This window comes from Peromyscus leucopus, chromosome X, assembly GCF_004664715.2.
Source record: "Peromyscus leucopus breed LL Stock chromosome X, UCI_PerLeu_2.1, whole genome shotgun sequence".
Lineage (NCBI taxonomy): Eukaryota > Metazoa > Chordata > Mammalia > Rodentia > Cricetidae > Peromyscus > Peromyscus leucopus.
The window spans coordinates 136302718-136446896 of NC_051083.1; the positions used below are offsets into that span (position 1 = coordinate 136302718).

The 144179-nt window shown below is 42.8% G+C and overlaps 2 protein-coding genes across 7 annotated transcripts; both read right to left on the minus strand.

Annotated features, from left to right (window-relative positions):
* Positions 1-26065: 26065 nt before the first annotated feature.
* Positions 26066-36009, minus strand: Irak1 (interleukin 1 receptor associated kinase 1). Of its 6 annotated transcripts, none has more exons than XM_037199346.1 (15): positions 35687-35876; positions 35442-35609; positions 34990-35121; positions 34773-34876; positions 34397-34585; positions 34084-34256; positions 33594-33708; positions 32685-32803; positions 32057-32264; positions 31602-31667; positions 29990-30226; positions 29182-29563; positions 28580-28729; positions 28203-28286; positions 26066-27502 (listed from the first exon to the last, which is right to left on the minus strand). In XM_037199346.1, exons 1-15 carry the CDS (start codon positions 35820-35822, stop codon positions 27441-27443), a joined length of 2325 nt encoding a protein of 774 aa, XP_037055241.1. In that variant the 5' UTR covers positions 35823-35876; the 3' UTR covers positions 26066-27440. The 6 variants fall into 6 exon arrangements, with proteins under 6 accessions (XP_037055241.1, XP_028744368.1, XP_028744369.1 ...); XM_028888535.2 differs by having other exon boundaries at positions 34084-34148; positions 35687-35875; XM_028888536.2 differs by lacking the exon at positions 28203-28286 and having other exon boundaries at positions 34084-34148; positions 35687-36009.
* Positions 36010-38680: 2671 nt separating this feature from the next.
* On the minus strand, positions 38681-119782 carry Mecp2 (methyl-CpG binding protein 2). Its single transcript, XM_028888582.2, has 3 exons — positions 114508-119782; positions 49699-50049; positions 38681-48700 (listed from the first exon to the last, which is right to left on the minus strand). The coding sequence occupies exons 1-3, from the start codon at positions 114531-114533 to the stop codon at positions 47608-47610; spliced, it is 1470 nt and encodes a 489-aa protein (XP_028744415.1). The 5' UTR covers positions 114534-119782; the 3' UTR covers positions 38681-47607.
* Between the last annotated feature and the right edge of the window lie 24397 nt (positions 119783-144179).

The following is a 144179-nucleotide window of genomic DNA, read 5'->3' on the forward strand; positions in this document are numbered from 1 at the left end:
AATGGAAGATTCCAGCAACTTGTTTTCTAAACAGTATGTGGGGAGCTGTTGGTGTGGATACTGGGGATTGAAGTCAACACCATGTGTGTGCTAGACAAACACTCTATCACTGAGCTACATTCTTGGCCTAAAACATGGTATTTTTTTTAAAAAAAGATTTATTTATTTATTATATATACAGTATTCTGTTTGCATGTGGATACATCCAGAAGAGGGAGCCAGATCTCATTACAGATGGTTGTGAGTCACCATGTGGTTGCTGGGAATTGAACTCAGGAAGAACAGCCAGTGTTCTTAACCTCTGAGCCATCTCTCCAGCCCCTTGGTATTTTTTTTTTTAAGAATTGGCTTTTAGGGGCTGGAGAGATGGCTCAGAGGTTAAGAACACTGGCTGTTCTTCCAGAGGTCCTGAGTTCAATTCCCAGCACCCATATGGTGGTTCACAACCATCTGTGATGAGATCTGGCTCCCTCTTCTGGCCTGCAGGGATACATGCAAACAGAACACTGTATACATAATAAATAAATAAAAAAAAAAAAAGAATTGGCTTTTAGATTTATTTTATATACACAAATGTTTTGCTTGCATCTATGTACATGCACCATGGCTGTGCTTGATGCCCATGGAGGTCGGAAAAGAGTATCAGATACCCTGGAACTGGAGTTAAAGGTGGTTATGAGTCACCATATGGGTTCTGGGAATGGAACCTAGGTCCTTGACAAGTAGAGCAAGTGCTCTTAACTACTGAGCCATCTTCCCAGCCCAACATGGCAATTTACTTCAGAATATGAGCTACTGTACTTAGAGAAAAGCTGACTTTTCCTATTTGATTCTCTGCATGAACATGACTACTGTTCCAGGAAATTCTTGTCTAGGAAGAGGAAGCTGTAAATAACTTCCTGAAAATACATTCATTCATCCAAACATCATTCATCTCGTCTTTATCTGGGTAACAACATCCTGCTCAGAAGAGACTGTTCTTTGTAGCTTTTTAAGGTGATCTTCAAAGTGGTCACCTTGCTGTATCTCATATCTCCTAACTAAAAGACCTATCCTAAACTGCATCTGAAAACCCTATTAAAAATAGTCATACTGGGAAAAGATATATACACACACATATACATATATAATTTTTAAATTTGGGGCTGCAGAGATGGCTCAGCAGTTATGAACACTTGCTGCTCTTGCTGAGGACCTGGGTTCTATTCCCAAAACCCACATGGCAGCTCACAATTAGTTCCAGTAACTCTGATTCCAGGGGATTTGATGCCCTCTTTTGACCTTTTTGGGCTCTATATACACGACACGTGGTACACATACATACATGCAAACAAAACCACTCATAAGTAATTTTAAAAATTAAAATACCATCTTTTTTTAGTTGGAGTCTTTAGCTCACCCCTGCATGGTCCAGGAAGCCCCATTCCTCTCTCTCCAAACCTCTTCTGCTCAGAGAGTCTCTGAACAAAGGAAAGGCACCAAAAGCCAAGTTCCACATTTTTGGTGGTTACTGCAGCTTCCTCCCCTGAAGCCACCAGTCACCCAAGTCCCCACCCAAGCACTCAGCTTTTGACCATACTTGAGCACAAACCCAGCTTGTGGCGGACACATCATCACTCCTCACCTACAATCTATAAAACTCCCCTGCCTTAGCTCAGGTATGTGACTTCTTTGGCCCTGATCTCTGAGACCAGTGAACCCACTCAGTAGTTGCTTTGCCCTCAATAAACCTGTTGTTATACTTTTTCAGTTTGGCTTGATCTACCTTACTGTGGTCAGCAGAGACACTTATTATGGGATGGAGGGCAGAAAACCTATTACTTTTACAATGTAAAAAGAGGGCTAGGGATGTAGGTTAGAGGTAGAGTACTTTTCCTAGCATGCTTGAGGTCCTCAGTTCAAACCTCAGTATTAAAAAAGAAAATAAAAGTACAAACCCCTGACCAGCCAGACTTAGCTTCACTCTTCCTATAAACTCCTTAGGGTCTTGGCAAAGTACTATTACATGTAGCAATAACCTTGGCTTTCCTTGACTAATAGGTAACCTTGGTGGCTTTATCAGGAAGTGGGAGTAAAAGGTGGCCTATTGTTCTCATCTGGAGATCTTAGTGTTTTGTTTTTTGAATTTTTAATTACATTTTTATTCATTTGTGTGTGCATGTGTGGGTATACACAGTCAGAGGACAACTTGTGAGAGTTGGTTATATACTTTCTACCATGTAGGTCCAGGGGACCAAACTCAGGTCATCAAACTTGGAGGCAAGGACCTTTACCTAGTGAGACATCTTCCCTGGCTTGTTTTTGTTTTTTGTTTTTTCCCCCCTTTTTTGAGACAGGGTTATATAGCCCAGGTTGACCTTGAACTCAATATTTATCTGAAGATGACCTTGAACTTCTTTCCCTACCGTCTCTATCTCTCCAGTGCTAAGATTTCAAGTGTCCCCAGCATACCTGAATTTAGGTTTTGTTGTTTTTTATTTGTTTGATTTTGTTTCATTGTTGTTGTTTTTGTTTGTTTGTTTTTCAGAGATAGGGTCTCACTATATAGCTGTGGCTGTCCTGGAACTCATTCTGTAGCCCAGGCTGGCCTCGAACTCAGAGATCCACCTGTCTCTGCCTCCCGAGTGCTGGGATTAAAGGGTGAGACACCATGCCCAGCCAAGGTACTTAGTTTTATAATCTGAAACCAACATCATTTCCTAGCCCTGTGTTTAACAATACTGGGATCAAACATGTCTTTCTCTTCCCACAATCTACAATTCCGGGAACTGGTAAACTTTCCCTTTTCTGATGGACCAGCCTGACTCCATTTTAAGATTAGAAGCCATCTTATTACAAGGTCAAAATAAGTTCATTCCTGTTTTCTGTAAAACTTAAATTTGATCAGGTCTTGATCAATTTTCTGAAATTTCATGTTCCACACCCTATACCCTAACCTCCACCCTGATAAGATGTTCTCCCAAATGATTTTGAAATGTTCTGCCAAGTTTCTGTAACCAAAAAAAAACCCTTGAAAACCCCTACCCTTGCAGTTTTGGGGTTAATATAAACCCCACTTTCTCCTGTGTTTAATGCTATTTTCTCAGACCCCACTTTAGGGAGATAGCTCTGTCTGACAAAAATAAAGCTTGCATAATTTGATCAAAGAATTTGGGTAATGGTCTTTACTCTTGTTTGGTGTTCTATACTCTGAGAACTAGCAAATTAGCTCTGGGGACAGGGAATTCTTTCCTGGAAAGATAAGGCTTAGATGGACCAATCCAAAGCAGTCCTATTAGAAGTTTTACCTCCCTTAGGTCTCACTAACCTCAAAATCCCACCTACTTCTCAAAGGCTCCTGGGTAGTTCCTAGCATGATTTCTTCAGTTTTATTTTTTTTAATTTTTTTTTTTTTTTTTTTTTTTTTTTTGGTTTTTCGAGACAGGGTTTCTCTGTGTAGCTTTGCGCCTTTCCTGGAACTCACTTGGTAGCCCAGGCTGGCCTCGAACTCACAGAGATCCGCCTGCCTCTGCCTCCCGAGTGCTGGGATTAAAGGCGTGCGCCACCACCGCCCGGCGATTTCTTCAGTTTTAAACACTGTTTTTCCCTGTGGATGTGAGTCCAATAAACTGACTACTTGGCTTCATTTGTAAATATTTCTGATGGTCATTTTGGAGAGTCTATACTCAAGATCTCAGTTGGGAGAAGGGGATTGGGTGGATCCTCCTCAGCACCTCTTAGTGGCTTTGCTGGCTGCTGATAGATTCACAGAATAGGGTCCAAAGCTATGTGGACATGAAGCAGGGGTAGATGCAGCACATGGCCTCTCAGGAATAGGGGAGATCCATCTCTTCTCACAGAGCTTGCTTAAGTGAAAGCTGTCATTATCTCATGTAAGGAGAGAACAATCTGTTCTTCAAGCTCATGCCTGTAACCCCAGCACCTAAAGAGGTTTAGGCATGGTTGTCCAAGACTTTGAGACCAGTTTTCATGGGATGCATAATGAGACCCTGTCTCAAAAAAAAAAAAAAAAAAAGCAAGCAAGCAAACAAAAAAGGTGCCTGTTAATTTCCTTCTTAACCCAAGAATCTTTTATAAGGAGAATTTTTGTTTTGTTTTGTTTTGTTTTGTTTTCAGTAGGTTTTCCGGGGAGAGGCTATTTATTACCTTCTCTTGGTTAATCTGTTTTCCTTAAATTGTGGTCAGGAATATTATCTAGTTTCTACTTTTTAAAAATTCATTGGCCTTTTCTTTGTGGTCTACTACATGGCTGTTTCCTGTTTCATGTATGTTTGAAAAGATTGTGTATCCTGTTAAGATATTAGACATAGTTCTTTATGTGTATCTGACAGCTTGATGCTGTTCTTCAGCAGTTAAAAAACACTTACTGCTCTTGCAGAAGACCCAGATTCAGTTCCCAGCACCTACATGGTGGTCCACAACTGTCTATAACTCCACTTCTAGGTGATCTGACACTCTCTTCTGGCCTCTCCAGGCACTAGGCATAAATGTGGCACACATACATACACATAAAATAAAAATAAATTAATTGAAAAGAAAGAGATAAAATAATCATGATGTATATAAAAGCTTTTTAAGCTTGATGTGCAGGTCAGAGCTGTTAAAAATTAGTCAGTTTCTCTGTAGAAAGTATCAAACCAAAATAATGTTACCAGCCAGAAGAGAATATTTCAACATAAATGCATAGACCAGGATTATAGACATGAAAATGTGCAAAGAACTGGTTCCACTATTAAGAAGAAAGTGCACACTAAGGAAAATCAGACTAAGGGTTAAGTATGTGAAATAAAAGGTCAGTGAAGACAATGAAGGGGACATGGAAAGGTAGCTCTATTCAGAAAGTGCTTACCTAGTATCTTCACAAGGCCCTGGGTTCAATCCCCAGCACCACACAAACCAGGTGTGGCAACACATAGCACTCCTGAAGAGGCATCAGAACTTCAAGGTCACCCTCAACTCCATAGGGAGCTGGAGACCAGCCTGGGCTACAAGGGAACCTTGCCCCAAAACAGCAACTAAATAGGCAAGGATATATGAGAATGCCACAAGGAAACATGATTTTTTTGTGTGTTGTTTTGTTTGGTTTTCTGAGATAGGGTTTCTCTGTGTAGCCTTGGCTGTCCTGGAACTCACTCTGTAGACCAGGCTGGCCTGCAACTCACAGATCCACCTGACTGCCTCTGCCTCCCAAGTACATGGATCATTATGCCCACTGAAACTTACTATTTTGTAAACTGATTAAAAGAGAAGAGGTGGGAGACGGGGTGAGGGAAGGAGGAAGAGAGAGATGCCCAAACCTCTGACAACATGCAAATAAAGAACAAGAATGTGCTTTTTAACTTTCTAGATTTGCAAAGGTGATCCTTTTGCTACTGCCTAATGTTTTGGAGGTCACTATGACTACATCTACTAAGAGCCAACATTCTCTTTCCTAGCAGTTTAGGTAAGGCTGGACAGTAAAAAGAAAGCAGGCAACATGGTGGCAGCCTGGGAGCGGCTTCTGACCCGAAGCTGGCTTCACTGCTGGCTTGCTCAATGGTTGCCTTAGAAACAAGCTGGAGAAAGGAGGAGTCGGTTATCTCCTGTGGCCATTAAGACAGTGACTCAGCAGAAAACCCAACCCAAGAGGGAGGCCTCAACTCACTGCTTTTGCCTGAATTTAATTCTCTCTGAGACAAACAACAGTGAGGGCATATTTCCAGTGTGACATCTGCTGTCTTGTCGAGATGACTTTTTAAAATGAATAAAGGAAAGATTCCAGCCTTTCCTTGTAGTCTCTAAATGAACTGAATCACTTCCCTCTTTTGTCCCCTAGTTTACAGCACCTTCCAGGGCCAGGATGTCCTTATCTCTACTTAATATGCAGCCTCTGACTGCAGCTTCATTGGAGGCCCTCCTGCTGACAGTGCGAAACCAGCTTCCTTTTACAAGGGCTTGTTCAAGACTGCTCCAGCAACTGGTGTCCTATAGATCACAGTATGGCTCTAACAGATTTTTAGGAGAAAAAAGAGGAGGAGGAGGAAGATTAGAAGAAAGAAATGAAACCAAAAATTACTATCCCTGTTGCTGAGTCTCAGTCATATTTAAACTGAGAAAGCCAGGCAGGTGATGCCTGCCAATAATCCTAGCATTTAGGAAGTGGAGGCAGGAGGATCAGGAGTTTGAGGCCAGCTCTGGCCAACCCTGTCTCAAACAAAAACAACTAAACCCTAGGAATAAACAATTCAACTGAGAGAAACTAAGGGACACAGATTTGATTCCATGTCCTTCTGGTTTGACTGGGGCCAGATCTGTCAGTTGAATTGTTTATTCCTAGGGTTTCAAAGAGAAAGTTTAACATCTGAGATTGAAAGGACAAAGACTAGTTTTGGGAAGTGACCCTTGTTTCATATTCATATTCAAGTGTGACATGAGCCACTGCCACCTCCCATCAGAGAGACCGTGTGGCCCAGAGGTGCAGGCCTCAGAGATTTGAGAATTTTTTTTTTTTTCTTCCGAGACAGGGTTTCTCTTGTGTTGCTTTGTGCCTTTCCTGGATCTAACTCTGTAGACCAGGCTGGCCTCAAACTCACAGAGATCCGCCTGCCTCTGCCTCCCGAGTGCTGGGATTAAAGGCGTGCGCCACCACTGCCTGGCGAGATTTGAGAATTTAATGGGAGAAATAAAGCATTTGGAAGAAAATAAAATGTGAATGTGTTACTTCTGTTGTTATCACAAAACACCTGACAAAAATCAATGTAAGGAGGCAGGGTTTTCTTTGGCTCATGGTTTAAGGATGCAATCTGTCATAGAAGAGAAGATATGTTGGCACAAGCATGAAGCAGCTGGTCACATTGAGTCCCAAATCGGAAAGCACAAAGAGGTGAATTCTGTTGCTCAGCTAGTGCTGGCTGCTCTGTTTCTCTCCCTCCCTCCCTCCCTCCCTCCCTCCCTCCCTCTCTCCCTCTTTCTCTCCCTCCCTCCCTCCCTCCCTCTCTCCCTCTTCTCTCTTCCCTTTTCACTCAGTCTAGGACCTCAGTTCTTCTCTCCTTAATTAAACTTCTGTGGCAATGCCATTATAGATACTTCCAGAAGTGTAATTCTTACATGATTTTAAACCCTGTCAAGCTGACAATCAGGATTAATCATCACAAGAAATGTACTGGTTATTTGGTGTTGGAATTTCAGTAACTTCTAGAGACTTTTTTTTTTTCTTTTTGTTTTAGGAGTTCAAACCCAGGGCCTTATACAAGCTTTACCATTGTGTTGCACTCCCAAACTGGAACTTCGGATTCTGGACATGCTATAGTACTTTACACCAGTCTGACACTGAAAAAGTTATAGGTGTTGTTTTATAAATGATAAGCAGCGCCGGTTACCGTTCAGAAAGGTCATGAGTCAAGAGCCATGACAAAACCCAGTATCAGAGGTTTATTAGGAGGAGCGGGACAAAAGAACCAGGACTGGGGAAGAAGCACATGCAGAGAATAGAGAGAGAGGGGAAGGGAGGGGAAGGGAGGGGAGGGGAGGGGAGAGGAGGGGAGCAGAGGGAAGGGGGGAGGGGAGGGGGGAGGAGGAGTCTGTGCCTGGCTTTTTAAGGATTCCTGTGAACATGTGCAAGTGGGCTTACAAAGCTACCCCTCACACGTGCAGATTGCATGACCATGCCACGTGCAAGTAATCACCAGTGCTCACTGATGGCGTAAGACGCAGCCCCCTTGCTTAGCTCCTGAACTTCATATATGTGGTCATGCACCTGGAGTGGGGGCAGAATCCTAACATTTCAGACTTTTTGCTTATTATGAAAAAGCAGGTGAACAGGAATAGGGGCGTTGTTTCTCCCAGAAAAACTACTTCCAGCTGACTTGGTGGGTGTCAGTTGACTCTTGGCGGGGGTAGGGAAGGGGGCTTCTGAGGTAGCAAGCTGTCCTGGGGTCGTCTGCTGCTTTTGGGTGCTGTCCAGGTGGATCCAAGCTGGTTCTGGAGCTTGCTGACCTGTCCAGGTGGATTTTCTAGAGCTCGGAAAAATTTTGAACATATTAAGAAGCTGGTGACCGGTGGTGTTTAGTACTCTGCTTATATTGGTTAGTGTTAATGAGAAAGAGAGATTGAAACATGTTCTTAATTTTTATCTGAGATAAGCTTTATCAGACACAGGTTATTTTAAGGCACCTGTCTCCCTTACTAGGTTTAGCATCCAGGAGACACAGGTGATCAACTGCTGCGAGCATTTAACAGTAATAGATTGTTATATTAAAGTCTGTTTTTGCAGAGCCCAGACATTTTTCGGTCTAGGGGTGTAAATACCTTTTAATTGTTACTGTTCCTTTACCACCTGGGTATATATTTGATGGTCCTTGGATTCCGGAGCTATGGTAATCCTGTAACAATTAGCTGAGTAGTTAATTAGAAGAGGGAAACAGGAAGAAAAAAGCTTGTGGGGTGAGACCTCATTCTTCTAGAATTGGTGACAAGGCAGTGGATCCTGATGTCCTCTGGAACTTGAGAGAGAGCAGGGCCCTGTCTGTGTCACTGTGCATGAGAAGGAGAAGCATTTCTGACTGGTCTGGAGTGGGGCACATAGAGGGAGCAATGAAACGAAAGCTCCTACCTTAGCTGGAAAATTCTTCCCATTAAGTACCCCTGAAAGTACAATTAAATCTGGTGAGGTGAATAAACTGTCCCTCTACCCCAACAATAGGGAAATGTGAAGGAGAGGTGGGACCCCAAATCTCCCTCAGGACTGAGTAAGTGGCTCTGGTGTCCAGAGGAAGATGTGTGTGGTATTGTGTTCCCCAAAATATTTTCACTCTAATAAACTTATCTGGGGTCAGAGACAGAACAGCCACAATATTAAACATAGAGGATAGGCAGTGGTAGCACACGCCTTTAATCCTAGCATTCCAGAGGCGGAAATCCATCTGTTCAAGGATACAGCCAAGCATGGTGACTCACGCCTTTAATCCCAGAAAGCGAGCCTTTAATCCCAGGGAGTCGTGGTAGAAAGCAGAAAGGTATATAAGGCACGAGGACCAGAAACTAGAAGCATTTGGCTGGTTAAGCATGTGGCTGGTTAAGCTTCAGGCTTTTGAGCAGCAGTTCAGCTGAGAGCCATTGGGATGAGGACACAGAAGCTTCCAGTCTGAGGAAGCAAGACCAGCTGAGAAGTTGGCCAGGTGAGGTTAGCTGTGGCTTGTTCTGTCTCTCTGATCTACCAGTGTTCACCCCAATAACTGGCCTTGGGTTTGATTTTATTAATAAGACCATCTAAGATTCCTGCTACAGAGATGGGTTTCCCAGATATTATTATTACTACCCTGGGTTCCCTGTATGAGATGGGAGAGGCTAGGCTGGACTGGGAACCAGCCAGCTTCAGTCGTCACTGAAGGCCAAGCCTAGGAAGTCAGCTGGAGGGTGGTCCTGATCTGCCATTCCCATGCTGCTAGGTGCACTGGGGCAGTCGCTGACCAGTGGCCCTTCCAGCAGCAGTTTGGGCAAGGCCCTATTGGTGCCCCCCCCCCCACCGTGGGGCAGTGGTGCAAGCCTGAGCCCCATGGCCTTCTTTCCCACACTTAAAACGGGGACCCAGTGGCTTTTGGAGAGCCGGTTGGATAGCCTGTGTCAGCATTTGGCAGTTTCTTTTTTGGGCTTTTTCATCTCTCCCATGCTACACTTTAAATACCACCATTAACAGTCCTGCCTGTGGGGTCAGGAGCCTTGCTCTCCAGATGGTCAGATGGTTAAGTTTTAGCCCTCATGTCAAGGAGCTCTGGGAGACAAGAGATGGATTTTATTCCATGTCTTGAATTTTTTTTTTTTTATGTTTGCTGGCTTGAGGACAGCTTTAGGAAGACCCACCAGGAGGCAGGCTGTAAACTGATCTCTGGCTAGAGAGCCGTCCAGATTATTGTGATCCCCATGTGGGTCCTGATTGTAAACTTATCTGCATGCATCCTAGCCTGCTTCCAGACCTGTCCATGCTTAGCAACCCGCCTGGTACTGGAGAACAGAGTGAAGAACAGAAAAGATAAGGTTCTTTGAAGTCAGAGATTCCTTAGGTTCAGGAATGCACATAGGCAGGAGTGAGAGAATCAGAAAAGGAGGGTTTAGAGCTTAGGTAAAAGCATGAGGATAAGGTAACTCTTTTCATTTGTCCCTTTACTGGCAGAAGTTAGATAATTCCTGTGAAATATCAGGGTCCAAGCAGCTGTTATGTGGCCAAACTTACTGGTATCTCTCTGGGGATATTTAAGGCATTTTTAAGAGGAGTGGAACCACGAGGAGGAAGCCTCCATGTCCCATGACTGCAGCCGAGAGAAAAAAAATAAAAAAATTAAAATAACAAACAGGATCCCAGGCTTCTATCTCAAGCATCCTTGAGGATATGTAGTCTGTGGACCAGCACTAACAGCACAAGTTACCTGAACCATCATGGAAGGGGCAAGGGCTGGGGGGCATGTGTACTGGAGGACTCCCTGGGAGTCCAGGCAGCATTCAATACTTCTTCAAGAGAGAATGTGTCATGGTATGCAGCCGAGGACCCCCTGGGGGTCTGGTGAGAGGAATATATCTCAGGCTACAGTCACAGGAAATGTCAAGGGATTGGAAAGGGGAAACTCACCAATCTGGTTAGCGGGTGTGTTGTGCAGAGCGCTCGGGCAGCTGAGCAAATGACAAAAGCGGAGCGGGCAGTCGCAGGTCCAATAAACCTCAGTACAGGACCCCAGACACAGAGCCCCAGACGCAGGCACTGGAAGAGCCTGTCTCATCACAGCATCAATGTTGTTTTTTAAAAATGTTAAGCGGCACTGTTTACCGTGTGGGAAGGTCATGAGGCATGAGCCATGACAAAACCCAGTATCAGAGGTTTATTAGGAGTGGGGACAAAAGAACCAGGCCTGTGGAAGAAGCATGTGGAGGTGGAGAGAGAGACAGAGACAGAGAAGAGATAGTGGGGAGAGGAGAGAACAGAGAAGAGAGAGGAGTCTGTGTCCAGCTTTTTAAAGGATTCCTATGAACATGTGCAGGTGGGCTTCTAGAGCTACGCCACACATGAGCAGATTGTGTCACCATGCCGCACACATGGAATCACCTGTGCACACTGATGATGTAAGATGTAAGACCCCTTGCTTAGCTCCTGAACTGTGCATGTGCGGTCATGTAGCTGGAGTGGGGGCAGAATCCTAACAATAGGATTGTTTCTCTTTCCTTTGGGGGTGTGAGGGGGTGCTGACATAGGATTTTGTTGTATAATGGGCTGATCTTGAACTCCAGCAATTCTTCTGCCTCAACCTCCAAGGCATGAGCTACTTGTCTGGCAGGGCACTGGAGTTTTTGTTGCTGTTTTGTTTCAAAACAAGGTCTCATGAAGTTTAGGGTGCCCTCAAACTGGTTTTGTAGCCAAGGATGACCTTGAGCTCCTTCCAGAACCTCCACCTCCCAAGAGTTAGGATTTCAAGTGTGTGTCACCTCACCAAGCCTGGCCAGGATATTATCTTTTGAACTGAGGGCACTAGATAACAATATGAACAGGATTTAAAGTGCGTATTCCCCCAAAGGCAGAAGGAAAAGACAGAAACAGTATTTGTAGAGATACTGGTTGAGAATTTCCTCAAACCCATTAAAAACTTATCAAAATACAGATTATAACTACTAAGTAAAATAAATATGAGAACCACACTTAGTAACATCATGGTTTACTGAAAATCAAAGACAAGAAACTATTTAAAGTAGCAAGAAGGAAAGAATCTAACTTTTCAAGAGAAATAATGGAAGGTAATATAAGTCTTTAAACATCGTGAAAAACTGCCAAAAGACTCAGTAAAATACCCTTTAAAAATGAAGGCAAGCAGAAACCCCATGCAAGGACTGAGGAATCTGGATGCAGACATCCACGGCTAGGCCCCGGGTGGAGCGCTGGGAGTCTAATTAGCGAGAAAGAGAAGGGTTTACATGAGCGAGAATTGTTGAAACCAAGGTTGGATAAAGCACAGGGACAAATAACCAAATGAATGGAAACACATGAACTATGAACCAAAGGCTGAGGGGTCCCCAACTGGATCAGGCCCTCTGAATAGGTGAGACAGTCGATTGGCTTGATCTGTTTGGGAGGCATCTAGACAGTGGTACCAGGTCCTGGGCTCGTTGCATGAGTTAGCTGTTTGAAACCTGGGACTTATGCAGGGACGCTTGGCTCAATCTGGGAGGAGGGGACTGGACCTGCCTGGACTGAGTCTATCAGGTCGATCCCAGTCCTGGGGGGGACCTTGATCTGGAGGAGGTGGGAATGGGGGGTGGGCTGGGGAGAAGGGGAGAGGGGCAGGAAGGGAGAGAACAAGGGAATCTGTATATCCTGTAAGTACTAAGATAGGTATGCACCAGTTTATGTGGTGCTGAGGAATGAACTCAAAGTCCTGAACACTAGGTAAGCACTCTACCAATGGAGCTACATCCCTAGCCTTCATACTTGAGTAAATCTACATTGACAGAAAGATTAGTGACGACTCTGGTTGGAAGGGAAAACAGGGTACCTGGGTGTTCAAACTAGGTCTGGTGTTGTAGGACTGTAACCCCAGCTATTAGATCTACCACTGTAGGGCAATTAGCCACCACCTTCTGCAGTTTCTCTCTCATCTTGGGCCCAAGCCAATCAGAGCTACAGTTTTATATTCTATCTAGTGCCTTCTCTAACTGCTAGATTCCTAGCACTTAACAGCCCCAGGGTAGGACAAGGCAATAGGATCAGCTTCCTGCTGCCCAGGTCCAAGGCAACCTGAGTCAAAGTCTTACAGCCTATTTAGGGCCTTCTCCAAACTGCTAATGTCAGAAAACCTCTCCTTTAAAAGTCTACAAAAGGACCAGGCATGGTGGGAAAGGACTTTTATCCTAGTACTGGGGAGGCAGAGGCAGAAGCAGGAGGATCTCTGTGAGTTCGAGCCCAGCTTGGCCTAGATAGCATGTTCCAGGCCAGCTTTTTATTAAACTAATTCGAGTGACAAATCTTCACAGTGTGTATGCAAGGATTATTCCACAGCAGACAGGCTTGGTGACAAGTGCCTTTAAAGATTCAGGGTACTGTTTGCAGTGTCCTTAAAATTGCTGAGAATGGGTGTCATTCTCATGAGGTGGTTATTATAAAGTGGCTTCAATATTTCTAATGTGATCATCTGGTTATTTTCTTAACTTTATTTTCTGCCAGGAAATAAAGTAATTTGAGACTGTGAAAGACAAGGAGAAGGAGGAGAAGGAGAGGCAGGTCTTAGATGAAAGGATAGGTGTGCAAGGAGTCATGGATGTCAGGTTTCAAACCTGGGCCAAAGACTGAGGTGCCTATTTAATGCATCAAAGCTGATGTTGGCTGCCAGGTTCTCCCTGCATCCCTCAGACCCTACCAGTTACAGGAGCCTCCTGGCTGGCATACCCTGCTCCCTACCCTGAATTCTCCAGTCCAGGAGCTGTACTGGGCTGCCCTTCTCCTAGCTGCCCTTCCCTATATAATCCAGACATTTTGGTTACCTGGTCCTTCTTTCTTGTCTAGTAATTTTTTGGGTCTCCTGGCTGTTGTACCTGGTTCCCCTCCTTCCTCTTCTCACATGGCCCAGCTCAGTCTGGCCATGGCCACTCAGGACTCTTCCAGATGTCCCTACCTCTGGTTATGCTTTCCCACAAATTTATAATAAGCTTTCTTTTCTTTTTTTTCATTCAATGGAAAGTCCTAGAAAGAGTATATATGAGGGGAAATGTAAGTTAAAGCAGACTTCAAAATACAACTATCTTTGGGATTTAAAATAAATTTGAGGGCTGAAGAGATGGCTCAGAGGTTAAGAGCAGTGATTTCTTCCAGAGGTCCTGAGTTCAATTCCCAGCAACCACATGGTGGCTCACAACCATCTGTAATGAGATCTGGTGCCCTCTTCTGGCACGCAAGCAGAACACTGTATACCTAATAAATAAATAAATCTTAAAAAAATAAAATAAAATAAAATAAATTTGAGTACCAGAGTGTGTTTTTGTGGAAGGTTCTCGCTATTCAGACACTTAAAGAACTCAGGGTATAATAAACCAGGTTTCTCAGCTAGCTTCAGCTATGAGTTTGACACGAATTATCTGAGGAGTTTCAATTGGGGTATTGCCTTGATTGGATTAGCCTGTGGGGGCATTTTCTTGATTGTTGATTGATTCCACCACTAGGCTGGTAGTCTTGAGTTGTATAAGCAAGCAAGCTGAAGCCCAGCAATGGTGGTGTATACCTTTAGTTCCATCACTCAGAAGGCAGAGGCAGGTAGATCTCTGAGTCTGAGGCCAGCCTGGTCTACAGAGTAGGTGCCAGGACAGCCAGGACTACACAGAGAAATCCTGTCTCCAAAAAAAAGAAGAAGAAGGAGGAGGAGGAGGAGGAGGAGGAGGAGGAGGAGGAGGAAGAGGAGAAGGAGAAGGAGAAGGAGAAGGAGAAGGAGAAGGAGAAGGAGAAGGAGAAGGAGAAGGAGAAGGAGAAGGAGAAGGAGAAGGAGAAGGAGAAGGAGAAGGAGAAGGAGAAGGAGAAGGAGAAGGAGAAGGAGAAGGAGAAGGAGAAGGAGAAGGAGAAGAAGAAGAAGAAGAAGAAGAAGAAGAAGAAGAAGAAGAAGAAGAAGAAGAAGAAGAAGAAGAAGAAGAAGAAGAAGAAGAAGAAGTAGTAGTAGTTAAACAGGGTCATAGTTAATATGGTTGGGCCTGTTAGTGCAGGTCTACAATCCCAGCACTCAGGTGGGGAGGCCAACCTGAGCTATATGTGAGACCCTTTCTGAATCTCATGGGCAGTGGGCAAGTGTTCCATCAGTGAGCTAACTCTTAGCCCATGAATGATCTTCATTCCCTCCCTTTTAAACATATATATGTATCTATGAATTTTTAAAATTATGTTTATTTGGTGTGTGTGTGTGTATGAGCTTGTATATTAGTGTTCCACAGCATGCTTGTGAAGGTCAGAGGACAAGTTGTAGGTTTTGCTTTTTTCCTTTACCATATGCATCCCAGGGATCAAACTTAGGTTGGTAGCCTTGGTGGCAAGGAGCTTACCTGCTGAGCCATCTCAATAACCCTGTTTTTTTGTCTTTTTTGTTATTACTTTATTTCATTGTTCTTGGTTGTCCTGGAACTCCAACTCAAAGAGATCCTCCTGCCACTGTCTACTAAGTGCAGGGATTAAAGGAATGCACCACCATGCCTGGCTATTATGTTTTTTTGAGTCAAGGGTTATCTGTGCAGTTTAGGCTGACCTTGAACTCCTGATATGTCCGAACACAGTCCAAGGATGGACTGTGAGTAGAATTCTGAGTGCTTGTGACAATACTCCAAGAAAACAAGAGTCTTGTGACCTCAGTTTCTTCAAAACATGGAACTGTTCTTGGAATGTGGTTTCATGCTCCTCCCAGGTGTAGCAAACAGGAATGAGTTTACTTCAGATTACTCATTCTTTTTGGGGGTATTTTTTGAGACAGGGTTTCTCTGTGTGGCTTTGGAGCCCGTAGCTAGAGTTTTCTCCAGTCCTGCCAGGGCAATCAGGTACATTTTGGACTTACCAAAATAGGATAGATAATGGAATATTTTCTCTGAGTTTGTCAAATGCAAATGGACTAGACATTGTTGAGGTATTTATTGCTTGTATATATTGTATATAGTTATTGTATTTATTGCATATAGCTTTTCTTATATTAGTTATAACTTTTTTCTTTTTATTAGAATAAAAAGGAGAAATGTGGTGATATTTTATTTGTGCTGAAATGTGTTATTTTATTTGTATGTTAATAAATAAAGTTTGCCTGGAGATCAGAGGCTATAGCGAGCCATAAACAGAAGTCAGGTGGTGGTAGCACATGCCCTTAATATGATCACATGGTAGGCAGAGTCTCTGTGTGTTCAAGGACACAGCCAAGTGTGGTGACACATGCCTTTAATCCCAGTACCAACCATAGAGACCTGGAGGTCTGTATAGACAGGCAGTGATGAGGAAGTCATGTGGCTGGGCTTAGAGCCAATGAAAAGGCAGAACAGGAAGGCAATAAAAACACAGGTCAGACACAAAGAAATTCTTTGTGGAAGCTACTGCTGGTGGTAAGCTAAGGCTAGTCGTGGCTATTCACTCTGATCTCTTTGGCTATTACCTCTGTATTTGGCCTGTGTTTCTTATTTAATAAGACTGTTTAGAAATTCATCTATAGGAGCCTTTCCTGGAACTCACTCTGTAGCCCAGGCTGGCCTTGAACTCACAGAGATCTGCCTGCTTCTGCCTCCTGAGTGCTGGGATTAAAGGCATGCGCCACCACTGCCCAGCGCAGATTACTCATTATTGCTTGCTGATGTCATTCAATTAAATGTTTAAACTATCCTTTACATGCCTCTATGGAGAAACATATTTTGTCATGTGTGCTTGTGACTGTATACAATTTGAACTGTTAAGAACTTTACTCCAAGTGACCTTTCTTAATTCTGAGTATAAATTGTCAGAGGCTCTGAATAAAGTTGGCTATTGCATAAGACTTTAGTCTACCTCATTTATCTGTTTATCTGCTCCATTCTCCCAATCCCCCTGCATCTAACTCTAATGCTTGGCTTAAAATTTTTTTAATTTGATTTTATGTGTATGGGTGTTTTGCCTACGTGTACCCTCATGCAGGCCTGGTGCCTTCAGAGGCCAGAAGAAGGCATTTGATCCCCTGGGACTGGAGTTAAAGATGATTTTGATCCCTCAGAATTGAACCCTTATTCTCTGGAAGAATAATCACTGAGCCATCTCTCTGGCTCTGGTTTTTTGTTTGTTTGTTTGTTTTTTTTTAGAAACAAGTCTCACACTGTAGCCTAGCCTCACCTTGAACTGATGCCAATCATTCTTCCTTAACCTCTCAAGTGTTGAGATTACAGGTGTGAGCCACCATGCTTGGCCATAAATGGTTTTAAATATAAGACAAAAATACATTAAAATATGGAAAAAGTTATACCATGAAAGAAACCCCTATGTCTAAGAAAGCTAGAGTGGCTATATTCATGCCAGATAAAGCCAACTTCTGAAGGGACATTACTAGTGACAGAAGGGTACTTCATAAGAATAAAAAGGTAAATTAAGAATAAATGTATTCAATGACAGCTACAAAATACCTACAACAAAATCTGACAGAGCTGAAGAAAGAAACATGAATCCATAATTACAGTTGAACATTGCAATAACTTTCTCAGTTTGCAAGACAAGAATGGGGAGATGGGAAATCATTGAGGGTATTGAGACTTGTATTGCACTAACAAGTACTTTGACCTACTTGACACAGAACTCTGTACTCAACTACAGAATATGGAATACACAGGGCACATTGCAAAGCTAACCATATGCTAGGCCTTAAGACAAGTCTCAATAAATTCAGAAGAAATTAATAAACTGTCACTACAATGGAATCATATGAAAAAGCAATAGCAAAAAGATAATCTGTAAAATGTTATAGTTGGCTTTCTATATTTATACTTCCATATCTATGGATCCAATCAACCAACCAATATTTCTTTTGAAGCTTGAGGATAATTTTATAATATAATTGTATTAGAGTTTAAAAAAATCCAGGACAGGCAAGCAATAAATCTTAGCAGCTGCACAGAGGAGAAGAGAGAAGGAAAATTAGCTATTTCATTTGAGTTAAGCTGACATGGAAGTCAACCATATGGTGGACAGATAGCCACTCGGCCAGAATGGGAGCCTTCGAGAAAAACTATGGGAGCACAAAGTACCAGAAAAAAGTTTATGTAGGCTCTGGCCAGCATTCAAAAGAAAGAGACAGAAAAAGAGAACTTATGGCTTGGACTCAGAAAGGTGGGCAAGCCCAACAGAGTTGCAGCCTGTAGGGTCTGTGCTTAGAAAATATTTTTCTGGGGCTGGAGAGATGGTTCAATGGTTAAGAGCACTGACTGCTCTTCCAGAGGACCGGGGTTCAATTCCCAGCACTCACATGGCAGCACATGACTGTCTGTAACTCCAGTTCCAGGGACCTGACACCCTCACACAATGCACATGAAATAAATTTAAATAAATTATTAAAAAATATTTGTCTAATTCCATATATACTAGATACAAATTTCCCTCCTTGCTATTATTCTCTAAACAACACAATGTAAATAGTATTTTATAGCATTTACATTGTACTAGTAACATGAGCAATTTAAAGATGGTTTCAGTTGTGAAGGAGCATTGCTAAGTTACCCATGGAACAGAAAATAACTTTCACCAGTGCTCATGCAGGCAATCCTCAGTAAGCCCAATGGGGCATAAAAAGCCAACAAAACAAAACAAAAAGCAAGACAAGAAAGTAGCATGCTGGGGATGCTATGAATGTGTTGCTCTGATTAATTGATAAGTAAAGTGCTGATTGGCCAGTAGCCAGGCAGGAAGTATAGGTGGGACAAGCAGAAAAGAGAATTCTGGGAACAGGAAGGCTGAGTCAGGAGTCACCAGCCAGAGACAGAGGAAAGCAAGACATAAAAGTACTGGTAAGCCACAAGCCACGTGGCAATTTATAGATTAATAGAAATGGGTTAATTTAAGATGTAAGAGCTAGTCAATAGTTAGTCTGAGCTAATGGCCAAGCAATTTTAATTAATATGAGCTTCTGAGTGATTATTTTATAAGTGGGCTGCAGAACTGGGCGGGGGCATTGGGACTGGAGAAAATTCCAGCTACAGTAGCAGGGTAGGATTCTACTCTGGGTCCCCTCCCCTGTCAAGACTACTTTCACTTTGGCTTGGCAAACCTTTCCTGCCTTTTTTAAAAGAAGGAAGTCACAGAGGAACTTCATGGGAAGAAGGAGTTCAGCAGCAGTGGGAGGTAGAAGAGAGGGAAATGTGGGTGAAATGACAAAATTACATTATAAACATGTATGAAACTGCCAAGGAATAAAACAACAAAAAGAAAAATGCAGATTAATTAAGATAATAAAGTCAGTCAGGAAGTGGTGGCACATGCCTTTAATCGTACTACTTGGGATGCAGAGGCAGGCAGATTTGAGTTTGAGGCCAGCCTGGTCTACAGAAAGTTTCAGGACAGCCAGGGCTACACAAAGAAACCTTGTCTTGAAAAACCAACCAACCAACCAACCAACCAAACAAACAAACAAAATAATAATGAAGTCTGTGGAATAATTCTTTTGTACACTGTGAATATGTATTGATCTCATTGGTTTAATACTAACTGTCCAATGGCTAGGCAGGAAGAGGTTAGGGGGAGAGCCAAACTGGGAGAATGTTGGAAGAAAGGCGGGGTCACCAGCTAGATGCAGAGGAAGCAGATGAACATGCTGTACTAAAAAAGGTACTGCCATGTGATAGAGTAACCCATAAGAAATATGGGTTAATTTAAGTTGAAATAACTAGTTAGTAACAAGCCTAAGCTATTGACCAAATAATTAATAAGTCTCTGTGTGGTTATTTGGGGAGGCGGCTGGTAGGACAGAGCTGACTGGCAGGTCAGAAAAGTCTGCCTATAAAAGTCAACTCCTCATGGTAAAAAATATTGTAAAGGATGATGTGCATACATTATATGCCGATTTGTGCCATTTTATACATGGGCATTTTTTTTTTTGAGACAGGGTATCATGTATTCCAGATTGGCTTCAAATTCAACTACATAGCTGAGGATAACCTTAAATTTCTGATCTTCCTGCTTCCATGCTTCAAGTACTGGGATTACAGGTGTATACCACCAGGCCCCATTTATGCAATGCTGGGGATGGGACCCAGGACTTTGTGAATGCTGGGAAAACACTCTACCAACTAAACTCTATCTTTGTATAAGGGACTTCAGCATCCATGATTTTTCTATCCATAGAGGGTCCTGGAACCAATTTCCTTTGGATAACAAACAAGGACTGTACTTGTGAATTAAACAAAATGCTTCTAAGTAAGTTATTGGTTAAAGGAGAAATTAGAAAATATTTCAGCTGGGCGGTGGTGGCGCATGCCTTTAATCCCAGCACTTGGGAGGCAGAGGCAGGTGGATCTCTGTGAGTTCGAGGCCAGCCTGGACTACCAAGTGAGTTCCAGGAAAGGCAACAAAACTACACGGAGAAACCTTGTCTGGAAATACCAAAAAAAAAAAAAAAAAAAAAAAAAAAAAAGAAGAAGAAGAAGAAGAAAGAAAGAAAAGAAAAGAAAAAGAAAATATTTCAAAGTGAAAAACAAAAACAGAACATATTTAAATGTGTAGAAGATAGCTGAAGCTATGCTGAAAGTAAAAGGTCTAGCTTTAAATGCTTACATGAGAAAAGAAGCTGCTGTGGGAGTACACAGATACAGACTCACCTAATTGGGAGACTGAGATGGCACGGTTGTTTGAGTTTGAGATCAGCTTAGGCAATATAACAAGATTTTGTCTCAAAAACAAAACAAAAAAAAACAAAATAGTTTTAAGGCCGGGTATGGTGGTCTATGCCTTTAATCTTAGCACTCTGGAGGTAGAGGCAAGTAGATCTGTTTGAGGTCAGCTTGGTCTACATAGCAAGTTCCAGGCCAGCCAGGACTACATAGAGAGATGCTGTTTCAAACAAACAAACAAACAAACAAACAAACGAGTTTTAAGGGGCTGGTAAGATGGCCTAGAGCAGCAGCAGTTCTCAACTGGTGGGTTGCAACCCTTTTGGAGGATTAACAATCCCTTCACAGGGGTCAAATATCAGATATTTATATTATGATTCATAACAGTAGCAAAATTACAATTCTGAAATAGCAATGAAAACAATTTTTGGCTGGGGTCATCACAACATGAAGAACTGTATTAAAGGGTCACAGCTGCTGTGGGATGGTCTGTATGTCAAATTACTCTGATTGGTCAATAAATAAAACACTGATTGGCCAGTGGCCAGGCAGGAAGTAGGTGGGACTAACAGAGAGGAGAAAAGAAAGAACAGGAAGACAGAAGGAGTCACTGCCAGCCGCCGCCATGACCAGCAGCATGTGAAGACACCGATAAGCCACCAGCCATGTGGCAAGGTATAGATTTGTGGAAATGGATTAATTTAAGATATAAGAACAGTTAGCAAGAAGCCTGCCACGGCCATACAGTTTGTAAGCAATATAAGTCTCTGTGTTTACTTGGTTGGGTCTGAGTGGCTGTGGGACTGGTGGGTGGCAAAGATTTGTCCTGACTGTGGGCAAGGCCGGAAAACTCTAGCTACACGCAGCATTAGGAAGGTTGAGAACCACTGGCCTAGAGGGTAAAGATGCTTGGCACCAAAGCCTGATGACCCAAGTTTAATCCTCAGAACTGACATTAAGGAAGGAGAGAACTGACTCCCACAAGCAGTCCTCTGATTTCAGCACATGTGCTGTGACACATACAGAAACACACACCACCACCACCACCAACAACACAACCAAACAACCCAAGCAGTGGGCTGAAGAGAAGGCTCAGTGGTTAAGAGTGCATACTACTTTTGTAGAAGAGCTGAGTTTAGTTCCTAGCACCCATTTCAGGTGGCTCAGAACTGCCTCTAACTCCAGGAGGATCCAATGCCTCTGGCCTCCGAGGGCACCTGCATTTACATGCACATACTAACATATAGACACTCACAAGTATGCATAATTAAAAATATAAAAATAGGGCTGGAGAGATGGCTTTGCACTTAAGAGTACTTGTTTCAAGTTTTTCCGATTGGATCCCAGAATCTACATGATGGCTTACTCTGTAACTCCAGTTCTAGGGGTTCCAATGCCACATTTTGGTCTCTGCCAGCCCTAGGCAAAAACATGGTGCACATACATGCATTCAGGCACTCATATACATAAAATAAGGATAATTTATGAAAAATAATAGTAAAAATAAAATCTCAAAACCATAGCATTTTAAAATAATTTATTTTTATTTTATGTGCATTGGTGTTTTGTCTGCATGCATGTCTGTATGAGGATGTCAGATCGTGGGGTTATAGACAGTTGTTAGCAGCCATGTGGGTGCTGGGAATTGAACCTGGGTCCTTTGGAAGAGCAGTCAGTGCTCTTAACTGCTGAGCCATCTCTCCAGCCCCCAACCATAAGTATTTTTAAAATTAGTGAGGCTATACCCAAGTTAACTGGAAAAAGATGACCAAATTATAGTACAAAAATAAACAAAAGAAAGGAAATCATTAGGAATGGAAATGGACAAAATAGAAAATGGACAAAATAATTCAGAAAAATTAATGAAATCCCCAAAATTAGTTATTTAAAAATTATCATTAAAATTGATAAGCCTTTATCCTAAGATGACCAAGAAAATAAGGAAGATAGGGAGAGATTGGGTTAAGAGGACTGCTTGTGCCCAGAAAAAGAAAAAGGAAAAGAAACATTACCAGTACTTGGAATAATAGCTATCACAACAGAGCCTATAGATGTTAAAAGTATGAGTTGGTATGATTTTCATTAAATAAAGGGGTATGTTAACTTAAATGAGATGGACAAATCCCTAAAAGAGGTTAAGTACACATATGATCAACATTGTCTCAAACAACAACAACAAAAATTCTAAATAGACAAATATCTAATTTAAAGACATTGAATTTTTTTATTGTTTTATTGTTTTTAGACAGGGTCTCCCTATGTAGCCCTGGCTGTCCTGGATCAGAGATCCCACTGCCTCTGCCACCAGGCTGGCCTCATGAATGCTAGGATTAAAGGTGTGAGAAACACCACTCCAGGCTGACACTGAATTTTCAATTAAAGCTTTTTGAGACAGGTGTTAAGAGCTTCCTGGTAGAGTCCATGAAGTCCTGGGCTCAATACCCAGCACAGTAAAAATCCAAAATCAGACCACCAAAATAAACAAAATGATCAAACCAATCAACCAACCAACCAATCAACCAACCAACCAACCAACCAACCAACCAACCAACAAAACAAACCAACTAAACAACAACAAGAAATGTATTCTAGCTAGGTGTGGTGGTGAACACCTTTAATCACAGCCCTCAGGAGGCAGAGGTAGGCAGATCTCTGAGTTTGTGGCCAGCCTGGTCTACAAAGTGAGTTCCAGGACAGCCAGGGCTATTATGCAGAGAAACCCTGTGTCAAAAACAAAGCAAAACAAAACAAAAGAACACCCAGACTGAATCAAAATTAAAGAACATTCCAGGTTCAAATGGCTTCCCTAGTTAACCTATGAAATACATAAAACAATATCAAGTATGCTCACTCTTTAACAGAAAGAGGACAGAATATTTTCCAATTTATTTTTTGATGTTCAATGACCAAAATCAGAAAAAAATATTATCAGAAAACTGCAGTACAATTATCTGTCATGAATATAGGTACAAAAATTGAACATACAGGTTGGTGAGATGGTTGAAAGTTGTACACACACATACACACACTGAGAGACAGAGAGAGAGAGAGAGAGAGAGAGAGAGAGAGAGAGAGAGAGAGAGAGAGAAGAGGGGGAGAGAGAGGGAGAGACAGAGAGACAGAGACAGAGACAGAGAGAGACATGCCTTTAATCCCAGCACTCAGGAGGCAGGGGCAGGTAGATAGATCTTGGTGAGTTTGAGGCCAGCCTGGTCCACAGGTCAGGGAAGGCTACATATTGAGGCTCTGCCTCAAAAAAAAAAAAAAAAAGACAAACAAATAAACAAAAAACAAAAACCTTGAAGATGTTAGTAAATGGGATTTAGCAAAACAAAAGGAAGGACATCCTGTAACCAAGCAAGGATGTGAATAAATCAGTGTGATCACTGCATGAACAGAATGGACGGAAATTCCATGTTTATCTCAATAGACTCAAAAGTATCATTTGAAACATTCTGTAACTCCTCTTACAATTTAGCCTTTAGAAGAAAAATTCTGATAGCTAGGATAAGCTTAAAAAATACATTTATGACAATCTTCACAGCTAATGTCACATTTAATGGTAATGAGGTGGTATTGTGTTCCCCGAAATATTGTGCATCCTAATAAACTTATCTGGGGTCAGAGACAGAACAGCCACAATATTAAACATAGAGGATAGCCAGTGGTAGCACAAGGCCTTTAATCCCAGCACTTGGGAGGCAGAGCTAGGCAGAAATCCATGTGTTCAAGGATATAGCCAAGCATGGTGACTCACGCCTTTAATCCCCCCCCCCCAAAAAAAAAACGAGCCTTTAATCCCAGGGAGTGATGGTAGAAAGCAGAAAGATATATAAGGCATGAGAACCAGGAACTAGAAGCATTTGGCCTGATTAAGCATTTGGCTGGGTAAGCTTTTAGGTTTTAAGCAGCACAGTTTAACTGAGAGCCATTGGGATGAGGACACAGAAGCTTCCAGTCTGAGGAAACAAGACCAGCTGAGAAGTTAGCCAGGTGAAGTTGTGGCTTGTTCTGCTTCTCTGATCTTCCAGCATTCACCCCAATACCTGGCCCAGGTTTGATTTTATTAATAAGAACTTTTAAGAATCATGCTACATGGTAAGACATTAAATTCTATCTACGATGGAGAACAAGGATATCTAATTTCACCTCTTTCTCTCTTTTTAAATAGAGCAAACATAGATATGTTAAAGAAAAGTGAGAAAGAACTCCTAAGATGCCGGGTGGTGGTAGCACACACCTTTAATCCCAGTACTCAGAAGGCAGAGGTAGGCAAGTTTCAAGGCCAGCCTGGTCTACAGAGCTATCCCAGAACAGCCATGTCTACACAAAGAAACGCTGTCTTAAAAAACAAACAAAAAAGAACTCCTAAGAGTGGGAGGGGTTCCCCACTTGTATTCAAAATTTATAGGCCCAAGCCAGTGCAATAAGTGAAGAAAAGAAATAAAAAGGCAGTTGGGCATGGTGGTGCATGCCTTGGCAGAGGTAGATAGATCTCTATTGGGTACTATGGGGGTCCAGCCCCTCGATAGTCCCCTACCAGGGTCCAGGAATAATCTACAATCAGCTGATAATTTAATCTTTGATGATATGAAATGAATCTACTTATATGAAACCCCTTAGTCCATACACTTTATTATTCTGAGTCAGTTCTCTCTCTACAAGCTTCTGTTCTGCTCTTGTGCCTACGTTCTTTCTTGCCTGATTTCTCTCTACCTGTATCTGCTGTCCTCTCTAAGTTCTATCTTAATTCTCTCATATTAGTTCTGCCTCATCCAGGTTCTCATCTATCTAGTTCCTTCCTATCTTAGCTCTTCTCTCATCTACTTCTCTCTCATCTTGTTCTTCCCCATCTGGCTCTTCCTCATCTTCCATCTTGTTCCTCTAGTACTCTCTTTTAGCCCTTTAATCTAGTTCTCCCCATATAGTTTGTTCCTCTCCAGCTCTTACCCATCTAGTTCCTCCATTCTCTTTTCTCTTCTCTGTCTCGTCCTCAAGTTCTATATCTAATAATCCTCTTATATACCCCTCAGTTCTCCTTAAGTCTCTAGGGTATTCAGTTTTAAACCCAAGCAATAGCAATCCTCCCCCTCCAGCCAGGTCACCAGGCTTGAATTCCTACAGGATCATAAAGGCAGGTAAGAATTTTCCTCAGGCAGTGACATGTCAGGCTTTCTTTTACAACCCCCCAAAAAGGGAATGGTTAAAGGAGGAGGTCAACTGAGAGCTAATGATTGGTTAGTATATCAAGAAGGGGATCTGTGTGCTCAGTCTACATTCCTAGAAGTGGTTAGGTAAGAAGTTAGGAGTCTATAGTGTTAGTAATAGGAAAGGAGGGTCTCAGCACAAGAAATAAAGCTATTCATCTGACATAGGGAGCAGGCGTCATTTCCACCTTAGTTCAGGAGATTGTTTGGCCTTGGATGCTTTATAGGTATTTTAGATAAATACACTGTTAGGAGTTCTTGGAATCACTCATATAGCATTACAAGAAAATCACTGTAGGAACCAGCTAATATATATAATATATATAAAAGCTAAAATATCACCAAGACTTCTTAAGGCATGGCTTGACCTTTGGACAAGTCCTTGACTTTTCCAAGTAGTAGCTTTTGTGATAGTAGCTGAATTCCATTACATTTTCCTGTGGCTTGCAGCAGATCACCTGAGTTTGAGGCCAGCCTGGTCCACATATCGAAATCCAGGACAGTCAGGACTACATAGTGAGATCTTGTCTACAAAGAAAAGAAAACTAAAAATCATATAGATTGGCAAAGAAGAAGTAAAATTGTCTTTATTTTTAGATGGGAAGATTGTATACACTCGATCCCAGAATAGTCATTCCCAAACAAGTGGAACTAGTAAGTGCATTTAAGTATGGTCACAGAATAAAGATCAGAGGCAAAACTTAATTATATTTCTATATATAATTGATGAATAATTAGGACATGAAAGTTTCATTTCTAATAGCATTAATACCATTTCTAATAGCATTAATATCTATGAGAAAAAACTTAATGGCACATGAAAGCAAGGGTAGCAGCACTGGGGATCTATCCTTAGTCTGGATGTGGCAAGAGAATGGAAAAGCTGCTGGGGGCCTGAGTTTTGGCTGGATACCCAAGAACCAAAGAATTAGAAAAGCACAAAGCTTTTAGTGCAACAAACTACAAGTTTAACCAGACAGTGAAATGCACACTTTTATTATTCAAGGACAAACTGGATGTTACCAGTGCTTCACAGGGGCATGTAGTGTGACTTGTGACTCGAACATAGAATCACTGTAAGCCTGGGCTATAACCCTGGGTTACTTCTGAAGACACTTGGTGACACAAAAACTTGCTTCTCAAAATGGAGCCTTCCTCCCTCTTCAAATAATTTCTGCTTTGCTCTCAGTTTCTGATTTTTGGGCTTCTCACTGTCTGGGTACCACAAAGCTTGGCTTTGCTAGACCTTTCTGCCACAATCAGTACCTTGGTCTACAGCTCAATCTTGGGGCATCCACAGCTCATCTGCAGGGTCTTGGGATAGTCTGCCTAGTAGGCAATCACATGAAACCAGCTCACAGGTATGTGGTAAGGCCTGCACATACCCACCCAAGATTGGGAGCAGGTTCTACTGGACTCTTGGGAGAACCTCAGAGTGCTCACTTCCAGCTAGTGGACTGAACTGTAAGACACTCATTTTTGCAATTTACAAGCACAATAGCTACTTTCTCTTCGGGCTCTAGGGAAGTTCAGAGGGATGGACTAACAGTTATTGCAGGCCTAGGCTGCAGATACCTTGTCTAGCTCTCAAGGGAGCCAGCTCCCACCATACAAATAGCCCCACTTGCCTCCATGGGGCCTGTGTAACTAGTAGTCTTCTGTCATGTACTACTCCACCCTTTAGGTGTTCTGCTTGCCTTGCTCCCAAATGCTGGCCTGAGATGGCCTGCCCTATCAGCGTCTAGCAGACTCTTCAGTTGGCCCTGCATGTGCTCACACCCTGAGAACAGCAGGTCCACCACTCTTTCTCCTTCGCCAGGGTAGGCCCCACACCTGATGCCTTTGGGCTACTGAGGAGGTTGCACATCATGAGAACTTCCAACCATGAGAACTTTGACATCTGAGTCTGAGGGATTTGCCTGGGTGAATAAATCAGCTCTGAAATTCGTCACTTTCTTCAGGCCCCTGTCTGTTTTTAGGTTCTAAATCCAAGCCTATGGAAGAGAAAATACCTCTTAGCAAGTTGGGGACAATTTGTCTTTCAAACGCCCTGGCTTTGAAGGCTAAACCATGACTACAGAACTTACAGGGCACTCTTTTTTTTTTCTGTTTGTTTTTGTCTGAGACAGGGTTTCTCTGTGTAGCCCTGGCTGTCCTGGAACTCACTGTGTAGACCAGGCTGGCCTCAAATTCACAGAGATCCACCTGCACCTACCAAGTGCTAGGATTAAAGGTGTGAGTCACTACTGCCCAGCTCAGGGTACTCTTTGGAACCAAGTTGTTTTTTTTTGTTTTGTTTTGTTTTGTTTTGTTAGTTCGCTTTTTGAAAATAAGATATTTATTTCTATATGTGTGTATGTGTTTGTGTGTCTGAGTGAATTTTATGTGTACCATATGTACACAGGTGTCTGTGGAGGCCAGAAGAGGGACTGAGATACCCTGGGACTGGAGTTATAAGTGGTTGCGAACTACCTAATGTGAATTCTGGAGACTGAAGCCAGGTCATCTGTAAAAGTGGTACATGTCCTTAACCCACTGAAGAATCTCTCCAGCCTGCTAGTTTGTTTTATTGAGACAAGGTCTCGTATATCCTGGCCTGGCCTCAAACTTTCTATGTAGCCAAGGATGACCTTTACAGGCACACTATCATGCCCAGGTAAGGCTTTTTCTAAATAGCAGCTTTTCATATAGTACCTGGAGTGGAAAATTCCTGCTGGGACTTCACATTTTCTGGGAGCATGAGGGAGGAGACTGGTACTCTCAGATGGAAGGAATGTGCTGTTGGTGTGGAGTAAGGAATGGAGTCAGGTATCTCTCGACAGATGTTGAGTGCAAGCTGGTTGCCAACCACCATTAGAGGGAATGGCCTGCCTTTCCTACATTCTTGGAGAGTGGGGACCTTAATTGTGCTGCCAGAACAAATGTTCTGCTGTTTAGGGTTGGCACAAGGAAGTATGCCTGTGTGTCCTGGAGCTGTAGTGTATGAGCTTATGTACATGTATGTATGACAGAGGTGGGAGGCTCTTCTGGGGGCCCACTCTAGGAATCAGAGCTGGGGTTTCACCAGGTACCTGGGAAAGAGCCTGATGACAGCAGCTGCAGGCTATCCAAGACTCCTTCCTCATACAGGGCCAGCTTCTGTACCATCTTCTGTCGGGCTGGGTTGATGATGATCTGTGGTGGCTCTGATGACAGTGAGGAGGAGCTGCTCATGGATGTGCCTGGGCAGAGACAGAAACCTCTTAGTTGTCCCTGACAACCCTAAGTGATGCTCTAGCCTCCAGAGTCTTCCTAGGCCCCACTGCCAGTGATGTTGGCTGCAGGGCAGAATTCCACAGAGGCGCAGGCTGGGAGGGGGAATCACACTACAGATGAGGCTCCCATGCTGCCTGGGCAGAGCCTTTTTTACTTCAGGCATGGGGTGGGGAGAAGGGCTAAGAAGGGAGTTCCTAGTTCTTTTCACCCATGTGGGGAGGATGGCCCAGGGAGGGGAAAAAAGATAGTACCAAGCCACTTTCTGTGGCCCTTTCCATGACCTTGAGCTTGCTAAGGACACAGTGGGTCAAACATTTGGCCCTAGATCCCTCTGCCCAGAAGACATGGGTGGGGAATAAATAGGTTATTATCAAAGGAGATCCTTGTCCCACCTCTGAATACCCATCCCCAGAGTTACCTTCCATGGTTGTGGGCCAGAAGCCTGGGCCACTCCTCAAACTTGATTCTCTAGTGGTGCTCCCCTGGGTACAGCCAGCCTCCCCGAAGGATGATGGGCTTGGGTGGCAATCTGGAGTCAAGTGCCAAGAGTGCAGGGCAGCAGAGAGGCCGGGAACACTATCATCACTCTCCACTGGCTGGTTGGGGCTTTTCTGGAGTTGCTGGGCAGTTTGGTCTGGGGCTCTTGTGGGCACGACCAGAGGCTGCCATGGTTCACCCCCACTCTGGACACAGCCAGTGGTGGACATGTAGGAGTTCTCCTGTGGGGAAGGGGGGCCATGGCCAGCAACCTCTAGCTCCCAAGGAGGCCCTGCCTGTAGCCCCTCTAGCCTCTTGTACACCTGTGTGGAGAGAGAGGCTCTCAGAATGGGCAGAGCTGGGGCTCCTAGTTGGGCAGGGCAGCCCAGATGTGACACCCTGTGGTCAAACTACAGAGCTGCTTCAGGTTGTCTTAGACTTGCCTGTGTTCAGAATAAGACGTACAAAGTAAGAGAAAAAGACAAAGGTAGTGGCACAGCACCCCCATGAGGCAAGAGCCCTTTCCTTCTACCTGTGACTGGGATCTGAGCCCCATCCAGCAAAGCAGCAGCCCTTCACCACTTAGTTCTGCAGAGTAAAACAGAGCCAGAGGGCAAGCAAGGAATGTTGGGAGTTTTGCCTCTGGAAAGAGATCAGGCAGTGTAGCTTGTGCTATCAAGCAGCATAAGAATCTGAGGTTTCTTTCTGGCCACTATGTCTCCATTGATAGCTGGCTTCACCAGGGCTACCTGGGTCATGGGGGGCCTCTTCTTGGCCCGACGGTGCATGCAGCAACAAGCTAGTTGAGCCAGGGCCAGGCCCAATTGTGGTGGGCAGGGTCCAGGTCTGGAGTCCAGGTGCTTCTTGTAGATCTGGGCAGCGATTGGAGCAGCCCAAGCATCTGTGGCCACACCCACCTGTAGAGTGGGGTGGGTGCTTTTCAGGGCCACTCCAACCTCTTCAGCCTCATCTTCAATCAGGTCTTTCTGTAGGACAAATACTGTGAGCATGGCTTTGCCAAATCTTCCAGACCACTGCCATTCATTCCTATGGTCTTTTTTCACTGGGTTCATTAAACACCCACTGTGTGTCCAATGCTGTCTGGGGATTTACTGAAAACAGCAGCAAACCAAACACTCTGGGCCTTGTTTTACAGACCTGACATTCCATTGCAGTGGGGGAAACAGATGCCAACAAACTTATTAGTCTGTTAGCTAGGCCCATAGGGCCTGAGAAATGGCATTTGAGCTAGGGTGTGTTAATGGATGCAGAAGATTAAAGGAAGGAGGTATGGGTACAGTCTGGTTCATAGTTTGTTGGTTGGGTTAAATCCTCTGCTGAGCCCAACAGTGGACAAAAATAGACCCATCTAAGAGAAGCAATGGGAGATGTACAACTTTGTAAAAGGTGAAGACCCAGCATTAGCCAAGCATGTTCTGGGTCCACAGTGTTTATGTGTTAGTGTCTGTTTTCTATATGGGAACCTGAGGCTCAATGAAAAGCAGACTTTGATCCATGGCCACTATCAAGATGTGACTAAAACCCAGGTTTCTTGTCTCTTCTTTGTATGTTTGTTTATCTGAGACAGGGTCCCATGTAGCTCAGACTAGTCTTGAACTTACTATATAACTGAGGATAACTTTGAATTCCTGATCCTCTTGCTTCTGCCTCGCAAGTACTAGGATTATAGGCATGTGCCACCATAATCAACTAATTGTGTTGTTTTTGATAGAGGGTCTTGCTATATAGCTCCAGCTCCCAGAAATCCTCCTGCCTCAGACTCTTGAATGTTGGGACTAAAAGCATGTGCTCATATGCTAGGCTTTAAGTCTCTTATTTCTTAGCCTCATCACAGTGCACAGCAAGGCAGACAGGAATGTAGGAGTATGGGTCAGGATAGCTTGGAGCTATGTGTACAAAAGCCTGACTAACTCTTTCCCATTGCCTTTCCTAGGCCCTGCCTTTTCTGAGTTCCACTGCAGCTTTGGTCCTAGGGTATCAGGAATGTCCCTTTCTTTGTCCCCAGCCCAGGGCAGAGGGGGAACCTGTTAAGGTTCCCCCCCCTGCCTTTGATGGGGATGGAACCCAGGGCCTTGCAATAAGGTAATCACTCTACCTCTGAGGTTATATCCCTAACCCCAAGGCCCATGTACAGAAGAAAGACAGGTTTTTCCAAGCAAGGTAAAAGAAACTGCTTGGAGACTCACCCACTTCCAAAGATGAGCCAGCAATGGCAGGCTACTGTGGGGCACTGCAAAGGATGTGTAGCATTCCACCCTCTGGGGCTGTACCCACTGGTTGCTGCTGTCCCTCTCTCCCTCCCTCCATCTCTCCCTCCATGCACCACCTCAGGAGTCTCACCAGATACTTGGTCCTGGTACCTTGTGTCCTCACAGCCCTCTGGCCAGCAAGGGTCTCCAGTATTACCTAGAGAGGGTGGGATGGAGAGCATCACCCTAGGTCTTAGCAGGGAGGTATTATGTGCAGAAAAGAGGACTGTAGAGTGGGGAATGGATTAGGACTGATAGGAGAGCAGCCCTGGGACAGGCAGGTAAAGACTACCTCCTAGCAAGAACAGAGTTATGTTATAGGACCAATGCTTAAGCAATTAAGAGTGGCTATATGAAGCAAAAGGATGCAAAATTACAAACACAATTTAGTGCAAGGGAGGAGGGAGCTGTATGAGGCAGGGTAGGCCCTGGGGCCAAAGTTATGCTAGCTTCTCACTGACCTAAGCCTAGAATTCTCTAGGCTTTTCTGCCTTTACTTACTGGTGATTTTCCCTCCCCAAGCCAACAGAAGGGCTGGTGGCTCACCACCCCAAAGCTGAAGGTATCTGTGTCCACAGCCAGCCGGCCTGTCTTGATGTACTCCTCAGGCAGGTAGGCGAGGGTACCCCGTACTGTGCAAGTCCGGGCTACAGTACTGCTCTGGCTTGGCTTGGCCCCTGCAAAGCGGCTGAAACGAGCCAGGCCAAAGTCTCCCAGCTTGGGCATCAGTCTTTCATCCAGAAGCACATTAGAACTTGGAGAGAGAAGAATGGCACCAATTTAGGATGGTCCTAGCCTTCTCTGTCCCCATACCTGAGTGGCCTTGATAAACTAAACTAAAGGCTACCAGCCTGGCATACTGAATATGGAAAGTGGCTGACACTGCATCCCAGCTGTCTGAGGGCTAGCTGTCCCAGGGTCCCAGCACATAGTTTGGCTTCTGCTCACAACTGAGGCCTATTACTGGCTTCATTTCCATACCTGCACCATGCAGGGGTGCTCAGAGCCCTAAGTACTCTCAGCTCTGAGGTCTCAGGCAGCGTTTGTCCCCATATCCACAGGACTGGGCAGGAGGACTCTCAAATCTCAGAGAGCACTCAGAATAGGACTGCTCATTGAGCAGGGGTCACTGTTCTCCTAGCTATACCTACAGTTCTTCTGAGCCCCTCCTCACCTCTTGATGTCTCCATGGATGAGGCTGGGGCTGTCCTGATGTAAAAACTGAATAGCCCGGGCTGTGCCCAGAAGAATGTCCAGTCGTTGAGGCCAGGAGAGCGGGGAGCAGGCCTGGGTCTGGAGTGACAAAGATGGAGGCACAGGGGCAGCTGGGGGCATCTGTTCTTTGATTCCCAACCTTCCCCTCACCTGTTGCTCTGTGGCTTGGAGCAAGCTATCCACTTTATTCTCTGAGCCTCAGTTTTCCTTTCTGGAGAATGAGGAACAAGACTGTCCATGACCTAATTCATGAGCAAGTGGTAACCAAAACTATTCCCAAGGCTTTGGCAAGCATTCTACAGCTGGAATAATAGCTAGGGAATATTTCTCAGCACTCAGGGCAGAATCCAAAGGGTTTGGGTTTACCTGAGTGCACAGAAAGTACTGATGCCCTTCTCCCTACCCTTCCCTAACACAGCTTAACTGAGAAGTAAGGAAGCTCTTGCCCTGTATGTACGGTGGCTTGTGAGTATGACACTCAGGCATGGCTCAACCTAGGGTTCAGTTAGACAGTTTGTCTCTACTAATCCCCATTCCTCAAAAGCTATGTGGACTAAATCCTATATCTATTCTGCTTACAAAGCCAATAAACCCGTCTTTAGAGGAGCAGCTGGGAAGAGGCCAGAGGGAAGAGTTGTATGGAAAATCCAGGGCCAAGATGGGTATAATGGTACATGCCCATAATTCTAGCACAGAGATGGTTGAGGCAGGAGAATTGCCAGTTTGAGGCCAGCCTGGGCTGGGTAGTGAGGCATTGTTTCAAACAAACAAACAAACAAACAAACAAACAGGAAGAAAGAAACCTTCAATTTGAGGGGGAGCCAGAAACCCAGGTCCTGTCTGACATAGACAAACCAGCTGGGACTACCTGAAGGTGGAGTTGATCCTCCAAGGAGCCATTGGGCAGGAAGCCATAAACAAGGCAGTAGAAGCCACTTTCTGCACAGTAGCCAGCAAAGTCTACGATATTTGGGTGACGAAACCTGTTACAAGGAGTGGAGTCTGAGTTCTCTTCTGTTGTTGTTTTTCCAAGACAGGATTTGTCTGTGTAGCCTTGGTTGTCCTGGATCTCACTCTGTAGCCCAGGCTGGCCTTGAACTCACAGAGATCCACCTGACTGCCTCCCGAGTGCTGGGATTAAAGGCGTGCGCCACCACCACCACCACCACTGGGCAGAGTCTGAGTTCTTTACTTCTCTTTTCATTAGGCCAGGCTGGGTGGGCAGCCTTTGATGTTCCCTCACCTGGGCCTGGCAAGGCCTTGAGGGCCCAAGGGAGCCAGGTGTTGTGCTGTGCAGTCCTAGAGACTGATAAGGCCTCTCCTTTTGCCCCCAGACAGGAGGGACCCCCAAGGCTCACCTTGACAGCTGCTCCACCTCTGTTAGGAAGCTCTGTTTCACCACAGTCCACTCTAGGTCAGCCTCCTGCAGCCCCAGACACGATGGGGTAAGAGGCAGGGAAAGTAGGCAGCATGAGCCAAGCTTGCCAGCTGTTTCCAGGCCCATAACAATGGAAGGCTTGGAGTCCTTGAACTGGAATCAGAGGACTGAAGGAATTGCTTGGGGAGGCTGGAGGCAAGGGACTGCAGAAGTGAGGGTGGATGGAGGGAGAAACTGGGCAAACAAGGATTAATGGATTGTTTTCAAGGTGGCTACCCCACTGTTACACTTACCTCCTTCAGTCTCTTCACAGCATATGTGGTATTTCTCATTACTGCCCGGTACACGCACCCAAAACCACCCTCTCCAATCCTGAGCTCTTCAGAGAAGTTGCAGGTGCCTTGAGAAATCTCACAGAAGGGCCAGCAAAATGGGGAGGGATGTGTCCTTTGGAGGCCAGACACTGGGCTCTCTGAGCTTGGCTGTTGGAAGAGACCATGGATCAGGTGAGGACCCTGTCTATTCCCTTTGGTCCAGGCTGCAAGCTCCCCTCAACCCTGGTTGTCTCTCAGATGACCTGGCTGTGCTGTTGTGGGTTCTGTGGTACACCAAAGGCTGAGTTTCTTCCTCCTTGTCTGGAATTTTCCCTGGGGGTTAAAGGACACCTACCTTGGTAGAGGAAGGGGCTGAAGATGGCAGTGGTGGCTTGAAGGAAGCAGGGACTGGAACCGGGAGGAACTCTAGCTCAGAATAGGTCTGGGAGCCTGGAAAAGCTTCAGAAAGATGCCAGTGAGAGGCAGAGGCCAGTAGCAGTCTACAGCCATGTTAACAGTCATGGTGGCCTTTTCATCAGGCCTATCAAGCCCAACACCCAGGTTCTTTTTACCTGGGGAGAGGAAAGTGGAGGAAGAGGACTGCAGTTTCTGGAGGCCCCAGTCCTCAGCCTCGGAGCCTGCAGAGATGCTGCTGGGCCTTGGAGCAGCGGTGCTTGGGGGTAGAACAGGGGCAGGAGGGTGCCCTGGAATAACAAGGAAGGAAAGGAGGACTGTGACTCAGGTCTGTCTCTGTCTGTCTGTCTGTCTGTCTCTGTCTGTCTCTCTGTCTGTCTCTGTTTCTCTGTCTGTCTGTCTCTCTCTCTCTCTGTCTCTCTCTCTCTGTCTCTGTCTCTGTCTCTCTCTCTCTCTCTCTCTCTGTCTCTCTCTCTCTCTCTCTCTCTGTCTCTCTCTCTCTGTGTCTGTAGGGAGGGGTTCCCATATGATTTCTTGTCTCGGGAGGCTCTGTACCCGTCACCTCCCGTGGGTTCCCATCCCTAATGTCCCTGGGGCCACGCTCGCTCACAGGCTGTGATGATGTCCCGCGCACGCAGCAGCTGCAGGTGCGTGAGGATGTGAACGAGGTCAGCCACGCGCGCGTTGCGGTTGATCCAGGGCCACAGGACGCTAGCTGTACGCTGCTCGGCGCGCTCGCACAGCCGCAGCTCTGTCTGGTCGCGCACAATCAAGGCCGCTGCGGGGCGGGGGAACGTCAGGCTTTAGCGCCAGAAGCCCGGATCCCCTGCCCCACGCCGGCCTGCCGTCACCCACCGAACTGGCACCAGTCGGCGGGCTCCAGGGCGTCCATCACTTTGTAGAAGCGGCACATAACCCAGGGTGGCACCTCGTACAAGAAGTGCTGGGCGCCGGGAACCACAGGCTCCCCGGGGCCCGGCCCCCCGGCCATGGCTGCCGCCGCCGCCGCCGGGCCGGGGCCTCTTGGGGCCTCGGCGGGCGCGGGCCTAAGCCGGCCGGGTCCGCGGACACTGACTCACTTCCCCTTCAAGCCGGCCTCGTGCGACGCCCAGCAGGGCGGAAGAGGCGGCGCTCGGGACCGCCGCCATCTTGCCCTCAGCGGCCTTCGGCCACACGGGGGCGTCCCGCGCCGCCCTCGACCCGGGAAAGGATCTATGCTAGGCAGGAGGGCGTTCCCCGCGAAAGAACCGAGGACTGTGGTCCTACACAAGGGTGGGCTTCCAGCAGTGGGAACCATCTGAATAGGGCTGAGCAGGATGAAGAACGACTTCCAGTTGTGGAGACAAAGGGCATAGGAAACATATGATGTTCTACAAAGGCAATTTATATCAAGCCTGGTGAAAGTCACGGAGAGGCTCCTTTTGGCTTTATTTGGGGGTGGGCAGTGGAGAGTCAGCTTAAATGTTGGTGGGACACGGTCAAATGTGGGTCACAAAACGGCCCTCTGGCTGACTCTAGTCATCTGGTCAGAGAATGGTCTGAAGATCGCACACCACGTCACCACCTGTTTGCTAGATCCCACCCTTCCACCCCCATCCCCGCCTCCAGGAACGTGCCTGCAGCTGGGCAAGTGTTAGATCTTCCCAGTATCTGCTTGTGCAGGCTCCTCACTAGCTCGCCAGCCAACACATTTATGTCTCTTAACAGGGCCTTGCTCTGTCACCATGTGCATGATGTCCAGCTCTTGCCATCTCTTTCCTTTTTCTGTCACACTTTTGGCTTAGTTTGCACTTCTCCTCATGAGGACACTAGAGTCTAGCAGCTTCCCCTACTCTTTTCTAGAGCAATTGACCACCTGTTGTGACCGTTTTGCCACAGGAGTGTCTCTTGCCCACTCCTCTAATGTTCTCCATTCAGGGATTTCTTTGGCTTTTTTAGTCACTCTATGGCCTACACCTCAGTGCACACTACTTTCCCATGGTCTCACTCTATTCTCTGAAGTCCTCTTCCCATGAGTCCACTACTCTTAGCATTAGCCAATACCACTTACCTGCATGAACTTTGTGGCTCTGATAGGGCTCACTGCTCATGTGGTCTTTCTTGGGCACAAATCACCAAATCACTTTCTTATAGAAGACCTTCCCAAAGTTCCATAGCCCTCCTATAGAGTCCCAGCTCTTTATGGCTGTTTGGAAGATGGCATAGCCAGCCTCTGCCCACCCACCTGAACTTACATACAACAGCCTTAAGCCATTAAGAACTCCTTGATGTTGGGCTTGGTGGTACACGCCTTTAATCCCAGCACTTGGAAACAATGGCAGGTGGATCTCTGTGAATTTGAGGCTTGGTCTAAATAGTGAGTTCCAGGTCAGCCAGGGATACAAGACCATGACCAACCCCCTCCCCCCCCAAAAAAAACCCCTCTTTAGTTAGATTTTCTAAAAAGCACTTATTCTGTCTCTGAAGTTGAGTTTGCATATACCCCTGCTATAGCCCTTCTTGACAAGATTGAGCATAAAAAGCTGTGGGGAAAGCTTCCTAAACCCCACCTAACTCTTCTCTTGGGCACATCTTGAGCTTGCTGGAGTTCTATACCTCTGAACTTTTCCATAGGCAGCAACTTGGCCTTCCTTGTTTCTCCAGCTGAAAGCATGTTTGTAAAGCAACAGCTTTCTTCTGACCAGTTTCTCTAACAGACTCTCTTGTCATATCAATCCTAACTGGTAAGAGTTCCCTCTCAGTAGCCTGTCCTCTTAGAAACTTAGAGTATGTTTCCAGAAAGGTCTACCCAAGGCCCATGGCTGGCTCCCACTCTGGCCTCTTCTCTGAAACCACAGCCATTTTGGCCACTCTCAAGATGAGGTCAAACTAGGTGTTGTGGTGCATTCCTGTAATTCAAGGCCAGCTTGGTTCCAGGCCAGCCAGAGCCACACAGTGAGACCCTCTCATAAATAAAACAAAGCTGGGCATGGTGCCTCACACCTGTAATTCCAACATTTGGGAGGCTGGGGCAGATCACCCATCACACTCGATCCAGGTCAGCCTAGACTACAAGTTGGACCCTGCCAAACAAACAAACAACTCAAGAGGTCAACCATATGCTGAGCCTCCAGTGGTTTCTCATGGGTCAGTCATTATCGAGATGCACCAAATTCAGTACTCAAAATTATTGCGTGCATATGTTAAGCTCTAGGGGCAGGGATTTGGTCCTTTTTATGTACTGGGGACTATCAGTGTCTGGTATAGGCCTGGCACACAGTAGCTGTTCCATATCTACATGTTGAATCTTCAACCCTTTCATTTAACATTCAAGGCCAGGACTTCATGGTAGCTTTTAGTAGGTGTGCCCACAATTGCATGTGACAAACCATTATCCTCTCCTCAAGCCCAGATCAGCCTAAGGGGACAGATATAATGAGTGGGCAACTGCAGAAGGTTCATATTCTTATAGGAAGCCAGTGACACAAGGGATCCCTTAGGGCAGTTCCTCAGCATGCCCTAGCCTGGTCAGGAAGGCAAGTTAGCCACTCACAGAAGTCATCAGAAGGTCTTAGCTGCTATTGGCCACAGGAGTTAGAGTTGAGGAGAAAGGTGTTAAAAAAAAAAAAAACCACTGTGGTACACCAGGACCTGGTAGCTGCCACTGCCACAACTGGTCGGAAGTTGTGCTCTGGTGCAGTGTGCCTGGAAAGCACTGACAGCAAACTGAGGAGGATGCCAGGGAGGCTTCCCTTCCCCCACACTCCAATCCTGAGAGAGGCTATTGGGGTTCAGGGACAGCTGGATCAAACACACCATCAGGTGAGCTGGAAGGGACTGCTGACTTATAATGAAAGCCCAGACCTTGAGTCACTTTCACAGAGAGATTTATCGAGAATGCTAACAGCACAGGATACAGTACTTCCCAACAAAAGGTGCAAACGCATCACTTAGAAAGGCATGCTGAGTATTCTTTGCTTTCACATGTATTAAAAAACTTACAAAAATAAAATAAAACCACGTGCTGCCCATCTTTTCAAATAGTAAAAGAACCTTATGAAAAACCACTTGATTTTACAACAAAAGACACAAACGGACATTTTTATGTAAATTTATAAGGCAAACTCTTTATATAATAAATAGGTTACAGGGGTTCAGTGGGGGGTGTTTTTGAAACGTATACAGGTACATTCAGACAGGTTTACTGAAATGGTACAAATTTCCTTAATAAATTGCCTTTTGTTTTTAAATATATCAGTGCTTTCAGTCATTTGGCTATACACAAAGAACCTTTTTTTTGAACACTACAAAAAAGCAATCAATATTTTGTTTTTAAAACGACCTACTTATTTTCTAAAGTAATTGTCCCAAAACACAAAAACTGAAGGTGAATGCGACAGAGGGCTTTTCAAGACTGACCCCTCCAGCTATGTCTGTCCTGGATCTATCTGTGCCCTGTGTGCCTGCTCCCAACCTCAGATAGGCTTTTGGAGCTGATGCCAACATCTTCCAATACAGGGTGGCCTGTCATTGGCTGCACTGTCCTACAGATCTTGCCCTTCAGGCTGGCAGAGGGGAGCGTAGCATGGATTTAGGGGGGGCATGTACCTTGTTGGTTCTTCCAGCTACCAAATGCCATGGCCAACTGGTCACTACAGGTAGCACTATCTTCATAAGAGTCTCTAAAGGAACACAGGTCTGTTCCTCTTCTATGAGCCTGGGACAATCTGTAACGAGGATAACGGCTTTACTGAAGATGTTTGTCATGGAAAGAGAAGGTGGTATCTTACACCCAGATTTTGTTGGGAATCAGATGACACTGAAAGAGAGAACCCTCTACCATTATTTTATTCCCCAGGTATGGTGGGGAGCCAAGATATCAGATTAACACTATGCACTAGGGGACAGCATGGGGTGTGACAGAAGTGTCCTGACTAGTCATGTCCCCCTGAAACATGCTTTGGAGACAATAATGCCCACTGTCTCGGCTTATCCAGGAACAGCTATTTCAGACAGAGAGTGGATAAACCATTTTTTTGTCTCCTCCCTAACCTGTTTCTTCAGTGGGGCATCCTCCTGCCCAGCCTTTCCCTACTCAGTGAACTCAGCTCTGCTCTTACATCCCCTCCCCTCCTGGCACTCCTGGAAGGAACTGACCTTGTCTTTTTTTTTAAATTAACAATAGTAGTAATAATCTGGGAAGGGGAAGCAAAAAATCAACCAAGTGGAACAAAATCTGGCTTTGTTCTGACTTTGAAAATGGCAACACATTAACTTCAGTCGCTTGACTTGGAATGGGAATCCAGTGCTTAACTTCTTGGTGGCTTCTGGCTGATCTGGGCAGGGGTCATCTCTTCAGATTGCCCCTCTTGTCTTAGTCACCAATTCCCTCCCTTCAAATGCTTTGTTACGAAAAGGTGTCTAGAAGCATTTGTCTCTGGAACAATTACTTTAAACATAGTTACAATACAGACTTCAGTTCAAACACAGAAGAGATTTACTTAGCAAAGTTCCTTTCACCCACCAAAAATTACACAAACAGAAGCCTCAACACCACAGTTAAAGAGGACCATTAGAGAGAACCTTATGTTTGGAACACAAAAGGAAGAATAAAACCAAACCAAACCCAAACAGAAAACCCCCAGAAAGACAAGAAAAGGGCAAGGAAGAGGAAGGAGAGCAAACACAGCACACGTTACAGTGTCCAGGTACACAGGGAGCCCAGCACAAAGAAAGGGCTCGGCACACATTGAGTAACAGTCCTGGTGATATTTGGTCATATATTCATCAACTACTGACTCTGGAGCGGCTGTTATTGATTGAAGCAGTAAAAAATCAAATGGAAAAGGAGGTCATGGTAGCAAGGTAAGGAGCAGGCTTCAAGTTCTGCAAGCCTTTTGCACTCCAATGTCCAAGCTGCCCAGAAACATTGAACCGGATGGCCTGCTCTATCCAGGCAGGGCTAGAGGTCACCAGGTGAAGCTAACTTGGGTGCTGATCTCACATCAGCCATAAAGCACTCATATGGACACACATGGTCACCCACCTGTCAGTGGCCAAGTATCAGTGGTAACAACCCTCTGGCCCCTTCTGCCTCCATCCCATGCTGACTGGGGAATAATGTTGTGATGCTCTCCTAATACTGATTGCTCATTAAAGCAAGGCCCTAGGATAGGGTCTCAGAGGTTTCTCCAGTCCATCTTCCAAGCGGCACAAGGGCAGCCCAGCCACCCAAAGGGCCTACAAACATCTCTGCTATGTTTTGGCTTCAGAAGAAGCAATGATGAGGGGGTGAGGTGGAGGTGGAGGACAGATTTTGGCCTTGGTGATTATAATGCTCTCTGCTTTGAAAGAACAAGGTTCTGGATTTATTTTTTTTGGGGGGGGGCATGTTTTTAATTACTTAAGAATGACCCTTTTGCAAAAAGAACTGTTACGGCTAAACTTTCTAGCAGATATTGCTCATCAAGAATTATAAAAGCAAATGCAGTTACTCATGGGAGCAGGGAGAAGAGAGGGATGTTTCTGGAGTCTTCACTACTTTCTGAAGGAGACCCACTGGACTGTTGGATGTGATTCTGGGGTCTCTGGCATTCTACCTAGTACAGCTAACAGGTTTGGAGACAAGTCAAGCCTCCTATCTCCTCTCCAGCTCCTGGACTCAGCAAAGTGAGGAGGGTTTTGAAATGCTCCAAGCCCTGCTAATTGAGGGAAGCCTGCCAGACTTACTAGATACAGGCTCTCCTTGGCCAAGGAAAGGGTAGAGGGAGTTGAGCCACCCCCATGCATGCCAGCTCCCCACTCCTAGAGGTGGGGACAGGGCTGTGCTCACTAAGTTCTGGACTTCAGCAGGTATAGGGAGTGCGCCTACCCCCTCCCCCAATGCTGAAAAGAACTGTCCTGCACCCAGAATCATGGGGCCCCTTTCACAGCAGAGAAACAAAGTACAAAACCTGGGTGCAGCCTGGAGCTTCCTTCACTTAGCACAGGGAAGCCTTTGAAAGAAGCGAGGAAAGATCACAGATCTGCTTGGACTGAAGAAGTGACCAGCAGACAGATGTCTTTTTTTTTTTTTTTCTCTTGTCCTACTCTATGGTTATCAGAAATATTGTAATTAAGCAATAGGTATAATTTTAAAATGTCTTTTCTTGTGTGTGTGTGGCGCCACAAGCAAAATGAGTTTATAATTGTGCAATATACATATACATATATACACACACACACACACACACACACACACATATATATATATATATATATATATATATATATATATATATATTCAACTGCTTTGTGTGTCTAGTTGGTGCATAAAATAAAAAGAATAGGAAAGCTAAAAGCAAAACTGAAAAGTAAGTCAAAAGCCCGGAATAGAAAAGACAAAGCAGACCTATGCATATAGTCTATAAGTTACTGGATATAATCAGGGTCACCAGGAAGAACAGCTTTGCCACTTGACACACAAATACTGCAGGGAGAGGAGCCTATCAGTGGGCAGGAGCCAAACCTCTGCCTTTTCACCGAATTTTCTCTCAGTGTTAAGCAGGACCTGATAAAAGGTGAGAGGGGAAGAGCAAGGAGCAAACGTCATTTGGAAGTTGCCCAAATGTTCTTAAACTAAAAGATGACACTTAGTTCCACGAGGGGCTGAGCCCTGCTTGTACAAAGCCTGGGGGCCTGTCCTTCCTCCTAGAGCCTTTCCACTGCCTGCCTGCTTGCCCTCCCTTCTCCACTCTATAGGCTCTCATACCTCCCCAGTAGGCAGGCAGGCTGGCTTAAAGAGGCAGGGAGAGGCACTGGGTAAGTTTAGGAGGGCATGCCAAAGTACTTGCCACACAGCCATTTCATCTGTGCCAAGATCCTGAGGGTGGGGTAGGCAGATTGTAAAAGATAGGAGGCCCCAGGGAGGGATGCTCTGTAGGCAGCAGACCCTCCCTAGTTTATGCAGTAGTGCTGGGACAGGCTCAGTTAAGATGAGAAGAGAGCAGACACTTTGTGATGGGCCTTCTGGGTCACTGATGAGTGTTTTACTTGATGCACCAAGAGCTGGTCTCATGCAGCTTTGGCATCTGGCAGGCCACTAACCTCCATACCACCAAAGGACAAGGTCAGAAGTGGTGTCTTGGGGTCAGCTACCCAAAGAGGCTTTCCAATAATAAAAAGCCTCGATCACAAAAGTCTCCTACTTCCACCTCCTCAGATGTAGGAAGCTTCAGCCTGGAGTTCCCTTTGCCCAGATCACTCACCAGATATCTCAGGCCAAGAACTAAGTATTTTTAGATCAACATTTTTTTTTTTTTTTGCAAAAGCCTCCTCTTATTCAGAAACATCGAAATGTATTATTATTATTATTGCCAAATGTTCTAAAGGTTTTCCTTCTAAATTGTTGAGAACTGGTTTCAGCTCAAATTTTCCCCTTTAGCATGTAATTTTAGACCCTGGGAGAGGCAGTATCCTAGCGATTTATAACAATTAGACTAAGCCTTTTTTAAAGATTGATATAGTACCTAAAAAACATCCAAAATGGAGAGAATCAACAAATCTCTTCAGAGTTGGGCTGGTTCACTCAAGCAGAGAGCAGGAAGGAAGAGCCAGAAGAGGATATGGATGGAGCAGAGGGCTTGGTCCAGGCATGGGGCATTGATGCATCTGCCCTAGCCCCCTTCAACTTGGGACTTTTCTATGCCATGGTCCGCAGGGGCTCTAGAAACTTTTTTCTTGGCCATCCGTCCTAGAATCTGTAGTGTGAACCCAAATCAGCAAACAATGTGGGACAAAGATACAGGTTATGAACTGATGCACAAAGGTCTTCTTGAAGAACTGGCACCTGTGATCTCTCCTTAGCCCAGAGAGCCTGGCTGGAATGTTCTCTGTAGTTAGAGAAGTGCTGTAGAGCTCAGGCAGCTGGAGTCCACTTGGGCTGCATGAACTCTAGCTGGTCTCATCTGGTCAGTTCCAACCCTTTTGTTCTTTCTTGGGTGGGCTTGAGCCACTTATTACAATTTATTTAAAATTCAGAGGTCCTGTCAGCTATGGAAACTCCTTTCCCTACCAAACTTGGCAGTCAGTTTCTGGTTATTGCCCTCTTTTATCATTGTCACAGCAAGAGCAAGCTGGGTGAAGCAACAACAATTTGGGTTGCTCTGGTTCCCATTTCCAAAGTTTGTGGCCTCCAGTCTGTTGTGACAGCACTGAACAGAGTTCTCTGTACCCATGCTGGGATCACAGGCTAGTTTGGCACTGATGGACTGGGGGAGGTGGTACTTCTAGATCTCCCCTGTGCCTTTTGATATGGGAATACAACACCAGCAGAAGGGAGCTGTATTAGAGCCTGGCTGTGACCAAGAGTTCTCAACTCACTGCACTTTGAAGAGCAGCAGTTCCACTGGTTAAGACAGACCCAAGAATGGGCAGGACTGGGCCAGGATGAACATAGTTGGAGAATATACACCAATCTATCTGGGAGAGGTAGTAACTAACAACTAGAGCAGGGTAGGAAAGACTGGATGTGACCTTAATGACCTAGTCTCAGGTATCTGAAAGCTGTAGGTCAGTTCTTGTATTCTTCATCTATTCAGTGAAAGATGCCACCCAATCTTTACAATGTTCAAATACAACAAAATCAAGGTCACATTCCAGGTCTGAGCCAGACACAGCTGGTAAGAATCCCATGGCTTAAGGCTTTTCCCTCCAACCTCCTGTCAACCTGACTGCAAGGCAGGGGCAGCCTGAGAGCCTATACAGAGTCCCTGGCTGCCAGGGCAAAACCCAATCAAAGCTGCCTGCTTAAAGGACACTGACTCATGATGTCCTTATTTGGGGATGAGGGGGATGGGGAAAAAAAAGCAGGAAGCAAAACAAAACAAAACAAAAAACCCTCAGAAGCTGCAGGCACCACCACCTGCAGTTTTGAAACCAGCTCTAAGGGAAAGCTGGGGAGTGAGGAGGCTGCAGATGGGGCTCAAATTAAAGAAAATGGCACCCAAAGTGCTGCATTCCCAACTGTGAATGTCTAATCAGCCTAGGTTATCTTCCAAGGATGAGGGATCCTTAGCCTAGGAGTCACATTTCATTGGACTAATTAAGTATAACAGGCAAACCCCCAAACGGACCACAATAAAACAACTTGATGTCAATCTGGCTAGGTGCTGTGAGGGTACAGAAAGGTATCCTTGGGGAGTGTGAGGCCGCTGCAGGGGTGGGGTGAGGTGGGCCTTTTGTCCTTGGAGGAAGCAGGAGTTAAGAAGGATATATCCTGGACCCTCCAGAGTCCCTCTTCTGAGACCTCTTCCCTTCCTGGGGAAGAATCAGAACCATGGCTGAGGATCAACAGCAGAGCAGGCAAAATGAGTGCTTGACAGGAAGCTGGTTGCAGGGTCTGCATTTGTAGCACAAGGAAATGGATACAAATATGCTAGAAAGCCCAACTATGACTCTGCAATCCGAATGGGGCAAAAATCTCTCACTTAGTTCTAGCCATTCCAGAAGAGACAAACATGGTTTTATCTTAAGCTATCAATTAGAACTGTCAACTATGGTTCCTGATCACTAAAGACTGGCAAGGAAGTGCTAAATGATTTCTATGATGTTTCACTCTTCCATGATTACACTGCAATAAGGAAGCTTAGGGAACAGTAATGAAAATACACAAGACAACACACACTTGACAGTTCATGGCAGCAGTTCACATGGGACGTGCCTGTGGGTGTTTCTGGAAGCATAAGACTGCTGTCTCATTTGCTACTTTGATAAGGTACTCCTCAGTTGGACAGATTTAGATATGAGACATCTCTGTAAACACAGAAAAGGATATACCAATATGATGAAGATATGCAGCTAGATAAGGACTTCCTGAACAGAGGCTAAAATGTTGGGATCCCAAATAAAAATTGACCAATTAAAACCCCACAGCAAAGCCAAGCCTGTAAAATTCACCATTACACTTATGGAGCAGAGATTGAAATATGGGGTGTGCTGGCCCCACCCAGTCCCCAGTGAGCAAAAGGGAAAGCATTCCACTAGAAAAAGACTTGTCAGAAGAAGAGCAAGGGGCCCTGGTGTCACTCCCTGCTGAAATCTGCATCTGTCCTGACAGGTGCCCTGCCACACTATGCTTGACATCAGACTTCTGAGTGGGGTCAAGGGTAGTGGGCATGGTGCCCCTGTTGGGCCACTCAGTGATCCTGGCAGAACACAGGGGCCTCTATATCTCTTTCAGCTACCACATGTGGCCCAGTTTCTCCAGCCCATTTTTCTAGAGCAGAAGGTGAAAAGGCTCATTGTTTAGGATCTGAAAAGCCTTTTGACTTTTTTCTTAGCAAGGAAGAGGGGACTGTCTAAGGGAGTAAGGGCTTACTGCCCTCTTGTTCTTCAAAGAGGCTAGGGAGGACTCAGCAGAGCCCAGCACTTGCTCGGGTTAAACATGATAGCTGGCACTGGCAATGAGAAGTCAAAGGGCAGGGAGAATCCTAGGACTGTGGTTGAATGCTGTCAGATAAGCATGTGGTTGGGCACTGCAGTTGTCTGGAACAGAAGACACAACTAGGAGCTAGGGAAAGGAGGATGGGGAAGAAATGAAAGCATGAAATGAAGGAAGGCAGAAACGGAAAGACAAAAGAGAAAGCAATCAGGAAGTCCTTATAAAATTGCAGCAAACACTTAGAGTTTCGGAGCTTCGTGGGAACCCTATGTGCTGAGCCCACTTTAAAACAAGCGCAGGTATATACAGATCCAGGTAGTTCTGAACACTGCCATGTCTGGTGGCTTGTGGGACAAAGTATCACCATTTCAAGCCAGTTTACTTTCAGAGCATCTGTTTGTTTTGAAGTGGGAACATGAAGACTCACTCAATAGTGCAAATAATTCTAAGCTGTCCCTAAAGGAGAACTGGAAAGTAATTGGAAGAATATTTTTCTTTCTTCCCCTATGCCCCTTTTGTCCCATCCACTAAATTCCTAACCACTAGTCACAGACTGCTCTCTTGTTCTGTGGCACTAGGCTTGGCTTGACCCTGCCTGTGCCTTGTCCTGCTGTCTCCATGGCACCTCTTTAGCATTATTCTCTAGGGGAGCATGCCTTGTGAACAGGTGATGACACTTCACCCTGGGCTATCCTATTCTGTGGTTCAGGCCAGTCTATAATCCAGCAGTTCAGGGCTCGCTTCTAGCCATGCCAGAGCTGGATCAGACAGGTACCACTTTCCTGTTTTTCAAAATATTCTTGTCAGTTTTGGATTGGGGTGGGTGTGGAGCCAGACTTGTGCCACAACAGTTCTAATCACTGGGCCACAATTACTGGCCACCTCAGTCTTCTCTAAAGAATCCAATGGTTTTTCCTGCCTCACACCTCCCGGTCCCTCAGATTGGGAGATGGGATGGTGGAAGAGTCAGGGAAGCTATGGACAGGGCACCAATGGCACCAAAAATGGGAGTGTCCTCTCAACTGCTGTCTCTAATAAGCACACTGGGGGGGAGTGTTGGGGGTGCCTGGTCAACAGCTTGTCTGGTCAGTAGTATCTGCAGCAAGCCTTGCTGAAGGAGCCTAGTTTAGAAAAGTGCAAAGCTACTTCTGGCCCTGGTTAGGTCTTCAACCTGACTGTGCTTGTCGGTAAGAAAAACATCCCAATGCTCCAACTACTCCCACCCTGAAGCCACGAAACTCTAAGTTTACTGAAAGAAAAAAAAATATTTTTTATTTCAGTTAATCGGGAAGCTTTGTCAGAGCCCTACCCATAAGGAGAAGAGACAACAGCTGCCTTTATTCTTGTTGGTTTGCTTTGCAATCCACTCTGTGTAAAGTCAGCTAACTCTCTCGGTCACGGGCGTCCGGCTGTCCACAGGTTCCTCTCTGTTTGGCCTTGGCATGGAGGATGAAACAATGTCTTTGCGCTCTCCCTCCCCTCGGTGTTTGTACTTTTCTGCAACTGTGGCGGTGGTTGCTGAGACCATGGGCTGAGTCTTAGCTGGCTCCTTGGGGCAGCCATCGCTCTCCAGCGAGCCTCCTCGGGGCATCTTCTCCTCTTTGCAGATGCTGCTACTCAAGTCCTGGGGCTCAGGGGGGCTGATGGGGTCCTCAGAGCTCTCAGGCTCAGGTGGGGGTGGGGGTGGGGGTGGGAGCAGTGGCATGGGGGCCTTTGGGGACTCTGAATGGTGATGGTGATGATGATGCTCCTTCTTAGGGGGTGAGGAGGCGCTGCTGCTGCTGCTGCGCCCCTTGGGGCTGCTCTCCTTGCTTTTTCGGCCAGGGCTCTTGCAGGTCTTCAGTCCCTTCCCACTCTTCTCACCAAGGGTGGACACCAGCAGGGGCTTTACCACTTCCTTGACCTCAATGCTGACTGTCTCCCGAGTTTTGCGCTTCTTGATGGGGAGCACGGTCTCATGCACAGACCGTATAGAAGACTCTTTCACGGCTTTCTTTTTGGCCTCTGTGGTAGCAGCTGCCACCACACTCCCAGGCTTTCTGCCCCGTTTCTTAGGAATGGCCTGGGGGTCAGCTTCAGCTTTTCGCTTTCTGCCAGGACGTTTAATCACCATGACCTGGGCAGAAGTGGTAGCCCCACCTCCTTCACCCTTGCCCCCAGGTGATGCTTGGAAAGGCATCTTGACGAGAAGTTTCCCAGGGCTCTTCTCTAGGACCCTTTTCACTTGAACACCTTCTGATGCTGCTGCCTTGGGTCTCCCAGTGCCGCTCCCTTTGGGGCGTCCCCGACCCCTGCCAGTTCCTGGAGCTTTGGGAGATTTGGGCTTCTTAGGTGGTTTCTGCTCTCTCCGGGAGGGGCTCCCTCTCCCAGTTACCGTGAAGTCAAAATCATTAGGGTCCAAGGAGGTGTCGCCTACCTTCTCAAAGTATGCAATCAATTCCACTTTAGAGCGAAAGGCTTTTCCCTGGGGACTGTGGAGACAAACAGAGAGATACAAAGGAATGTCAGAAGCTTTTTATGACATCTTAGAGACTGAGGTAGAGGAGATGGTACTGATAAGCTTTCTTATAAGACATTGTAAGTGAACAAGGGTCAAACTGAAGAAGAATAGCAATGACCTAAAACTGAAGAGCACAGCCAGGCCAGATGCAATGCACTGATGCATGGGTAGAAATCATATTACCAGGGATAGTGGGTACCTATACAGCTTGCTCAGGAGCCAGAACAGCTGGGTCTGAAAGCCTCAGAGGACCTGTCTACCTCTAAGTCCACTCCTCTGTACTCCTTGGCTTCTCCACAATCCAGAAACCAAAGGGGTCAGGCCTAGTACTAGAGGACCATTGGGCTGGGCCAATTCTGTTGGTTGGTGCCTAGACCTAATCTACAATCAAAACATTCCTGCATCTAAACCAAGGCATGGTATCCAGCCTCTTTGGGAATCCATTCCAGTGCAATAAAGCTTTCCTCACCCTTCTTAGAGTTGAAGATTAAATAAAATTACCCATAAATACTGGGAAAATTGCTAGCCTTTCTGGGATGAGCTGATATACTTAGCTGCTCCTCTAAACCTCTGGCTCTGGAAGTTATTCTGCTTTAACAGAAAACACTAAGGTCAGTCCAAAGCTGGACAAATGCACAAGGAGCAGTAGGAAAGGCAACCAAAATCTGTTTGTGTCCCTTTCCAGAGGCCCTGTTAAACAGCAAACATTTCCTAACACTGATTTAGAGGCAAATAGAAAGAACTTGACATGTGGCATAGGTAAAAGACTCACTACTCTGAAGCAGAGCAACAGGGTAGGGACCCCTGTAGTACTTTCTGAATGTATCTAGTGTTGACGTTATTTTTTAAGCATCCTACAGGTGGCAGATATATTTCCCCAGAGCTACAGTTTTAATGGATCCTTTTATCTAGCTCTCCCACCCATCAGGCCTTTCCTGATCTATAGACATAGGACTTGCTCTTACTTACTTGATCAAATATACATCATACTTTCCAGCAGAGCGGCCAGACTTCCTTTGCTTAAGCTTTCGTGTCCAACCTTCAGGCAAGGTGGGGTCATCATACATGGGTCCCCGGTCACGAATGATAGAACGCCGCTGTTTCGGGGAAGCAGAGGCTTCTGGCACTGCTGGGGCAGAGCCTGAGCTTTCTGACGTCTCTGCTTTGCCTGCCTCTGCCGGCTCGGCAGAATGGTGGGCTGAAGGCTGTAGTGGCTCATGTTTGCCCTCTTTGTCTTCCTTCTTGTCTTTCTTCACCTTCTTAAACTTCAGGGGCTTGTCTTTGAGGCCCTGGAGATCCTGGTCTTCTGACTTTTCCTCCCTGAAGTATTAAACAAATATGTAAGTATCACAGAGAACACAGTTGCATGCAGAGTAGTGAGCACAGGCAAGCTTGGGTGCCATACATGAGACACCTAGCTGCTGCATAATCAGATCTTGGTAACTTCCCTGGGACAACGCATCCTTAGGCCAAGCTGAGGCCTAAAGGTTTCTTTAGCGGCTCTGGGTTGCTGGTACTGTTGGTCAAATGCACTTGACTTTTATCATACTACTCCAAACCCTAGTTCTATTGCCATGAAAGTGGCATATGTTTTACTCTTGGATTTAAGCACTGTAGGGTTGGCTTCTCAACATATCACTAGCAGAGGTCAGTTTATAAGTTGCATCTGATGGCCCCTGGGCTTGTCACATGACAAAAGGCTCTCCATTGCTGGAAAGGAAACTGCCTACCACAACTTTTTTAGGAGCTCAAACCCCCTGGAAGGAGATATACAGTACAGTCATGAAAAGAACATACAAAATTGGAATTGGCCAACCTGACCTCCAATTCTGACTTTGTCATTTTCTTTTATTTATTGTGTATTTTGTCTGCATGTATGTCTGTGTACCACATGAGTGCCTAATGCCTGTGGAGGCCAAAAGAGGGAATTGGGTCCCCTGGGACTAAAGTTACAGATAGTTGTGATCCACCATGTGGGTGCTGGGAATTGAATCTAGGTCCTTGGGAAGAACAGCCAGTGCTCTTAACTTCTAGGCCATTGCTCCAGCTTCCCGACTTTGCCATTCTCAAAACAAGGACCCTAGCAAGTGATTTCAGCAGTCTATGCTTCAGTTTCCTCATCCCAACAGTAGCTAATCTCATCCCCAGAGGCATACTTTCTGTGAGAATTATGGACAAAAAGGTCCCAAGGCACTGTATTGCTAATTCAGGCAAACAGCAACTGCTGCCTAGGGTTCCAGTATGAGAAAAAAAAAAGGATCCTGGGTCACAAGGGTCTTTACCACAAGATATTCCTTACCAAAAACAAGCAAACAAGCAAGCAAGCAAGCAAGCACTTTATCCTCAGCAGAAACAGAGGAAAGAGAAAGGTTTGTAATAATAGAACAGGCTATGAAATATGGCAACAGCCATATTCCAGGACAGGACACCTGCCTGTGGACAGAGGCAGTTCCTTCTACAGGTTTTGGTTTTTCTTGGTGGGGTCCCTTCATGTACTATAGGGTTCAAAGCCTGTCTCTGATGTGCTAGTGACCATTGTAGGGAGGCACAGTGAGTATCCCTATGACTACAGAATCTAGCCACATTGCACTGCTTGCACCTCTGAGCTACAGGTCAGACTATGGAAGGTTTGGAAAGATGTAGCAGCTGCCTATTGGTCTAAGACTGGGAGAATTGGAAAGTAAGCCTATGGGCTGTGAGGTGCATCAGGAAGCATTGTGGTCTGCTTCAGGACTGGCTTATATGGAAGCTCCCAGTGACAGAGGAAAGTAGGGGTACTCACCAGCAGAGCTGGCAAGAAAAAGGACAAAGTGGTATACAGCAGGTACTTATCACTTGCATGTAACTCCACAAAGGTTCCATTTGAACACCAGGGTTGCTCCCCTGATTCTGAACAGTCCTTGAGTTTGAGAAAACCACTAGACTAACAGGATAAGTTGGCTTCTTTAGAATTCTCACTTGTATTCTGAAATATGTTAACCACCACAAGATCAAATATAAGCCACATGAGCAAAGGAACACCTTTCTAGAAATGTACCCTGGGGAGATACCTCTGGAAATGCCTAACACAGGCATGACAATTTTCACTAAAACTTTATTTTCACTAGCTAAGACTGCAGGCCTGTCCAGTCCTCATCACCAAGGAGACCTGGTGAATAAACCATGGGATGCTTACATACTGTAAGGCTGTGTAGTTAGGAAGGATGAGTTTCATGACTTTTGAAGTAAAAGAACAAACTGAAGACATGTTTACCATATGGATCTGGTGTGCAGGATTGTAGATTATTCTAGGGTAGGTAAGAAAGAGCCCTTGCTGAACACTTCTTGGAATATAATTGTGTCTAGCAAATCATGTAAATATGAACATAACTAAAAATAAAACAAAAGTAACAGAACTATGCTATTATAATGCATGCAAACAGGAACAAAGGAGCTTAAGTATATTAACAACATAACATACTACACAAAAAAGACTCCAACTTTTGACCATAGTGTTCCTGGAGTGGGATATATTCCAACACCAACAATAATATCCCAGGGGTAGTACATACATTAGACCAGCTCAAAGGTAAAATGGGTGACTCTGGTTCTGGAGCATCCTGTGGTACCTGTAAAGCTGGGGATGGGAATACAAAAACAGAGCAGGGGGAAGTCAAGAAAAATGTTTTAGCAATAGCCTAGGCATGGCCAAGGATGTAGGCAATAAAGGATTTAGGATCTGTTTAGGGGAGAATCAACAGAGCTCAATGGCAGACAGGGCAGAACTAAGTTAAGAATTGTGTCAAAGTCTGAGCAGTCAGCAGTGTCAGTGACTGAGAAAGGAAGTCTGGGTGAGGAACAGGCACTGAACAGCATTTCCACAGCTACTAGCTACAAATGGGGAAGCCCCGGTTGTATTTTATCAACTGAGGCATATCCTCAACCCTCAAGTTCTTTCAAACTGAGAACATTTGTAGCAAATAATAACTATATGGTGCTTTTTAACTCTGCATACCAAAAGAAAGGCACACAGTTTGGGATTATATTTTCTCACTGCTAATTAAGGGGGAGAGGAAAAAGGGAGGGAAAGTACTGAGATTGGTCCATTGGTGGATCACTCTGAAACTAAGGCCAGACCCTGACCTCAATGTTCTCCAGTTCTGGGATTATAAGCATGTTCCACCATGCCAGCTAATTTTCTATTTAAAAACAAGTAACAGCTGGAGATATGGCTCAGTGGTTAAGAACACTAACTGCTCTTGCAGAGGAACCATGTTTGGTGCCCAGCTTCCCAGCACCCATATGACTACGTTCCAGGAGACATGACACACCTTGATGGCCTCTGTGGGATCTGCATGCATGTGGTACACATACAGACAAACAGGAACACATCATGTACAGATAAATTTTTTTTTTTTTTTTTTTTTGGTTTTTCGAGACAGGGTTTCTCTGTGTAGCTTTGCGCCTTTTCCTGGAACTCACTTGGTAGTCCAGGCTGGCCTCAAACTCACAGAGATCCACCTAGCTCTGCCTCCCGAGTGCTGGGATTAAAGGCATGCCACGGGATTAAAGGCATGCCACCACCGCCCGGCAATGTACAGATACAAACAAACAAACAAACAAACAACTCAGCAATACCAAAATAACAAAAGCTCACAAAGAAGCTTGACTTCTTTCTGGATGTGGAGTGAAGGTAAAAAGGATACAAATGATATAATCCCAAAGAGCCGACATTTGTCTAAGGGCCTGTTCAGTCCTGGGGGTGGGTGTGGTGTGGGACGAATGGTCATCACTACAGAATCCAAGAGAGGAGAGGCTAGGCTGGGATACCAGATAACTTCCCAAGGTTGCCCTCCAAGAGGGTCTGTAATGTTTAGTGAAAAATATTTCCTAAGAAACCAAATACCCTTTCATCCTCCCTTTCATCAGACCATACATGTGTTTCTTTTGCTATTCTCTAGCCCCATCCCCCAATTTCCTGTCCCTCTGTCTTTTCCATGATTACTAGGAGAACCAAGTACCTAGTTTATATGTTCATACAGTTCAAAGTTGGAAGTATTGTCAGAAAACCAGTATGTTCACCTTTGGAATGTCACAGATGAAGGAAAAAGGAAGCTCAACTACACAAAGGAACTTGTCTGAGGTCACTGTCGAGTTTATGGCCAGTTAAGAGGACTTACAATGGATGGATTTATTATCATTACAAACATGTATGTGTGTTCATCAACTGCCTTTGCTATTTTGTCTATACTATTAACCACTGTGATGCCCTTTCCCAGAAGGAAAAGTAACCCATTGATATCTCTGTTGCATGAATCCTAAATGGTCTTATAATAAAAACCCAGAGCCAGATATTGGGGTAAATGCTGAAAGATCAGAGGAAACAAGCCACAGTCACTTCTCACCTCACCAACTCCTCAGCCTAAAGGGGAAGATCCTGTCTCCAAGAATCCTCAGATTGAATGCCTCTGAGTCCTCAGCTGAAAGGGCACTGAACTCCTGTCTCCTCCTGCCTTATATTCCATTCTCTGCCTAGCCATATCACCTCCTGTCTCAACCTTCTTAGTGCTGTGATTAAAGGTGTGTGACTCCCAAGTACTGGGATTAAAGGTGTGTGCCACCACTGCCTGGCTCTGTTTTCTCTTTTAGATTGTATTAATCTTGTGTAGTCCAGGGTGGCTTTGAACTCACAGACCCAGACAGATCTCTATCTCCCGAGTGCTAGGATTAAAGGTGTGTGCCACCACTGTATTGATGTAACCAACCGTCTTATTAAATAAGAAACACAGAAACAATGTAAAAGAGAAAGCCGAGAGGTCAGAGCTCAGAGCTAAAATCTCACCCTTCCTCCTGCTGTCCCAGCTTCGCAAAAAAAGACCTACTTCCTGTCAGTTCGTTTTTTTATAGTATGTCCTTCTGCCTTCTCATTGGTTGTAAACCCAAACACATGACTGCCTCGTCACTGTCTGAATGTACAGCCCCCTAGGTCTTAAAGGCATATGTCTCCAATGCTGACTGTATCCCTGAACACACAGATATCTATGGGATTAAAGGCGTGTGCCACCACCGCCACACTCTTGCTATGGCTCTAATAGCTCTGACCCCCGGACAACTTTATTTATTAACATACAATCAAAATAATAATTCAGTACAATTAGATTACCACCACACCACTGCCTGGCTTCTATGTTTAATCTAGTGGCTGGCTCTGTCCTCTGATCTTCAGGCAAATTTTATTTGTTAGAGTACAAACAAAACATTACCATATTTCCCCTTTTTTTTGTCTAAAATAATAAAAGGTTATAACTAATATAAGAAAAACGATATGCAATAAGTACATACAATATATATAGTCAAGAATTACATTTAAATGTCTAGTCCATTAACATTTGACAGATTCAGAGAAAATACTCCATTATTTATCCTATTTTGGTGAGTCCAAATTGTTATACCTAATTTATTTTCTATCCTAACTTGTATTACCTACCAAAAACTATCTTTTGATGTCTTTCAAACTTACACATTTTACACCTCTTCAGTGAGTTTCTTTTCTGAATTTGTTAACAAGGAAAAATATAACTAGTTTTTAACTCCATCAGAGACTCAAGGAGGAAATAATATTAACTGAGTAAGCAGGAAGTGCAAACAAATGACTTCCAAAAAATGTGAGAAATGACAGAAACAGCTGGCTGCCTGGACAGTCACCTGAGGTTTCTCTGCAATGTTAGAGCATCTATCTTTGGCCTATAGGCCTAGCATATATGTCAGACTCCTCTGTGAAGCAGGATTTTCTGAAGGGCCTTCCTACCTTGTCTTGGCAAGGTTTGGTAGTCCTTTCTTTTATGTACTGCTTGTCCCATTTGGACAGCATACTGTCAGCAGTCAAGGCAAGGGCACTCTCTTGCCCAGTGGCTAACTTTTGCCACAGAGAAAGTAAACTCCATATGGAGTTTCTTTGATGCTCATCATCTTCTCTGAAGTAGCTTGGTGCTGCCAGGAGCAGACATGTCTCATTGTCATTAAAAAAAAAGAATCTATGTTATTAAAACATATTAAACGCCATATTCTATAGATCTCTGAAGTGTTTGACGACTACCTAAAATATATCTATTTGATCTTGAAACTATACCTAACATGACTACAAGTTTGAATGTAATAGGTAACTAACTACTAACCTGCATTTCTCTATATCCTAATTAGTTTGTAAAAATAACTTTCTCTTTTACTTATTTTTTTATTTTTTAAAGATTTATTTATTTATTATGTATACAGTGCTTTGCCTGCATATATGCCTGCAGGCCAGAAGAGGGCACCAGATCTCATTACAGATGGTTGTGAGCCACCATGTGGGTGCTGGGAATTGAACTTAGGACCTCTGGAAGAGCAGCCAGTGCTCTTAACCGCTGAGCCATCTCTCCAGCCCTGTAATAGTAACTTTCAAGGACTAGAAAATTACATTACATTGTTAAATGAGCTGTATAGGTACAATACCTTGAACAAGAGTACAAATATATGTACAGTATGTTCCAACAAAAATAATCTCAACTTTGTATCAATATACACAATTTGTATATAATATACAAAAATCCAACCCAATGTATAATATTTAAAATCAGTAGTTGCTTTTTAAAAGTCGATTCAATAATCTACCTTTTTTATCTTATCATATCCATCCATCCTTTCCCTTTTTTCTTTTCAGAGTAGATTCAATTATCTACCCTCTAATCCTATCATTTCTGTATCTTTTTTTCCCCTCTTTTTTCTAACAAGAACCCTGAACCTAATCTCCTTTGTTTAGCTTTTTTCTGACAATTATCAATAACAACTTGGAACCAACCACCTTAAACAATGAGAATTATCCATAACCCACCGAATGACCAAAAACCACCCACCCCATCTCTTGGGAATGTGGGCATCGTGTTCTTAAATTTACTTTCTGCTGTCTAGGGGTGAAGGCATTTTTAGGGGACCCTGGAAAGAAAATTTTGGGTTAATTGTCAAATCCTGGGAGAGGTAGCCGTATCATTTGTTGTCCAATCTATGCATAATAGGAAAATGCAGGGCTTGTCTCAAGTCCCGGCTAGTCTGTGAGACTGGATCATCTCAGCTAGCCATCTCAAAATTGTCCTGAGCCGTTTGTAGTCCAAAGCTGATCTTTTGGTGGTGGTTGTCACCTTAGTGGTGTTATCTTTGTGGGGCCCCATCATACTTTTGGAGACTTCAAAGGTCACTGTTAAGCATGGTCATGATTCACTGCAGAAAACTGATAGTCAAACCCAAAATCATGTACAGGAAAATAGATGAAGCCTTTTTTCTAGAATTAGTTAGTACTCTATATGACCATTAATATCATGACAAAAAGTTTAAAATATATATGTAAATCTTATAAATTTTGATATAAAATTCATATCTTAAGAAAAGCTTTAAAGAGTCAAAATAAAACTAAAGGATTATGAGATTAGTAGCAATAAAATAGTTCCTTAATTTTGGTTTTTCTTCTGTCCCTTATCAGGTGGCTCTTCTGACATGACATAGACATTTTGCGTTTTCCTTTAACAAGCATGCTGGGGTTTAGAGAAGGAGAGAGCCACGCTCCGACTCCAAAGCCAGCTTTAATTTTTAATTGAACTGGGACTACAAAAAGACCATTTGCATTATATGTCTGTAGAAAAAAGTAGAAACAAACATTTGGGAAGATTTATGAAATTTTATCCTGTTGGAGAAGTGATATACTAATAGACCAATTTACTCTTTTTCTAGAGGCATTTTTTTTTCTGGATGATTTGTCCTTTTTTTTCAGATGTCTTACTTGTCCAGTGGTCTTCAGATTCCTTAGCTGGATGCCTTTATTAACCCTGCCCCAACCCTAACTTTGGGAAGGTTCTCTTTTGGCAAGTTATATATGATCGAATGAGAAGCATTTGTTAAAGTTAATTTAAATTGAATGGTCACATTGGTTGATTAACTATCATTACTCTTCTAATTAAGAAGTCTCTCTTGTTCAAATCAAACTTTTATCAATTTTGATGGTATTCATAACTTTTCTTCTCCTGAGGAAACAAAAGCAAAACCTTGTCCCCAATGTAACACATATCCTGGTTTCTCTTCTGAGGTCAGCACATCTTTAAAGTATATAGGCTGATTTAATTCTGTAGTTTTTTCTATTATCCAAAGTCTCTCTGCAGCTGTTGTTCCCTTCTCATTGGCATTCAGAAATTTCAAAGTTTGTAGAGCATTATACAGTCTATTTCTGGGGGGTTTTATTACCCCTTTCTGTTTATTTAGCATACCTCCCTGTATCAACAGCAGCTCTGGGCCTGCTCTTCCTTTGCCTCTTCATTTGGATATCTTTCATCCTGTAGGTTAAGGTGACACTTCTCAGAGGCCTTCCCTGCGACTGCCTCTCTCCTCCCCTGTGCCCTGGAAGTAGAATATACTATTTCCCACTCTCCATGAGCATAAAATATACCACTGTACACACCAATTCCTGTCTCCCTGCTCAAGGCTCAGTGCCTGACAAAAGAGTAACACTTAATAAACATATGCCATGTGAATAGTCAGGATGTTGACAGTGTGCTGCATCTGCTTCTTTTGATGTCTGTATCTCTGACCAGAGGCTACATTAGTGCTGAAAGTAGATAGGCTTTGAGTAAATGAACAAATGGTGAGCTTAGGAACTAGCAGTAGTGTGTTGGACATCACTAGGTTGGAATTGGCAGAAGATGAGGTTGAAGAGGTCACTGAGGGTCCCAGAGTCACAGGACAGTAATATAAAAGATGATTACAACAGCAGGACTGCTAAGTTTCCAGTTAATGTGGCACACAACCCTCCTGTTGAAACACTTAAAAATGTTGAATGAAACAAATATCTTAGAGAAGACATCACAGACTGTCTTAAACATACCTATATGGAAGGAAGGAACACACAGACTAAAGAGTAAGAAGACTGAGGAGACAGAACATCTGAATGCAATGCACAACCCTGGATTGGATTCTAGTTTTAAAGGCACTAAAAAGACATTAATGGGACATTCAGGGAAATGTGAATAAGGCTCTATATTAGCTCATTGCTAAACTTCCGGAGTGTTGTAACTGTGCTGTCTGCGCTTAGGAAAGCCAGGTTTAAGTATTTATAGCGAGGCCGGGTGGTGGTGGCGCAGGCTTTTAATCCTAGCATTCGGGAGGCAGAGGCAGGCGGATCTCTGTAAGTTCGAGGCCAGCCTGGTCTCCATAGCGAGTTCCAAGAAAGGTGCAAAGCTACACAGAGAAACCCTGTCACAAAAAAAAAGTATTTATAGCTGAATATCATGACAATTTCCAACTTTCAAAGGGGAAATGATTCAGGGGTGGAAGGAATATGTATAGTGTCAATGTGATAACTTGTTTCAAGAGGAAATGACATCAATATCATCAGAAACTCTACTGGTTTATGGCAATTTTTTAAAATATTTTTTGAGACATAATCTATTATGTGGCTCTGGTGGTCTTGGAACTCACTATATAGACCAGGTTGACCAGAGATTCCCTTGGCTCTGTCTCCTGAGTGCTGGGATTAAAGTGTACACCACCAGACTTGGCCTGATGGCAATTTTTTTAAATGGTTATGCTAGGTAGTACTCTACCACTGAGCCATATCCTCAGCTCCAAGAGTAGTATTTTGAAGTAGTAACTAGCAAGCTTCTTTTTTTGTTTGTTTTTGTTTTTTTTGAGACAGGGTTTCTCTGTGTAGCCCTGGTTGTCCTGGAATTCACTTTGTAGACCAGGCTGGCGTCCAACTCGCAGAGATTCATTCACCTGCTTCTGCTTCCCGAGTGCTGGGACTAAAGGCGTGCCGCCGCCGCCGCCGCCACCCTGCACAAGCATGCTTCTTAACAAAGAGAATGCCTTTGTGTTACACAGAGACAATAAGAGAAACAAGTGGACTTAGAAAGCAGAGGCAGGAAGATCACTGCAAGTTCTAGGTCAGGATGCATATAACATACATGGTGAGTTTTAGGCTAGCCAGCACTACATATCCATACCCTGTTTTTTTTATTTATTTCCAAGACAGGGTCTCACTATGTAGCTTTGGCTGTCCTGGAACAATATGTAGACCAGACTGGCCTTGAATTCACACAGATCCACTTGCCTCTGCCTCCCAAGTTTTGGCATTAGAGGCCCACAAATCTTATTTTTTTTTTTAAAGAAAAACAAAAGAAACACCTAGAATCCTTGTTGAATCACTTTTTCTTAGTAGCTCAAACAGCCACAACACTACAATGTATATGGTGAAGCTGCCACATGGGAATGAAATAGATGTAAACCTACAACCTTCATGTTTAAGAAAAAAGCACTGCCGGGCTGGAGAGATGACTCAGAGGTTAAGAGCACTGACTGCTCTTCCAGAGGTCCTGAGTTCAATTCCCAGCAACCACATGGTGGCTCACAACCATCTGTAATGAGATCTAGTGCCCTCTTCTGTATACACAATAAATAAATAAATCTTTAAAAAAGAAAAAGAAAAAAGCACTGCCAAAGGTGGCCTAATCTAGGCTTCCAGAAACTTGCTTGTACAGGAGCTAATGACATCCAGGACCTTCTGAAGCAGCCTGAGAAAGCATGAAGGCTGGTTATAGTGAGAAGAGATGGCTGAAGTATGCTACAGTATCATAGTAACCAGATCTCTCCCCTCCAGATAGGGTCTCACAAAGTCTTGATTCCCTAAATGCTGGGATTATAGGTGTGTAACACGTTCAGCTTTGTAACCAGAGTTTGTTTGTTTGTTTATTTATTTTGGTTTTTTGAGACAATATTTCTCTGTGTAGTCCTGGCTGTCCTGGAACCCACTCTGTAGATCCGATTGGCCTCGAACTCAGACATCTGCCTGCCTCTGCCTCCTGAGTGCTGGGATTTAAGACGTGCACCATCAATGCCTGGCTAGAGTTTTATATATATATATATATATATATATATATATATATATATATATATATATATATATTTATTTATTTTTGGTTTTTCGAGACAGGGTTTCTCTGTGTAGCTTTGCGCCTTTCCTGGAACTCACGTGGTAGCCCAGGCTGGCCTCGAACTCACAGAGATCCGCCTGGCTCTGCCTCCCGAGTGCTGGGATTAAAGGCATGCGCCACCACCGCCCGGCGAGTTTTATATTTTTTATACTTGTATGTGCTGGTATATGTGTGTGCACATAAATGTGGAGGCCATAAGATAATCTTGAGTGTCATCGTCAAGAATGTCACCCACCTCATTTGAAGCAGGATCTCTTACTGGCCTAATACTTGTCAGGGTACTCTGGCTAGCCACTGAGCCCCAGGGATCATCTTGTCTTCATCTTCTTAGTGCTGGGATTTCAAGTGTGTAGCATCACATCCAGCTTTGTATATGGCTTCTTGAGAATCAAACTCAGGTTCTCATAATTATGAGGCAATTACTTTACAGACCAAGCTATCTCCTAGTCTCTGTAAGCAGCATTTTTAATGGTTTCATTAGTGAGCTCTGGTTACCAAGGCACATATATTTGCAGTGGTTCTACCCTAGCTTTTCCTTTAAGAACTTATCTTTTTGAGCTGTGGATGTAGCTCAGTGGTAAAATACTGGCCTTTTATGTGTGATGTCCCTGGTTTAATTTCCAGCACTGAAATAAAAAGAACTACCCCTCCCAAATGTACATACCACATTGGAACAGGAAGACCATCACAGATCTTAAATATTAAAGTACAAGGCAGTGTTCTTGGATAATAAAACAACATTCAATGACTCCACAGCTAAGATGTAAACATGAGGTCAAAGCCTTCACTGGATGCAACAAAGGAAAATTAAGAGTTAGAGAAATCTTGTTGCACTAGGAGGCCAAATCATTATATCCAGAGGAGATGGGCAGTGAGAATTACCTGCATTTTTATAGTGACAGTTATCTATACTAACCCTATTTAGAGGCCCTGAAGGCAGTACCAGGAGGCTATGTTCTGCACTCAGCAAGTTAACAGGGGCAGTCCTACTCATAACCCCTAAGGCTTTTAAATTTAAAAATAGGGGAGGAAGCTGGGCATGGTAGCGCACAACTTTGATTCCAGCATTAGGGAGGCTGTGAGTTCAAGGCCAGCCTGGTCTACAGAGTTCCAGGACAGCCAGGGCTTTATACAGAGAAAACCTGTTTCAAACAACAAGAACAAGAATAACAACAATAAAATGGGGGATAAGGGTTGGGGTTAGAGGTATGTTTCAGTAGCCTAGTGGAGTGCTTGTCTAACATTCATCTGTCTGCTCTGGGTTCTATCTGTAGTACTACAAGAAACAATGGAGCTAAGTATGGTGGTGAACATTTTGTAATTTCAGTATTCAGGAAGCTGATTCAGAAGGACTGCAAATTTAAGGTTGACTTGTATTATGCAGAGACACTCTGTTTCTGTTTCAAAGAAAACAAGGAAGATATGCTGCTTAGTTTTATGTCAACTTGACACAGCTAGAGTCATTTGGGAAGAGATTGAGAAAATGCCTCCTCGGAAAGGCTGGCCTGGCTGGGTGGTGGTGGCACATGCCTTTAATCCCAGCACTCTGGAGGCAGAGGCAGGCGGATCTCTGAGTTTGATGCCAGTCTGGGCTACAGAGTGAGTTCCAGGACAGGCTCCAAAGCTACACAGAGAAACCCTGTCTCGAAAAACCAAAAAAAAAAAAAAAAAAAAAAAAAAAGACTGGCTTGTAGAACATTTTCTTAACTAGTGATTTATCTGGGAGGGCCCAGGTCTCTGTGGGTGTGGCTACCAATGGGCTGGTGGTCCTGGGCAGTTTAAGAAAGCAGGCTGAGTAAGCCATGAGGAGCAAGCCAGTAAGCAGCTCCCCTCCATGGCCTCTACAGCAGCTCCTGCCTTCAGGTCCTTGCTCTGAATTCCTGCCCTGGCTTCCCTCAGTAATGAACTTTTAAGTTGTTAAGGTAAAATAAACCCTTTCCTCCCTAGGTTGCTTTTGGTCGTAGTGTATTATCACAGCAATAGAAACCCTAACTAAGAAGAGTACTAAAGCGCCAGGTGAAACCAGCATCTGAAATATTTTTACTTGAATTGGAACCCAGCATAATTCTTGCTCTCTCTTGTATGAGCTCTTGGATAATTTCAGCAACTTAGCAACATTCTAGGTTTTTCTAATTTCACTTATGTGTGCACTAGGCTGATTTTAGGAGAGAGTGTTTCTCAGCACCTTTCATTTCTAGTTATCTCATGGAGTGACAGAGTTAAAACACCACACAAGGTCATCATGGACTTAGGGCAGGGTAGAGGCCACTTCCCCACAGAATGGTCTGGGGCCAGAGAACAAGATTCGTTTCCTTACACCATTTGCTTCCATCCTACAGTGTGATTCAATTATTTTGCTCAGTCCTTTCTACTTTCAGTATCTGTTGTAGAATCTGATTCATGGAGGCTTCTCCACATGAAGTAATATAAAGGAAGCAGCAATTTGAAATGACAGCTTCAGCTGTTTAAATATCCATGAAATCAAACTGGCACTGGGAATGTCTTATTGGTCTCTAAGGAAGAGGGGAAGAGTTTCAGCTTGAAGGCTACAATGGTAGAGCTTAAGCTTCAGCTGCCTGAATTGCTCTAAATTCACTATGCATTTTAAAGTCTCTTCTATTGAGAAGATACAAGAAACAACCTGTCTTGAAAAGTCAAAAGAAATATAATGAAAGATTTAAATCTTTCCACATTAGTAAAATTTAGCCAGATGAAACTGAGTTGAGTGGACAGAAGTCCTTGTATATATGATGTATGGTATGAGTCTAAGGGAGTTGTCTTTAAATGTATTTAAGTGACTATTAAAGAGTATTATATTCAAGTTGGATAAATGTGATGTGATTATTTGGTATACATATACATTATATAATAAAGGATAGACTTGAACCTGGAAAAGGAAAACCACTAAAAGAAAAAAACAGTTCTTGTGAAACAAAAGCAGGTCCCTCCCCAAATAAAGGCAACCAATTCTTACAGTACATATCATTTTTAGAGGTGTATAAAATGAAAACCTGAACACAAATCCACCACACCAGTTAAAAAGCAACAATAACAAAACCCCAATCTTAGCAGTGAGTGGTGACATGCACTTGGGGGGCAGAGGCAGAAGGACCAGAAGTTGAAGACAATTCTTGGCTACACAGTGAGTTTGAGATCAGCCTATCTCAAACAAACAAAAATGAAACAAGAAATACATAAATTTCTGCAGTAAAAGTCTTGACAATGCTTCAAAATATTAAATATGGAGTTCCTATGATCTAGCAATTCCATTTTGAAGTACAGATCCTAAAGAACTGAGAATAGGCCCACAGATACTTATATGCTAATGTTTGCAGCTGCCTGACCCCGAAGAGCCAAAAGGTAGAAGCAATACAAGTGTCTACTGATGGATGAATGGAGAATAATCTCTTAAAACAATGCAATGTTATCTAACATTAAAATGGAAGGGAATTCTGACACACAGTATAACATGGATGAGCCTCGAGAAAACATTCTGGGAAAGAAGTCAGACACAAAAGGCTACATGGTGTGATACTACTCACATAAAATGTCTGCACAAGCAAATCCACAGTAATAGCCACTTGTAGGGGCTGTGGGTAATAAGGAGTGACTACTAATGGATAATGAGGGTTTTTTTCTAGGTAGGGTGGGGTGATGAAAATGTTTGGGAATTACTATAGATGATGGCTCCACAATACTGTGAATATACTTGATGCCATTGAATTGTATACCATATTCTTTTTTTTTTCTTCAATATTGGGGATTGAACCAGTGCTTTATGCATGTTAGGCAAGAGCTCCACCAATAGCTATATCCCTAGCTCTTTTTTTAAAAAAATTTATTTTGAGATAGGGTCTCACAATTTTTTAATGTATGAATGCTTTGTCTGCATGTGTGCCTGCATGCCAGAAGAGGGCATCAGACCCCATTATAGATGGTTGTGAGCCACCATGTGGTTGCTGGGAATTGAACTTGGAACTTCTGGAAGACCCGCCAGTGCTCTTAACTGCTGACCCATCTCTCTAGCCCCACAAAAAAATTTTGAATGCAGGTTTTGAATGCAATCTGTAACTCAGGAAGGCCCTGAATGTGCAACTCTTCTGCTTCAGCCTCCAGAGTATCTGGGATTACTGACCTATGCCACTAGGCTCAGTTTGAACTATACTTTTATGTATGTGTGCATATAATTTATGATGACCCTGAATTTCTCATCCTCTTGCCTCCATGCCCCATTTATATGGTGCTGGGGATTGAACTCAGGACTTCATGTATGCCAGGCAAGCACTCCACCAACTGTGCCATATCCTCATTCTCATTTTTTTCTGAGACAGGATTTCTTTGTGTAGCCCTGGCCTGTTCTGGAACTCAATCTGTAGACCAAGCTGGCCTCGAACTCAGAGATCCACCTACCTCTGCCTCCTGAGTGCTGGGATTAAAAGCATGCGCTACCACTGCCCACCCAATTTTTTTTTTTAAGACAGATTCTTGCTACGCAGTTCAGGCTAACCTCAAACTTAAAATCATCCTGCTTCTGCCTCACAAGTGCTGATAAAATAGGTACGTATTGCCGGGCAGTGGCGGTGCACACCTTTAATCCCAGCACTCGGGAGGCAGAGTCAGGCGGATCTCTGTGAGTTTGAGGCCTGGTCAGAGTGAGATCCAGGACAGGCACCAAAATTTCAGAGAAACCCTGTCTTGGGGGGAAAAAAAGGTATGTACCACCACTGCCAGGCCCTTCAGAAAGGAATTTAGTTCAAGAAGTTTAATAACTAGGGGTTTTGATTAGGTTGAAGATTATTAGCTAAATATCCTCAGGGTAGTTCATCATCATAAACACTGTGGTAAAATAAACACAGACATAAAGCTTACCATTAGTGGCATTTAACAATCATTACTACTATCCAGTTCCTGAACATTCTGATAACTCGCAAGGGAAACTCTGTACCCATAAGCAGTTGTATTCTAATTCCTTTCAGCCCCTGACAACTGCTAATCTCTGTCTCCTATAAACATAAAACAGCCTATTATGTACATTTCACTATTAGTGGCATCATAAGCTTTGTGGCCTTTCATGGCTCTTTTCCTCCATATAACATAATGTCTTCAAAGTAGCATGGATCAGAATTTTATTCATTTTTATGGCACAATAATTTCTTATAGAAATACCACTTTGTGGGGCTGGGAAGATAGTTCAGTGAGTAAAAGTACTTGCTCCACAAGACAAGCATTAGAATCTGAGTTCAAAACTCTGGCACCTATGTAAAATGCTGGGCATGTCTATACATCTGAGTAACCCCAGGGATAGTGAATGGTGGTAGGCAGACCCAGGAAGCTCACTGAAAAATCATGCTTCAAGGGAGTAAGGCAAAGAGAGACAGCAGGACACCTGACATTCTCTTCTAGCCTCCACACATGCACTCAGGGGCATAGACATGCACACCTACATGAATATACACTCATACACCATATACATGCACACACCATTAAAAAAGTTTCATGACTATCCATTCATGGACATAGAGGTTCTCTTCACCCTTTGACTATTATGAATAGTGTTTCCATGAACACTCACATACAAGTTTTATGTGAACATAGATTTTCATTCTCTTACATCTACAAACCTAGTGGTTGCTAGGGCATATGGTTACTCTATGTTTAACCTTCTGAGAAGCTGCCAGACTGCTTTTTATGGGATTTCCTTTAAAGGTACTTAAAATGTTCTGGAACTAGATAGAAGTGAAGTGGGGTGGTGGCAGAAATCCTTCTAGAATGCTTAGTAGCTAGTGGATGGTTTAAATAGAAGTCGTACATGCCATTAGAGTAAGACTGCCAGGAATGGTATGTGTTGCTCCATCTCACTTAACTCACTTGCTCATGCATTACTCAATGTCCCTCAAACATCTATATGTCTTGTCCATGCCACACTTGGGCCAAGACTCTCTACGTGCATGAAGCATCTGCTGCTGCTTTTTCCTGGTATGGATGGTGTTTCACAATAGCATCTTTGATGAACATAAAAGATCGATATCAGGAGCTAGGTAAGACTAATCAAGTACCCAGGAAAGCTCCACAACAGGAATACTGTGGCTACTCTGGGACCCACTGGGGATGAAGAAATAACCGGGTCAAGGTCACAAACCTGGTAAGATAAGAATCAAGGGATCCAGGTAGGATGTCTTTACTACTGACTGCCCCCATAAATGAGATAAGAGAGAAAAAGCCAGACCCACTGCTTAATACAGAGATTTTCATTCAGTGTCTCATTTCTTCCTCTGAGAAGCCTGTATCTTTAGCAACTTCTGTTTCTGTACTTTCCCTTGGACTTTTAACTGTGTTCTAGCAGGGTTCTCCTCCTCTTCCGGTAGTTAATTTAAAAAATGTATTTATGTATATGTCTGTGTTGGGGTTTATGCATGTGTGTGCAGGTGCCTGCAGAGGCCAGAAACTGGCACTGGATTACCTGGAGCAGGGGTTACAGGAGATTGTAAACTGCCCAATGTGGGTGCTAGAAAATGAAGTCTGGTCCTCTGTAAGAGCAGCAAGCTCTCTTAACTACTAAGCCATCTCTCCAGCCTTCTTTTTGGTATTTTTAAGACACAGTCTCCCTCATCCTAACACTAATCCTAAAATTGGTCCCTGAGGAGACACAGGCAAATGATGAAAAAAACAAGACTGGGCTGCTCCCATTGATGTGGTGCAATCAGGCTACAGCAAAGTTCTGGGGAAGGGGAAGCTCCCTAATCAGCCTGTCACTACTTAAGGCTAAATTCTTCAGCAGAACTGAGGAGGTCAAGGGTTTTAGGAGTACCTCTGTCCAGGTCCCTTGAATCCACACAGGGAGGTTCATTAAATGCTAACGTTCTTTTTAAAAAATGTGTTTAAAGTAGATGAGACAGGGTCTTGCTATTCAGCTCTGGCTGCTTTGAACTTGTGATCCTCAGGCCTTCACCTCCCAAGGCACACTCCATTGTTATGTATATATTTGGGCACAATTAAAGAAAAAATCCCCAGTCAATTGTGGTGTACTCCTGTCTACCAAAGCACTAAGGAGGCTAAAGCAGGAGGACTACATGTTTAAGGCCAGCCAAGGTAAAAGAATAAGATCTTGTCTCAAAAAAAATCACACACACACACACACACACACACACACACACACACACACACACACACACACACCAAATCAAATCAAATCAAGCTAAATAAACAAAAATCACCCTAGGATGCCTCCCAGACCCACAAACTAAAAAAAAAGTAACTTAAGTTCAAAATGGATACTGGGTGGTCAGAGAATTCCTAGAGGTTGGAGGAACAGGTTTGGGTCCAGTTGGCCAAGAACACTCTAAATCTTTCTGCCAATGTGGCCCATGGCAGCTGGCATTGTCTCTGCAACTCTGCCCGAAGAAAACATTGGCTACCACTGTGGCCATTTTGGCTCTGGAGCTCATCTGTCCTACATCCCTGGCGGCATATTCCTCTATCAGGTGAAAGTCACTGGCAGAGCCTAATCCATATCCTTGCACAAGGCCCAGGAGCTTTTTTATTCTTTCTGTGAAGGGCCAGATAGTAAATGTTTTCCACTTTGACAGCTACACAGGCTCTATCACAACCACTCAACTTAAGAGTTGTAGCAGGGCCACAGCCAAAAACAACACATGAAGAAATGGTTGAGCTGAGTTCCAGTATCCCTGGACCTCAAACTCTACTATAGAGCTATAGTAATAAAAACAGCTTGGTACTGGTATAAAAACCGACATACGGACCAATGGAATCGAATTGAAGACCCTGACATTAATCCATGCACATATGAATACCTGGTTTTTGACAAAGGAGCCAAAACTATACAATGGAACAAAGAAAGTATCTTCAACAAATGGTGCTGGCATAACTGGATGTCAATATGTAAAAGATTACAAATAGGTCCATATCTGTCACCATGCACAAAACTCAAGTCCAAGTGGATCAAAGACCTAAACATAAATCCAGTTACACTAAACTTAATAGAAAAGAAAATAGGAAGCACTCTTGAACGCATTGGCACGGAGACCATTTCCTAAATAAAACACCGACAGCACAGACCCTGAGCACAACCATTAATAAATGGGACCTCTCAAAACTGAGAAGCTTTTGCAGGGCAAAAGACACAGTCAATAAGACAAAAAGACAGCCAACAGATTGGGAAAAGATCTTCACCAACCCCACATCTGACAGAGGATTGATCTCCACAATATATAAAGAACTCAAGAAACTAGACATCAAAGCACTGAACAGTCCAATTAAAAAATGGGCTAAAGAGCTAAACAGAGAATTCACAAAACAAGAACTACAAATGGCTGAAAGACATTTAAAGAAATGCTCAACATCCTTAATCAGCAGAGAAATGCAAATCAAAACGACTCTGAGATACCACCTTACACCTGTCAGAATGGCTACGATCAAAAACACCAATGACAACCAATGTTGGAGAGGATGTGGAGCAAAGGGAACACTCCTCCACTGTTGGTGGAATGTAAACTTGTACAACCACTGTGGAAATCAGTATGGCGGTTTCTCAGAAAATTAGGAATCGAACTACCTCAAGACCCAGCCATCCCACTCTTGGCATCTACCCAAGGAATGCTGATTTATACCATAAAGATACATGCTCAGCTATGTTCATAGCAGCACTATTTGTAATAGCCAGAACCTGGAAACAACCTAGATGCCCATCAACGGAAGAATGGATGAAAAAAATGTGGTACATATACACAATGGAGTACTACTCAGCAGAGAAAAACAATGAAAGCATGAAATTTGCAGGCAAATGGATGGAACTAGAAAAAATCATCCTGAGTGAGGTAACCCAAACCCAGAAAGACAGTTATGGTATGTACTCACTCATAAGTGGATTCTAGATATAAAATAAAGAACAATTAGACCACAACCCATAGAACCATAGAGGCTATATTTATAGCATGGAGGTCCCTAGGACGACTGTGGCATATAATAAATTTCAGTTTTACTCAATTATTAAAAAAAAATAGCCAAATGAATGGAAACACATGAACTATGAATTAAAGGCTGAGGGGCTCCCAGCTGGATCAAGCCCTCTGAATAGGTGAGACAGTTGATTGGCTTGATCAGTTTGGGAGGCATCTAGGCAGTGGGACCAAGTCCTGTGCTCATTGCATGAAACCTGGGGCTTATGCAGGGACACTTGGCTCAGTCTGGGAGGAAGGGACTGGACCTCCCTGGACTGAGTCTACCAAGTTGATCACAGTCCTCGGGGGAGGACTTGTCCTGGAGGAAGTGGGAATGGAGGATGGGCTGGGGGTAAGGGGAGGGCGTGGGAGGGGGGAGAATAGGGGAACCCATGGCTGATATGTAGAACTGAATGATATTGTAAAATAAAAAATATATATCACAAAAAAAGAGAAATGGTTGAGCTGAGTTCCAGTAGAATTTTATATGCAAAAGCAAGCAGTGGAAGTCAGGTATGGTGACACATAACTATAATTTCAGCACTCTAGAGACTGAAGCAGCAGGATCAGAATTTGAAGGCCAATCTGGGCTATATAGTAAGACCTTGTCACAAATGAACCAAACCAAATCAAGCAGTGAGCCAGAGCTAACTCTTGGGATGTGGTTCACCAGCTGCTACCTTAACTGAAAAGCTAGGTAAGCAAGCAACTGGCATTTTTTTTTTTTTTTGATTATAGAGGTTACTTGGCCTCCCATCAAACTCCTAAGGTGGGGTGAGAAGTCCTCCAAACACATAATGGTATCTGGAGACTGTGAAGTCCCAGAAGAGGAATAAGGAAACAGTTTTGTAAAGGACTGGACACAATGCCAGGAAGGAAGAGGATTTGCCACTGTCCATAACACTGTGAAATTCTGCTGGAGACTGGTAAGGCCACTTCATGGAACACAGGGAAATAAGCCTTTATACAGTGGACTATACAGGAGGTGAGGGAAGGGTCTATGAACAGAGAACTCTGGAAAGAGTTTGACTAAAAGGGGAAGCAAAGACTGGACAGAGGCTGAAGAGGGTGTGCATGGCTAAAGAGGAAATTCCAAAACATATTTTTTATGGTGATAAGCATGATTCATGAAAGGAGGGAAGACAAATGAAGTCCCAGGGACATGGGACAGCATGTACACGGGATAGGAGACATTAATGAGCAATTGTTGGAAGAGGATGAGGTGTGGGTGCACAGAGATGGAGGAATCTAACCAGGATAGGGATTAGGGAAAAGGCTAGAAAGAAAGGCGAGGATCACATTAAGGGTCTTGATGTCATTCAAAGCCAGGTATATAGATATACATATACATATATATATATAGCACTTGGATTTAAAGCAGGAGAGAGAGAGATCTGACTACAGAGATAGTGTGAAATTGTAGGGAAGCTTAAAAGATCACAGGACTCCTCAAGAGGAGGTCTGATCCAGGACAGTGATAGAAGTTAAGGGAAAGGTGGGAAAAAGAAAGGGGCAGTGTGGCACAGCCTGGTAACTCCCTGGATGCTGATATTGTAGGGAAGGACAGAAGATACTTGGGTCTCAGCTTAGGGGACTGTAAGCAGAACATATGTCATGGCTGTATGGTCTTCTTATTTACCTAGCTTGTTTCGAAGAAGGCTCATGGGTGGCAGGGCAGGCAGTGAGTTGAGAAGAGGAGGAAGAAAAAGTAGAAAACAAAACAACCCCCAAACCAGAAATCCTTCAGGGACTAAAATTTGGGCCAAGGGGGAGGGGAGAAATGAGAAGGTAATGGGGAGAAGGGGAGAACAGGCACACAATATATGCCTATATGAAATATCAGAAGGAAACCTTGTTATTTTGTAAAATTAATACACACTATTAAAAATATTGGTAAAATCTGACAAAATGCATTCTTCATGTAAGTCCCATCCTACCATAAAGCCAAACAACTTTTACTTCCATTGTATTTCCTTTTAGTGTTCTCTATCACCACCTAATGGGATATCAGCTGAAACCCAAGCCTCACCCAGGGACTGACTCTGACAAGAGGTTGAGGATGGCAGCCAGGCCCAAACCTGTTTTATGTAGTCACAAAGCAGTTATCAACCAATAGCAAGGACTGGTGTCACTACACCAAGTTCTCTGACCATGATGCTACTGAGCTACTAAATGTTGGTAAGGATATATGGAGAAAGGAACCCTTCCTTATACACTTATCATAATTGGGGGTTCTACTGCCGAAGTTTATTATACCATGTTACTCAATGTTAAAAGTAAGATTTTTTTATACAATTTTTTTTATAACAATTCCTAAAAGTATGATAGAGATTTAATGAGTTAATTCATCAGAATGGTAATTTCTTCTAGAATGTCTTAGGTTCTTAAAAAGAGATGTAAATGTTAATCAGTTTAGTTAAAAAAAAAGACAATTCCTGTAAAAATAAACTTTCCCCACATTAATCCAAGCAGGTCCAAGAAAAATAAAAATGTTTATATATGCCTGTACATACATGTAACACCACAAAAAAACAAGTCAGAAGCAGCTGCTACCTGCAAGGGTATGGGGTGTGTGTGTGTGTGTGTGTGTGTGTGTGTGTGTGTGTGTGTGTCACTTTTGCCCATCTAGAAAGATGGGTGTAAATGGCTACAATACCGATGGCCATCTTATAGCTATGATATTATGCTAGGGATGGAATACACTCACTGAGGGGCCTTAGATAGTGAATGCACAAAAAGTTACTAGTGGCTTAGGAAATCTATCTCAAGATATCATGGTACATGAAAGACAAGTACAATATGAGGTCCTAATTCTGTCTTTAGACTAAGAAAAAAAAGGGGGGTGTAGCAGGAATCTTTAAAGTTCTTATTAATAAAATCAAATCCGAGGCGAGTTATTGGGGTCCATGCTGGTAGATCAGAGAGACAGAACAAGCCACAGCTAACCTCACCTGGTCAACTTCTCAGCTGGTCTTGTTTCCTCAGACTGGAAGCTTCTGTGTCCTCATCCCAATGGCTCTCTGCTGAACTGCTGCTGGAAAGCCTGAAGCTTAACCAGCCACATGCTTCACCAGCCACATGCTTCTAGTTTCTGGTCCTCACGCCTTATATATCTTTCTGCTTTCTACCACCACTCTCTGGGATTAAAGGCTGGCTTTCTGGGATTAAAGGTGTGTGTCACCATGCTTGGCTTTTTCCAATGTGGCCTTGAACTCACAGAGATCCAGAGGGATTTCTATCTCTGGAATACTAGGATTAAAGGCATGTGCTATCACTGCCTAACTAGTGGCTTTCCTGTTCTCTGACCCCAGATAAGTTTATTAAGGTACACGATATTTTGGGGGACACAATATCACCACAGGGGGGTGCTTTAAAGATTTATTTTTAATTATATGTACCTTTTTGTTGTTGTTTTTCTTTTCTTTTCTTTTTGAGACAGGGTCTCTACATAGTCCTAACTATCCTGGAACTTTTTATATAGACCAGGGTGGTCTCTAATTCATGGAGATCCACCTGCCTCTGACTCTCCAGTGCTGGAATTAAAGGCATACAGCACCACACTTGGCAATATGTATATCCGTGTGGTGTATATGCAAGTAAGTACAGGTATCCATGGAGGCCAGAGGCATCAACTGCCCCTTGCCTCTAGCTGGAGTTATAGGAAGTTGTAAGCCACCCAGCATAGTGTTTAGAATCAAACTCAGATCCTCTGAAAGAACAGCAAGTACTTTAATGACTGAGCCATCATCTGTCTTAGCTACTTTTATATTACCATTACAAAACACTACGAACAATGCAACTTATAAAATAAAGTGTTTAGTTGGCTTACAGTTTCAGAAGATTAGAGTCCATGATGGTGGAGCAGGACACAGTGCAGGAACATCTGAGTGCTTAATATCTTACTCCACAAATTGGAGGCAGGGAAGACTCTAGCCCCCTAAAACCATAAGTTTTAAGTTACAATGCTTTCTTTTGCTATGGGATGGTCTGTATGTGCTCTGATTGGTCAATAAATCAAACACTGATTGGCCAGTGGCCAGGCAGGAAGTATAGGTGGGACTAACAGAGAGGAGAATTGAGAGAACAGGAAGGAGGAGGGAGACACTGCCTGCCGCTGCCATGACAAGCAGCATGTGAAGACGCCGGTAAGCCATGAGCCATGTGGCAAGGTATAGATTTATGGAAATGGATTAATTTAAGCTATAAGAACAGTTAGCAAGAAGCCTGCCACGGCCATACAGTTTGTAAGTAATATAAGTCTCTGTGTTTACTTGGTTGGGTCTGAGCGGCTGTGGGACTGGTGGGTGACAGAGATTTGTCCTGACTGTGGGCAAGGCAGGAAAACTCTAGCTACATTCTTTTATAAGCTGCCTTGGGCCTGGTGTTTTATCACAGCAATAAAAAAGTAAAACACAATCTCTCTAGCCACCCCCACCCCACCTTTTGAGACAGGGTCTCAGTATTTAGCATTAGCTGGCCTAGAACTATGTAGACTAGGCTGGCTTTGAACTCACAAATATCCACTTGCCTCTTGAGTGCTGAATTAAAGGCATGTACTACCAGGCCCAGCAAGAGAATTAATTAAAAATTAATGTGTAGGGGTATTTTGCTTGCATATGTGTCTGTGCACCATGGGCATGCAGTGTCTGAGGAGGCCAGAAGAGGGCACAAAATCTTCTAGAACTGGGGCTGTATATAGTTGTTAGGTGCCATGTGGGTGCTAGGAACTGAACCTGGGCCCTCCACAAGAGCTCTTGACCACTGAGCCATCTCTCCAGCCCCAAGGAGATTCTTACAATACAAATGGGATATTAAGATGAAGAGAAACAAACAAACAAACAAAAAAAGATGTGCATGATATATCATATGTGAGGTTTATTTGAGATACTGCTTTTCCACTAAGATATCACAATCACCATGTAACTCAACCCACTGAAAAAAATTACAAGTGGGATTGGCTCAGTGGTTAAAAATACTTGCCATTCTTGAGAGTTCAGTTCCCAACATCCATGTTGGATGGCTCATAACTATCTGTAACTCCAGCACCAGTGGTTCTGATGGCTCTCTGACTTCTGTGAGCACCCCATTCATGTCGAGTATACTCACATAGACACATACACATAAATGAAAACAAAAAAAGAAAAAAATGACAAAGTTAAGGGTTTTCCTTCATATGTGTTATCAAAAAAAAATCAGCCTTGAATTGGTTCTAAGTGAATTTGAGAAACAAAACAAACCTAGATATTTCAGACTGTACTGAATACAAATTATGTCTCCTAGGTAGCATCATTTATTCAAAGAAAACATACCTTATTGTAAAACTATAAAAAACTTAAAAGATAAGTAATTACACAACACACCACTTCCTACAATAGCAGACTCTTCCTTTTCATTCTTACTAGAACAAAAACTACATGTTTAAATTGCTGAGACCCAGAAAGCTCAGTTGGCCACAGCAAAGAAAACACACTCCCAAGCTACAGCAGCCACCTAGCAGTAAAGGAAGCAGCTGAAGTCTTGTGAGTGAACCTGGGCAGCAAGCATGGGTGTCACACTTGCTCAGATGCAATGGTTAGATTTTAAGGAATAAGCCTTTCCTGTTCCCCTAGACATCCAGGAAGACTCTATTGAACACTCTCTTTTCGTTGACCAGTTGTTGAGTGCCTCAACACATAGGGTGCCCTCCTATATAGGGGAAGAAGTGAAGGGAAGTCAGCTGTGGACTTCTGTGCTTGAGGTGCTCATTAACTATAGGGGTAGAACAATGTGCCAGGAAGGGATAGTGACAGATGCCTACAGGGGTTGGCCAGGGCCCTGGGACTGGAGCTGGGGGTAGTGCCAGTCTCTGTGTATTCATCAGCTCCTAAGGTTCCCTCTAGTGAAACAGAAAACCACAGAGGCCATTCTCATGGGTACTTTAAGTAGTACATATGTTGGCAAAACACAAATATTGTTATACAAATATGAAGCTACAGATTGCAGAGGCACCTGACAGCCTTTAAAATTTATGTATCCTGTTTTGCAAAATTGAGCTGAGAAACTGTGCTGGTAAATCATACACTTACGTTTAAAAGAAGGAAGAATGTGTGGGTGCTATTTGGACTCTCATTGAATTTATTCTGTTTTGGTGACTACAACTCCCCCAAAGTAACTCCAAATCCATATATCTTCCCTTTCTGTATACCTCTGACTCACAGCTACGAGTTTAATTAGCTCACGAACAATAGTGTCTCTGTTAGCCACACTGAAGTTGATGAACTAACAGCAGTGCAGGCTGTGATCTATTATGTCCTGCTTATTTTAAGACAAAGCCCTTAGGGCAAGGTCCCTATTCAGCCATTCAATAATTATTCCCGATTCTAGGTACTGGAGATAAAGCAGTATCAATATACCCCAACCCTCCTGCCCTCATGGGGTTCAGATTGTAGTGTAGGGAGGAGCGCAAAACCAAAAATATTCAGTTTGTGACAAGTGTTAGTTAGGCTTGGCAGTGAAGGGGTAGAGGAAGAAGACTTTGACCTAGAAGGATGTGGCTACTCAGAGTCATAGTAGAAAAGTTATCCTTGAACAGACTTGAAGAAAACCACAAAGGGAGCTAGCTGTGTGATACCAGGAACAGATGACAGAACAGGGGCCAATGTCCTGAAACAGGGGTGTGTCATGGTGGATCTAGGAAGCCCCTGTTTCTCCCCTGACCCCAATGCGGCAGACGAATGGCCACTAGGCCTTATAACAAGACATTGTAAGGACTCTGGCCTGACTCTCTGAAGGTACCCTATGGAGGATTTTTAAACAGAAAACCATCCAGGTCTTGAAGAATTGAGCAGAGACAAGGAGGCAGGATGCTTGGACCAAAAAGAGGTGGTGGAAGTAGAAGAACTTGTCAGATGCTAAAACTATGTTGTCAAGATAGAGTGAGTGAGACTTGTGGACAAATAGGACAGACAACTAGCACGAGATTTCTCCTCCTCTGTGGAGGATGGAGTTTCCTGACTACAAAGGAAATCAGGGCAAGAAGAGTCATGGGAATGGGAGGTTCTGTGACTTGGTCAGTCTGGAGATGCAAATTTGGAAATCAATGGTTTACAAACAGGTGGGGAGTCATGAATCTGGGGAAACTTTGGGAGTGAGGGTAGAGAGATCTGGGCCCAAAGCCCTTCCATGTTATACAGGGAACAGAAGATGAAGGAAGGGATATTTATACATTTGCCCAGGGCTTCTGGAGGACCCATGGACACCAGGCACTGTTCTAGCTTTATCTTGGGCCACATCAGGAATCAAGTGGATAACCCTGTCTTGTACAACATATACTACAATGGGCTGACTGTAAAAATAAGCACTGTCAGCTATATACTGTTAAAAAGGGACAAAAGCTGTGGTTGGAGTGGGAAAAAAAGCATAGCCAGGGTAGTCCCCATGAGAAAGTGTACATTAGTGCAGATACTCACAGAAGGAAGGGGCTGACTTCTATAGATAACAGGATCAAATGATGCTGAAATGTCCTAGAACAGGATAAGCAACAACTGGACCTATATTGAACAATATGAAGGTCATTACCAGGGATACCTTACCATATATAGCCTGGCTTAGCTGTGGCAGCAAAGAGGTCAGGAAAGCATGGAGAGAGACAGAGCTCACTGTAAAGGAAAAGATAAGTTGTAAATCTGGAAGGGAGCAAGTCAGAAGCAGTGCCACTGAAGTGGAAGAAGTAGGAACAGGTTTCTAGGGAATTGAGGGGAAGGAAGAGTCTGATACCAGAGAGCTCTGGAGACAAGTCCTGAAACAGAAGAGAGAGTGCAGGGAGATTGGGGAGGGGCAATGCTGGTCTGTGGACATTCTCTTTGGACTGCTGCCCTGCTCTCTGGAAACTAACAGAACAGTTACCAGGTAAAAGGAGGTATGACAGCCTATTATAATTGATAGGAAGTACTCCTTTTCCCTATCCTTACCTCTCCACCTCTGGCCAAAGGATCCCCAGCTGGTGGATTCAATCACTGAGAGGTGACTGAACCACGAGGGCTCTGATGGACTCATAATTTAACAGCATTATTGAGAGATGGTAGAAATGTTATTAGGTAGAGCTAGCTAGAAGAAATAGGTCACTGAGGGCATGCCTTGGAGGAATGTATTTTGTCCCCTACTCTGAGCTTTCCCCTGCTTCCTGGCCACCATGAAGTAAGCAGCTCTTCTCTAACACCTTTCTGTCATGATACTCTCCTTACCACAGGTCCAGAAACAATGTAGCCAGCTGACTATAAAGGGAGACCTTGGAAGCTGAGCCAAAATACATTTTCTCCCTTTAAGTTTTCTTCAGGTATTTGTCACAGTGACATCTAATACATGGTCAAAGGAGGTAGAGCAAACAGTAACATGGGAGAACTGTAGTATGCTGGCCAATATGAGGTTCACATGGAGGTTTTTTTGTTTGTTTTTGGTTTTTCGAGACAGAATTTCCTTGTGTAGCCCTGGCTGTTCTAGAACTAGCTCTGTAGACTAGGTTGGCCTTGAAACTCAGAGTTCCGCCTGCCTGTGCCTCCTAAGTGCTGGGATTAAAGGTGTGAGCCACCACCACCTGGCACATATTAAAGAGGCACCATATTCAGTATGTATGGAGTAGACTGGAGAAAGGTAGATAGATGACTGAATTTCATGAGAGTTGGTGCTTTGTTGACTGAGTACAAACAACTGGCCATGGCATTGAAACTGGGAAGATGAGTGGGAAGCACAGCCAGATTAAAGATGGAAGCAAATATGGATTATAAGTGCTCCCAAGCTAATGAGAGTACTGGAGTTGGGCACTATAGGCGGTAAGTTTGAAACATAAGAGTTCTGCTTTTGCAGATACAAGATTTAAGGGCCAGTACAACGGATCAGCAGGTAAAGAAAGCACTTGGTGTAGCACATGTACATATATGAACAAACAAAATAAAACCATGTGGGGAAAAAAAAGAAAAATAACATGATCTGGACTAAATTTTCTGGTATTAGAACTAGCACTAGCCACTGTGAATGCTTGAGCAAAAATAAAAAGATGTGGCTAACCTTCAGAGCAAACACAGCTTTAAAAAGTCTTTGACAGAAAGCCGGGCGGTGGTGGCGCACGCCTTTAATCCCAGCACTCGGGAGGCAGAGCCAGGCGGATCTCTGTGAGTTCGAGGCCAGCCTGGGCTACCAAGTGAGCTCCAGGAAAGGCGCAAAGCTACGCAGAGAAACCCTGTCTCGAAAAACCAAAAAAAAAAAAAAAAAAAAAAAAAAGTCTTTGACAGGGTTGAAGGGATGGCTCACTGGTTAAGAGGACTTGTTGCTCTTGCAGAGGACCTGGGTTCAATTCTCAGCACTTTCATGGTGGATCACAAGCATCCATTAACTCCAGTTTCAGGAGATCCTATGCCTTCTTCTGACCTCCACAGGCATCAGGCAGAGACATGGTTCATATACATATTGTTAGGTCTCAGGCAGTCCATGTCTAGAAATGAGTTCAAGATGGACTACAGACAGATTTCTGGTAGTTAGATAAAAATCTAGCATTCCTCAGGAACTTGTGAAATAGTTTCCCATGCCCCAAAAGGAGTTATTTCCCTTGTGTGATGGTTTGAATAAGAAAGGCCCCTATAGGCTCACATATTTGAATGCTTAAGAAGGATTAGGTGTGGCCTTGTTGGAGGAAGTGTGTTGCTGGGGGTGAGCTTTGAGGTTTAAAAGCCCTGGCAGGCTAGGCCCAGTCTTTCTCTTGGCCTATAGATTAGGATGAAGGTCTTAGCTACTTCTTTAGCACCACAACTGCCTGCAGCCACGCTCTCTGCCACCATGATAATGGACTAAGATGCTATAACTATAAGCACGCTCCCAATTAGATGCTTTCCTATATAAGAGTTGCCCTGGTCACGGTGTCTTGTTACAGCAAGAGAACAATGACTAATACACCTTGCCTTTAGCAGAAGGGACATAGCTCTCCATTGGCATATACCTGTGGTTGCATATCAAAGCCCATGGTGACCTCCAGGCTCCTCAGTCCCCATTCACAAGTACCTATTATACATTTCATGTCTGTTCTCTTTGTCTCTGCTCTGGACTCTTTCAGATGCTTCTGGCTCTTCTCTCTTTCTTACCTACAATAAAAACCTTACCCTAATGGAGCAGCCACTTAGGCAGTTTCTTTACTGTGCCCCTTCACGTACATATACATACAGGCAATACTCAGCACAAACGTAAAATAAGTTTAAAAAAAGTTGTCTTCAAGGGTGTGCCTGTAAAGTACTTTTACTTTTTAATGTTCTGTTCCATTCTGCAGCCACAGACCATGGTACAGAGAAGTATGAGAGCATTCTAGGGCATGGTTGTCCTGTTTTATAGCTTCTAAATGCTGGCAACCACATGAGATCCCTATATCACAACCTCAAGCCAGGAGAAGACACGGATGCCAAGAAGGTCATTTGACAAAGCAGAATGGAATGATATGATCACAAGCCAAGGAAAGTTTGTTTGGCAGTCATCAGAAGCTAGTAGAGGCCAGGAAAGTTCCCCTGCTGGAGCTTCTAGAGCAAATGGGTCACTGCCACACACTGGTTTCAGACTGGCACCCAGACTATTCAAGAATGTGTTGCTGTTGGCACAAGCTACAGAGTTTGCAGTGCTTTGCTTTGACTGGCCGACAAATACAGCAGTATCTACTCTAATTCTCATAAAATGTCTAGGCCCTGTATTTACATCTTTAGGAACACAGAAGGGAGTCTGTTTCAAACCAACTCCAGCTAGCTCCTCTGGATGCTACTTTTTCTCACACACAATGTCTCTGCTCCTTCAGGTCCCAGTCCTCTTTATGCAATCTTTGATCCTGGGTTATTCAGAATGATCTAGACATGCTTCCATATCCACTCATCTCAAAAGACCTATGAAATCCTACAGAACCATCAACTCTATCCCTAGTTCTTTGGACCTCATCACAACAAAACTTTTATTTTTTGGAGATAGCCTTGAACTCACAATCTTCCTGCCTCATTCTTTCCAGTCTTGAGATTATAATAAACTTCTTTTCTTGTATGTAGTGTAGGAGAAATCAAAGCAAAACTACGCCCTTTATTTTTTTTTGAGACAGTTTTATCTGTAGCCCAGGCTGGTCTGGAACTCATCATGTAGGTCAGGCGGCCATGAACTTGTAGCAGTCTTCCTACCTTAGCTTCCTAAGTGCTGGATTATACGTATACACCACCATGTCTGGATAATACCAAAACTTCTTAAACAGAGTTGTTGATACTGGATCTCTTCTCCCTCACCCATACACTCTAATCTAGCTTCTGACTCCATTAACTCCAACTAAATTTACTGTACCACAGGTAAGATTCCTGCAAATTTTTATATGTAAGTAGATTTTTGTTATTTCAACCTTAAAATCTTTCACTAAAGGACAGCCAACTGTGTGAGGTCCTTCAAATCACTAAGAAATACAAGCACAGACACAAAAGGACGAAACCTCTAACAAAGATAGTAAGAGACTGACAAACTATCAAGAAAAGTATGTTTAGCAAACTTCCATACACTGCAAGTAGGAAGGAAAAACTACTTAACATAACAGAATAAAAGATATTACAGGGAGGTATTGGGTGGTAGTGGCCTACACTTTTATTCCCAGCACTTGGGAGGCAGAGGCAGGCAGATCAGAGTTTGAAGCCAGCCTGGGCTACAGAGTGAGTTCTAGGACAGCCAGGGTTACACAGAGAAACCCTGTCTGAAAAAAAAAAAAAAAAACAATAATAAAATAAAATAAAATGAATGGTGCCTGCACCCCTGCCAAATGGCAGAGGCTCTCAGATCAGACCAGACTAGAACAAATAAGGCAGAAGTGTCTCTCAGACTCTCATGCTCATACAAATAGGTCAGGCCTATTGTTTGTTAGGCCCTAATTTCATAAAGTTTGGTGTACAGTGCCAATTGTGAGGCTGATACTACTGAAGTTAGTCAGTTCTTCCCTTCCCAAGACATCAATGCTTAGACAGAAGCTTCCTTTCCTCCACATGAAGCCCATCTCTTTTGGCCTCTGAGGATCAACTCGACTGCTTTCTCCTAAATCTTCTTTTAAGTTGAGTATGCCTGTCAACCTGCCATGCCCTCCACAAAACTCCTGCCTCCAGATTCCCTCTGAAGAGAGACCATGCAGACTGCATACTCCAACCCCAGAGGCTCTTCAGGGCAGGGGATGGGAGCTCAGAGAACCAGTATCATATAGACTCCAATTTTTTTCCCTAGAGAAAGTAGACAGTATTTCAGAGAAATCCTACAAGAGAATCATCCATAAACAACAAGAAAACAGATAAGGATTCAGAAATTAAAATAGGTTAGTACAAACACAAAACAACACATGTACTGTACAGTGTTTTCCAGTATGGCATCATTTCCCAAAAGAGAAGTCTGTAATGACCCAAATGTCCATTCACAGGAAACTGCCAGACTGAAAAAGCATTGTTCATCTACACAAGGAAGTCAGCAATGGGAAGAACGAAGACATAGCTGTATGTAGCCTGAAGAAAAGAAGATCACTATGCTGAAGGGGTGTGATCTCCAGGAAAGAGTAAGTGAAAGTGAACTGAAAAAAAAAAAAGACTGAGCCAGCAACTAGCATGGGTACAACATGCTAATCTTTTATATAAGAAACAAGGGAAATGGATCAGAAGGACAGAATAATTTAGGAGTGATTTCTTTGAAAGAAATTTATATTTATGAATGATTTGCCTGCATGTATGTATGTGTGCCACGTGTGTGCCTTGTATCCTTAGAGGCCAGAAGAAGGCATCAGATCCCCTAGAAGTGGAATGACAGGTGGTTAGGTGGTTGTGAGCCAATATATGGGTGCTGGAAAATAAATCCTGGTCTCCCTAAGAGCAACAAGTGTTCTTAACTGCCAAGCCATCTCTCCAGGTCCAGGCTTGACTTCATAATCATCAAAATGTTTTAATCTAAAAAGTAAAGAGAAAGTTGGGTTGGTATTTTACCCCTGTAATCCCAACCATCAGAAGGCTGAGACAAGAAGCATCTAATCTCCAGGCCATCCTGGGCTATGAAGGGAAATTCTGTTAAAAAAAAAAGAAAGAAAGAAAACCACCAAAACTTTTTTTAAAACATCATTATTTCAAGTGATTTCTAACATATTATACAGAAAATCTTCAAATATGTAAGAAAACCAAAAACAATACAAAAATATCTGTATATTCATTACCTCCACTGTCCCAATGTCAACAGCATCCACCCATCCATCAATCCATAAGATTATTTTTCTGTAGCCTTGGAGGTTGAACTCAGGGTCTCATATATGCAATTCACTTTTTTTGTTTGTTTTTTGAGACAGGGTTTCTCTGTTTAATAGCTCTGGCTGTCCTAGAACTTGTTTTGTAGACCAGGCTGGCCTCAAATTCACAGAGATCCACCAGCCTCTGCCTCCCTATTAGTGGGATTAAAAGTGTGCACCACCACCACCACCCAGCTCCACTTTGTTTTTAATGCATCTCAAAAATTACTTCATCCTTGTCCTGGCTAGTTTTGTGTGTCAACTTGACACAAGCTACAGTTATCAGAGAGAAAGAAGCCTCAATTGAGGAATTGCCTCCATGAGATCCAGCTGTAAGGCATTTTCTCAATTAGTGACCAATGGGGGAGGGCACAGTTCATTGTGGATGGTGCTATTCCCTGGGCTGATAGCCCTGGGTTCTATAGGAAAGCAGGCTGAGCAAGCCACGGGAAGCCAGCCAGTAAACAGCACCCCTCTGCATCAGCTCCTGCCTACAGGTTCCTGGCCTGTTTGAGTTCCTGTCCTGAATTCATTTGATGATAGAGTATGATGTGTAAATGTAAGCCAAATAAACCCTTTCTTCCCCAACTTGCTTTTTTGTCACAGTGTTTCATTGCAGCAACAGAAACCCTAAGACAATCCACAAACACTTTGGAATTCATGTCATTAAACTGAAAAATCTTATACCCACTGAAGTGTATAAATCTTAAGTGTACCATCTGATGAGTGCTGTGGAACAATCTTTGTACACTGTAAATATGTACTGCTCTCACTGTTAATAAATGATTGGCTGATAGCTAGGCAGAATTTTTGGGGCAGAGAGAATGCTGGGAAGGAGGGTGGAGCCTGAGGAGATGCAGAACAAGTAGGATGGGAAGTACGTAATGAGGTAAACAAGCCTTAGGGTAGCACATAGATTAATAAAAATGGGTTAATTTAAGTTATAAGAGCTAGATAAAAATGCCTAAGCTATCAGCCAAGCATTTATAATTAATATTAAGTCTCTGTGTGGTTACTTGGGAGTGGCTGCCGGGACACAGAGAAACTCTGCCTACATGTGGAATCCAAATGTCTGGCACCTACATCCAAATAAAACCTGAGAAAGGGAAAATTAGGAATCGAACTACCTCAAGACCCAGCCATCCCACTCTTGGGCATATACCCAAGGAATGCTGATTCATACCATAAAGATACATGCTCAGCTATGTTCATAGCAGCACTATTTGTAATAGCCAGAACCTGGAAACAACCTAGATGCCCATCAACGGAAGAATGGATGAAAAAATGTGGTACATATACACAATGGAGTACTACTCAGCAGAGAAAAACAATGAAAGCATGAAATTTGCAGACAAATGGATGGAACTAGAAAAAATCATCCTGAGTGAGGTAACCCAAACCCAGAAAGACAGTTATGGTATGTACTCACTCATAGGTGGATTCTAGATATAAAATAAAGAACAATCAGAACACACACACACACACACACACACACACAACAAAAAAAAAAAAAAAAAAAAAAACCAAACTTGAGAAAGGTTTAAAAAGGTTCTAAACACATAAATTGGAGCCAAACACACTTGTAGCTCTTATGCTGGCCGTAGTGCTGAGACACATTTCCCTGCAGCTGGAGCCAGGCACCAGTTACCATGCACTAAGCTAAGCTACACTGCTAGTGGCTGACATAGCAGTTTAAGATTCATCTTATGTCAAAAAAACAATAAAGATGCTCAGTAAAGACAGATCCAGATGGAAAAAAACCTCTAAACAGGTTATAGTGCGTTAAAAAATATACCTAGGCTTGGGAGAGAAAAGAGAAAGAGACAGTCATAGATTAAAAATAGTTTAAAAATAACAAAGTCCTTAAAAAAGGAATAGAGTAAAAAAAGTAATAAGACACATAAAGATGAGGAATACACCGAGAGTCTGTATTTTGTATGTTATTGTGTTGTCTTTAGATTTTTCTAATTGCTAATAAAGAAATGATAGCTGCTAAGACACAATGGATTATGAAAACTGCTGGATTAATCCAACCTATATATTTTAAAAATGTCTTGACTTCAAAATGGAAGTCAAAAGATATGTTACTATGGGGAAGAGGTTATGCCTTTATTTCCACAGGAGATGAGAGGCTGGGGATTCGTTTAAGGTTAAAGATGATCAGGTTTGATCAAGGAAAACCCCCTGAAAATCCTGACTGCAAACATAAAGAAAATAAACTTAGAAGAACTACAAGACACGTGATGTATATTTTACCTGCTCAAACATAAAACAAAAATAATCTTTGGCTGACTTGTGTACAATGCATCATCTATACTTGTATTAATAGAGACATGTATGTTACCTTTAAACGTTTATGTATATTTTCAAGGTCATAGATATATTTAGATAGATGTCTTCAAATACCTCAAAGACCTATAGAATATGGTATGTTTAATAACCTAAGGCTTTTCATGACAGTGAGATATTCCTGCTCCTGGCAGCACCAATCCACTTCAGAGAAGATGATGGGCATTGAAGAAACTCTTAATGAAGTTTGCTTTTCTTTATGGCAAAACCTAACCATTTGGGCAAAGACACTGCCCTTGCCTCAACTGCTGACAGTATACTGTCCAAACTGGACCATGAGGATACAAAAAAAAGCAACTGCCAAATTTTGCCAAGACAAGGTAGGACAGACAATCCTTCAAATTCCCTGCTTCACAGAAAAGTCTGTCAGATATTCTAGGCCTGTAGGCCAAAGATGGATGCCCCAAAATAACAGAAGAACTTTGGGTGACTGTCCAGGCAACCAGATGTCCTCATCATTAGATAATATTACATCCTTCTGGGGTCTTTCATGGAGTTAAAGACTAAATAATTAGAGTTAAAGTTTTCTTAGTTATGATAAAAAGGTAAACTAGATATAAAACTTTAGACTCACAAAGATACAGTATTTTCTCTAAAAATTTGCCAAATACAAATGTATTATAACTAATTTTTACTTGATAAATGTTTTGGTTGTATATAATTTTACTATGTTAAAGTTAAAACCTTCCTTTTTTATTCAGACAAAAGGAGGAAATAGGGAATATTCTTTTACACTGTGTAAATATACATCATTGTTATTGGTTTAATAAAGAAGCTTACTGGTCAATAGATGGACAGGATAAGCTTAGGTGGGAGAGCCAGACTAAGGACAATGAGAAGAAGGATGGAGTCAGGAGTGGCTATCCAGACACATAGAAGAAACAGGAGGTGCAAGATGAAAGAGAAGTAATGTCATGTGGCAGAATGTAGATTAATATAAATGGGTTAATTTAAAAGAGCTAGCTAGGGGAAAAAAAGCCTAAGCTATCGATCGGCTGAGCATTTATAATTAATATTAAGCCTCTGTGTGGTTATTTGGGAGCAGCTGCCTTGGACACAGAGAAACTCTGCCTATAGATGAGTTTTGCTAAGTGCATGCAGATGTGTAACACATACTTTTAGCAGGACATAAACACAGCAATGGTTAAGTTCCCTGGCATCCTTCCTAGCCAGTCCCACTGTATATTATCAGCAACATTTGGTGCTGTCAGGGATTTTTGTTTGTTTGGGAATCAAACCTATCGCCTCGCCAGTCCAGCATACCACTAAGCAGAACCCTAGCCCTTGTTATCAGCTTTTAATTTTGGCCATTTCAGTGGTGGTGCAGTGGCATCTCAGTGTGGTTGTAATTTGCATTTCACTAACGTCAATGTCAAGATTCAAATAATCTTCCCTTCATGAAGTATCCATTAAAATAGTCTCCCTTTGGAGACTGCAAAGATGGTTCAGTGGATAACCATTTGCCATGTCTGCCATGAAAGTAAGCAATGACCAGAGTTTACATTCACAGAAACCCACATGTCAAGTGGATGTGTTAGCTTACCTGTAATTCCAACCTTGGAAGTAGATCCCAGAAGCAAGATGGCTAGCTAGACTAGCTATATTGGCAAGCTTTGGATTTGATTGAGAGACCCTGCCTCAATGAATAGGTGGAAGAGGACGATTCCCCACATCAACCTCAGGCCTCCACCACACACTTGCACACTCACACAAACACACACCACACAAAAAATGGAAAAAGAAAGAAGTTTAATTGTATAAAAACTAGGTTATCTTCTTCTTATTGAATTATAGAAGTTATTCATATATTTTGGACAGAAATCCTTTATTAAATATATAATCTTCTATTTTTTTTCTATTAACTGCCCTACTTTAACAGTAACTTTAATTTCACAGTTGCTCCCATTCTTACACCATATTGGAAGCTGAATCCACTCAGTGCCCTGTGTATACTAGGCAAGTATTCTACCACAAAGCTACATCCTAAGCTTGCCTGGACTGGCCTCAAACTTGAGATCCTTCTATCTCAGTATCTTGAATGCTAGGAAATCTTTTTCTAAGCCAGGCGGTGGCGGCGGCGGCGGCGGCGGCGGCGGCGGCGGCGGCGGCGGCGCACGCCTTTAATCCCAGCACTCGGGAGGCAGAGCCAGGTGGATCTTTGTGAGTTCGAGGCCAGCCTGGTCTACAGAGCAAAATCCAGGAAAGGCGCAAAGCTACACAGAGAAACCCTGTCTCGAAAAAAAAACCCAAAAAAAAAAAAAAAAAAAAACCCCAAAAAGAAATCTTTTTCTACACATTTTTTGAAAGTATATTCCTGTGTTTCCTTCTAGCAACTTTTCACTTTTCGTTTTAAAAATACAGTTCTAGCTAGGTATGGTGGCAAATACTAGTATTCTCAGAACTGGGAAGCTGAGGTAGCAGGATAGTTCAAATCCAGCCATGGCTATATAGTGAGACTCATTTGTCTCCGGAAACAAAATAACAGGGTTAGAAATACAGCTCAGTGGTAAAGTGCTAATGTACACACACGTGTACACACACACACACACACACACACACACACACACACACACACACACACCCGCACCTTCAATCTTTGGGCACAGTATTAATTTCTTTCAGCAATAATTTCCCACCACATTTCCCTTTAACTCTATCTGGCCAGTGTAGAAGACAAAAAGATCATGGAGAATGACAGTTAACTATTGAAAACTCAATCAAGTAGTAACTCCACTTGCAGCTGTTGTACTGGATGTGGCATCCTTAATTGAGCAGATCAACACATCTGGTACATGGTATGCAGTTATTGATCTAGCAAATGCTTTTTTTCTCAGTACTTGCCCATAAGAACCACCAGAAGCAATTTGCTTTCAGTTGGCAAGACCAACATTATAATTTTCCAGTTTTACCTTAAGGATATATTTACTCTACAGCCCCGTGTCATAACTTAGAAGAGATCTTGACTGTCTGTCTCTTCCATAAAATACCACACTGTTTTACTATATAGATGGCATTATGCTGATTGGACCAAGTGAGGAAGAGGTAGCAACTTTTGGACCTGTTGGTAACACATATGTGCATCAAAGAATGAGAAATAAATCCAACCAAAATTCAAGGGCCTTATACCTCAGAGAAATTCTTAGAAGTCCAGTGGTGTGGGTATTCAGAGATATTACTTCCAAGGTGAAAGATAAGTTATTGCACATGATAAAATTATTACACCACTGATAAAGAAGCACAGTTCTTAGTGGGTCTATTTGGATTCTGGAGATAACACATTGCTCACTTGGGTGTGTTACTCCAGTCCATATAACAAGTGACTCAGAAAGATGTTAGCTCTGAGTGGAGCCTGGAATAGAAGGCTCTTTAACAGGTCCAGGTTGCTGGGCAGGCTGTTCTTCCACTTGGACCAGGATCCAGCAGACCTGATAGTACTAGAGGTGTCAGTGGCAGATTGGGATGCTGTTAGTACCTGATAGTACTAGAGGTGTCAGTGGCAGATTGGATGCCTTTATATGAGGTCCCTATTGGTGAATCACAAAAGACACTTTTGGGGTTTTGGAGCAAGGCTCTACCATCATCTGTAGACAACTATTCTCCCTTTGAAAGACAGTTCTTGGCCTGCTATTGGGCCTTAGTGGAAACTGAACATTTGACAACGGGCCACCAAGTTCCCATGTGATCTGAGCTGCCCATCATTAGCTGGGTTTTATATAACCTACCAAGTGATAAAGTAGGATGTGTACAGCAGCAATCCATTATCAAATGGAAATATATATGTGATCGGGTCCTTGCGGGTCTTGAGTCACATGCAAGTTACATGAAGAAGTTGCCCAAATGCCTATTGTTTTTACTGCCATTACAATGCTTTCTGCTGCCAAGTGTGTACCTATAGCCTCATGGGGTGTGCTCTATGATCAGTTGACTGAGGAAGAGAAGACTGTAGTGGCCTGGTTTACTGATGGTTCTGCACATTATGTGGGAATCACCCAGAAGTGCAGCATTGCAGTCCCTTTCTGAGACAACCCTGAAAGACACCAGTGAAGGGAAATCTTCACAGTGGGCAGAACTTTGGGCACTACACATGTCCATACATTTTGTTTGGAAGGAGAAACTGCCAGATGTGCGATTATTCACTGATTAATGGACTGTAGCTGATAGACTAGCTTGCAAAGAACATGATTGGAAAATAGGTAAGAACTAGGATATGTGCATGATCTCTCCAAGTGGAAGAAGGATGTGAAGATACTTGTGTCCCATGTAAATGCTCATCAAAAGGTGAGCAAAGGAGATCAGTAATCAAGTAGATAGGATGGCCTGTTCTATGAACATTCAGCCTCTTTCGCCAGCCATCCTGTCACTGCCCAATGTGCCCACAAACAAAGTGGTCACAGTGGCAGAGATAAAGGTTATATACTGGCTAGATACCATGGACTTCCATTCACCAAGGCTAACCTGGCTACAGCTGCTGCCTGAGGGCCAGATCTTACAAGAGCAAAGAACAACACTGAGCCCCAGACATGGCACCATTCCTGGGGTGATCAGCCAATGACCTGGTTGCAGGCTGACTACATTGGAGCACTTCTTCCATGGAAAGGACCAACACTTTTTCCTTACTGGAGTTGATGCTTATTCTGGTTATGGATTTGCCTTTACTGTAGGTAATGCTTCTGCCAAAACCATCACCTGTAGACTTACAGAATGTCTTATCCATCATCACAATATTCCACACAGTACTGCTTCTGACCAAGGAACACACTTCATAGCTAGAAGTTTAACAGTGGGCTCATGTTCATAAAATCCATAGGTCCAGGAATCAAGGGATGGAAAAGGGAATAGTTTGACTATCACCCCTAGTGACCCACTAGGAAAATTTTTGCTTCCCACGACATTAAGTTCTGATGACCTAGAAGTTTTGATTCCAGGGGGGAAGAGGGCTCTTGCCTCGAGACATAACAAACATTCCATTAAAACGAAGCTCAGACTCCCATTGGTCACTTTGGGCTTCTGATGCCCTTAAACCATCAGGCTAAGGAATAACAGTATTGGGAGGGGTGTTTGATCAGATTAGCAAAGGAAAACTGTATTGTGTCTCTCCAATGGAGGTAAGAAAGATTATGTCTGGAGTGCATGAGATCCCTTAGGGTATCTCTTGGTACTACCATGTTCTGTGATTAAAGTCCATGGGAGACTACAACAGTGTAATCCAGGCACAAGAGGAAAGGGCACAGACCCTTCAGGAATGAGGATATAGGTCACTCCTCCAAGGAAAAAGAGCCAAGACCTGCTGAGGTGCTTGCTGAAGGTGGAAGAAATTCAGAATGGGTAGTAGAGAAAGGTAGTTATAAATACCAGCTAAGACCTCATGACCAGTTGCAGAAACAAGGATTATAACTGACACGAGTGTTTATGTCAAATTTTGTTAAGAATGTATTTATACAGGAATTACATTTTCTTTCCTCTATTTCTTTATAATGTAATATAACATCAATTAAGAGAATATTAGTGGTTACCATGTTTAAGTTTGAGATATTAAAAGAATGTCTCTCAAGGGACATTATCACCTATTCTAAAATTTATAATGCATCTGGGGTTTTACAAAGAGATAGTTATATCATATTAGTTGTAATTATGACCTGGTTATTGTTTTCATTTGGAAATTAAGCAAGGCTTAAGGAGATACGACGGAGCGTCAAAGTGATAAGGGGTAGATTTGTGATGGCTATTCTTAGTTGTCAACTTGACTACATTTGGAATTAACTAAAACCCAAATGGCTGGGTTTACCCATGAGGGATTTCTTTCTTAATTAAATCATTTGAAGTGGGAAGACCCATCTTTAATCTGGGCCACACCTTCTGCTAGCAGCCTGTATAAAGGACAGGAAAGAAGGAAACTTGCTCGCTCTCGATCTCGCTCTCGCTCTCTCTCTCTCTCTCTCTCTCTCTCTCTCTCTCTCTCTCTCTCTCTGTCTCTCTGTCTCTCTCTTTGCTTGCTGTTTTCTCATTCTCACTGACAAGTCCATTCCTTCAATGTTATTAGAACCTACTTCTTTGGGATTCTGGCATATATTGAAGACTAGCTGAGACATCCACCCTCATGAATTGAACAACTACTGGATTCTTTGGACCTTCTGTTGGTAGACAGCCATTGTTGGACTAGCTGGATTATAGCCTGTAAGCCATTCTAATAAATCACTCACATACATACATACATACATACATACATACATACATACATACATAAATACGTATATGGGATTCAATGACCAAATTCAGAATAATTTGATCATAAAACAATGACTAGCTGAATTCTAATTTTTTTCTTTCTAGAGAGGATTTCTCTGTATAGCCCTGACTGTCCTCAAAGTCAGAGATCTGCCTGCCTCTGCCTCCTGAGTGTTGAGATTAAAGATGTGTACCCCCATGGACCAGCTGAATTCTAAAAGTTCTAATAAATAAAACTTAATGAGTACACAACATGAAAAACACAACAGCAAATATTTTGTTACCACCAAAGGTGATTATTTCACTAACTCTTTGTTCTAAAATTTAGTAATTAATCCAGTAATTAAAGGCAAAGATTAAGAATCTATACCTTTTGGGGAGGAAATATAGTTCCTCCTTAATTGATAGGAAAATTCTTTACAGAGGGATGGCAATTGAAAGATGACAGAATTTCAGCACTCAGGAGGCAGAGCCAGGAAGATCTCTGTGAGTTTGAAGCCAGCCTGATCTGCAGAGTGAGATCCAGGACAGGCACCAAAACTACACAGAGAAACCCTGTCTTGAAAAACCAAAAAAAGAAAGATGATGGAATTAAAAAAAAAAAAAACTGTAATTTTGCAGCCCATAATAAAATAATGAATTCAGGCAAAGAGCATCAATGAATGCTAAAGTCATTAAGTAAATAACTGTTGGGAAAGAAGATATTTGTGTGGTGCCAAACCTCATAGATCAAGAGAAAAATTGTACATTTATAATGAAGAAATTTGGCAGTGACCATCTACCTTTAGTATGTATACGCACAGTGTGTATGTACCCTTGTGTTTTGCTTGTTTTGAGATAGGAGCTCAGGCTAACTTGAAGTGATGATACTATCTATGAGTGCTAGCTAGGATTATAGGTTGTCAACCACACCTGACTAGTTAGCTCCTTTAACTACTTAGCCACTTAGTAAAGTGTGGGTAGCATCATACACCACATAAGACAAGCCACTAAGTGATTCCTAATTTGATGTGGGATGAAGTATCCAGCACTTCCGGTGAGAGATTCTTGCTGTGAAGGTTTAACCCAGACAAGCCTGCCAACTTAACTTCCAGGCAAGCCTGCCAACCTAACTTCTCATTCACAATTAATGTAACAGATAAAAGTTAAATCCCAAAAACCAAAAAAAAAAAAAAAGAGAGAGAAAGAAAAAGTTAAAAAGTTAAATCCCATATTAAGAGATTTCTAAAATGTGAGTTGCCTGGGATGATTATTTCAAGTCAGTGTTGGGGACTGGAGAGATGACTTCGCAGTTAAAGAGTAATTGGTGCACTTGCAGAATTCCCAGCACTCACAGGGTAGCTAACAACCATTCTGAACTCTAGTTCTAGGGGATACAACACCCTCTTCTGACCTCTGGTGACACAAAGCACACACCTGGGAAACATTCAAGCAAAATACTTATACATATAAAATAAAATAAATCTAAAACAACAATAACATTTTTTTAAAGACTTGTTGTTAAAGGTAAAGGGGGGGGATGTTCCTGTCAAAATAGACAAAGCAAGAAAAACTTGAATGCAATGCAAATATGTAAAATTTAATTGCTTTGCAGCCCAACTCACATCAATAAGAGACATTTGAAGGGAATTTGAAATTGGAGTGGGTGTAGTTTAGATGTGACCCAGGGCGTTGTGCTTAAACTAGAAAATAAGATGATTTTTAGGAGATGTACTTAAGAGTAAAATGCCATCATGTCTGTGAATTCCTTTCAAATGATCAGCAAAGAAGTATAAAAATGTACCAATCTATACAGACCAGGGAAATATGCCAGTATGTTAACAACTGTCAAATCTAGTCAGTGGGCATATAGGATTCAAAGTAAAGAAAAAAGGGTAAAATGAAATAAAGCATTTAACAGAGGCTCAGAAAATCAGGGGATGGTTCAAAGTTCAGTACATCCCCCAATAAATGGAAATTGAAAAAAAAAAAGAGACAGGAGCAATGCACGGTTCCAAAATTAAAAACAAAGGAACAGAATATTTATTTGTTTTTATTTTATATGCACAACTGTCTTGTCTCCATGTAATTGTACCACATGCATGCAGTGCTCATAAAGGCCAGCAGAAGACATTAGATCCCCCCAGAACTGGAGTTACAGATTAATTGTGAATTGCCATGTGAGTATTGGGAATAGAACCTGGGTCCCCTGCAAGAGCTACAAGTGCTCTTCACTACTGAGCTATCTCTCTGGCCCAAGATGTTAATTTTTTAAAAACATGACAACATACAAAAGTGTTCTGACTGAGCAATCCCTAGAACAATGAATGAAAAGAGAGCTTCAGACACAGCCTCTTTAAATTTCAGAACACAGAAGAAAAAGAAGATTCTAAAAATCTAGGGAAGGAAAGTCAAAAGGAAGGCCACTTATATAAAAACCAAAGTAAGCCAGACTCAGAAAGACAAATACCTGCTGCCATGGTAGTACACATCTGAAATTCCAGTAATTTGGAAAAGGTAGAGACAGGAGGATTTGAAGGTCATCTTTGGCTACATAGCAAATTTGAAGTCAGGCCCTGAGTAAATGAGACTCTGTCTCAAAAAATTAAAATATAAAGAAAGACAAATGCCACGTTTTCTCTCCTAAGTGGAAGCTTAAAAGATGACAAATTAGAAGGGGGACTTACAGGGAATAAGAAGACAACCAGCAAAAGAGGTAACTGTGGGTAACAAGGCAGTTAATATGACCAAATTATACATATGAAAATGTCATAATTAAACCTACTGTTTTGTAAATTAAGCCTCAAACCCCAACAAACTTAACCTTCCAAGTTTCCTACCATTCTGTTATCAACATCCAAAATCTGCATGGTCCAGTTGCTGTCAATCTCTCTGACCATTCCTTGCCATTTCCCATACTTTACTCTGTTGTAGAATAGTATTTTAAGGTATATTACATTCATTTATGCTGTGGAACATTTGTTTAATGATGCAAAGATGTGTTGCATTCTTTTATGTTGCATTTGTTTAACTCTGTGAAGCTGTGTTACTTTGCCTGTCTAAAACACCTGGTGGTCTAATAAAGAGCTAAATAGCCAGTGGCGAGGCAGGAGAAGGTGCTATGGGAGTTCTGTATGTCCTGTGGGAGCCCGTTCTTGGGTTCCTCATGGCTTTACCCAGCAGGTTCGCATAGAGGATGATTAGGACCATGGGCCTGAGTGCAGGTGTCTGAGATGGTCTGCACTTGGCTGTGCTGGGGGATGGTCTGTATGTCAAGTTGCTCTGATTGGTCAACAAATAAAACCTGACTGGCCGTGGCTAGGCAGGAAGTATAGGCAGGACTAACAGAGAGGAGAAATAAAAGAACAGGAAGGCAGAAGGAGTCACTGCCAGCCACCACCAGGACAAGAAGCATGTAAAGTACTGGTAAGTCACGAGCTGCATGGCAGGGTATAGATTTGTGGAAATGGACTAATTTTTTTTTAATTTAATTTAATTTTATTTTACAATACCATTCAGTTCTACATAACAGCCACAGATTCCTTTGTTCTCCCCCTTCCTGCCCCCCAGCCTACCCCCCATTCCCACCTTCTCCAGGGCAAAGCCTCCCCCCCCAGGACTGAGATCGACCTGATAGACTCAGTCCAGGCAGGTCCAGGAAATGGACTAATTTAAGCTATAAGAACAGTTAGCAAGAAGCCTGCCACAGCCATACAGTTTGAAGAATTACAAGTCTCTGTTTTTACTTGGTTGGGTCTGAGCGGCTGTGGGACTAGTGGGTGATAAAGCTTTGTCCTGACTGTGGGCAAGGCAGGAAAACTCTAGCTACAAGAAAGGATACGTGGGGCTGGCACACAGAGTGAATATATAGAAGGAGAAATCTGGTAGGAAGAAAGAAGTAGCCAGAGAAGAAGGAGGACTTCAGGGGCCAGCCACCCAACTAAACAGCCAGACATGGAGTAAGAATGAAAGAAAAGATACACAGGAATAGAGAATTATCCCCAAGACCAAAGAGAGACGGGATTTTAAGTTAAGAAAAGTTGGCTAGAAACAAGTCAAGCTAAGGCCAGACATTCATAATTAAGAATAAGTCTCCGTGTGTGATTTATGTGGGAGCTGGGTGGCAGGCCCCCCAAAAGAGCATAAACAAACATTTTGGGGTATCAACATGGGCCTGAATTTTCACTGAGGGTTTAAGAAAGCTGAGAAAAATAAAAAAAAAGATTCGGCTCTTTTAAGAGTTTCTGCCTGCTAGCAAGCCCTTGAGCAGCCAGCATGTTAAGTAGGAACAAAAAAACTAAATAAAAATGCCTGCCACAGTGCATCAGCATTCTAGAGCTCTAGGAAGGTTGAATGTAGACGAACCTCTGACCGGGTGTGATTTTTAGGCTTGGCTTTCATGACCCACTTTGGGCGGAGCCAGTCAAGAGAGATGCATGGAGGATTCAGGTGTGCCTTGGCAGTTTAAAGTTTGCTCACATGGTCAAAAAGGCTAAGAGATATGCAGTAAAAACAGATTCAGACAGAAAAAAAACCTCTAAACAGGTTACAGTGTGTTTAACAATGTGCATAGGCTTAAGAAAAGAAAAAGGGGCCGGGCGGGTGGTGGCGCACGCCTTTAATCCCAGCACTCGGGAGGCAGAGGCAGGCGGATCTCTGTGAGTTCGAGGCCAGCCTGGGCTACCAAGTGAGTTCCAGGAAAGGCGCAAAGCTACACAGAGAAACCCTGTCTCGAAAAACCAAAAAAAAAAAAAAAAAAAAAAAAAAAAAAAAAAAAAAAAAAAAGAAAAGAAAAAGGGTATAGTCACAGAAAAAAGGAATAGTTTAAAAATAAAGTCTTTAAAGAGAGAAGTAAAGAAATTTTAAAAAAGCCATGCAGAGATGGGAAACACATAGAGAATCTGGATTCTGTATGTTATTGTGTTGATTGTCAATTTTTTGATTGTTAAGAAGCAAATGACCGCTGCTAAGAGACACAGGAATGTGAACTGAACTGTAAAAATGAACCAATCTACCTACTTTAGGAATGCCTTAACTTTAAAAAAGAAGTCAAAAAATATATTTGTCAAGTGGAAATCAAAAATGTTTTGAGTTTTGTTTCCACAGGAAACAAGAGGCTGTGTATTCCTTCAGGAATAATATAGATCAGGGGAGACCTCCTGAATCTTGACAGGTGATATCTATCAACAAAAGTTACAAATGGTCTTCCCAGGACTTGGCCATTACCTAAAACTTTTCTCAGGGACCCTAAAGATACTTCATCCACAGACAGCAGGAAGCAGTATGGAGAAAACTACACCCACATTCCCAAGGGTTAGGGGGTGTGGGTGGTTTTGGTTATTTGGTGGGATATGGATGTTTGTTATCACTTAGGGGAACATAGGCTAAAAAGACAACTATTAATCTCAGATATTTTACACTGGCATGGATTTTGGTATATTGATACAAATTTAATGTTAATTTTGTTACACTGAATATATGTTTCTATTCTTGTTTAAGGGATTTTTGTATATTGATAAAAATATAAGCTAATTTTTGTTACAACATATTGCATGTATGTTTCTATTTTTGTTTGAGGTATTGTGCCTATGCAGTTCATTTGGAAATTCTAGTTTTTGAAAGCTATTATTATAAACTATATAGGATAATCAGGAAACATAGGTTAGTGGTCAGTCATTTATAACAATCAAAATTGTAGCTATGTTAGGTATGCTTTCCAGATCATATAGATATATTTTAGATAGACAGATGGTCTTCAAACCTTTTGAAGAGCTATAGAATAAGGCATTTAAAATATTTTGTTAACTTAGGGCTTTTCATGACAATGAGACACATCTGCTCCTGAAAGCACCAAATTACTTCAGAAATGATGGGCATCGAAGTAACTCCTTATGAAGTTTGCTTTCAGTGTGGCAAGGCTAGCCATTTGGGCAAGAAGCTGCTCTTATATGGACTGCTTGACAGTATGTTGTATAAACTGGACATGCAGGACTCACAGGAAAGTAACTGCTGAACTTTGCCAAAATAAGGCAGGATGGTCCTTCAGGGGTTCCTGCTTCACAGAACAAACTGCCAGACATTCTGCAGGACACAGAGGAAAGTGACTGACAAACTTTGCCAATATAGGCAGGATAGTCATTCAAATTTCCTGCTTCACTGAAAAGTCTGCCAGACACTATGGGGTTGTAGGCTGAAGATGGATGCCCCAATGTTGCAGAGGAACTTTTTGAGTGACTGTCCAGGCAGTCAGACATCTCTGTCATTTCTAGAGTTTTTGGAAGTTGTTTGCAATACACATTTTGTTTACTTAAATAATATTATATCTTTCTGTGATCTTTGATGGAGTTGAAGATTAGTTATAGTTGCAGTTTTCCTTAGATATGATAAAAGTAAATTAGGTATAAAATTTTGGATTTACTAAGATAAGACAGATTATGAAGTATTTTCTTTAAATTTACCAGACACAAATGAATTGGAATTCAGTACAATGTGAATGTAACCTTTACTTGATAATTGTTCTTATTGTGTAAAGCCTTACTATTAAAGTTAAAACCTTTCATTTTTGTTTAAAAAGAAGAGGGGGGGAATGTTGGGGAATATTATTTTAAGTGTGTTTTGTTGCTGGAGGGCTTCTCTCCAGGTTCCACCAAGCCCTGCAGTCCCACAATCCATGTATAAAATAATCACTCAGACGCTTATATTACTTATAAACTGTTTGACCGGCAGTATGGCGGGAATGAGGTGTCTGCCAGTGGCACATTACGCTGTGTGGTAGATTTAGTCTTTACTAGTATTAAAAAAAAAAAAGGTTTCTGGGCTACACGCTGCTTTGATAAAAGTGTAGACCCACTATTTCTGAGACTTGATGACTCCCAGAGCTGGAGAAAACATACCACCGCCATGTTTAAAAACTGAAGGGGCGGAGCCAACAGCCACAGCGCCGTTTCAGGCTTAGAAGGCTACAGTTTAAAGCAATAGGTTTGCAATAAGACTGATTCAGATGAAATAGTTTGTAATGCATGTAAAAATGTACGTAGGCTTAAAAGAGAAAAAAAAGTATACCGTTATATAAACAAATAATATCTAAAAATAAAATGTTTAAAAAAAAACAGTAAAGGTAATAAGCCATGTAAAGATGGCTATCACACAGAAAATCTGGATTATGTTGTCTTTGATATTCGTAACTAAAGAAAAACATTTGATTGTAAAAGCTGTTCAGTTATGCCAAAATGTAAATTTTAAAGGTACCTTGACTTCAAAATTTGGATATAAGGATATGTTACTTTGGAAAAGAGGTTCTGCTTTTGATTCCACAGAAAGCCAGAGGCTATGGATTTGTTCCAGATTAAGATACATCAGGTTTGACCAGACAAGACCCCCTGAAAGATCTCCAATGACACCATGGCTCAGATGATCCAACACCCAGAACGGTTTCAAGGCAACTGGCTCCCACAATACAACCTCAAGGACTACCCCATAGGCCTAAAATTTTCTTTGCGTCCCCATAAGATACAGCACCCCCCTTCAGCAGGAAGTAGTAAGAGATGCTACGCCCAAATTCCCAAATATACCAAGCTGGCTTTAGAGGTGGAATTGGCTCACTCCCCCTCTAAACCCAGACATATTGCTTTTAAAAAAATGGTTAAGAGATTCTTGTGTCCAAATCAGAAGAGCCCTCTGGTGTGGGACAGAGAAAAACCAATATTTTTATTTAAAACAGGTTGATTATAAATATGATCTCTTTCTAAAAAAGAAAAGGGGATATGATATAGATATATAGGAGGATATAGAGATGATAAGATAAAAGGGTAGATTAATGAACCTACTTTTAAAGAACAACTTGTTTAAAATGTTTTACATTGCTATAGATTTTAGTTTATGTTTAAAATGTTTTACATTGGTATAAATTTTAGTTTATCGATATAAACTTGAAGTTAATTTTGTTATACTATATATATATATTTCTATTCTTGTTTGGGGTATTATGTTTATATAACTCATTTAAAATTGTAATGGATAATTAAAGAATAGATTAATAATTAGTCATCTATGATAATCATATTTATAGCCATGTTAGATAAGTCTTCTATGTATACATAGATATATTTCAGATAGATAGGTAGTCTTCAAACACTTCAAAGACCTACAGAATATGACATTTAAAATGTTTTAAAAATTTAGATGTTCTGGACAGTGAGACATGTCTGCTCCTGGTAGCACTGGATTTACTTCGGAGAGGAGGATGGGCATCAAAGACACTCCATATGGATTTTATCTTCACCTTGACAAAGATAGCCATTTGGGCAAGAAACTGTTCTTGCCTGGACTGCTTGATCGAATGGACATGCAAGTCCCATGGAAGGATGACCACTAAACTTTGCTTGACAAGATGGTCCTTCAGGTTCCTGCTTCGCAGAGAAAACTGCCAAACATTCTACAGAACATTAAAAAAAAATGACGAAAAGACTTTAGGCCTGTAAGCTAAAGACAGATGCCCCAACATTAGATGACTATCCAGGCTGTCAGCTGTCTCTGCCTACCCTGTAAGACTCCCAAAAGTTGCTTACATCCTTCTTCCATTTCTCAGTTAATATTATATCCTTCTGAGGTCTTTGATGTGGTTGAAGACTAGATAGTTGTAATTTCCTCAGGTATGATAAAAGATAAGTTAGATATAAAACCTTAAACTCACAAATATAAGATAGATAGGACATCTTCTTTAATATTATAACTGTAATTCTTGCTCAATAATTGTTTTGTTATATGTAATTTTACCATGTTAAAGTTAAAACTTTCCTTTTTAAAAAAAGAAGAAAAGGGGAAGTGCTGTGGACATCGCTCTATATAAATAAAACACTGATGGCTAGTGACCAGACAGGAAGTATAGGCGGGACAAGGAGAGAGGAGAACTGGGGAAACATGAAGAAGGGGAGGGAGACACTGTAGCCACTGCCAGGAGAAGCAACATGTAAAGACACCGGTAAGCCACAAACAACGTGGCAAGGTATAGATTTATAAAAATGAGTTAATTTAAGATATAAGATCAGTTAACAAGAAGCCTGCCATGGCCATACAGTTTATAAGTAATATAAGCGTCTGAGTGATTATTTTATATGTGGATTGTGGGACTGCGGGGCTTGGTGGAACCTGGAGAGAAGCCCTCCAGCAACAGTGTTACTTTTGTTTATGTTGCATTTGTTTAACTCTGTGAAGCTGTGTTACTGTGCCTTTGTAAAACACCTGATGGTCTAATAGAGAGCTTAATGGTCAATGGTGAGGCAGGAGAGAGAAATAGGTGGGGCTGGCAGGCAGACATAATATATAGGAGAAATGTGGGAGGAAGAAAGTAGCCAAAGAAAGACTTCAGGAGTCAGCCACACAGCCACCCAGCTAAACAGCTAGTCTTGGAGTAAGAAGAAAAGAAAAGGTATACAGGAATAGAAAAAGATAAAAGCCCCAAGACCAAAGATAGATGGTATAATTTAAGTTAAGAAAAGCTGCCTAGAAACAAGCCAAGCTAAGGCTGGACATTTATAAGTAATAACAAGCCTCTGTGTGTGATTTATTTGGGAGCTGGATGGCAGGCTCCCCAAAAGAGCAAAAAAAAACAACACTTAATAGTAATTAATAAATAGACATATACAAAAAACCCAATTCTGTTCTATTACACTCTGCATATCTATAAACTACTCATATGTGTTAATAAATTTTAGGTTTAATTAAGATGAACTTGAGCTGGGTACAGTGACACATACCTACAATCCTAGGATTTGGAAATGTGAGGCAAGAGGATTGTAGATGTAACCAACCGTCTTATTAAATAAGAAACAGAACCAATGCAAAGAAGAAAGCCAAGAGGTCAGAGCTAAGAGCTTACCCTTACCCTTCCTCTCGTGGTGGTCCTACCTCTCCAAAAGAGACCTACTTCCTGTGTGTCCATCTTTTTTTTATAGAGTTTCTGTTCTGCCTTCTCATTGGTTGTAAACCTAACCACATGACCTGCTAGTCACTGCCTGTCTGTACAGACCTCCAGATCTTCTATGGTTGGTATTGAGATTAAAGGCATGTGTCTCCAACGCTGGCTGTATCCTTGAACACACAGAGATCTACCTAGCTCTGCCTACCAAGTGCTGGGATTAAAGGCGAGCACCACCACCGCCCAACTTTCCTATGGCTTGCTATTAGCTCTGCCCCCCCCCCCCCGAACTTTATTTATTAACATACAAATAACATTTTAGTTCAAATAAAATATCATCATAGAGGATGATGAATTTGAGGACATTTTGAGCTACATAGTGAGACACTAACTCAAAATGGAAAATTTAAATTTCATTTTGTATCTTTTAAAAATATTTATTTTTAAAATTATCTTTATGGGTTATGGGGTAAAGGTAGTATGCACATGTGAGTGCGGGTATCCACAGAGGAGAGAAGAAAGCTTTGGATCCCCTGAAGATTGATTTAAAGGTAGTTGTGACTCACCCAACATAGTTGCTGAGAACCAAACTCAGGACTCTGCAAGAGTAATATGTGCATTTAACTGCTGAGATATCTCTCTGTAGGGAGCCGCTATTCAAAGATGGCGCTGGCTTCCTGGTAGCCTAGCTGTAAACAACTCCATATTTGGCTATGATGCACGAGTATGGTAATTGGCCTTATGTCCTCAGCCTATCCCGTGGCTCCCCGTGCTAGCATTCTGGCGGGACCCAATCACAGTACGGCACGTTTGCCTGATTCCCTATATAAGCAGCTGCAGTTTAGTCCTCGGGGCCCCTCACCTCCCGCTCTCCCTTGATCAAGAGGCGCTCCAATAAAGTGTGTTCTGAGACGGATCCTCGCATGGTGGTCGTTCTTCCTCGTTGGCCAAGGAGCGCGCCACATCTCTCTAGTTCCTTTGTCTACTTTTAGTATACCTGTGCTTTATCCTATATAAGTGCCTAGTTGAGTACTGATACCTTAATTTTTTATTTGTTTTTGTTTTTCGAGACAGGGTTTCTCTGTAGTTTTGGTGCTTGTTCTGGACCTCACTCTGTAGCCCAGGCTAGCCTCAAACTCACAGAGATCCACCTGGCTCTGCCTCCCAAGTGCTGAGATTAAAGGCGTATGCCACCACCCCACCCCACCCCCACCCCCGGCAATACCTTGTTTTATAAAGATTTATTTTTTTATTTTTTTGGTTTTTCAAGACAGGGTTTCTCTGAGTAGCTTTGCGCCTTTCCTGGATCTTGCTCTGTAGACCAGGCTGGCCTCGAACTCACAAGTGCTGGGATTAAAGGCGTGTGCCACCACTGCCCCGCTAAAGATTTATTTTTAAGTGTGTGTAGAGTGCCAAGTGCCCATGGAAGCTAGAGGTGTAGGATCCCCCAGAGCTGAAGTTACAGGTTGTTGTGAGCCACCTAACATGGGTGCTGAGAATAAATCTTAGGTCCTCTGTAAGAGCTATGGGCTGCTCCTAACTGCTGAACCATATCTCTAGTCCAGTGATAACTTATTTTATTTACTTATTTAGTGTGGGTGCACATGTGCATGTCCATGTGTGCACATACAGAAGTGAGAGGTTGGCAGGTAGTGTCTTCCTCAATTTCTTCCTGCTTATTTTATTATTTTTAAGGGATTTGTTATTTTATGTGTATGTGTGTATGTACATGCATCATGGATGTGCAGGTGCTCAAGGAGGTCAGAAGAAGGTAACAGATATTTTGGTTCTGGAGTCACGATTGTGAGCTGCTGTAGATGTTGGGAACTGAACCAAGTCCTCTGCTAGAGTAGTGAACACTCTTAACCACTGAGAATTTTATCCAGCTTCCCCACCTTATATTTTGAGAAAAGGTTTCTCACTGAACCTGAACCTTATAGGTTGACTAGACTGGCTGGCCAGAGAGCCCCTGGGATCCTCTTGTTTTTATCTCTGCCACATCTATTTATTTGTTTAAACATGGTGCCGGTGATCATAACTCACGATTCTCATGCTTGTTTAAGAAGTACTTTACCCAGGGATACATCTTCCCAGCTCCTATTTTAAAGTTTACTTTGGGTATTTTTCAAATCGACTGGTCACTTACTTATTTTTTTTTTGAGACAGGGTTTCTCTGTGTAGCTTTGTGCCTTTCCTGAAACTCACTCTGTAGACCAGGCTGGCCTCGAACTCACAGAGATCTGCCTGGCTCTGCCTCCCAAGTGCTGGGATTAAAGGCCTGAGCCACCACTACCCGGTCACTTACTTATTTACTTATGATGGTGTCCCAAGTGCTGGGTTATAGGTATGTATCACCAAGCCAGACATGATGTATTTTTTAATTTACTGTTGCATGGAATAATAAACAACAGAGATCTCTCCCCACTCTACCTCCAAGGTCTTGGTACTAAACTCAGGACCTCACAAATGCGAGGCAAGCATCCTACCAATAAGCTATACTTTCAGCCAACAGATGGGCATTCATAACCTTTTTTTTTTGTCACGAACTTGTTTTGGTTTCTAGATTCCTCCTCAGGAAATGGTTTGAAATACATAAAATAAAATACGCAGAAAATTATTTATGATTTTTTGAGAATTTGTGCTAAAATAACATATGCTTCTTTGGTAAATCATTAATCAGATCCAGAAGTAGATCTAACTATAAAAATTAGAGCCGGGTGGTAGTGGTGCACGCCTTTAATCCCAGCATTCAGAAGGCAGAGGCAGGTGGATCTCTGTGAGTTCAAGGCCCTCCTGGGCTACAGAGTGAGTTCCAGGAAAGGCACAAAGCTACACAGAGAAACCCTGTCTCGAAAAAAAAAAATTAGAAGCAGTAATGAACACATATGATATTTCATGTATCTACAATAAATACAATGTAATCTGAAAAGATTTTTATTTTCTACTGGTGATACTCACATACTTTCTTGGTACTAAAGACCAAATCCAGGGCCTTACACATGCTAAACATGTGCTCTACCACTGAGCTACATGCCAAGGCAGAGCTACTCCCAATATTACCATGAATGACCTATTGTCTACAACTGTCAGTGAACAAAAATGGAATGTTTTTCCCAACAGAAGTCACAAATCCCTGAATTGTCAATCTGAGAGTCAAAGCCCTTAATTTAGAGATCTAAAAAGATATAATTCCTTGAGGTACTGGGACTGAACTCAGGTCTGCAAACATGTTAGCATTCTACTACTGAGCTACAACCTTATCTCTGAAACACACAAATAATAAAAGCAATTTTCATTGCCTGGTGAATTATCAGAATGTTTTTTAACTTGTTGTTGTTTTGTTTTGTTTTTTTTTTTTGAGACAGGATTTCCTCTGTGTAGTCCTGGCTGTCCTGGAACTCACTCTGTAGACCAGACTGGCCTTGAACTCAAAGATCTGCCTTGTCTCTGCCACCTGAGTTCTAGGATTAAAGGCATGCAGAATTTTTTTTTTCTTTTTGGTTTTTCGAGACAGGGTTTCTCTGTGTAGTTTTGGTGCCTGTCCTCTGTAGACCAGGCTGGCCTCAAACTCACAGAGATCCTCCTAGCTCTGCCTCCCAGTGCTGGGATTAAAGATGTGCACCACCACCATCTGGTGTTTTTGAACTTTTAATCTTCGTACCTATATGTATTTTCTAAGTTTCTTACTGTAACAGTATTTGCATAATTAAAAAAAGAGCTCTGCTTGGTGGGGTGATGTCTACCTGCGATCCCAGAACTTGTAAGGTGGAAGCAAAAGGATCAGAAGTTCAAGGTCATCCTCAGCTATATGAGGAGTCTGAGACCAGTCTGGGGTACATGACACATTGTCTTAAAAAAAAAAATCCAAAGCCCAAAAAGCTTAAGGATAACATATTTCTGGGGCTGGAGAGATGGCTCAGCAGTTAAGAGCACTGGCTGCTCTTCTAAAGGACCCAGGGTTCAATTGTCAGCACCCACATGGCAGCTCACAACTGTCTGTAACTCAGTTCCAGGGGATCCAACAACCTCACACAGATACACATGCAGGCAAAATACCAATGCACATAAAAAAAAGATATCATATTTCTGATTGTTTTGTCTTACTCTGGAAGAACTTCTAAGGAATACTATACAAGTACTTAAAAGCTACATTTTTAATAAGGTAGCATCACTTTAAAACACACTTTTGGGGCTGGAGACGATTCAGTGGTTAAGAGCATTGGCTTCTCTTTCAGAGGACCCCAGTTCAATTGCCAGCACCCACATGGCAGTTACAACTGTTACTCCAGTCGTAGAGGATCTTAAGCCTTCTTCTCGCCTCCTCAGAAACCAAGACTGCACATTTCATACAGATATACACATGCAGGCAAAACACCCATATACATAAAAATAAATAACTATTTTTAAAAAACACTTCCAACTGTCCTAACTACTTGGGTTTTATAATTTTAATCATTCCCATGATTTTACAAGCCAAAAAAAAAATCCACTAGATTTATTTATCTTGGAATTTAAAAGAACAAAAAGCAAAATGTCACAACTTGCAGACGTTTGTCTATTTTTTTTGCCAAGTATAATTCCAAAAACAGCTAAAAATATTAGAGCAAATTAGTCCTTAATATGCTCTAATACCTTCTGCTGTTTACAAAAACACAAAACCTAGAAACACATGGAAATTTGTATTTTAAAAATGAATTACTAAATATGTGTAGGAACAATCAGAATATAACACATCAAAGCAATGTCAATACATACCTCAAGCAATGGAATTTTCCCTTAGTAGTTTGGTATACTGAATCTGTTCATTTATAAAGGATATCTCTTTCATTGGTAGAAACTAATGAAGATTTGGGATTATCAGGAATTGGACACAGATGAACAACTTTCAACAACTAGGCAAGTAAACATAAGGAACACTAGTATATATATATATGTTTATGTTTATATATATATATATATGTTTAAATCATTTATAAAAATGCTAGGTATGCTGGTACACACCTTTAGTCACAGCACTCAGGAGGCAGAGACAGGCGGAACTCTGTGAGTTCAAGGACAGCCAGGGATACTACACACAGAGAAAAAACAAAAAATAAAAGAATCGGATACAGTCCCAAGTTGGGGGAGAACACCCAGGAGTATTAAAAGCCCCAAACAAGCCAAAATATTTTAAGATTTTCAAAATCAACTCACATGAAGAAAATTAAGATCATGATGCAAAAGTATTAAATCCATGATTTAGTAGAAATATGGAAGGTTACAAAGGAGAGAGGAAGCCTAGGTACAGATGCCATCTTTTTTTGTAGAAAGATTTTACAAACACAGAGATGCAACAACTTCTTGGTTAACAGAACTAAAGGATGTAAACATAAATCAAATGCCAATCCTTGTTTCTAATTCCATTCACAGTCAAGACTCTGGTTAGCTAGGCTTCTGTTGCAAAAATGTTCCCACAGCAAAAGGAGACACAAATGAACAAGGTTTGCAAAGATCAATGCAACCATACCTTAAAAAAAAGAGAGAGCCGGGCGGTGGTGGCGCAAGGCCTTTAATCCCAGCACTTGGGAGGCAGAGGCAGGCGGATCTCTGTGAGTTCAAGGCCAGCCTGGGCTACAGATCGAGATCCAGGAAAGGCACAAAGCTACACAGAGAAACCCTGTCTCGAAAAACCGAGAGAGAGAGAGAGAGAGAGAGAGAGAGAGAGAGAGAGAGAGAGAGAGAGAGAGAGAGAAAAGAAAGGAGTTGCATACAGCAGCATCTTGCAAATTTGCTAAGCACTGTAAAATATACTATGCTGTACGTATAATACAAACCTTGCAGGCAATGTGTCCTGATCAATTTTAGCAGACTGGTTGCTTTGGAGAGGCAGGGAAATGAATGTTAATCATGGGTTGGGGTTTAGCTGGACTGTTTCTGTGTTCTATAAAAGGAGCCTGGCATGAATATGGAAATTGCTAACACTTATGTCTGGATCAAAAAGTACGCAGGTAGCTACCCACATGAGTAAGGTATATGGGCTAGGAAGACTGTAGTGTAGGAGAACAGAACCTCAGAAAGACCTAGGGAGGATGGGAGAGCTGAAAGCTCAAGAGGATTTAGGAGGTTCTAGTTTCAGCTCCTGAGCCCAGGCTGGGAGAATTAGAACAAGTGCTGTTAACACTGGCTCATCAAGGGCAGATCTGGGCCATGACAAGAAAGGAGTAAGTTTACTCACACACCTCCTTCACTACTAAAGTCTTGTTCAAAAAATAATAAAGCCAGGTATGGTGATATACACTTCTAATCCCAGTACTTGGGAGGTAGAGTAGGATTAGTGATTTAAGACCAGCCTCAGCTACATACAGATTTTGAGGCTAGCCTGGGCTACATTAGACTGTTTCAAAAAAAATCAGAAAGTTCTAGGCCAGTCAGTGCTACACAGCACCACTGTCTCAAAAATAAAAACATACACACATTTAAAAAAATACCAACAAATGAAAATCAGTAAGAGCTTAAGGGCTGGAGGTATAGGTTAGTGGTAAAGTATTTTCCTAGAATAAAAAAATCAAGAGAACTAAGTATCATTTAGTACCATAGATAGCTTCTGCTCCTGTGGAAGTCTGGACCTCACAGGCTGGCACTATTGAGCATTACTATGTTGGAAGGAAAAGCCCTGTCCTAGTTAATGTCTGTCAGTCTCCTGGGGCAAAACTGTAGGGGAAGGAGGTTCTGTGAAGATATCTACAATGTGAGTCCTGGAGGCCCAACAGGTAGAATGGGAAGGTGACAGAAGTTGGCCTAAGAGTAGATCCCCTCCAGAACAAATTCAGTGTGGAAATGGGACAGGATGGATGGACAGGGGACTGCTTGTTGCCTCTGATGGTAAGAGTAATATCTTAAGAATATGATGTAGCTTGTAAGGAAAGCTGAGCCTGCCTGGCATACCTGGTATACAGCTGCCTGAACATCTGTACTACATGCCTGAAAACACAAGAATTCCCATTCACAGGCTCCAGCTTGCCACTCACACCTGCCTATTTTGATGTACCAAGCCAGCCACTCTGAGCCAGCCCCACATATTCTCTTATGCCTCAGCTACCAGGCATCTGGTCTATCCTTAAGACTCATTTTTTTCCTACTGATGCTTTCTCCTGGACTCAGCTAAGTTTCCTTACTATTCAGGTATTGACTGCCATTTAAAACAAAGAAAACCCATTCTCTGCCTCCATTCCCCAAATCTAACCCTTTATGTGCTCCCTCAGTGGCACACACTCTTCACAATCATAGCGGTCAACCCCTTGGAAAGTCACAGCCCATTTGCCCATCTGTACCTATATTAGGCCGGGATTAAGGACAGTCCCCAGTAGCTAGCAATTACCCTACACAACAGAAGTTCAAGCAGTAGAAGTTATATGAACAAAGTATTGCTATATATACTACAATAGTCATAGAGAAATGAAGCAACAGCAATTAGTTCCAAATACTTACAGGATAGTCTTTATGCAAATTAAAACAGGAAAGAGGCAGAAGGTCCAGCATCTGAGGGATACTTTTCAGCCAGGCATCCAAAGAAGCTACCACAACTTAGAATGATTCAAAATAAAAAACATTTCATTTTCTTCAAGATTCACAAAGAGGAATAAGCCAAAATTCTTCTCAGGTAAAATGTCTTGCCTGAAATGCCCTGCTCACATGAGGGACATTTTATGAAATGGAAGCTTCCAAAGTTTTGTTTTCTAGCACTAACTGCTAAAAACAACTTCCTCCTAGCCCAATTACACTCTAATCTCTAAAAATAGTACTGTAGTCATAAATTTGTGTTTATCTACTCACAGTTTTCCCCCTAAAAGTCTACAACCAAATGGCCACCTCTTTGCTTACAATATTTTGAAATTTAAAAATGCATATATTCTTTGACCCAGCAAATTCCACTTCTAGAACTTTCTCTTACAGATAAACTTATCACTGAGCTAAATAGTATCTACAAGGACGAATGTATAGCATTAGCATTTTTGGGCAGACAGGATTTTGCTATATAGCTCTGAATGGTCTGGAACCCACTATGTAGAGCAGGCTGGCTCCAAATTTGCAATGATCCTATTGCCTCTGCCTATCAAGTACTGAGATTACAGGTGTGTGCCACCATACTGAGCTAGGATTAATGAAATTTTAACAATTAGAAACACAAACACCCATTAATAGAAAACCAGTTAAATGAATTATAGCACATCCCATAAATAGACTATATAATCCCAATAGTTAAAAAGAATGAGATGGTTCTTTATGAACTAATTCCAAACAATTTCTAAGATACATTAAATAGAAAGCAAGCTTTGCAACTATGTACCATATTTTATAGTTCAGGTAAAAGATACATTCCCACACACTCTTGTGTGTAAGCAGACACAAAATACATAAAAACACACATGCATAAACATTCAGAGTAAGGCACTAGACTAGTCAAATTGGCAGCCAGCAGGATAGTGGTATAGCAAAAGATGGGAACGAAGGAAGAAAGTGGAAATTAGTGTTCCCTGAGCACAGAACTTCAGCTTTATTTTTAAAAAAAGAGATCTGGATATGGATTGCAATAATAGGTGTACAACAATCTCAACACACTAAATGGCATGGTAACCATTTTAACATAAAAGTTAATATTAATATGATAACTTTTATGTGTATTTTGACTAAAACAAATTTAATATATGCTGGAGCTTGTAGTACATGTCTGTCAGTCTAGTAACTTGGAAAGGTTAAGGCAGGAAGACTACAAGTTTAAGGCCAGCTTGGGCAATTTAGTGAGACTTTGTCTCAAAATACAGTTAAAATTTTAAGATTTACTGGTTTTATTTTATGTGTATGAATGTTTTGCCTGCATGTATGTATGTGTACCACATGCATGTCTGGTACCCACAAAGGTCAGAAAAGATTCCCTGAAACTGGAACTATGGATGGTTATGGATGCTAAGAACTAAACCTGGATCCTCTGCAAGAGCAACAAATGCTCTTAACCACTGAGTAATCTCTCCAGTCTCTTTAAACACACTTTTTAAAAAGAGCCAGAGCCCTTATAGCCTTAGTTGGCCTAAAGATCTGTCTGCCTCTGCCTCCCAAGTGCTGGGACTAAAGGTATTTACCACTACACCTGGCTCTTTAAAAAATTCAATACAGACTCTTCTGAACTCTTACCATTTTATCAAAAATCTGCTTTTGTGAAGATCTGCTGTGTTCAAGTCTTGTGGAAGCACTGTAGCCCACATCTACCAAGTCAAGGAGAAAATGCCAGGTCCAGGCCTTAGCACTGCCCCTAGCTCAAAGCAGGTACTCAAAGCAGGTGAATGAATAAATGTTGGCTAATAGGACCACCATCAAACTCCCCAAATTTCAGGAAAAACAAAACACAACTTTACAGAGAAAATAGGAAAAACGATTAAGAGATACTTTGTTTTATCTAAAGAAGACAGCATTTGATAAATTTGAAAATTTAATGACTAGCTCACCAAATGGCTAAGACAAAACCAAGTGTTTTCTAGACATCATCCCACGCTAAAATTAAACACAAAAATCAGTATTTGGGAAAACACAGGGCAAACTTAAGGGTTAATAGAACACATATGACATGAAACCAGAAAGTGGGGGAGAGAGGACTAGCGGAACAAGGCAGGGGAACAGAAAAGGGACTGGGGAAGAATGAGCAACAGAACAGAATACATATGAAAATACCATAATGAAACCATCATTTTGTAAGCTAATTTAAAAAACTACAAGGGCTAGAGAGACATAAATAGGCATGACACCAAGCCTAATGATCCCTTAGTCTAACACACACACACACAGAGAGAGAGAGAGAGAGAGAGAAATTTAAAAAATGAATTTATAAAAGAATTTGGAACAAACATGAACTTATGATATACATTAAATATGTATATATTATAAATATATCAATCTTTTCAGAAAGAAAATAAAAGTGAAAATCAACTAACTCTTAGTAGAAAAAGACTTTCTTTTATAAAAAAATTAATTTCATGTGTGTTCTGCCTGTATGTATGTTTATTCCCATGTGCATGTCTGATGCCTGTGGAGGCCAGAAGAGAGTGTTGGATCCCCTAGAACAGGAGTTACACCCAATTGTGGGTTCTAGGAACTGAATCCAGACCCTTTGCAAGAGCAGTAAGTGCTCTTTTTCTTTTGGTTTTTCTTTTCTTTTCTTTCTTTTTTTTTTTTTTTTTTTTTTTGGTTTTTCGAGACAGGGTTTCTCTGTGTAGCTTTGCGCCTGTCCTGGAACTCACTTGGTAGCCCAGGCTGGCCTCAAACTCACAGAGATCTGCCTGCCTCTGCCTCCCAACTGCTGGGATTAAAGACATGCGCCACCACCACCTGGGTTTCTCTATGTGTCCCTGGCTGCCCTGGAACTTGCTTTGTAGATCAAACTCACAGAGATCCACCTGCCTCTGCCTCCCGCGTGCTGGACTATAAGATGTGTGCCACCACTGCCATGCAACAAGTGTCCTTATGTTCTTAACCACTAACCATCTCTCTAGCCCCCAGAAAACATTTTCTAAAAACAAAAGAAATCCTAACATTTTGTTTAATGAGTATATATTACACATGTGTGTACTATAGTGCATATGTGTAGGTCCAAGTACAACTTGTGGGAATCAAAAACTTACAGGAGATGGTTCTCTTCTACTATATGGCTTCTGGGGATCAAATTTAGGTCATTAGGTTTGGTAGAAGTATCTTTAACCCACTAAGCCAATCATTGGGCTGTCTGAGATTTTATATATTAGAAAGACAAGTAGTATCAAAAAATGACAGAGTAGGAAAAATATCTGCACCATGACAAGGAGTCAAAATTCTTAATATATTAACAGTTCTTACAAAGGTTAGGTATTCAATTCAGTGGCTCTAGAAAGTACAAGGCCCTAGCTTGTTATAGATCCACTTAAAAAGAAGTACCTTGGGGGTCTGGAGAGATGGCTTAGCAGCTAAGAGCACTTGCTGCTCTTGCAGAGGACCTGAGTTCCATTTTCAGCACTCATGTGAGGTGTCTTACAACTGTCCATATCTATAGCTTCAAGAGGATCTACCTCTAGCCTCTATAGGTATCTGCATTCATATGCATACACACCCCTAAAGACAGACAGAAAGACACACTCACACACAGAATTAAAAAATTATTCTGATGGAATAATGAATACAGAACATGAACACACAATTCACATAGGCCAGATACAAATGGCCAATGATTACTGAGGTTCAACTTCAGTAATAATGAAAAGAGAACTGATTTAAAACATAGCTATCTAATTATGAAGCCCCAGGAACTAAAACAGCCATTTGGAAAGGCGATGTGCCAATACCTACCAGTACTTCCAAGTCTAGGCAGCCATTCTTCAAAATGACTGGCTTATGAAGAAGTTCTACTTCAAAGTTTTATTCTTTTGGTTTTTTTTTTTTTTTTTTTTTTTTGAGACAGGGTCTTGTTATGTAGCCATGTCTGGCATGGAAATTGCTATGTAAACTAGGCTGGCCTCTAACTCACAAAGATCCATCCACCTGTCTCTGCCTCCCAAGTGCTGAGATTAAAGTTATACACTACCATGCCTGGCAATTTTTTAAAAGGAGAAAAGATATGATATATTTTACAAGTAAAGACAAATTCTATTGTTTGAAATCAAATGGTTATGTTTTTCTTAGTTATAAGTAGAAAGATTTTTTTCTAAAAAAAATTATCCATCTTTTCTATATTTCTTTGGAGAAACATGTAGTGTCATTACTACCTTTTTCATAAGGGCATTTGTAAACTAAGAAAAATACTATAAAAAACACAAACTACTTCCAGCTCAACATCTATCAGAAGAAACTCATCTTTGTTCCTATTACATTTATTCCACAGAATTCCTGAGATAAAGCACTAGCTATATAACTCCCACCAGTATAAATATGTAGAACACAAAGAACAGTCAGCCAGGTCTGGAGCACGCCCCATCACATTAAGGAGAATGACAACTAAAGTCACAGGATCAAGAGCAGAACCAAACTTGGGACCTGGAGGCAGTGCTATGGTCTTCATTTCCTTCTATTCTCCTCTACTTAAAACTTACTCCCACAGATAAATAGGCTATTGGGGGTGGGGGTAATGTGCATGTACACAATAGCTTTATGAGGCGTAATAAATACTAGATACAGAGAAAATGCTATTTGGGGGTCTCAACTGGAATTACAATGCAGCATGTGTGAACAGTCAACATTTTCTTCTGTAGAAAATGGGAAAATTCCATTGGAATTATCTGTTTTATCACACAGAAATCCAGGTGACAAAAATATCAAATGTGAAATAACCATTGATTAAAAAAAAAAGCTTGAAAGGTTTGAGTCTGATAAAAGATGAGAAATTACAGAACAATTCACCCTTATAAAACTAAAGTCGATACAATAGTACCACACAGTGGTACCCACTGCAGCAGATCTGTCACCTAAATGTCAGGTCTACAATGACTTGGCTCTCCAGCTTTTCCAAAAGCCCTTATTCTGCTCTAGAATCCCAAGAGCTGCACATGTGTCTGAGTGTACTCCATCACTGGAGTACAGCAAGCAAGTACCATTAGCCATAGTCTCCAGAACTGTTCTGTGACATTTTCAGAAGGGTGTCCTTCTAGGGGACCACATACCAGTTCCTGTATCTACTTTTTGCTAACATTGACCAGTAAGTCATTTAGCCCAAACCAAAGCAAAGAAAGCATCATGCTGAAGACCACTAGGTAAGAGCAGCAGCATAAGTGAAGAGCTCAGGACAAGCACTCTCCTGCTTCAAGGTGAACTGAAGCTGCAGATCACCAGTTCCAGCTCTAATCTGACACCCACCCCCAGATCACATTGTGACTACCAAGTAACTCTGCCCAAACTGAACTGACCTTTCAGGGCTCAGGGAAGTGACTTTTTTTTATTATATGGCACAGTTTGGCCAGGTTATGTTTTTCATCTTGGGGGTACTTTTATACTGTCCAAGAGTAATATATCTTTTTTTTTTCCTTTTTTTTTGTTTTAAAAACAAATGGCCAAACCAGGACATATACTAAAAAAAAAAAAAGGAAGGTTACTTACCTGAGCCCTAACATCCCAGCTACCATGGAATCCTGTTGGAGCTGGTCTACAGAAGCAAGGTGTATTCTGGGGAGTCACATGTCACATCAAAGCAGGAACTGGTGAGTCTGTATTTTTATGGAGCCTAAAACAAAGAAAATCGTAAGTTGAAAGTCCCCATTGAGCTGCACCTTTTTCCCAAGGCTTTTTGGGACATTTTGAAGATAAACACAGACAAAGTACTATGTTACTTCCCAGCTCATCTAGTTAGAAGCAAAGAATAAATTACTGCCACATGACAGAATGCTAAAATAAAAACAAGATTTATGCTTGTCAAAATCGAAATTCAGAGGTCTTGACACCTCTGAGGAACACTTTGAAACTACAATGCATACCACAAGTGGTGGTTTCTGATAAAGAATTTTTCTACCAAGTCACACAGAAAAAGTGAAGACTAGAATGTGTTCAAGAGTGCATGCAACATCAAAACATCACCTCAAAAAGAACACACCAAATCCAGAAGCCAAGTCTCCCTTCTGCTTCCAGCAGTCAAAGCTGCAAGGAACTGCTCTAACATCACACAAAGGGGCTTTCACCTTGAGATAAAAGACAAAAAGCACCAGGAGAGCCAAAGCCATCACCCAAAATATAGAAGTCCATCTCTAACAAATTACTTTAAGCCTCTCAAATCAGTAAATCTCAATGTCTATAAAACATTGAACTGATGGGTCTTTTGACTTTTTTGTTATTTTTCTTTAAACAATTTGAGATTTTATTTATTGTTATTTTATATGTATGAGCATTTGTCTGAACGCATGTTCACCACCTACATGCAGTGCCTGCTGAAGCCAGTAGAGGCCATCAGATCCCCTGGGACTGGAGTTATAGACCACTGTGAGCCTCTATGAAGGTAGTTGAAATTGAACATAGGTCTTCTGGAAGAGCAGTCAGTGTTCTTAACCACTGAGCCATCTCTCCAGTCTTGCTACTTTTTTAAGCAGTTCAGGATGTCCTCAAATTCAGATCATTCTGCTTCAGCCTCTTTTGTTTTTGAACATATTTTCAAATAAGGATGTTGCCATCAAGATACCATCATTTCCTTGTTAAAACCTAAATTGCTCCATATTAGCTAATTTCAGATACCTGGCTCTCCCAGCAATAATAATTTTATCTTTAGACTAAGAGAAAAGCTTACATTATACAACTTAAGACTATTAGAGTCACTCATTGGGTCAAATCCAGATGAAGGGCAACAGCAACCAAGTCCTTGGCAGCTGACTGCCAGTTCCCTAGATGATGCCTATAGTTTTTTTTAAGGCTCAGTAAAACCTCTTAATTCCCATAATTTCCTTAAGTCATAGAATTAAGTCATGGAACACTTTGAAATCCCAAACTTAATATTTTTTGACACTTGCCTAATAGAAACCAAACCAATACCTTGTTTGGGAGGGCCTGCAAAGTCACAAGTTCTCAAGACCACAATTTTATCTATATGCAATTTTATTGTTTTATTTTTTGCAGTACTGGAACTGAAATCAGTGCCCTGCACGTGCAAGGCAAACATTTTACTACTGACTAAGCCACTTCAGCCCTTGTTTCATTGAGAGCTGAACTAAGCTTTATTCTAAGCTCTCAAAGAGTTTGAGATCTTTAATTAACTCAAGATTTCATAGGGAAAAAGCTAAAAATGAGTACAGTTAGGTAAAAATCCAACAAAAATGTTCATGTTATACCTCCAGCTCTTAGGAAAGGAAGATAAGCACACTTTTACTAAGGTTTGGCCAACAACAAGAGTCCAGACATCCACAATACTGGCTGTTAAAGAGCTACACTAGGTGAGCAGACATCCACATGCTAGCAGAGTGCCCAGAAGTAAAAAGGCCAATGTTTACTCTGGTCATACTGCCCCTTTTAACATGGGAATAGTCATGTCTGTCTTCTCTCAGAGTCTTGCTACCACTCAGTCATCCCACATACTATATCCACCATGAAAGTGGTCTTTTCAAGTATTTAAGCCACCACACACAAATCAAAGTTTCAATGAAAAATGTTCCTTGGAAGAGAAAAGCAGAAGAAAATTGTGGAAAGCAGAAGAGCATACACACTTTCTGTATAAACAAGCCCCAGAAGAAGGGAACCACTGACATTGGTCCTCCCTGAAATGATGAGTAGGTACAGTTCTCTGATTAGACAACAGCAGAGTGACTACAAAAGGCAGTGATGAGTACTGAGGACTTATTATGCCCTTCCCTTGGAAGAACAATAATGTTCTCTACCCAACAAAAAGATTGTTTCTGTCAGCCACATGGCCTGGGCTGCACGGATGTTACCAGAGCAGATGATGAAAATGAGGTATTTTGCCACATTCCCTGGAATTCTACAGTCTAGGCTGTGCTTAAAACATTGGTTACTACAAATGTCATTGTCCATGATTCTGTTTCCCAGAGATATAACTCAGACAGCCTGGTGATAAAATGCTCTTTGCCAATTAAAAGATTCTTACTGACAGTCACCTTTAGAAAAGATAAAAGGTTCCAGGATACATAGTTTACCATGCAAACAAGCTAACAATTTTACCACTGCTGTTCTTTATTCTAGGTTAAAGAAACAAACTTCTCAGGAGTGACTGGGTGGAGTTGGGGCACTGGCATATGGCACTGTAGTCGGTTTTTCTTTCAAACTCCATAGCTTTGCCTCCTTCCCCCCAGTAGATTAGGCAGAGGGAACAACTCTATTGGAAAAAGAAACACCGATTGCAAAAATGGATCATAACCTTCCAAAATCTTTGTGGTCTATGTAGTGCCCCAGATGTACCTCAGGATTCAAACCTCGTGAAAGAAAGAGTAGAAAGCTAGGGATGTAGCTCAGTGGGGTGGGGTGATTGCCTAGCATGCACAAGGTCCCGGATTTGACCACCAGTACAACAACAACAATAACAAAAAGAAATTAAAAAATTCTCAGAGTACAAGTGACTACATGATGCTTTCTTCCTAAGTGTAACAAGGATATGCTATTGTAGGTTTAAAACATTTAAGGCTCATTCTCATGGAAAGGAAATAGGAATATGTGATAGATCAATATTAGCAAGAAAGCCATACAGTTTCTTTAAACTCTTAGGACACACTAACTCAATTCTCAGGACACATTAACTTCAGATGTCACCAGGCACTTTGAAAAGAAACTGTATTCCAGAAGTTGCTTACACTGTTTAGAGAGCTAGGGGTACAACAAATAGCTAACTGGAAGGGTACCTGAAGGAAGCAAACACATTGCAGAATATGAAAATTAACTAAAGATTCCAACTCTGAGCTCCGGCTCAAATGTGCAAACCTTGGAATCTTTGACAAGCAAGGCTTGGGTGTGTTTATGAAATTGAGAATGCGATCTGTTGATCAGCCACTTGGCTGCCCTGCCATGAATGGGTCATGTGCATCAACTCATTTTAGATAATTTGTACTTCTAAACTGTTTGGATTCTTTAAGGTTCTGACATACCCAGGTTAAAAAAAAAAGCAAGTGTTTCCTAGGCTTTGTAAGATTTGAAGTTAAAACAAACAAAATCTGAAGTTAAAAACAAACAAAAAACCAAAAGCGCATAAATAAATGTATTTTTCCAAACCCTTGGTGGAAATTCCCCAAAGACCTAAACAATCCAGACTTCATCTTTTTATAGAGATCTGGCATATTTCAAAGGAACCAAGAGGTCAGTTTAATCATGTTATTAATTGAAACTGCTGAGATTCACATGACAATTCCAACCACAAACCCAAAATTCTCCTCTACAGTAATAATCACCTATTAGTACAATTTTACTACCCAGGCCCAAATTGGCTTCATTTATATAGTATAATAAAATACCTAGAACTTGTGAAAGTCCTACAACATCTTAGCCACCTAGCACTATAAATTAGTCCATTATGTTTCATGATTACCACCAACCACTCAGTATTTGATCCTATTGTCTCATTATTTGGGTTAATGATTCCGAACACTGGAGATAACATGCAAATGGCTCAACGGAACCCACTTGTATTCCTGGAAAAATAACCAGAAGCACCTATCTGCCTGACAATGAGTCAGGAATATCAATTTTGTGGTGAAGCCCATTTTTGCTGTGATTAACCCATACCCGAACACACAAGGAACTAGCACAGAATTACTCCCTGGCAAGCTTTGCCCTTCAGGGGGTCCATACTTAGCAATGTCATACAGGGTCTTTCTTGTGAGAGCAATCTTTTTAGACTCCATAATGTCTTTAAACCTTCAGTGCAAAAACCTCAGAAACATTGCCACATAAAAGTCACCTGTGTTTTATTTTAAGTTATTTGGCCATAACCAAACTAAAAAGAGAATGAACTTTCAGAGATAATCCAGGAGTCAGAGCGATGTGATGAACTTGCCCCATCTGGTACTGGCGATCCTGAGCGCTCCAGGACGAAGAGAGCCCGTTACATACAATGTCCCATTCCACTTATGTAACTGGATGATCGCTGGCGAAGGAGGGGGGTTGGGTGGGTAGACGATCATATTCCGAAGCCACAGCACAGCACCCCCAAAGAACCAGAGCACCCTGAGGGCATGGTCTCACGGAAGAGCTTCAGGTGCTGAGGAACGCACAGTCCCCTTCCCACGGTTCCTGACGAGAACTATAACCATCTCTTTATGATGAGTTTTGGGACCCAGAACATAATGTCTAGTCCTTTATGTGGGTGGACAATAACCCCCACCTACTTGTTCCTGCCAAATGGGGAATGGAGCTGGAGGACCGACTCACTTGCAGTGGGGACAAAAAGTCATGGAATGGGTGAAGAGGAGGGGTAAGCAAAGCCCAGAGATGGGGGTGAGAGCTCAGGAGCCCTTGTGGCGCACTCTCCCAACGGGAGGTGGACTGCGCACGCGCGCAGTGTGAGTGTGTGTTGGGGGGGAGCGAGTAACGGGAGAGGGGGCGCGCGAGGGAGAGGGGACAGCGCGATCCAGGGAGAGGCCGGGACCACGGGCTCACGACACTACCGTGGCCCAAAGCCCCAAGAAGGGCAGGAGCGGGCACAGGCCCAAGTGGCGAAGCCCAGACGACAAGGGCGCCCGCACGGCCGAGGCCCAGGATGCGCACAGAAGGGGCGGGCAGCGGGAGGGCGTCATTCGAAGGTGGCTCCAGGGAGATCGTGCTGAGGACGGTCGCTCGGGACTGCGGGTGACGAGTGGAGGAGAAAACCGCCACCGGCAGCAGAGGGAGGGGGAGGGTAGAGAGGAGGGACGCCATCCGCCAGCCTTGTCGCCCGACCCCGTGGGCCCCTCCCGCGCCACGTCCCGCCCCTACCCCTCCGCCCCCCGGCAAGGGTCCCCGCCCGCGGCCTTGGCGGTCCCACTCACAGTCTCTCTTCCTCGCCTCCTCCTCCTCCGCTCGGCGCGGCGGCGGTGGCGGCGGCGGCGGCGGCGGTGGCGGCGGTGGCGGCGGCGGCGGCCATTTTCCGAACGGCTTTTACCACAGCCCTCTCTCCGAGAGGAGGGAGCGCGCGCGCAACCGATGCCGGGACCCCGCACGGCCGACGTCGCGCCCCGCCCTCTCGGCCAGAATGTGTGCTGCTGCACCTGCGCGCCCGTGCCCCACCTCCGGCACTTCGTCAAACCTACCCTCCATTGGCTGTGGCGCCAGGCTGGGGCGGAGACTTAGGAGTGACACCCCCAATTGGCAGGAGGTCCTGTCTGTTTAGGTCAGGGAAAAGGGGGCGGACCCCATTCACTTGCGGATTGGTGATGGTCCTCTGTCATTTGGAGAAAAGAGGCGGCTAGGGCATGGAGGGGCTGGTTTTGTGTGCGGCTTTTGATGCTAAAGATTAATGGGGCCCTAGTGGATGCAGGCGCTTAAGAAAGCCGAGGCTCTCGGCGCCTATTAGCTCCGCCCTGCTGAGCCGTTGACTCTCTATCTGCAAGCGCATCTAGTACTGCACCAGCATTTTCTTAGTATCATTTTCACTAGAAGCAACAAAGTTGCCTGCTGAGAAGCCTGACATTGTTCCAAGCAGAGGGACTGGTTTTAAAGGGCCTATCCATGTAGTATTCCACTTAATTTCCAGATGTTACACTCTTAGGGCTGGCAGTAAACTCAACATATCAAACCCTGGTTTTTGCAGACTTCTATGGTGGGAAGATGGTGCGTGCCAAGCCCATATGAGATCTGTCATTGTTGGTCAGATGCCTAGGTGGAAGTAAGTATAAAAGGCAGTGAGCCCAAAGGAAGCACCACTGCTTTGAAGATATAATTTGGGACCTGAGACCCAGTAATCTGAATTTAAGAGTATGAGGGGAGGTTTAGGTGATAGGGTGTCAGGCAGGAGTGTCAAAGCAACCTTATCCTGATATCAGTCATCATCTAATGCTTCTTTTGCTATTCTTATGCTCAACAAGAGACTTTCTGATTCAAATTTGGCTCCCTGCTCCATTCATTTATTTGCTAGGCACTATTTTAGTACTGAACAAGGAAACAAACTAGAATCTTGGTAAGGAAGAATCATCACTAAACATACAAGTAAGTAGAACTTAAATATTTACAAAGAAATAAAAACTTTGAAATAGATAAGGCAAGGGTGAAAGGAGTGCTATTTAGATACTCTGGCTTTTGCCTTCATGTTATCCCCCAATATGCGTAACTGAGGAAAACATTCTAGGCAAGTTTAAAGACCCTAAGGAAGGACTATGCCTGACTTACCAAGGAGGCCATGTGACTGGAGAGAAGTAAGAGAAGTAGCCTAGGCCACCAGGAGAACTGGGAGATTATTTTGAGATGAGAAGCCTGCTGTGGGATGTCTTCTGTACACTGTGAATATGTTGTCCCCATTAGTTAATAAATAAGCTGCTTTGGCCTTTAGCAAGGTAGCTTAGAGGCAGATGGGAAGTCCAAGCAGAGATACAGGAAAAAGATAAGTGGGAAGAGGAGATGCCAGCCTGCAACAAGATGCCCAAAGACTGGTAACACCACGGTCACATGGCAAAACATAGATGAACAGAAATGGGTTAATTTAAGATGAAAGAGTTAGCTAACAAGAAGCCTGAGCCATAGGCCATACAGTTTGTAATTAATATAAGTATGTGTTTACTTGGGACTGAGCAGCTATGGGACAAGGTGTGACACAGGAAAACTTCCATCTACGGAAGCCCTTGATAGATATTTGAATCAGTAGCTGATATCATGAAACCTATGTTGCAGGTGGGGAATGGAGGTGGACACTAGGACTAAGACCAAGAGGCCAGTCCAGAGGTTCTGGCAACAGTCGAAGAGAGAGATGATGGTGGCTCTAACTAGGGCAGTAGCAGCTGAATTGTGATAAGTTGTGGTATTTAAGATGTATGTTCAAAATTAAGCCAAAAGTATTTGATGTCAGATGGAAAGAAAGAAGAAAAAAAAAGGATGATAGCTGACTTTGGGGCAGGATCACCCAAGTGAATGTTTTGTTTTGTTTTGTTTTACCACAATGGGGAAAACTAGAGGATTCTCAGCACCCAGACAGCCACTCGAAACCAACTGTAATTTTAGTCTCAGGAGATCCGATGCCCTCTTCTGATCACAATGAGCACCAGGCACACACATGGTGCATATACATACACACACAGGCAAAACACTAATACACACAAAATAGTAAAATAGATAAATGTAAAAATTTTAAGTGGATGTGGTCACAGAGTGGCAGAGATTGCATGTGTATGTGTGACTATGATGTATGTGACTGTGATATGTGTGTGAGTTATGAGCATGCATGTTCGGGTATAAGCATGCAGGTATTTGCATATGCAGAGGACAGAGGAGGATGTAGTGTGTTATGTTCTATCACGCTCTACCTATTTCTTTCAGAAAATGTCTCCCACTGAAACTGGAAGTACACTGATAGCCAACATGTCCCAGCAATCCTCCTGTCCCTGTTCCCCACAGTACTAGGGTTTCATGTTTATGTGTGGCCACTTGGATTTTTTTTTAAAATTTATAATTTGATTTAATTTTACATATCAGCCACGGATTCCCCTGTCCTCACTCCTCCCGCCCCCTCCACCTTCTCCCCAGCCCACCCCCATTCCCATCTCCTCCAGGACAAGGACTCCCCTGGGGATTCAGCTCAACCTGGTAGATTCAGTACAGGCAGGTCCACTCCCCTCCTCCCAGGCTGAGCAAAGTGTCCCTGCATAGGCCCCAGGCTCCAAACAGCCAGCTCATGCACTAAGGACAGGTCCCTGTCCCACTGCCTGGGTGCCTCCCAAACAGTTCAAGCTAATCAACTGTCTCACTTATCCAGAGGGCCTGATCCAGTTGGGGGCTCCTCAGCTATTGGTTCACACTTAATGTGTTTCCACTAGTTTGGCTATTTGTCCCTGTGCTTTTTCCAATCTTGGTCTCAACAGTTCTCGCTCATTATAATCCCTCCTCTTTCTCACCGATTGGATTCCTGGAGCTCCACCTGGGCCCTGGCCATGGATCTCTGCATCTGCTTCCATCAGTCATTGGATGAGATTTCTAGCACGACAATTAGGGTGTTTGGCCATCCTATCACCAGAGTAGGTCAGTTGGGGCTTTCTCTTGACCATTGCCAGCAGTCTATTGTGGAGGTATCTTTGTGGATTTCTGGGGACCTCTCTAGCACTTTACTTCTTCCAATTCTCATGTGGTCTTCATTTATCATGGTCTCTTATTCCTTGTTCTCACTCTCTGTTCTTGATCCAGCTGGGATCTCCCGCTCCCCAAAGCTCTCTTTCCCTCGACCCTTGTCCTTCATTACCCCCACTCAATAGATCTCATCCATTTCTCTGTCATTGGGTGATCCCTGTGTCTTCCTTAGGGTCCTGTTTTCTAGGTAGCCTCCCTGGAGTTGTGAGTAGCAGTCCAGTCATCCTTGTTCCACATCTAGTATCCACCTATGAGTGAGTACATACCATGTTTGTCTTTTTGAGTCTGGGTTACCTCACTCAGGGTGATTTTTTTCTAGATCCATCCATTTGCCTGCAAAGCTCATGATGTCATTGTTTTTCTCTGCTGAGTAGTACTTCATTGTGTATATGTAATACATTTTATTGATCCATTCTTCAGTTGAAGGGCATCTAGGTTATTTAAATTTGTAAAGACATGTTGCATTTGTTTCACCTTGCCTGCCTAAGGCACCTGATTGGTATAATAAAAAGCTGAACTGCCAATAGGTAGGAAGGAGAGGGATAGGTGGATCTGGAAGGCAGAGAAAATAAGTAGGAGAAGAAGGAGAGAATGAGGGAAAAAGACAGGGGCACGCCCAAGGCCAGAAGCCAGGCAGCTGCCAGCCAGCCATGGAGACAGCAGGAAATTACAATATATACAGAAAGAGAGAAAGGCAAAAAGCCCTGGGGCAAAACTTAGATAAAGAAAAACAGATTAAAATAAGAGCTAAACTAAGGCCCAGCATTCAAAACTAATAATAAATCTCTGTGTCATGATTTGGGAGCTGTTTGCTGACCCAAAAGAAAAATCCTGGTACATAGGTTGGCCTTGAACTTCTGAGTATCCTGCTTTCACTTCTCTGGTGCTAAGGTTATAGGCTTGCACAACCACATCCATTTTATGCAGTGCAAGGGATTGAACCCAGTGAGGCTTCATGAATGCTAGGCAACTGAGCTACACCCCCAATCCAGCTTTGGTAATTTTTTTTTTATGCCTAAACATCATGATATACAGAACACACACACACACACACACACACGCGCACACACACACACACACACACACACTGTAATGACAACATTTAGAACTAGTAGCTAATGCAACAATTCATTCCAAATGCTCAAGGGGGAAAACATTTCCAAATTAGAACTCTCTATGTGGCTGTTGAGCTCAGGCTATGCCCTACTCTAAGTTGCACTATATTGTATAAAAATATTTTTTAGGTTACACCTTGCCTTAGGAAACTCCATTTGAGAAGTAGCTTTTAACTCGATTTTGAGGGAGAAGGATGACTAGATTCCCTGGGTGGACACAGAAACTGCACCATCTGTTGGTAGCCCCATCATGCACAGAATGATGAATGGCTTTTCCCTGGGATTAGAAAGGGAGCCACCCTGCAAGTGTAGGGAGAACTGAGACTGTGGGGACACAGGGGCATATTCACATCAGGGAAAGCAGGCCCAAGAATTTATCAGACACATCAGAGCAAGGAAATGGTATAAATCCCTCACCTGACACCCATAATGGGATGTACACCTTATAATTCGATGGCATGGCCCTACACCTACCTATCCTCTGATACTTTGTGGTGGTATTGTGTTCCCCAAAATATTGTGCACCCTAATAAACTTATCTGGGGTCAGAGAACAGAACAGCCACTAGATAGACATAGAGGCCAGAAAATGGTGGCACACACACCTTTAATCCTATCACTTTGTAGGCAGAGATCCATCTGGATCTCTGTGAGTTTAAAGCCACACGGGAAACAGCCAAGCATAGTGACTCACGCCTTTAATCTCAGGAAGTGAGCCTTTAATCCCAGGGAGTGATGTCAGAAAGCAGAAAGGTATATAAGGTGTAAAAACCGGGAACTAGAAGCTTTTGGCCTGGTTAAGCTTTTAGGCTCTGAGCAACAGTTCAGCTGAGACCCATTCTGGATGAGGACTGAGAGGCTTCCAGTCTGAGCAAACAGGATCAGCTGAGGAACTGGTGAGGCGAGGTGGCTGTGGCTTGTTCTGCTTCTCTGATCTTCCAGCATTTACCCCAATAACTGGCTTCAGGTTTTATTTTATTAATAAGAACTTTTAAGATTCTTGCTACAATACTTGATGTGTATGTCAAAGACATATAAGCAGAGGACTATCTCTGGAGCTTCAGCTCAGCTCAGTCTCTCACTGTTAACGCAGCTTATATGACTATCAGGCCATTCACCTGTTCACCTATTTGGACTTGGACCTGAACCCACTACTTCCTGTTCTTGGACCCTGGTTTAGCCTTTCACCTGGAAACTGGAATGGATCAATGTAGTTCTCAAACCCTGACTCCAGCAGCTCCATCAGCAGCTCCCTCCTGCAATGGTCTGATTCATTATCTCATCAATACAGACTCTTTCTTGGCCCACTTTTGAAACCTCTTGAACTCTGCTACAGTCTCTTTAACTTGTATTTGTTCTGTAAACAACTTTGTGGAATCTGTTCTCTTCTTCCATCTTTACATAGGTTCTAGGTATTGGTCTCAAGACTGGCACAAGAGGTGCCTTTAGCTATGAGCCATCTCCCCAGCCTGCTTTTGTCAGTTTTACCTCCATGAACTCAATCATATTTTCACTTATTTTTTTTTCTGAGACAGGTTTTCTCTAGAAACCCTGGCTGTCCTAGAACTTGCTTTGTGGACCAGGCTAGCCTTAAACTCAGAGATCTGCCTACATCTGCCTCCCAAGTGCTGGGATTAAAGGCATGTGCCACCACCAACCCGTGATATTCATATTAAATATCAAAGAAAAATACTCTTCTGGCAGGGGGAGAGGAAGGGAAGCCATTCTGAACCCATCACAACAGACTTCTCATAAACAATGCAAACAAGAAGAGGAAAAAATCCATCAACCTAGAATTCTTTGTTCCCACGAAACTGTGTCTTTACTTATTGCTATATATTGTAGGGGTTTTTAAAAATTATTCTTTTCTCATTTAATACATCTCAACTGCAGTTTCCCCTCCTCCAGCACCCCCCCCCACACACCTCCCCTCTCCCCCAAATTCACTCCTCAGTTTCCCTTCAGATTTTAAGACTGAAGGAGAGCATTTGAAACATGGCTCAATGATTAAGAGTATATGCCAGGGACTGTCTCTGATTCTGTTGCCTGCTTTTGGGACCTTCTCCTTCTACCAGACTGCCTTTACTAAGGATCCAGCCTTAATAGAAGAGAAGGTGCCTATTCTCATTGCAACTTGACATACCATGGCTGGCTGATATCTATGGGAGTCCTCCCTTTTCTGAAGAGAAACAGAGGTGGAAGAGTGTATGGGGAGAAGTGGGGGCAGAAATTGAGAAGGGATGAGGGAAATGAAACTTTGGTCGAGATGTAAAAACAAAAAAAATGAATAAACAAACAAAAAGAGTATGAGCTGCTCTTGCAAAAGAACAGAGTTTGATTCCCAGCATCCATGTGGTGACTCACAACCATCCAAAACTCAAATTCCAGGAGATCCAAAGCATACTCTGGCCTCCACAAACAGTAGACACACCTATGGTACACATACCTACACCCCTGCACATAAAACAGCAACAATAATAATAAAAGGTAGACTATATGTAAGAAGTGGAGTATATCTTAACAAAATTCAAAAGAACAGCTGGGCGGTGGTGGCGCATGCCTTTAATCTCAGCACTCCATAGGTGGATCTCTGAGTTCAAGGTCAGGTTGGTCTACAGAAGTAGTTCCAGGACAGCCAAGGCTACACAGAGAAACTCTGTCTTGAAAAACCAAAAATAAAAAAAAATAAACATAAAAGAACATAGTTTAACATATTCAAATAACTAAATTCCTTAACAATCTTAAAGGAATAGATTTAGACAATTTCAGACAATGTCTTCTCTCGGACCATAGTAAAATTAAAGGTCAATAATACATGGAGATGAAAGCCAGGCCAGGGTGGCACACATCTTTAATCCTAGCACTCAGGAGGCAGAGGCAGCTGAATCTTTGAGTTCCAGACCAGCCTGGCCTAAAGAGTGAGTTCCAGGGAAGCCAGGGCTACATGGAGAAATCCTGTCTTGAAAACAAAACAAAATTAATACATGTAGATAAAACCACATGGGTTCCAAAAGAAATATCAAGAGAAATGCCAAAAATATTTTGAACTAGCCAAGTATGATGGTGTATACTTTTAATCCCAGCACTTAAGAGGCAGAGGCAGGTGGATTTCTGTGAGTTCAAAGCCAATTTGGCCTACAAAGAGAGTTCCAGAACAGCCAGAGCTACAGAAGGAGACCCTGTCTCAAAATTTAAAATGAAAAAATGAAATGAAAATGAGAAAAGGAAGAAACAAAGTGCTAGAGAGGCCCACAGAAATCGACAAAGATACCCCCACAATAGACTGCTGGCAATGGTCGAGAGACAGCCGGGACTGACCTACTCTGGTGATGGGATGGCCAAACACCCTAATAGTCGTGCCAGAAACCCCATCAAAGGACTGAGGAATCTGGATGCAGAGATCCACAGCTAGGCCCCGGGTGGAGCTCCGGGAGTCTAATTAGCGAGAAAGAGGAGGGTTTATATGAGCGAGAATTGTTGAAACCAAGGTTGGATAAAGCACAGAGACAAATAGCCAAACGAATGGAAACACATGAACTATGAACCAAAGGCTGAGGGGCCCCCAACTGGATCAGGCCCTCTGAATAGGTGAGACAGTTGATCTGTTTGGGAGGCATCTAGGCAGTGGTACCAGGTCCTGGGCTCATTGCATGAGTTGGCTGTTAGAAACCTGGGGCTTATGCAGGGACGCTCGGCTCAATCTGGGAGGAGGGGACTGGACCTGCCTGGACTGAGTCTATCAGGTCGATCCCGGTCCTCAGGGGAGGCTTTATCCTGGAGGAGGTGGGGATGATGGGTGGGCTGGGGGGAAGGGGAGGGGGCAGGAGGGGGGAGAACAAGGGAATCCGTGGCTGATATGTAGAACTGAATGGTATTGTAAAATAAAACAAAAGGAAAAAGAAAAAGAAAAAAGAAAGGAAAAGGAAAAAAAGAGAGAAGGTTTGGGGTATGTAGCTCAGCTCATAAAATGCTTGCTATATAAAAATGAGTTCAAGCCGGGCGGTGGTGGCACACGCCTTTAATCCCAGCACTCGGGAGGCAGAGCCAGGCGGATCTCTGTGAGTTCGAGGCCAGCCTGGGCTACCAAGTGAGTTCCAGGAAAGGCGCAAAGCTACACAGAGAAACCCTGTCTCGAAAAACAAAAAAACAAAAAAAATAAAAAAACAAAAAATAATGAGTTCAATCTCCAGAACACAGGTAAAACCTAAACCAACCAAACAAACAAACAAATAAACAAACAGGAGTCTCCTAGGGCTTCCTGGCTAGCCAGCCTAGATTACTTGATGTATTCCAAGCCAGAGAGACTTTTTCAAAAGAAGAATTTAAAAGGTAGGTAGGGCCTAAAAGATGAAACCTGAAGTTGTCCTCTGGCCCATGTACACATGCCAGCATATATCTGTCTACCTGCACATACACAAACATACATTACACACAAAGAATGAAAGAGAAGAAGCCCATTTATGCCTGGTACTTCCTGTCTTAGAAAGTTATTATTACTTTCATTTCTTTAATAGATATAGGGCTACCCAGGTTATTCTTCCAGGGGTGAGTTTGGGCAGATTGTATCTTTTAGGGAATTATTCATTTGATAACAACTGTGTGAGCATAGTTGTTCATGCTCTGTCATTTCAGAGGCTGATACAGGAGAATCAAAAGTTTGAGGCTAGCTTGAGCTACATAGTGAGCTCTCAGACAGCCTGGACTACTATAGTGAGACTATTGAACAAAATAAAACCCCCAAAATACATTTCTAGAAAATTTCAAACCAATTTTTTTCATGGCATGATGCAAAAATTTCAACAAAATATTAGCAAGTCAAACCAACAATCTAGAAACATACTTTTACATTATTACTAAGTAGAAATTTTCTTACTTATGCAAGGCTATTTCAACAGTTGAAAATGAGTTATTCTAGCATGAAGAGATAGGCTATAGAATGGGAGAAAATCTTTGCTAACTATACATCAGTGGTTAAATATTATTATCCAGAACATGTAAAGAAGAAATGCATGAATTAAACACCAAAAGCAATTCATTAAATCAATAAGAATACTGTTGCATTTAATAGACAGCACTCAAGAGAAGAAAAATGGCAAAAAAGAAACACTTGAAAAAGTGTTCAGCATCCTTAGCCATCAGGGAACTTCAATTACAACTTCTTTGGCATTCCATCTCACCCTAGTCAGAATGGCTATCATTAAGAAAATAAATGACAATAAGTGCTTGCAAGGATGTGGGTGATGAATAACCCTTATATACTGTTGGTGGGAATGTAAACAGGTCCAACAAATATAAAAATAAGTGGAGATTCCTAAAACACACACACACACACACACACACACACACACACACACACACACACTGATTCAGCCAGACAACTCCTGGACATATTATCCAAAGATCTCTAAGTCTTACCACAAAAGTACTTGCACATCCATGTTTATTGTTTCACTATTCATAATAGTCAGGAAACAGAAATAACTTAAATGTCCATCAACAGATGAATGAGCAAAGAAAATATGGTCCATATACATAACAATTTTATTCACCTGTAAAGAAAAATAAAATAAAATCAAGCACATGCAGAAAAAAATGAATGGAACTCAAAACCATTATGTTTAGGGAATTAGGTCAAACTCACAGAGACAAATACTAGCAGGAAGTGGTGGTACAAGCCTTTAATCCCAGCACTTGGGAGACCGAGACAGATGGCTTTCTATAGGTTTGGGGCCAGCCTGGTCTACAGAATGAGCTCCAGGACAACCAGAGCTACATAATGATACCCTGTCTTAAAAAACAAAAACAAGCTGGGCAGTGTGGTGAATGTCTTTAATCCCAGCACAGGGAGGCAGAAGCAGGTGGATCTCTGTGAGTTTGAGGCCAGCCTGGTCTACAGAGTGAGTTTCAGGACAGCCAGGGCTACACAGAGGATCCTGTCTTGAGAAATAAAACAAACAGCAAAAAAGTAAGATGAATATTGTGTATTTTCTCTCTTATGTGGGACCTAAATTTAAATTTGAATACACATGCACACATGTATGTGTGTGTGTGTGTGTGTGTGTGTGTGTGTGTATGATGAAACTAGAAAGGTGACAAAAAGAGGAGAAGAAATCCTAATTCTCTTGTTTTATTTTGACTCTTTAAAACTTTTCTTAAAGTATAAATATTATCTTAAAATTTATAAAAATTAATATATATATTTTAAACTTTTTGTCATGATATTAATGGTCATATAGAGTAATAGGTTTTTTTTGTAGGTTTCTCCACCAACACAATAAGCCAGATCAAGCCGAATTGAAAAATTAAAAGAACAGATTTCTTTTGAGCAAAGCAACTCCTGGGTGAGTTCTCCAGCCCCCAGAGACTGGGACAGAAGAAGAGGCAGAAGAAGTCACATGACCAAACTAAAGCAGGGAGCTTAAATACCCTGTAGGCAAGGGGTGATGACATGTCCTCCATAAGCTGGGTTTATGCCCAAGTATGGTATGCTTTTAGGTGGGGTCTTGGGCTACTGGCAACTTCAGGGGAGGAGCTACTGTAGCCATCAAAAATGGGAAATTGGGTTTTTGGCACCTTCTCATTGATGGATATTTCTGAGAGGGCAGAGTTTGGAGGGGAGGACTTTCCAGACAAAGGAGGACTGAGCTGGAGATTTCCAACCAAACATCCCGACCTTTTGGGGTATATGGGTGCCTGTTCAAATCTGGCTACTTCCTGTTGGCATGGAACAACATGGGGAAAGGGAGTTGGGAGTCAGTGGGCTCACACTCAGCAGAAGGTATGAGTGAAGAAGCATTCAGTTAACTGCCATCCTGGAGACCCCAGTAATCTGTTCCTGGAAGAAGTGGAGAAGGCAAGTTGCTAGGAGAAAAAAAAATAGATTATTACCACTGACTACATGAAAGGGACTAGCCATGGGAAGAGTGAAGATTGCCAGTAAGAATGGAAGGGAGATGTGCCTTGGTTGTACAAAAGAGACAAAGGTGAATGAACAAGACACAAGAGCACATTGGGACATTCTGTGAAACTGGAGAGTGGAGGGTCCCAGTTCCTGGACAGACCATTAATCCTGGGTAGGTGCCCACTTGAGCCTGGAGAGAGAGTACCAGCATTGATGTCTCAGGAGCTTGGCAGCTGAAGGAGTACTGAGGATCACAGTGTAGGGTCCAGTCCACTGGTGCTCTATAGACCTAGGAGATAACCATTTGAGGAGTACCTGGTCCCCCAGGGAGAGTGGGGTGGGCTCAGGAGCAGTTGGGTCCATTGCTGTGGGGGCGGGGAGATAGCAGAAAGCATGTGAATGAGAAGGGCCCTCAGGAGGGAGAGGTAGGGGAGATACTCGGCCAGTGGAGGGGTCCTGAGCTAGGAGGTGGTGGCTAAGGAGGAATGGTCTTCTGTAAAGGATCTTAAAAGGGCTTAGGCCTGTAGGAGAGCATGGGGTGGCCCAGAGACGGGTAAGGGCAATGAAGAGGAGAGAGGGCCAAGATAACCTGAGTTCAATGGAGAGCTTGGTGAGCTGTTGTTTGATGAGTCCATTGGCCCTCTCAACCTTTCCTGAGGATTGTGGTAGGGGATATGGAGTTTCCAGGAAATGCTGAGGGCTTCAGACCCAAACTCAATGCTCCTGGAAGTGAAAACTGGGCTATTGTCCACTTGGATGGTCTTTGGCACACCAAATTGTGGGATGATGTGTTCAAGGAGTACCTGAGCCATCACATCTGCTGGAGGTGGGGAATGCCTCTCTCCATCCTGTAAAGGTGTCAACAAGAGTTAGGAGATAGTGGAGTTTTTTTATGAGTGGGCATGTGGGTGAAGTCAACCTGCCAGTCTTCTCTTGGTTGGTGTCCTCAGAGCTGGTGCAAGGGCTCACATATCTGGAGGGCCCCCTGTGGGTTGGCTTGGCACACGTCTAGCAGAGAGAGTGGACCTGTAAAATACAGGCTCGAAGATGGGTGGGATCAAAGAGAGCATCTAAGAAATGGAACAAAGTTTTGGGGCCTATATGTAAGGTCTGGTGGATGTCTGAAATGATGGGCAGTGCCTAGTCCTGAGGAAGGATGAGGTTGTTATTCAAGTAGAACCATTCATCCTTTGTGTGGCCTCTTTATTCAGGAGTTTGTCCCTTCCCTCTGGTTGGTAACAGGGTTGATAGGAGGGTGCCAAAAACAAAATATGTTCTGTAGATCCAGTGGAGCTGGAGGCCAGTCTCTGGGCTACTGAGTCAGACCTTGCATTGCCTAAGGTCACTGGGTCCTTGGAGGACTGATGTCCCCAGAGGTGGATTATAGCTACCTCTGCAGGGAGCTGGAGGGCTTCCAAGAGCTTGGCTGTAAGGGGTCCATTGACAATGGGAGTGCCCTTGGTATTGAGAAAGCACCTTTCCTTCCAAAGGACAGAATGGGTATGGGCTATTAAAAAGGCATATTTAGAGTCAGTATAGATGTTTGCCCTTTGACCCCTGGCTATTTGGAGCGCTCTAGTCAAGGTGATTAATTTGGCCTTTTGTGAAGAGGTCCCCACTGGCAGGTGGGCTGCTTCAGCCATTTTAGAGGAAGTGACCACTGCATAAGCCGCCTGGCGGTTTCCTGATCTGTCTGTAAGAGAGCTTCCGTCAACAAAGAGCATGAGTTGGGGGTTTGTGACATGTGGGTCTAGGAGACCAGGCTGGTGTGAACAGAAGGCCTCCATAGCCTCTGGGCAAGAGTGAGGGGGTCATCAGAGGAGGAAGGGGCAGGAAGGAGGGTTTCAGGGCTTAGGGCAGAGCTGGAGGCCAAGGTAATCTGGGGGTTTTCTAGTAGCGGTAAATAAAAGACCTGGATCCGTGAGGACCCAAGGAGGGAAAGAAAAGGCGTGAGCGGTGGAGGGTGGAGTATACAGTGATTGGCTGAAACAGGGTGACCTGAGGGCCTCCTGGGTGAGTTCAGCTGCTGCTGCTAGGGCTCTAAAACATGGCTGCCATCCACACATGGTGGGGTCTAGTAGTTTGGACAGAAAAGCAACAGTCCAATTAGAAGGCCCAACTGGTTGTCCTAGAACTTCAGTGGCAACTCCCAACTTTTTATCTGTAAAGAGGTGGTAGGGACAGGTAGAGTCTGGGAAACCTAGGGTGGGGGCAATTCGGAGGGCATCCCGCAGTAAAGAGAAGTGGCTGCAAGTGGTGGCAAGGTGAGTGAGAGGCCCCATGGGGGTCTCTCTGGCAGCCTGGTACAGGGGCTTGGCAGTGATGGCAAAGTTAGGGATCCAGTGATGGAAGAATCCCATCAGGCCCCAAAATGAGAGAATCTGGTCCACTGTGGCTGGGGGCTATAAATCCTGCAGGGCTTGGACTTGATTAGAGGTGAGCGTCTTAGACCCAGGCTGAGTTGAACACCCAAATACACCACAGTGGGAGAGCATAGCTGAGCCTTAGATGGGGAAACACAGTATCCCCGGGAGCTGAGGTAATTCAGGAGTGGACAGAGACAGGTTAGGACTACAAAGTAGGAGGTTATCTACATACTGGAGAAATGTGCTGGGATTGGGGTCTAAGGTGGAAAGATACTGAGCCAAGGCTTGGCCAAGGAAACTGGGGCTAGCCCAAAATCCTTGAGGGGAACAGTCCATGTGAGCTGTCTGGAGGACTATGTATCAAGGTTCTCCCAAGTGAAGGCAAAGAGAAGATATGAGTTAGGTTGTAGAAGGACAGTAAAAAGGCATCTTTTAGGTCCATGACAGTGAAGTGGGAAGTTGTAGGAGGAACGTCAGGAAGAAGGGTGCAAGGGTTGGCAATCACTGAGTGGCTCAGGATAACTGCCTCATTAATGAGGCAGAAGTCTTGAACTAAGCGGTAAGCCCTGGAGGGCTTACACATGGGGAGAATGAGAGTGTTGCAGGATGAGTTAATAGGGATTAACAGTCCCTGAGATAAGAGGTGGGTAATAATGGGTTTGAGGCTTTGGTTTCAGAAATAGGAAACTGGGGTCAGGAAGAGGAGGAGGCAAACTAGCACTGGCTGGTGGTGAGTAGCAACTACTGGGGTGGAGATATCCCATACATGGGGGTTGACTGGATCTGGGAGGGTAGGGACAGGGCAGTCTGGGGTAGGGACCTGTGAGGCAATTAAGGGAAGAATAAGGCAGAAGTCAGAAGAGAGTATGTGAGCCAAGGAGAAGGTGGCAGCTGAGGATATCACGGTCAAGTAAAGGTACCAGACAAATGGATATGACTAGAAATGAGTGTGAGAAGAATCACCCTGCAAGAAGGCAGGGAAGAGGCAGGGCCTTAAGTGGAAAGGAGGGGGTCCCATCCACACCCATGACAAAAATTGGCGAGGGAATTGTGAGACCTGAGTGAGAGGTCAAGACAGAAAAGGTAGTAGCTCCCATGCCCACCAGAAAGGTGATGGACTTAGCTGCTACCTGGAGCATTACCTTAGCCTCAGCGAGAGTGATGGGAGTCACCAAGTCCAGGCTCCATCAGTCCTCCACCAGGCTGAGGAGCTTGAAGACTGGCAGAGTGTCAGATGCCTGTGCTGGTGGAACTGGACCTCTGAAGTGTAGCATAGAGAATGAGCCTGCATTCAGGCATCCCGACTTCCAGTGGCCAGGCTGCCAGCAGACACATGGCCTTGTTGGCAGCCAAGTGTTAGGGCAGCATTGGGACCAATGGCCTTCCTGGCCACATTTGACACAGGCCCCTGGTGGAGTTGACTTTGGCTGGACTCTGGCAGGATAGAGCCTTGTGGACTTCCCTGTTCCCTTTGCAGGAATGCAGCTGACCTCAGGGCAGCTGCCAAGGTGTGAGCTTGGAGCATAGCCTTCTGTTGCTGCTGAGCCTGTCAGGAAGACTCAGCTGCCTCCTCTGGGTCATTAAAACATTAAAAGCTATTTTCACCAATTCCTGTATGGGGGTTTGGGGACCTTCCTCAGCCTTTTAAATTTTCTTTATAATATCTAGTGGTGACTGAGAAATGGAATGGGTAGCCAGGACCATGGCTCCCCCCCTGGGGAGGCTGGATCAAGGCAGGTGGTAGAGCAGGCAGGTAGGATTCTGGCATGGTAGGGTGGAAGATCAGACAGAAATAAAACAGGGAGAAGGCCAGACCAAATGCCAGGAGAGCCTAGTGAGTAAAAAAGGCCAAGTGCGTACCTTTCAGCAGGCTCTGCCAAGGTGTGCCACTAAGAGAACACACCATGAACAGAGTTAGTGCAAGAGGTTTATTGGGAGATGGGGAGAGTGAAAGAGCAAAAGGCCATCTTGGAGTGGAGACACAGGAGAGGCAGGTAGACAGACAAACAGAACAGGGAAGAGACAAGAGGAAGAAGAGAGGTGGGGGGTGCCAGTAACTCAGGCAGCCCAGTTGGGGGCAGTCCCTGAGTGAAAAGGCCCCTGGGGCCACCACAACCTTTGCCAACAAAACCCGGGCCATTGAGCACTGGCTACATAGGGAGGAGCAGGATTGGAGACTCAAAAACCCTGGATAAGGGAACACAAACCATTTTTCATGTTATGAGACAACCCCAATTTGGATAAATTTCATAGCAGACACCTCATGGGTGACTGAGGATTGGTTTTAGACCTGGGGTTGCCCATTTCCAAGACTGTGCTGGAGATTGAAGACTAGGGTGAGGTGTCCCCACAATAGCCTGAGGTTAAACAGTAGGGGTGAGGGTAGACTTTCAGTAGGATGTCTCCTCAAAAAAGGCCCCCTAGAACAAAGACTGTCTTTGCTCCAGTTATAGATTGAACTTGCCCTGGAACAGCCATGGCTTGACAGGGAATCTTGAAGGTCTTGGCCCAGAAGAGGTCTTTACCTGGAAGAGGTGCCTGGTACCTCTTTTAGGCATTGGCTGTGAAATGGGTGACTTACCCTGAGTCAAAAGTCAGTCACATCTGGTAGAGAGAAAGATAAATAGAGAGGAGTGGTGCCCCATGTGGCCAGGGGGACCTGGTCCACCCAGTGGGGAAGGCTCAATTTCTCCCCAGTTTTAGCACCAAGATAATAGGTTTTCTGTACCTCAATAGTAGGTTTCTTCACTGATGCAGAAGCCAGATCAAGCTGAATTGAAAAAGTAAAAGAGCAGGTTTATTTTGAACAAAACAACTCCTGGGTGAGTTCTCCAGCCCCCAAGGACTGCAGCAGAAGACACAGGAGAAGTCACATGACCAAACTAAAGCAGGGAGTTTAAATACCCTGTAGGCGAGGAGTGATGACATGTCCTACATAAGTTGGGTTTGTGCCCAAATATGGTATGCTTTCAAGTGAGGTCTTGGGCTACTGGCAACTTCAGGGGAGGAGCCACTGCCACATCAGTCAAGAATGTGGGGCTTTTGGCACCTTCTCTTTGTTGGAGATTTTCTGAGATGGCAGGATTTGGAGGGGGGGTTCTGGATAAAGCAACAGTGAGCTGGAGATTTCCAGCCAAACATAGAGTACTAACTAATTCTAGAAAAAGGCTTCATATAGCTTCCTGTACATGATTGAGTTTGAGTCTCTATCAGGTAACTAGGAATTAAATTTTTGTACTCTGGATGTATATAAAAAATTATGGTCCTTTAACTGTAGATGTAACCAACCGTCTTATTAAATAAGAAACACAGAACCAATGCAAAGAAGAAAGCCAAGAGATCAGAGCTAAGACCCTTACCTGTCTGCTGCAGCTAGCCTCTTCAGCCAAAAGACCTACTTCCTGTGTTTTTGTCTTTATATAGACTTTCTGTTCTGCCTTCTCATTGGTTGTAAACCCAACCACATGACTGCCTTGTCACTGCCTGTCTGTACAGACCTCCAGGTCTTCTATGGTTGGTATTGAGATTAAAGGCATGTGTCTCCAATGCTGGCTGTATCCTTGAACACACAGAGATCTACCTAGCTCTGCCTACCAAGTGCTGGGATTAAAGGTGTGCACCACCACCACCACCACCACCACCACCACCACCACCACCACCCAGCTTTTGCTATGGCTCTAATAGTTCTGACCCCTGGGCAACTTTATTTATTAACATACAAATCACATTTTAGTACAAATAAAATACCATTATATTTAACCTCCTCGAGATCTGCTGCATATGACATTTAAAATGTTTAAGTTTTCTGCAGTAAACTATGACCATTCCTAATAGTGACCTTTGAAGTCTCCAAAAGGAGGATGGGTCCCCACAATAACGATTCCACCTGGATTGTGGTAACACCACTAAGCACTAAGATGACAAATACCACATACTCAGGACAATTTTGAGATGGCTAGCTGAGATGGTCCAGCTTCACAGACTTCTCTAGCCAGAACTTGAGACAAGCCCTGCACTTTCTCATTACACAGAGACTAGACAACAAATGATACTGCTAGCTCTCACAGGACTTGACAATTATCCCAATTTTAAGGGCCCCCTAAAGATGCATTGCCCCCGCACAACAGGAAGTAATTTTAAGAACACAATGCCCACATTCCCAAGAGGTGGGGTAGGTGGTTTTTGGTCATTCAGTTGGTTATGGATATTTATTATCATTTAAGGAGTGTTGGTTACAAGTTGCTATGGGTAACGGTTAGGAAAAAAGCTGAACAGAGGAAATTAGATTCAAGGATCTCTTTTTTATTCTTTTTTTTAACTAAGAAATTTTGTATTCATTTTGCCAACCACAGATCCCCTCCCCTCCCACCTTCCACCCCCAGCCTTTCCCCCTTCCCAACCCCCATTCCTACCTCCTTCAAGGCAAGGCCTTCCATGGGGATTCTACAGAGCCTGGTACATTCAGTTGAGGCAGGTCCAAGCCATTCCCCCTGTACCAAGACTGTGTAAGGTGTCCCACCATAGGCAGTGGGCTCCAAAAAGCCCATTCATATCCTAGGGATTGATTCTGATCCCACTGCCAGGAGGCCCCTTAAGCAGATCAAGATACATAACTGTTTTGCCTATGCAGAGGGCCTAGTCAAGTACCATGGGGACTCCTTAGCTATTGGTCCACAGTTCATGAGTTCCCACTAGTTTGGTTTGGTTGTCTCTGTACATTTCCCCATCATGATGTCGATACTCCTTGCTCATAGAATTCCTCTTCTCTCGCTTCGATTGGACTCCTGGAGCTTGGTCTGGTGTTTGGCTGTAGATCTCTGTATCTGCTTCCATCAGTTACTGGATGAAGGCTCTATGATGACAGTGTATTCACTAATCTGATTACTGGGGTAGGCTAGTTCAATCACTATTGGTGAAATTATTAAGGCCACTCCACGTAGTTTAAAAGGAGGTTTATTTGTGGGGTAACTCACAAATGAAGGGATAGGCTACAGGGTCTGGGGAAGACGTAGCACAGTTCAGCGGTGTTCTCTGGAGAACTCTATTCGGTCTACTTCTAGCGTCCAGGGTCCGGGAACCAAGAGAAGGCGGCACATCCAGATCTCGGGTCTTCAGGGTCCTCTCTTGGCCCCACCTTGTAGCCATGATAGTTACCGAAGCCTCAGTGGGGGTTGGAACTTCCAGACCAAAGCTGAAATGGCTACCTACTACAAGTCACCCTCTCCACTATAGCTAGTAGTCTAAGCTGGGGTCATCCTTATGGATTTCTGGGAACTTCCCTAGCACCCAGTTTCTCCCTATCCCCATGATGTCTCCCTCTATCATGGTATCTCTTTCATTGCTTTTTCATCCCATCCTTGTTCCAGCTCGACTACCCTGTTTCCTTATGTTCTCATCCCCCATCCCCTACCCTCCATTGTCCCCCTTACCCCCAGTTTACTAATAGCGATCTGTGGTGGTATTGTGTTCCCCAAAATATTGTGTACCTTAATAAACTTATCTGGGGTCAGAGAACAGAAAAGCCACTAGATACTTAGGATAGGCAGTGGTAGCACACACCTTTAATCCTAGCATTCCAGAGGCAGAAATTCATGTGTTCAAGGATACAGCCAAGCATGGTGACTCACACCTTTAATCCCAGAAAGCGAGCCTTTAATCCCAGGAAGTGGTGGTAGAAAGCAGAAAGGTCTATAAGGTGTGAGGACCAGGAACTAGAAGCATTTGGTCTGGTTAAGCATTTGGCTGGTTAAGCTTCAGGCTTTCGAGCAGCAGTTCAGCTGAGACCCATTCTGGATGAGGACTCAGAGGCCTCCAGTTTGAGGATCAAGGTGAGGATCAAGGAACAAGACCAGCTGAGGATCCGGCAAGGTGAGGTAGCTGTGGCTTGTTCTGGTTCTCTGATCTTCCAGTTCACCCCAATACCTGGCTCAGATTTGATTTTATTAATAAGAACTTTTAAGATTCCTGCTACAGAGATCTCATCCATTTCCCCTTCCCAGGGTGATCCATGCATCCCTCTTTAGGTCTTCCTTGTTTAATAGCTTCTCTGGAGCCGTGGGTTGCAGTCTGGTTATCCTTTGCTTTAACATCAGTATCCACTTATGAGTGAGTACATACCAGGTTTGTCCTTCTGAGGGTTACCTCACTCAGGATGATATTTTCTAGTTCCATTTACCTGCAGATTTTAATGATGTCATTGTTTTTCTTTGCTGAGTATTACTCCATTATTTATATGTGCCACATTTTTTTTATCCACTCTTCAGTTGAGGGGAATCTAGGTTGTTTTCAGAAGACCACTTACTAAATATAACACTAGTAGCACAGAAACTGAGAGAAACATTTAATAAATGGGACCTCCTGAAACTGAGAAGCTTCTGTACGGCAAAGGACACAGTGAATAAGACAAAGCGACAGCCTACAGAATGGTAAAAGATCTTCACCAACCCCACATCTGACAGAGGGCTGATCTCCAGAATATATAAAGAACTCAAGAAACTAAATGTCAAAATACTGAACAATTCAATTAAAAATGGGCTACAGAGCTAAACAGAGAATTCTCAATGGAAGAATCTCAAATGGCTGAAAGACATTTAAGGAATTGCTCAACATCCTTAGTCATCAGGGAAATGCAAATCAAAACGACACTGAGATACCATCTTATACCTTATACTTATACTTATAGTCAGAATGGCTATGATCAAAAACACTAAAGACAGCTTATGCTGGAGAGGATGTGGAACAAGGAGAACACTCCTCCACTGTTGGTGGGAGTGCAAACTTTTACAGCCAATTTGGAAACCAGTATGGTGGTTTCTCAGAAAATTGGAAGTCAATCTACCTCAGGACCCAGCAATACCACTCTTGGGCAAATACCCAACGAATGCTCAACCATACCACAAGGACACATGCTCAACTATATTCAAGGATCCCTTTCTGAAAAGAAAAATGGGGGATATAGAAATGATAGGATAAAAGGGTAAATTATTGAATCTACTTTTAAATCAAAAAAGCAACTACTGGTCTAAAATATTTTACATTGATACGGATTTTTGTATATTGATACAAATTTAAAGTTAATTTTGTTATCTGTATGTATATTTCTATTCTTGTTTGGAGTATTGTGTTTATGCAGCTCATTTAAAAATGTAATTGTATAATTAAGAAATACAGATTAATTGTCATCTATAATAGTCAAACCTATAGTCATATTAGGTATGTTTTCAAGGTCATACTCAGATATATTTAGATAGATGATCTTGAAACACTTCAAAGACCTACAGAATATGGCATTTAATATGTTTAATAACTTAAGACTTTTCATGACCGTGAGACATGTCTGTTCCTGGCTGCACCAATCTACTTCAAAGAAGATGATGGACATTGAAGAAATTCTGTGTGGAGTTTGTTTTCTTTATGGAAAAAGCTAAACATTTGGGCAGGGAAACTGCCCTTCCCTCAATTATTGACAGTATGTCCAAGCTGGACCTACAGGACACACAAGAAAACGACTGCCAAACTTTGCCAAGGCAAGATAGGACAGTCCTTCAAAATTCCCTGCTTCTCAGAATGTCTGTCAGATATGCTAGGCCTGTAGGCCAATTTGGATGCCCCAAAACTACAAAAGAACTTTAGGTGACTGTCCAGGCAGCGAGATGTCCCCATTGTTAGGTAACCTTTCACCTTTCTGGAGTTTTTGATAGAGTTGAAGACTAGATAGTCATAGTTATAGTTTTCATTAGTTATTATAGAAGGTAAATTAGATATAAAACTTTAGACTGACAAGGATAAAATAGATAATAGCATATTTTCTCTAATTCTTGTCAAATACAAATGGACTAGATATTGTAATTGTAATCTTACTTAATAACTGTTTTTTTTAGAATACCACCACATTTCCCCTTTTCTATTTTAATAAAAAGAAAAAAAGCAAAAGGTTATAACTAACAAAAGAAAAACTATATACAAAAGTACAATAACTATATACAATATATACAAGTAATAAATACCTAAACAGGTATTTGACAAATCAGAGAAAATAATTCCATTATCTATCCTATTTTGGTAATTCCAAGATGTATCTAATGTACTTTCTATCCTAATTAATTTTCAACTATAACTAACTAATCTTCAACCATAACTAACAAATCTTCAACTATAACTAACTAATCTTCAACTCCCTCAGAGACCCAAGAAGGGAATAATATTAGCTAACAAAAATAAAAAACAGGAAGTGCATGCAAGCAACTTCCAAAAAATTTGTGAGTTGACAGAAACAGCCAGCTGCCTGGGCAGTCACCTGAGGTTTCTCCGCAGTGTTGGGGCATCATCTTCAGCCTATAGGCTTAGTGTATCTGACAGACTCATTTGTGAAGTAGGATGTACACAAGGTCAACAGTTCAACCTCACATTGGGTGAGAGCAGTCCACGTACCAGAAACACCTGAATTCCACTAGTGTCCTGTCATGATTCAGGATTTTAAATTCTGGAAATTGTTGACAGTTTTTTAATTCAGCTGTCCATTCTTCTTGGCTGTGTATATATGGCTTCATCTCAGCATCCCCTTCTTCTCCACATCCCTCTATTAAATGCCAGTCTACTTTTGAGAGGCATGAGCTTTCAGCTGCTGTTCCATTGTACAACAGAATCCATCGGCCCTCTGCCTGTTAAGCTGCCTTCGAAGAAAAGGGCACTGTACCTTTTCCGGATGCGAAGGCCACTTCAGGGATGGGGCCATATTGTCCTGGCCTCAGAAGATGCCTTTTGATAAAGCCATAACCACACTTGTTTTGGCAAGAATCAGTAGTCCCTTGTTTCATGATCTGTCTGTCCATTTTGTCCTGTTGATTCGAGGATACTTTGTTGTCCAGTGGCTAACTTTTGCCAAAATGAAAGTTGACTCCATATGCAGTTTCTTCAATGCCCATATTTTCTCTAAAGTAGATTGGTACTGCCAGGAGCCGACATGTCTCAAAAAAGAAAAATTTTCTAAGTTATTAGAACATTTTAAATGCCATATTCTGTAGATCTCTGAAGGGTTTGAAGATGACCTGTCTAAAACATCTCTGCTCAATATTTTTTATTAGATCTCACATTTATTTTTTTTTCAATAATTGAGTAAAACTGAAATTTATTATATGCCACAGTCGTCCTAGGGACCTCCATGCTATACCATGCTATATATATAGCCTCTATGGTTCTATGGGTTGTGGTCTGATTGTTCTTTATTTTATATCTAGAATCCACCAATGAGTGAGTACATACCATTACTGTCTTTCTGGGTTTGGGTTACCTCACTCAGGATGATTTTTTCTAGTTCCATCCATTTGCCTGCAAATTTCATGCTTTCATTGTTTTTCTCTGCTGAGTAGTACTCCATTGTGTATATGTACCACATTTTTTTCATCCATTCTTCCGACTGTTTTTGTTATATATAGTTTTACTATGTTAAGGTTAAAACCTTCCTTTTTAATTAGACAAAAAAGGGAAAATGCCATGAAACAATCTTTGTACACTGTAAATATGTATTGCTCTCATTGTTAATAAAAAGCTGATTGACCAATAGCTGAACAGGAAGTATAGGCAGGACAGCCAGACTAAGAGGATACTGGGAGTAAGAAGGGTGGAATCAGGAGTTGCCAGAAGATGCAGAGAGAAGCACGATGGACATGCCATACTCAGAAAAGGCACCAAGCCACATTGATAAGAAATAAGGGTTAATTTAAATGTGAGAGTTGGCTAGTAACAAGCCTGAGGTATTGGCTAAGCATTTATAATTAATATAAGCCTCAGTGCGTTTATTTGGGAGCTGCTGGCAGGACAGAAAATTCCATCTACACAGAGGCAGGCAGATCTCTGTGAATTCAAGGCCAGCCTGGTCTACAGAGCTAGTTCCTGGACAGTCAAGGCTACATAAAGAGACTCTGTCTTGAAAAATAGTAAAATAAAATAAAATAACTAACCAGCATAATGTGTGATATGACAACATAAAGAAGGCAGCATTGAAAATAGGGGGAGGGGATAAATTATAATCAGTGCAAATCATATATGAAAATACCACAATAACTGGGCATAAGGGTCCTTGTCTGACACCTCCAAACATGGGAGGTGAGGGTAGGAGGTTTAGGAGTTCAAGGTCATCAATGTCTACACAGAAAATTTGAGACCAACCTATGACACAAAATGGAGCCAGGTATGGTAGCAAGGCCAGATTAGGCTATACTGAATTCTCTCTCTCTCTCTCTCTCTCTCTCTCTCTCTCTCTCTCTCTCTCTCTCTCTCTCTCTCTCTGTCTCTCTCTCTCTCTCTCTGTCTCTCTCTGTCTCTCTGTCTGTCTCTCTTTTTCAAGGGAATGGAGCTGTAAGATGACTCCAAAGGTAAAAGCACTTACCTTGCAAACCTGATGGCTTGAATTCAATCCCTCGGGTCCACACAGTGGGATGAGAAAACCAGTTCCCACAAGTTGTCCTCTAACCTCCACATGCACATGCCCACATACACAAAACACACATACACACACAAATAATAGGAATGATAAAAACATTTAATTTTACTTAGTTTAAAATACAACCAAAATATACAAATAATTCAACAAAAAAGTCAACAACAAGAAAGCAAAAATCAAAAAATATTAACAGACACCTTGACCAACAAAGGCACACAGATA

What these genes read in the sequence shown, in the direction of transcription:
- Irak1 (XM_037199346.1), bottom strand. Translation starts at nt 35,822, where the DNA reads ATGGCCGGGGGGCCGGGCCCCGGGGAGCCTGTGGTTCCCGGCGCCCAG. An exon ending in GCGGGACATCATCACAGCCT is followed by an intron (nt 35,122 to 35,441) that starts GTGAGCGAGCGT and finishes TTGTTATTCCAG; the next exon opens with GGCACCCTCCTGCCCCTGTT. An exon ending in ATACCTTCAGCTTTGGGGTG is followed by an intron (nt 31,668 to 32,056) that starts GTGAGCCACCAG and finishes CACCCTCTCTAG; the next exon opens with GTAATACTGGAGACCCTTGC.
- Mecp2 (XM_028888582.2), bottom strand. Translation starts at nt 114,533, where the DNA reads ATGGTAGCTGGGATGTTAGGGCTCAG. An exon ending in GCTGGGATGTTAGGGCTCAG is followed by an intron (nt 50,050 to 114,507) that starts GTAAGTAACCTT and finishes TTAATACTTCAG; the next exon opens with GGAGGAAAAGTCAGAAGACC. An exon ending in TATGATGTATATTTGATCAA is followed by an intron (nt 48,701 to 49,698) that starts GTAAGTAAGAGC and finishes TTGTCTCCACAG; the next exon opens with TCCCCAGGGAAAAGCCTTTC.